At 36.2% G+C, this 109,939-nt stretch overlaps 1 protein-coding gene across 8 annotated transcripts; it reads right to left on the bottom strand.

The window, feature by feature from the left end:
- Nucleotides 1-12,766: 12,766 nt before the first annotated feature.
- On the bottom strand, nucleotides 12,767-94,374 carry LOC105484233 (CD163 molecule like 1). Of its 8 annotated transcripts, XR_011609417.1 has the most exons (21): nucleotides 94,236-94,374; nucleotides 91,278-91,370; nucleotides 86,178-86,498; nucleotides 85,215-85,535; nucleotides 65,878-66,198; nucleotides 62,959-63,279; nucleotides 57,325-57,645; nucleotides 55,113-55,433; nucleotides 37,207-37,527; nucleotides 33,931-34,245; nucleotides 33,513-33,827; nucleotides 33,062-33,154; nucleotides 32,673-32,987; nucleotides 31,561-31,881; nucleotides 27,557-27,865; nucleotides 27,133-27,165; nucleotides 26,288-26,398; nucleotides 25,434-25,529; nucleotides 15,520-15,626; nucleotides 13,840-13,911; nucleotides 12,767-13,222 (listed from the first exon to the last, which is right to left on the bottom strand). XR_011609417.1 is itself a non-coding variant. In XM_011745702.3 (20 exons), the coding sequence occupies exons 1-19, from the start codon at nucleotides 94,264-94,266 to the stop codon at nucleotides 15,544-15,546; spliced, it is 4,362 nt and encodes a 1,453-aa protein (XP_011744004.2). In that variant the 5' UTR covers nucleotides 94,267-94,374; the 3' UTR covers nucleotides 12,767-13,911; nucleotides 15,520-15,543. The 8 variants fall into 8 exon arrangements, 6 of the variants coding, with proteins under 6 accessions (XP_011744004.2, XP_011744003.2, XP_011744002.2 ...); XR_988823.3 differs by having other exon boundaries at nucleotides 13,840-15,626; nucleotides 94,236-94,373; XM_011745702.3 differs by having other exon boundaries at nucleotides 12,767-13,911.
- Nucleotides 94,375-109,939: the final 15,565 nt, after the last annotated feature.

Raw genomic sequence — 109,939 nt, 5'->3', positions numbered from 1 at the left:
CTCATGCTGTCTTCTGCTCCTAAAGCCACGTGTGGAGCTTTAGGGAAGAGAAGCTCATGGTTACTATATGACTCAGCAAACTCTGAATCCCAGGCCACAGCTGAGTCCTTCCTCTCTCCCCTCTCAAGATGGTCCACAGAAGTATCACCCGGACATTCTAAAATGTGTTGGGAACAGGCTCCCCAAAATCTGGCCATAAACTGGCCCCAAAACTGGCCATAAACAAAATCTCTGCAGCACTGTGACATGTTCATGATGGTGATGACGCACACTCTGGAAGGTTGTGGGTTTACCGGAATGAGGGCAAGGAACACCTGGCCCACCCAGGGTGGAAAACTGCTTAAAGGCATTCTTAAACCACAAACAATAGCGTGAGCGATCTGTGCCTTAAGGACGTGCGCTCCTGCTGCAGATAACTAGCCAGACTCATCCCTTTATTTTGGCCCATCCCTTCATTTCCCATAAAGCATACTTTTAGTTAATCTAATATCTACAGAAACAATGCTTATCACTAGCTTGCTGTTAATAAATATGTGGGTAAATCTCTGTTCGAGGCTCTCAGCTCTGAAGGCTGTGAGATCCCTGATTTCCCACTCCACACCTCTATATTTCTGTGTGTGTGTCTTTAATTCCTCTAGTGCCGCTGGTTTAAGGTCTCTCTGACTGAGCTGGTCTCGGCAAAAATGTTCTGTCCAGGTTGCATTTTCCTCCAACCTTGGAGAGGAGCACAACACTTACCCAAGGAAATGGTGGTGCAGTGGCATGATCATGGCTCTCTGCAGCCTGGACCTCCCCACCTCAAGAGATCCCCCTGCCTCTGCCTTTCAAGTAGCCAGGACTACAGGCAAGTGGAGAAAGATGCATAGGGAAGAAACTGCTACAGTTTTTATTTTCTACCCAAAGCTTCATGGACTCCAAAATATTATTTATTTAGTGTCAAATGAAAGCACTTTTTCTCTTTCCTCTCCCACATCAGATTTTCTTTTCACGTAAATCTCATCCCATAATCTCTGTTATCTTAACCAACTTATACCTGTTTACCTGCTCTTCCTCTTTGTTCACTCTCTCAACTACATGCAATATCTTTTGTCATGATGGGTCAATAAGACAGCAAAGTGGAAACCTCTAGTTAGATACATTAGAGGATATTAGGAATGGGGGAAGAGAGGGAGGGAGGAAGAGAGAGAGAGAGAAGGAGACAGAAGGAAAGAGGAGGGGAGAGAGATATGAACTGGAGACATGGAATAGGTTGTTTTGAGATGAAAGGAACTCTTGTCAGTAGAAATGTTAAAGTCTGGTGCTACCTGTCAGAACAGTTATGTGAGGAATTTCAGCATGGAATGGGAAGTTAAAATGGTTTGTGAAAGTCTCTTCACTGTCTCATAATTATAACAATTTGTGACAAAGAATGGTTGAAATCTCAATCTCAATGCCATTCTTACATTGCTACAAAGAAATATCTGAAGTTGGGTAATTTATAAAGAAAAGAGATTTAATTACCTCATGGTTCTGCAGGATGTACAGGAAGCATGGTGCCGGGCATCTTATTGGCTTCTGATGAGGCCTCAGGAAGCTTACAATCATGTTGGAAGGCAAAGGGAGAGCCAGCATATCACACAGAGAGAACAGAAGCAAAAGAGAGAGCAGGAAGGTGCCGCAAACTTTTAAACAACCAGGTCTTGTGAGAATTCACTATCCTGAGGATAGCACCAAGCCATGAGGGATATACCCCCGTGACACAAACACCTCCCACCAGGCCCCACCTTCAATATTGGAGATTGTATTCCAACATGATACTTGGGTGGGACAAATATCCAAACCATATCATTTCACCTCTTGCCCCCCAAATCTTATGTCCTCACATGGCCACATTTGCTCATGCCCTCCCAATAGCCCTCTAGAGTCTTAACTCATTCCAGTATTACCTCAAAAGTCCCAAGTCCAAGTTCAAAGTCTCATCTGGAGATGAGTTACTTCTACCTATGAACCTATGAAATCAAACCCACTTTATTTACTTCCAAGATGCAATGGAGTACACACTGGGTAAACATTCCCATTCCAAAAGGGAGAAATGGGCCAAAAGAAAGGAGCAACAGGCCCCTAGCAAGTCTGAAACCCCAGGAGGGCAATCATCAAAACTTTTTAAATTTAAATTTAAATTTTTTTTTTTTGAGACAGGGTCTTGTTCTGTCACTTAGGCTGTAGTGTAGTGGGTTATCATGGCTCACTGCAGACTTGACCTCCTGGAGTCAAGTGATCCTCTTACCTCAGCCTCCCTAGGAGCTGGGACAACAGACATGTGTCACCTCACCTGGTTAATTTTTGCATTTTTTTGTACAGATGGGGTTTCACTTTGTTGCCCAGGCTGGTCTCTAACTCCTCCTCTTTGTTCACCTCTCTCAACTACATGCAATCTGCCTGCTTCGGCCTCCCAAAGTGCTGGAATTACAGCCATGAGCCACCATACCTAGCTCAGTCATTAAACCTTAAATGTCCAAAATAAACTGCTTTAACTTCAAGTTCCACATCCTGGGCACACTGGTACAAGGGGTAGGCTTCCAAGGCCTTGGGCAGCTCTGCCCCTTTGGCTTTTTCAGGCTGATATTGAAAACTGCTGTTGGATCTACCATTCTTGGGTCTGGAAGGTGATAACCCCCTTCCCCCAGTTGCACTTGGCAGTGCCCCGATGGGGAGCCTGTGTGGGACCTCCAATCCCACATTTCCCTTTGGTATTGCCCTAGAGTTCTCTGTGAGGTTTCCACCCTTGCAGCAGGTTTCTGCCTGGGCACCCAGCCTTTCTCAGAAATACTCTAAAACTAGGCTGAGGTTGCCAATCCTTCTTCACTCTTGGATTCTGTGTACTCACATGCTTAAAACCACATGGAAGGCACGAAGACAAATGGCTTGTGCTCTCTGAAGCTGGTGCTACAACTGTACCTGGGTCCCTTTGAACTGAGGCTGCAGCTGGAGCACATGTGAGGAGCAGTGTCCCCAGGCTGCACAGGGCAGTAGGCCCTGGGCCTGGCCCCTGAAACCATTCTTTCCTCTTAGGCTTCTGGGCTTGTGATGGGAGGGGCTGGTTCTTAGATCTCTGAAATGCCTTCAGGCCCTCTTTTTCATTGTCTTGGCTATTAGCACTTGACTCCCTTCTTGTTATGCAAGTATCTCTAGAAAGTGGTTGCTCCACAGCCCGTTTGAATTTCTCTACTGATAATGCTTCTTCTTTTTTTTTTTTTTTTTTTTCCTCTACCACATGGCTAGGCTACGAATTATCTGAACTTTTATATTTTGCTTCTCTTTTAAATATAAATTACAACATTAAGTCATTTCTTTGCTCCTGTAGCTGAATATAGGCTAGTAGAAGCAGCCAGGCCACATCTCGAATGCTTCACTGCTTAGAAATTTCTTCCACTAGATGCCCCAAGTCGTCACTTAAGTTGAAACTTCCATAGATCCCTAGGGCATGAACAGAAAGCAGCCAAGCTCTTTGCTAAGGCATAATGTGAGTAACATTTACTCCAGTTTCCATTAAGTTCCTCAATTTCATTTGAGACTTCCCCAGCCTGGACTTCTCTGTTCATATCATTATCAGCATTTTGGTCACAACCATTTAACCAGTCTTTAAGAAGTTGCAAACTTTCCCACATCTTCCTGTCTTCTTCTGAGTCCTCCAAACTCGTCCCGTCTCTGCCTATTACCAAGTTCTAAAGTTGCTTCCATAATTTCAAGCACCTTTATAGCAACGCCCCACTCCACAGCACCAATTTTCTGCATTAGGCTGTCCTTGTGTTGCTACAACAAAATACGGAGTCTGGGTAATTTATAAAAAGAGGTTTAATTGACTCACAGTTCTGCAGACTGTACAGGCAGCATGGTGCTGGCATCTGTTTGGATGACTTCTGATGAGGCCTCAGGAAGCTTACAACCATGGTGGAAGGCAAAGGGGGTAGAGTGGCTTATCACATGGCAAGGGCAGGAGCAAAACTGAGAGCAGGGACATGCTACACTTTTAAAGAACCATATATTTGGGAGAACGCATTCACTATTACAAGGACAGCACCAAGACATGAAGGATCTGTGCCCATGACCCAAATACCTCCCACTAGGCCCAATCTCCAACTTTGGGGCCTACATTTTAACATAAGATTTCGGTGGAACAAATATCCAAACCACATGACCAATTTACTCTGATGTTTGTAAAACTGTATGTATATTAAGATGTTCTATATAGCCATGGATGTTAGTCTCTTGTGTCTGCATGGGTTTCCTTGGTGTGTGTATTACTTTGTGTGATTGTAGATATCTTGTTTATGTAGATGCCCCCAAAATTCCTGGGGGCTACATTTATTCTTTTTTATTCCATTTTATTTTTTATTTCTCCCCTTTTCTATGTTTTCTATTAATTTGCATTGATTCTTTTTATTACTCTGATTCTCTAAAAAATTTTAAAATCCTTTTTCCTGCTTTCTTAATCTTTTAGCTTGTGTGTGTCTTTCCTATTACTGTTTGTTTCTTAAGTCTTGGATTACTTCTTACTGAGTATAATTTCTTTCACTCTTTTTTTCTCTGTCTGCCCAATACATTTCTTGCCAACGTTGTTTCATTCTTCATGTTTCACTATTTGGAATTAGAGAATGCAACTCTTAAGGCTCTATTGTTCCATTCCCCAAAATGTAATTCTTTCCAGGGTTAAACAAATTCAAGGAGACCAAGAGCTCTAAAATCAGACAACAAACAAAAATCCACCTAGGTATTTTAAGCAGGAAGTGGTTTACTACAGGAAATAATTGTGCTTACAAAACCCTCATCAGGAAGTTTTAAAACACCCAGGAAACCACTGCTAAAGGTCACCGTGCTGTAATACCAAGGCTAGCAGTTTTCAGGACAAGTACAAAGACCCTTGGGAAACCATGTCTTCCATGAATAAGTCTCTCTGGTAGAAGTGGGCCCAGATTCTTCCTGCTAGGGATTGTGGGAAATAAAGTTCTTAGCCCTGCAAACCTAGTCATTCAGGGAGAACATAAAAGGAGGCAAGAATGATGAGGAATTAATAAGCAGTAATGCAGCTCAGTGGTCAACTCAGTGCAAAGGGATGCTCTTGGTTTACCTGCAGCAGAAAAACTGATCACACTGTAGGATTTCCCTAGTTCCTTTGACTGCTGCTCTTCATGGTGAGTTTTCAGTTTGCTGGGTTAGGAGAGCTTAACATTGGCCACATATCAAGATTCTATTTTTAAAGAAATTTTTTTAAAAATTTAAAAATTTAAAGAAATTTTTTCTCTCTGTGTCTTTCTAAAAGCACACTACAATTGCAATAGCTTTCAGTTCATTTCTCTAAAATTGTGTTTACCTAAGTTTACATATCTTTGTGTATGGGCACCAACATTTTAATTTCCTTACCAGGAAATCATTGCTCTTCAAAGATCCTCTTGGGCTAATGAATACCTGATGTATTTATTTAAAAATATTCTTTGTAACCCAATCTCTGGGATGTTAAAAGTTAGCCTAATAGTTTTCTTCATTGCAATGGGTGGTTACTTTCCTTATATCTGTATAACCAGTTTATCTTGGTTAATTTTGAAGGTAAAAAGGAATAGTCTCTTATGCTAAGGATGCCATGGGATAAAACAACCAGAAACTTCTCAATTGCCATTCTCTTGATAAAATAATAACAAATATAAAATTAAACACTGGTTGCATTGAACTATTATTGTGTTTCCACATAAGCTTCACATGTCATTCAAATGTCCACAAACCCACATTTTTCTTCTTTAATTATTTACTACTTTGCATCATTAAATTAACACATTTTCAAACATCATTGTTAAAGAAAAGGCAAATATTTGTAGTTTTTAAAGTATCCCCTTCAACTCATGACTATTAGAAATGTGTTTTTTCTTATATTTGTCTATAATACAAGGAGATGTAAATAGGCTATACTAAAATTAACAAAAATATTGAACAGAGTTCCACGTAAGGAGGCTCTGCCATTCATTAGGGAGCGTCAATCATCTGCCACCACTCTGTGCAAGGCAAAAGAGCATGGACTGTGCAGGGAAGTGGCCCACATCACAACTCTTCATTGGTGAGACCCAGTCACATGACCATAACGAGTTGTAATGAATGTTAAGAAACACAGCTAATGCACAGACCTAGCTGAAAATCTTATTGCTTGTAAGAAGAGAATGGCATATGGTTTACCACTTATGGCCCTATTAATAAGGAAGAAGAGAATGGGTGACAGTAGATTTCTTAGTCCACGCGTCTATTCCAGCCCATCCATTAATGGATAATCCTATGGTTAGAACATAGTATGCCATTTAGTATATTGCTATTGAGTCAAACTGCCTGGGTTTGAATCCAGGCTCTTCATTTATAAGCTTTGTTACCTTTAGCAAGTTACCTTTCTGAGCCTCAGTTTTTATTTTATTAACTGAAAAAAAAAAAGAGAATTTTAATAGTACTTACTTCACAGAGTTATTGGACTTTCATGTGAAGTAAAATACACCAAGCATTTAAAACAAGGCTTTACATATAGTACATAGTTAATACATATTCATTACTTAGGTTAGAGGAAAGCTGGAAGGCCCTCACAAAGCAATAATAAGTCCTTGTTACGTTTTTTTGTTTTCAAAATAAATGTTTTTTAAAAACTGAGTACTCTGGAATACTTTTAGATTTACAAAAGAGTTGAAAAATAGTATGGCCAGGTGTGATGGCTTACCCCTATAATCTCAACACTTTGGGAGGTCAGGGTCAAGGTTGTGAGCTCCCTCTTCTGAGACTTAAGGGGAAAAATTACAATGAGGTAGACGCTGAATCTGGATTTCTGTCCAAATCACACTGGTTAGCTAAACTGAGCTGGACTTGATCCTGAGTCGAGAAATTGTGGAGAATTCAAGTATGAATGTCTCCATGGAAGTATGTTTAGAGACTGATAAGCTTGTGGAAATCCAGAAATGATAGTTAGAGCACATGAGAAATTACTTTCTTATCTTTAATCAAATAACATTTACTAAACCCTTAATTATATATTGATTTTTAAATTATATCCTGGGTTCTGTGTTAAATATTGCAGAAGTAGTTCAGATGTGATTGACACTGACTATTTTGAAATTACTCATATTTCAAAGTCAAGTCTCAAATTGAGTTATACTTTCCTCAACTAGGAAGTATAAATAACTAATGGAAATCTTCTTGGATGCTTGCTGGGAGATTTGGATGACTTAATGCATAGTAATTAGTAATTTCTCAATACAAAGTAATTAGTAATTTCTCAATACAAAGATTGTTTTTGAAAGATGAAGTTAAATTATTCTAGTAAGGGTCTATGGTTAAGCAAAAAATTATTTCTTTCAGGAATTGCAAGTAATAAAAGTGACTGGAATAACAAACCACAGGGAAAGGTGGGAGAATGAAAAGATGTATAAGGGTCATACCCTACAGGTGTTGTGGCCACACCAAATGATCTGACTCATGTGGAGTGGGCAGATACGTTTATTTGTAAGTGTATCCTCAGCCACTTGTACTAAGCTTTGGGCATTTTGATTACTCTACAAATGTTGACTAAATTATTTTTCAGAAATGTTTTTCTGGAGTAATGGGAACAATACACTAAGCTGGGGGAAGACAGGATGTTTCCAAAGTAGTTAGGATGTCCTAGACTTTCTCATAGAAAGTATTTCATCGAGCTCATTGAGGAGTAATAGTATATTTATACTCTTCAAAATATCTTATTCATGAAACTGACATAGCTTGGGAACAATTGCCTCTCTTCCCTTTGTCTTTATTGCTAACATTCTCTCCTGATGTAAAAAATGCGGGACCTGGGAATAAACTAAATGTTTCCCTTCTCTTCTCTGAGCTCCCAGAAGCAGAGTTTATGCAGAAATATGAGGAGCTATGGAGAAAGTCACTAGAGAGGTGTGCAGACTCATTTCTTGAGCAAATAAATGTATAGTCCTAAATTTAGTTATCTTCATTTGCTAAAATATGCTCCTTTGTTGCAGAAGCAGTTCCAGAAGCTGGGTTGTAGTCAGAGAATATTAGCAGCTCCAGGTGCCAAGTTGGAGTCACAGAGAGTTCCTAGACCTAAGATGTGAATCTTAAATCACCCCTCATATCTAAAGCTACTTTTCATGAACTGGAGTTCTGTGAATCCCAGGAAACAATGTAACTTTAGAGAGCGTCTTTAGCGTGTGACTTTTCATTTCTAGTCCCAAATGCAATGTGCAAACAGCTAAGGAATTCTGGGTTGTCATTTCTTACAGTTATGTGGTTGGTTATTTCCTTTAATTTACTTGTGATATTTCATCCATCCATTTACCGCATCTTCGTGTCTCTGCTTTTCTGTTCCTGTCTCTTTCTGTCCTCTTTCCTCAACTTATAAATGTCAATTTAAATTTATATCATAGTACAGTTACTCTATTAGTAATACATACTTAGATGTGAAAACTGCTTCCTGGAAGATAACAATCAGATGTTGCGAAGTTACTATTATAAGCTTTTCAGCTCTTTTTATTTTAATCAACTCTAGATGTTTTGATAATTACACAAACAGATGTTAGAAATGATGTTTATTCATTTTAATTTTGATATAATTTTAAAGGTACCAAAAATTGCCAAAATATCAAAAGAACTACTCTTCTTTATCCATTTAGCATTTACTTCATTCCCTTTACCCCTTTCTCTTGAGCCGCAGATATCATACCCTTTACCTGAAATTCATCAATATGTATAAGAACAAAAAGATCATTTTATGTAACTGAGTACAATTATCAAACAAAAATATATTATTATATTATGCAAAGTTCATATTCGAATATTGCCAATTGTTTCAATAATATTATTTGTAATGACTTTTTCTTCTCATCCAGGATTCAGACAAGGATCATGAATTGAACTTAATTGTCATGTCTCTTTATAAAGTCTTCTTTGATCTAATGAATTCAGAATATTATAGATAAATGTATAGATATATGGATGGATAGATATACATCAATACATATAGATATATAGATAGATAATACATAGAAATATGTATATGTATGTAATATGTGTGTGCATACATGTGTATGTATATCTATTTTTCCATCTTTCTGCTGAGACGAGTATGCCTTAGCTTGAGCATCCATAACAAAATACCACAGACTGGTAGCTTAAACCACAGGAATTTATTTCTCACAGTTCTAGAGGTTGGAAAGTCCAAGATCAACATGCCAGCTGATTTGGTTTCTGGTAAGGGCTTTCTTTCTGGCTTGCAGACAGCCATCTTCTCACTGTGGTCTCACATGGTGAAGACAGAGTACTCTGAAGTCTCTTCCTCTTCTTATTAGGCAGCAGCCCTGTCAGATGGGACTCACACCCTATGATCCCATTTAACCTGCATTACCTGCTTAAGGCCCTGTCTCCAAATATAGTCACAGCAGAGATTAGGGATTCAACATATGAATTTTGGAGGGACCAACTGAATATATATCAGATTACAAATGACACTTCAGGAACAATTAGATCACTTAGAACTCAGACATGGCTTTCTAAATTTTATTTCTCTCTAAAATAAACCAGGGCTCCTTGGAAAGGTGCCTGATTCTAGGGTTGGGGAAGAGAAAGCACAAGATAAGCCTGAAAACTGTAATTGTCCCATAAGTTAAGGAAGTCAAAGAATGACGTAAATGGGTCTAAAGGACATAGGAACTAATATGAGGGGCTCCTGCTGGCCAAATGTGAGATGGCTTTGCATCAATATAAATTTATATTGAATAAATAAAGAAAATAAAGTAAATAGGGAAGAAGAAAAAGCTCTTACTGACAGTAGAATTTCAACAAATAAAGTAAAATCATGAATGGATTTAAAAATAACTTTTGGCAATCATCATATTAACAATTGATAGTATATGAATGTTAACTCTGGTAAGTGAGAGATGATAGAATGAACAGATTGACAAATCCTGTCTCCCAAAAGGAATTATAAAACTAAACAAAACAGTCAAAACTGACCATTTTAGAACTCTGGAAACTGACCAAAGGCAAAAAATAGTTTGAGAACTATTTATTCAAGAAAAATGACTAAACTTAGAGTAAGAACAGTGGAAATCTTTGGCTTTATTGCTGGGGTTGCTCTCTTCTCCCCACATCTCTAAAAATAGAAACAACCAGTGGACTAGGAGGGTATTTAACAGGGAGATCTGGTAAGCGAGATAGCAATAGATGAGCCATATAGGATTCCACACATTCCTGACTGACTGAAGACCACACACACATGCAGAAGAAGAGACAAAAGAGACTCTATAGAGAAATTTGAAACAAGGTCAGACTTTAAAAGTACCTGAACTTAGAATATGTTTCCTAACACACAGAGAGATCTATTGGCAGAGGATGAAGCTTTACAGGTTCAGTGTGTTCGGGTGCAATGTTTAACCAATTACTGGCTGAACGCTAAGCTAGACAGATAGAGGGATGACCTGTTTAAAATCCAGGTTTGAAAATAAAAACAAGAATAAAAAACTCGGCAGAGACATCAGAGGCTGCATAGTATGGAGGACTTAGAGTCCATAGATGTAGTCCAGGCAAGTTAGCAGACAAGTAGATCAAAAAACAAACAGCAACAACAACTGCCCTGGGGAAGACAGATTAGAAACCAGAATTACTGCAGTATATTATCTAAAATGTACAGATCTAAACAAACAAAAAAGAGATATGAAAGAAACAGGGAAGTGATCTATTCATACCAAGAAAAACAAAAGCAATCAATGAAAACTAGCTCTGAGGAGGCCCAGGTGCTGGACTAAATAGAGAAAGACTTCAAAGTAGTTATATAAATAAGTTTGAAAAACTAAAGAAAATCATATTTAAAGAATTAAAGAAAAATATAATGACAATGGCTCTACAAATAAGAAGAAATAAAATCTGTAAAACAAAAAACAATAGGAATTCTTGAGTTGGAACATGAAATAAATGAAATGATAAGTTTATAAAAAGGCTAAATAGTAAATTTAAAATTCCAGGAGAAAAAAAATGCAGCAAATTTGTAGTTTAATAGACATGATCAATCTTAAGAACATGGAAAAAAATACTGCAGGAAAATTAACAGAGCTTGTATATCAGCATACATGTAAAGGGAGGCATAGAAGAAGAGAGAGAGAAAGAGATAGAAAAATATTTGAAAAAATAACAGCTGAAAATGTCTCAGATTTGTATATTAATTTGAAAATCCAAATAATCCAGTGAAACTTAAGGAAGAAATACAAATAAATCCTTCTCTAGATACTATCAAGCTGTTGAAAGATAGGGACAAGGAGAAAATCTTGGAAACAGTAAGAGAAAAATGATTCATCATGTGCAAGAAAACAACAATACGATTAATGTTGCATTTAATGGAAGTTCAAAAAATAATATAATAAGAATTAATAATCTTTATTTTATGTAGGTGAATAATTTCATTCATTTATACATGAGAGAGGACAGACAAAAGAGTGACAGAAACATTCCAAAATGTTAACAGTGCTTATTTCAGAATGATAGACTTTTTCGTATTTATTATTGCTCTTTCAATATTTTTTAAACATGTATTGATGTTATAATAAAAACTTAAACTTTCCAGACATAGAAATAGGGACAGCTCTTTATTTTAGTGTATGAATCTATAATAATTTTAGTGCAGTACAACAATATTAATGAAATATATATTAATTGGCTAGGATTAAATTATAGTCTTTAAACTCTCTACTACATTTCCTCATAATATATACTGCAAACATATTGCACAGAGAGGCCCCAGTATTTGAAGTACAATCTAAAATCTTGCTATCTCTTGAGAAGAAGCCTTCAGACAAGCTTTTCTTGGCATTGGAATAATTATCCTTTTTTATCAGATTTGTGAACAAAAGTCTCCTGATTTTTAGGATTTCCAACTCTTTGAGGGTAGAGATCCTAAATGAATAAAGCTTATTTAGGGTCTTAAAGATTTTAAAATGTCTTTTCTAATAACCTAGGCTTCTTTTGTTTGTTTGCTTTACATCTCTTGTAACAGCTCCATGAAGCCTACTGATTTTTTAAAAATTATTTTTCTTTTATGATAGGTACTTGTTACTATAATATATATGTTATAATTCCTATAGGAACAACAATATGTTCAAAATCTGAGGAAGCCAAGTTAGAAGCAAGGGCAATTAAGCAAAGCTGTCATTAATCAATCTATCAGGGATAAAAATAAAGATGACTATTCTGACATTAAATTTTGAAAATGATTTCTATGTTCAAATATCTATGGAATTACACTAACTTGAACTACAAGAATAGCCACAAGTCAGCCTCAAATAATGTTTTTCATTGTTCAGCAGGAGTAGGACTAGGACATGGTATAGAGTGGTTTTTTAGTTAGTGATTGTCTCAGTTTGGGCTGCCATAAGAGAGTACTATAAACTGGTGGCATATAAACAACAGAATTTTTTTCCCTCACAGTTTGGGAAGTTATAAGCCTGAGATCAGGGTGCCAGCATGATTCAGATCTGATGAGGGCTCCCTACCAAGTTGTAGACTGCTGACTTCCTATTCTACATTCACATAAGGGAAGGACAGTGACAGAGCTTCTGAGGTTCCATTATTAAGGGCACTAAACCCATTTATGAGGGCTTCACCCTCACGACATGATTACCTCCCCAAAGCTCCACTTCCTAATACCATTACATTGGCCGTTAGGATTTCAACATATGGATTTTTTTGTGTGTGTGTGGGAGGGGAAAGGAAAACACAAACATTCAGGCCATTTAACAGTGATACACATAATTCAACTTTTATTATCACCAGTCTTTATCAATTTAGTTGCTCTCCTACTGTTCAAGAAATGTTATTTGCGCCTGTAATCCCAGCACTTTGGGAGGCCGAGGTGGGCGGATCACAAGGTCAGGAGATCGAGACCATGGTGAAACCCCGTCTCTACTAAAAATAGAAAAAATTAGCCGGGCGCAGGGGCGGGCGCCTGTAGTCCCAGCTACTCGGGAGGCTGAGGCAGGAGAATGGCGTGAACCCGGGAGGCGGAGCTTGCAGTGAGCCGAGATTGCGCCACTGCACTCCAGCCTGGGCGACAGAGCGAGACTCCCTCTCAAAAAAAAAAAAAAAAAAAAAAGAAATGTTATTTGGATCAGTTTTCCATAGGGCAACTTGACTTCATCTTTATTCATTTAAAAGTTGCTGTCTCCTTCAAAGACATTTAGAGGTTTATCTGAAATTATAAAACAAGAGGCAACAAGTTACTATTCTTCTAAATAAGAATGCTAGCCTACATGAGGTTAAAGTTAAGACACGTGTGTGCGTGCACACACACACACACACACACCTCACAAAGAATTGATCGATTAGGACAGATTTAGTAGATGCTATGTACTGATATTTCTTTTTTGTGCGTATGCAAATATGATGCAATTTTCTTTCTGTCCCATAGTCTAGAATTCTGAGTCTCAGAATGTAATAATTTACTTATCAAAGAAAAAGTGTTAAATAACACCAAAATTTAAAAGGAAGGTACAATTACATATGGTTTTGCTCTTTGGAATGGCTCTGGAAATTAATCTTTCAAAAGTTTTTAGGATGGATTCTAAGTCAGAACTGATGATTAATGAGGTTTAGACAGGGCAAAAGCAGGTTTTTTTGTATCATACAGTAACAGACTTGCTCAGTGTTATGAGCTGAATTGGATCCCCCCCAAATTCACATGTTCAAGTCTTAACCCCTAGTTCCTCAGGATGTGATTGTATTTGAAGACTGGACCTTCAAAGAGTTAATTACAGTAAAATGAGGTCACATGGGTGAGCCCTAATCCAGTATGACTGGTGTCCTTACAAGAAGAAATTAGATCACAGGCGACACAGACCAAAGGATGACCATCTGAGGGCGTAACAAGAAGATGTCCGTCTGCAAGGGAAGGAAAGAGGCCTCAGAAGAAACCAAACCTCCCACCATCTTGATCATGGACTTCTGGCATCCAGAATTGTGAGAAAACAAATTTCCGTTGTTTAAGCTGCCCAGTTTGTGGTATTTTCTTTTGGCGGCCCTAGAAAACTAATAGACTAAGCACAATAATAAACTAAGCAGAACTGCTGAGGGAAAATGTTTTCTAATATAGAACCCTAATACTTTAAAAACAACATATAGTATCAAGTACTTTAAAAACAACATATAGTATCAAGTACTTTAAAAACAACATATAGTATCCACTGGCAAAGAAAAATTGTGTTAATATAAATTAGTATTTATTAAAATTGGTTTAAAATAATATAAACTAAATCATTTGTTCCCTATATCATGCAGATGATAACACCATAAGATACACTTTAGGATATATTTTAAGTTTTTCAATGAACCTTTCCAAATAGAGAAATTATCAATAGCATATAAAGAGGAAAAAGGCTTCAATCATAAATATAAGTCTTGGTATTAGAAGAGTTACCATTAAATTATGTTGGAGCTAGTTATTATCTAAATGGTTTTTATGCATTTTGCCTCTGGTATTTCTTTTATTGTTATTATGGTAATAATATATTTTCGAGAAAAAAATGGAGAAACTCAAGCCCATTCACTTGGATCTTTGGGTCAAATTTGAAATAGTTTTGTGTTGGTGATGTCTAGTTATTCTGTAATAAAAATCAGGAGATATGACTTATCTTTGCTCCCTGGCATTTATTCCCATAAAAAATTTAGAATTATCTTTGGGCTACACAGAAATGCTCTTTTCAGAATTGCTAGCTCATTCATGCTAGGAATTAAAAGGTGTTCTCAACAGTATTTAGAAAGCACAGTGCTTTCTAGTCCTTTGACTTCACTGAGTTCAATTTTTCTCTCCATCATATTTGGACCATCCACTGTACTTGAGAGAAAGCACTGTTCTTTTTGTGCTGGATTTTCTAGTTGACTTTGATTTTAGTTATTTGTCCTGGCACCAGTGAGTGTTTTAGAATTGCCTCAATGCAACATTATTATATAATGAATGCTTGTTTTTCTAAACCTTTAGAGAATGATTTCATTACTATTATATTAATGTTTTCTCATCAGACAAAGCCACCTACATTGATTAAATATGAAGCATGTATCATCTGTCAGGCACTGGCGATTAAAGCAATAAGGAGTGATATTCATGCATGGAATCTAGGCTGTACTTAAGAGAATAAATGTGAACATCCTACTCTGTGTAACAAAAATGAACAGAAATCCTAGGAATTGAGGTTATCAATGAGCAGTATGTAAAGCTGAGATCTAATCAACCTCTTCCTTAGTGACAGACTATCTGCAGCCCCAGCCAATGCTCAAAACCAATTCTGATAAACTCTGCAAATTTTCTATAGGAACAACTTTCTTACCAACCTCTCTGCTTTCCAGAGGTTAACACAGAATATTTGATATACTGGGGATAAGAACCAGTGACATAATATATGGTAATATAAATACTGGAAAAAATGTGTTTAATTCTGCAACAGTGGGAGATTAAATTACTAGTTTTAGTAAGAATGATACTTCTCAACTTACCTGGTGAGCCCTGGAAGTCTAAAGTCATTTTGTGGCTTCAGAGGCAGGAAGAACCTCCAACAGTGATGTGTCTCTAGCATCTTCACAACCATGACTGGGGGTATCATCTAAAAGAGGCAAAATCTGTATTATTGAGTAGTAGAAAACCCTTCTGCAGAGGGAAGAGCTGTTAGGTGCAGTGTTTGATCAGCTGGGAAAGTATAATAGAGCAAGAAGTGACTATTACATAAACTAAGAGCATGCTTAGTTACTGTTTTGAAGTAAAACAATTACCATATTTAAAAGGATAAACCATTAAATGTTACCAAAACAAATAATACAGGTTTTTTATCAGATTATTAGATTTGCTCCCAATATCTTAAAAGCCTAGAATTGTGATATTTATATTTTGAGTTTTAAAATGGGACAAGTGAAACTCAATGGTAAGCATCATTGTCTAAAGATAGGAGGGTACTAAAAATTGTATTTAGGGAGTTGTTCCATTTTTGGCAGAATTGAGAGAAATAAAGAATTGTTGTCCGTGGATAAATTTAGATAACTAAATATCAAGAAGGTTGAATATGACTGCATCTTTTAAGAGTAATTATTTGAACTTCTAGTTGCCCATGCAGCCTATAAGAAGCTTGGGAGTCATTACTGCCAATCACATAACAAGAAAAAAGATGAATAAACTGAAAATCAACAACTCTTCTTAGGTCCATCAAAGAACTGAGGTCACAGGGCAAACCACGACCACCAAAATTGGGAGAGACAGACAGGCAGAGACAGAGATTTACAACTTATAGAGCAGGACCTCACAGGCAGAAATCCCTGTGGAAATCAGTAATGGGGTAGGGAAATCTAAACTGTAATTGACAAATTACTGTAGGCTCAGAGTGGAAAAGTTTCAGTGTTAAAAACTCCAGGGGACCTACATTTTTGTTTTACCTTTAGAAGCCCTACCAAGTTATCACAGTGAAGACTGGAGCAAAATCATCTTGTGCTTTCTATCAGGAGAGGGGAAAGTAGTCATTTTGAAGTACGTATAAAATATTGTGTTCTTCTTAACGAAGAACACTTCAATAGGGTTCCCATAAAATACCGGGGAATACAATGAATAAAATTGCACATCAGAGATCTTATTTAAGAACTCACTAGGGAGCCCCAAAGACAACAGGAGAGACATAAACAAGGGCACCAGAGGAAATATTAGCCTCTGACACCTACAGCTACAGCAAACAACAAATACAGCCTAATCCCTGGCCAGATAAATATAAAACCTTACACCGACACCCTCTTTACATCAATTCTTTGTGTCCACTATATGTCAGTCTGACTTTCTACAAAATAATTACAAGGCACACTGAAAGACAAAAAACAGAGTCTGAAGAGACAGCAAGCATCAGACCAGACTCAGATATGAGAGAGATGTTGAAATGATAACACCAGAACTTTAAAACAACTATGATTAATGTTATGGGATCGAAAAGAAAAAGAGGACAACCTGCAGGAACATATGAGCAATGTAGGCACAGAGTTGGAAATTCAAAGAAAGAATTAAAAATGCTAGACGTTAACAACACTGTAATAGAAATAAAGCATGTCTTTTAAGGGCCCGTCAATGGACTGGACACGGCTGAGGAAAAAAAATGAATGAGCTTGAAGAAACATTAATGGAAACTTCAAAAACTCAAATGCAAAGAGAAAAGAATAAAAAAGACAGAACAGAATATCCAAAAATTGTGAAAGAACTACAAAAGATGTAACATACATACAATAGGAATGCCAGAAGGAGAAAAAGGTGAGAAAGAAGCAGAAAAATATATGAAGCAAAATGACAGGATTTCTCACAACTAATGACAGAAACCAAAGCACTTATCCAGGCTGCACAAAGAACACCAAGCAGAATAAGTGCCAAAACAAAACAAAACAAAACAAACAAAAAACCCCGGAATTTAGGCATTCATATTCAAACTGCAAAAAATCAAAGACAAAGGAAAAATATTAAAAGAAACCAGAAAAAAAAATTGTCTATAGAGGAGCAAGGATAAGAATTAAATTGAACTTCTCTTCAAAAACTATACTAGCAAAAAGAGTGAGTATAATATTTAGGGTGAAAAAAAAGAACCATCAACTTAGAATTCTGTGTTCAGGGAAAGTATCCTTCAAAAGTGAATGAGAAATAAAAGGTTTTCTCAGACAAATAAAAATTGAGGTTATTTGTTGCCATTACAGTCACTTTGGAAAAAATTATAAAAGAAATTGTTCAGAAAGAAAGAAAAATGATACAGGTCAGAAGCTCTGATCTACAAAAAAAAAAAAAAAAAAGGAAGCATTAGAGAAGAAATAAATACAGGTAAAATAAAATAAAATCCTTAAAAATTTTTTACTCTTATTTGATCTAACAGATAAATTTGCTCATCTTCATTCCTGAAAGTTATTTTTTCTGGATATAGAATTCTGGACTGACAGTTCTTTTAATTTAGTACTTTAAAGATTTTGTTTGTTTCCTGACCCCTTTAGAAATCTGTATTCATTTTAATTGTTGTTCCTCTAAACATAATATGTCATTTTTGTCTTCTTGCTTTTGATATTTTTTCCTTTGTGTTTGATTTTCAGTAATTTGAGCATGATGTGTCTGGGAATGTATACATTTATTTTGGTGTTTGCTAAGCCTCTTAAATCTACGAATTCATGTCTTTCAAGAAATTTATGAAGTTTTCAGCCAATATTTCTTTAAAAACAAATCCTGCACCATGTCTAAGCTCTCTCTTTTTCTAATACTCCAATGATATGTATGCCTTTTTTTTTTTTTTTTTTCAGATGGAGTTTCGCTCTTGTCACCCAGGCTGGAGTGCAATGGTGCGATCTCCACTCACTGCAACCTCTGCCTTCCAGGTTCAAGCAATTCTGCTGCTTCGGCCTCTCAAGTAGCTGGGATTACAGGTCCCCCACTACCACACCCAGCTAATTTTTGTATTTTTAGTAGAGATGAGGTTTCACCATGTTAGCCAGGCTGGTCTCAAACACCTGACCTCAGGTGATCCACTCACCTCGGCTTCCCAAAGTGCTGGGATTACAGCCATGAGCCACCACACACCACCAGTATATATATCTTTTGATATATTCCCATAGGTTCCTCTCTCCCCATTTTTAAGGCACCTTTTTTCCTATTTTACTGAATAATTTCTATTGGTCTGTCTTGAAGTTCACTGATTTTTTTTCTGTTATCTTCATTCTGTTGTTGAGGCAATCCAGTGAGTTTTTGAAAAATTTTTACTGACATTTTTAATTTTTAAATTTCCATGGGATTCTGCTTCTCTCCTGAAAAAATTTCTCTATGCATTTCTAGAAAGCTTGCCATTGCCTCATAGAATATGTATGATAATTCCAACCTCTGTTTAATGTAGGTTGGCAGTTGCTGGTTGTCTGTTTCGTGAGAATTGATCAGATATTCCTGGTTGTATGTTGAATAATTTTGGTTTGTATGTTGGATATTTTGAATATTATGTTGTAAGACTTCTAAGTCTTATAAAAGTTTTGTTAAAACACTTTGGAGAAAGTGGATTTTTGTTTTGTTTTGTTTTAGCAAGCCATCAACCCAGCTAGGTTCAGATTGCAATCTGTGGTGGTTTATTTAGTGCCAATTCAGTTCTCAAAGACTTTGCTATTCTGTTTGGGTATGCTTTTTGTATGTACCAGTATGAGTTGCTCTGGGATTTGAGTAGTATACATATTTTTGTTCAGTTCTCAAATACTTTGCTATGCTTTACTGTGGATGTTCTGTATATTTGCAGCTAAAAGGTAAACCTGGTACTCGTATTGCTTCAAGACCTCTTCTCCTGATCTTCCCCTCTATGGAATTTCCTCTATTGTCTCTAGCTTCCAGTGGCTTCGTTTTCTATTTTCTCTGGCAAGAAAATAAATGGGTTATCTCACAGTTTTATTTTCTCATACTGCAGTAAAGTTTCACATGACTAGGAAGTAATAAGAGAAAAGAGAATAAGGATTTTCCACAAATGATTTGCATAACAGGGGTCATTCTTTCATGCTCTGCTATCCAGAGAAATAAATCTTCTCTCAAACTTGGGTGCCTGTGCCACATTGGCTGTAGCAGGGCAGATATGCCTTTCAAACTGCACTAGGGCTAGGGCCAAAAAAGCAAACTAAAAAATAGGAAGATTCCCCCGTATTCCCTGGATTTTCCTTCCCCTGTCCTTTGGCCAGAAAGATGGGCTTTTTTAGGAGTCCAGGAAGAAAAAAAAACAAACAGAAAATTTACCATCATGATCACAATAGTCTTTCCTCAGTCTGACGTCTCTTTTCAATGTGTTATTTACTTTTCAGAGTCCCAAGATTTTTTTTTAAGTGTATGATTTGATGAAATTAAGTACATTCAGTTGTTTGTGCAACCATTACCACCATCTATCTCCAGAATTCTTTTTATCTTGCAAAATGAAACTCTATACTAATTAAAGAATAACTCCCCATTTTCCCTCCTCCAGCCCCCGGAAACTACCATTCTACTTTCTGTTTTTATGAATTTGATTGCTCTATGAACCTCTTATAAAGGCAATCATGTAGTATTTGTCTTTTTCTGGCTGACTTATTTTACTTAGCATAATTATTTCACTTAGTATAATTTCCCTAAAGTTCACATACATTCCATTGTGTATATACACATACATGTAAAATGGAGTATTTATATATATAAGGTACATTTGTATATTATATATACTATATATTATTTTTATATATTATATATTACTTATATAAATTATATATAGTATATATTACTCATATATTATATAATATATAATATATCATATATTATTTTTATATTATATATTATAATATATAACTTACCTATTATAGATTATATATTATAATATATAACTTATATATTATAGACTATATAGTAATTATGCTATATAATTACATTAAATTATATAAAATAAAATATAATATAAAATATAATATAAATATATCAAATATTATATAATATATAATTATTATTATAGATAATTATATAGTATGTTATTTATAATATATAATATATAATTACATATCATTAAATTATTCTAATAATTTATTCTATAATATAGTATATATTAATTAATATATTAAATAATAATCATAACATAATTATATATTAATATATTGTATATTAATTTAATATAATATGATGTTGTATAATATAATATTATATTGTAATTTATATATTACATATAAATATAATAAATTACATATTATATTGTAATTTTTATATAATGTAATTTATATATTATATTAATATAATATAAATTTATATCATAATATAGTATAAATATAATATATAATATATAATATATGATTTATAATATATTATATTATTAACATAACATTAATATATAATAATATAATATAACATAATGGTAAAAGGAGATCTACCATTTGATCCAGCAATCCTACTACTGGGTGTCCACCCAGAGGAAAAGAAGTCATTTTATGAAAAAGACACTTGCACATGCATTTTTATAGCAACACAATTTGCAATTGCAAAAATATGGACCCAGCCCAATCAACAAGTGGATAAAGAAGATGTGGTATATATGTATAGATAGATAGATAGATAGATAGATAGATAGATAGATATGCACCATGGAATACTACTCAGCCATGAAAAGGAAAGAAATTAAGAAAATTAAGAGTTTTTTAAAAAATGGAAATGAAAACACAACATACTGAAATATATGGGATACAGCAAAAAAAAAAAAAAAATACACTAAATAACAGTACTAAGAGGGAAGTTTATAGCAGTAAACACCCATATCAAAAAAGTAGATCGAGACCAGTCTGGCCAACATGGTGAAGCCCCATGTCTACTAAAATACAAAAAAAAATTAGCCAGGCATGGTGTCATGTGCCTGTAATCCTAGCTGCTCCAGAGGCTGAGGCAGGAGAATTGCTTGAACCTGGGAGGTAGAGGTTACAGTTAGCTGAGATTGTACTCCTGCACTCCAGCTTGGGTGACAGAGTGAGACTCCATATTAAAAAGGGGAAAAAAAGGTAGAAAGACTGCAAATAAACAGGCTAATGGTGCACTTCAAGGAACAAAAAAGGAAAGAACAAACCAAACCCCAAATTAGCAGATAAAAAGAAATAATAATAAAAATCAGAGAAGAAATAAATTAAATTGAGACTTAAAATCTACAAAGGAGCAGCAAGATTAATAAGTTGATTTTTTGAAAAGATAAATTGATAAACCTTTAGCTGGACTAAGTAAGAAGAGAGAAAACTGAAATAAATAAAATCAGAAATGAAAAGAGAGACATAACAATTGAGACCACAGAAATACAAAGAATCATTTAAAAATATTATGAACTATAGACAATTTGGAAAACTTAGAAGAAATGGATATATCCCTAGTCATATACAAACTTACCAACACTGCACCATGGAAAAATAGAAAAGTTCAACAAATCAATAACAAGTCATGAGATCAAAGCCATAATAATAATAATTTTAAAACACCTGTCACTAAAGAAAACCCCAAGACCTGATGCTTCACTGCTGAATTCTACCAACCATTTAAAGAAGAACTAATGCTGATTCTATTCAAACTCTTAATGAAATTGAAGAGGAGAGAACACTTCTAAACTCATTTTATAGAGCCAGCATTACCCTGATACCAAAACCAGACAATGAAACAACCAAGAAAGAAGACTCCAGGCCAATGTCACTGATGAACAAAAATATAAAAATCCTCACCAAAATACTAGCAGACTAAATTCAACAACAGATTAAAAGATTTTTCACCAAAATCAAGTGAAATTCATTCCAGGGATGCAAAGATTGTTCAACATGAGCAAATCAATAAAAAAGTGTCAGAATCAAGAACAAAACCCATATGATCACATCAATAGATGCTAAAAAATCATTCATAAAATTCAACATCCTGTTATAATGAAAAGCCTCAACATACTGGGTATAGAAGGAACATATTTCAACATAATAAAGGCCATGTATGATAAATCCACAGCTAATATGATACTAAATGGGGAAAAATAGAAAACATTTCCTCTAAAATGTGGAACAAGGCAAAGATGTCCATTTTCACCACATTTATTCAGCGTAATACTGGAAGTCCCAGCCAGAGCAGTTAGGCAAGAGAAAGACATATGGGTCATCCTAGTTGGAAAGAAAGAAGTCAAATTAGCCTTCTTTGCAGACAATATGGTTTTATAGTTAGAAAAATCTAAAGACTCCACCAAAAAACTGTGAGAACTAATAAATACATTCAGTAAAGTTACAGAATACAAAATTAACATATAAAAATCGGTAGCATTTCTATATCCCAAAAGCAAATAACATGAAAAAGAAATCAAAAAGCAATCCAATCTGCAATAGCTATAAATAATATAAAATACTTAGGAATCAATTTAACCAAGAAGTGAAAGATGTATACAAACAAAACTATAAAACACTGATGAAAGAAATAGAAGAGGACAAAAAAATAAAACTATATTTCATGCTCATAGATTGAAAGAATTAATATTGTTAAATAACCAAAGCAATTACTCAAAGCAATTTACAGATTCAGTGCAATCCCTATGAAAACACTAATGACGTTTTTCACAGAAATAGAAATAACAATCATAAATTTTAGATGGAACAACAGAAGACCTCCAATAGCCAAAGCTATTCCAAGCAAAAGAACATAATTGGAGGTATCACATTACCTGACTTCAAAATATACTACAAAATTATAATAACCAAATCAGCATGGTACTAAAACAGACACATAAACCAGTGGAACAGAATAGACAACCCAGATATAAATCCATGCATTTATAGCCAAGCCACTCTTGACAAATACAGCAAGGACATACACTGGGAAAAGACAGTCTCTTCAATAAATAGCACTGGGAAAACTGGATAACCACACGCACAAGAATGAAACCAGATTCTATCTCACACCATATAAAACATCAAATAAAAACGATTGAATAACTAAATGTAAGACCTGAAACTGTGAAACTACTAGAAGAAAACATTGGGAAAGACTCCAGGATATTGGTCTGGGCAAAGATTCTTGGGTAAGACCTCAAAAGCACAGGCTGCCAAAGCAAAAATATAGACAAATGGGATTACATCAATCAAAAAAGCTTCTGCACAGCAAAGGAAACAATCAACAAAGTGAAGAGACAACCCACAGAGTGGGAGAAAATATTTTTAAACTATCCATCTAATAACGGGTTAATAATCTAAATATAGAGAGAGCTCAGACAACTCAATAGCAAAAAACCAACTAATCTGATTTTTAAAATGGGTGAAAGAACTGAATAGACATTTCTCAAAAGACATACAAATGGCCAATATGTAAATAAATGCTCAACAACACTAATAATCAGAGAAACGTAACTCAAAAAGACAATGAGATATCATACCTCAGGCAGAATGGCTTTTATCAAAAAGACAGGAAATAATGGATGCTGGCAAGGATATGAAGAAAGGAGAACCCTCATACACTATTGATGGGAATATAAATTAGTATAGTCATTTTGGAAAACTGTATGGATTTTCCTCAAAAAACTAAAGATAGTATTACTATATGATTCAGCAATTCCACTTCTGGGTATGTATCCAAAAGAATGAAAATTATATAACAAAGTGATAGCTGCACCATGTTTATTGCAGCACTATTTATTATAGCCAAAATATGGAATCAGCCTAAGTGTCCATCAATGAATGAATGGATAAAGAATACGTGGTATATATACACACACATTTTTAGCCATAAAAAATGAAATCATGTTATTTGTAGTAACATGATGGAACTAGAGGTCATTATGTTAAATGAAATAAGCCAAGCACAGAAAGACAAATATCCATGTTCTCATTAATATGTGGGAGCTAAAAATGTCCCATGAAGATAGAAAGTAGATTGGTGGTTATCAGAGGCTGGAAAGGGTAGGGGAAAAGGAGGATAAAGAGAGGTTGATTGAGTACAAATATACAATTATAAGAAATAAAATCTAGTGTTTGATAAATCAATAAGGTGACTATAATTTACAATAATCTATTGCTATTTCAAAATAGCTAGAAGATAATAATTCAGATGTTTCTGGTATAATAAAAAGACCAATATTTGAAGTGACAGATAATGCAATTATATTAATTTGATCTTTACAAATTATATGAATGTACTAAATTATCACATGTACCTAGAAACTAGGTACATCAATACAAAAATAAAATTTAAAAACAATGTTAATTAAAATAACAATGAGATGCCACTTATCAAATACTAAATTAGCAACATTATAAAAGATGAAACTATTTAGTGTCAGTGATTATTCAGTAAAATACATTCTCATTTATAACTCAGAGGAGTAAAATTTGTTATAGCTATTGGAAAGTCGCTTTGCCAGATGGTGTTCATTGTATTGTCACAGTAATTCCATTATAAGTTATTCCAAAAAAGATGTAGTTTTATGCACTGTTTTGTCCACACTGCATATCATAATAAAATTATTTTAAAAATAATTATAAATGTACAAATATAGATAAGATTCAAGGAACTTAGCCACCATATTAAAACAGAATGTAACGAAATTGGAAAACAATTATTGTTCATTGGGTTTGTAATGAAACTGTGGACAAGGTATTTGACTTATTATTAGAAGAAACAATACTTTTTATTTTAGTCTTCTCTGCTTGGTGCCTCTGCCATGAACTAAATATGACACTGAGGATGAAATAAGTGAGAATGTATATTCCAGTTTTCTTAATTTTGAGTCATATTTTATTTTATCTATTCCCCGTTTGTTTCCCTTTCGTGTATTTTGTATAAGAGGCTGAGACACATCTCCATCCGGTGGGAATTCCTAAATATCAGTGGTATTTATATTCCCACCCTCTCCATGGAATGAGGCCCCTGGAGTTGCACAGACCTGAGGTTCTTGTCCCATGTGGGTCCTCTCTCTTGAGACAGGTCTCCATCTCCTGGAATAAATTCTCCTCGAGAGAACCCCTCCTTCTGGTTGAAACTGAGAATGGATGCTTCATGGTTAGGATTCAAATTCAAATGGCCTATCCCTTATACTAGGACACTTAATGCTAAGGTTTGACACATATTAATCCCTCTGAGCTAAAATCCATTGGCCCTTTCAGCACCTACCCTGCTAGTGAATTTTTAACAATTTTAATATTTATCTTCCTTTTTCTTGAACCCTTGATATTCTTCTACTTTTATTACTAAGTTCTTTACATAGTACTTACTATGTGATGGCCATTTTTCATACAGATGATTAATTTATTTAACTATCTTAACCTAATGAGGTAGTACTATTATTATCTTTACAAATTAGGAAATTGGATTTTGGAAAGGTAGTTTCTAGCCAAAGGCCACACAGCTAGTAAATTATGTAAGTGGTGTTCAAACCCAGGACACTCTTGTTCTTAATCCTCCACCATGCTTCTACATTTTCTATTGGCTATTTCTGCAATCTAGATTCTGAACCCAAACATACAATTCCTTTCCTTCTATCAGCTAAGATATTTGCCTCTCTGACTCATCATCTGTATTGCAAGCTACAGCTTCTAAAAGATTACATTTGTGTAAATGGAAATTGTGGATGGGCTGATTCTTGATCCTTCCACATGCTTCTGCATTTGGCCTGGCACTTTCCAATCCATCTCACTCAAAGTTGCAAGTGTATTTCTTCCCCTCTGCAAGAATCCCCCATCCTGTGTGCCCTTGGTGGCAAGTAACTCACATTTTATACAATCCTAGTGGGGCTCTCACCTCTGAGGGACAGATGTTTTTGTTTCTGAACTTGGTACCACGTGAGAAATAGAATAAACAGAACCAGGAGAAGGAGACCAAAGATACTAGATAAAATAAGTGCAGAATGACCTGTATAGAAATTAAGCATTGATAAGTATTAAACTAGTAGATATCAGTTGTGGGTTTATACATTGTAAAAAAAACTGGTTCCCTGGTTGCTGAGAAGAATAATGGCTATACATTTCAGCATATTCATGAACAATACATAATTTTTGAGAGCTATTTTAGATGAAAACGATCTAGGAACAACTGAATCCAAATCTTTCCATAATTCTATTGCCCTAAATTACTTCCAATTTTATGCGAAAGATTTGATAATTAAACCTTTCCTCTTGCATTACATTCACTACTAAAACATCAGAAATCAGAAAATACTGAGCTGTGAGCTGTGTCTTTTTTCTTTTTTTTTTTGAGATGGAGTCTCACTCCGTCACCCAGGCTGAGTGCAGTGGCATGACCTCGGCTCACTGCAACCTCTGCCTCCTGGGTTTAAGTGATTCTCCTGAGGCTTGAGCTGTTTCTGCCAGTCTCATAAAGAATAGTTGAGAATCTAGAAAGATAATTCTATCTATGAGGGTACCATGAGAGTCTTATCCTTCTCTGCGTGTAAAAAGGATTTTTCTAGAGAGAAGGACTGCATAGCAAAGCAATCATAGAGCTATTGATACCACTGGCTGCGACCCAGAGACTCATCTTTCTGCAATCCAGAGTCTTCTTTGAGTATCATAGCAGTTTCTGCCCTCCCTTGATCTTCCTTATAGCCTTAGGTATTGATGTCAGCACTGATAGGCAGAAGACTATACCTGAGGAGGCATTCGGTGATTTCAGCGACTGTCCTGAGAGAGAGAGAGAAAGACATAAATGAATGAAAAGGAACTGGGTATTTCTTTTCACATCTCCTGTGAATATTGGATGCCATTTAAATATCCTTTTTACGTCTGTGAATATTGGCTGTCATTTAAAATATCACTCCTCAGAATCCTCTTGCTAAGAGGATTTAGTCTAAGGCTAAATCCAGCTTTCTTCCCTCAAAATTATGGGGGCTATTTTAGATAACTGTGGAACATTATCTTATTTAGTTGTGGAAAAACATTAGTTTAACATAGCCTTTCATTCTTCAGCAAGAAATCCTAGTATCTTCAGCTCAACTCTCTGAGTAAGGCTGTTTCCCAATGTTCTCTACCATTACTGGGAGGCTCAGTTTAAGCATGGCCTTTTCACACTTACCAGAGCACCTCACGCCAGCATCTTCCTTGTGTCCACAGTCACTTTGTCCCCAGGGTTTGGCATGACAGTCCCATAGAAATGACTCATTTCCTTTGCACTGCATCTCATCCAGCCAGATGGTTCCAGTTCCCTGGCCAAACGAAGCCTCCTTCAGGGCAGTCAGAGCAGAGCCACAGCCCAGCTGCTGACATACCACTTCCGCCTCGGCCAGGTCCCAGGAGTCATCACACACTGTGCCCCAGGAGCCTGCGTGCCAGATCTCCACTCTCCCAGAGCACTCGGTGTCTCCTCCACGCACTCTTATTCTATCTACAAAGGCACAAAACATGGCTGTCTTTACTCCTGAAGGAGATTGTGGGAGAATGCTGAGGTAGAAAAAAGTGAAGGTAATAAATGTGCTTGATGAATATGGGTGTGGTAAGGAAGGCAGAATTTCAATGTTACATAGATTAGACAAGAACCTGTAAAGTGAATAAGCCCCTACACATGACTGTGGTTTGTCCTAATCACAGTCAAGGGGTGAAGCATCTCCAGCGAGGCCAAACCAGATATTCATTTTCTACTCTAGGCGTTTGAAAACAAAACATATTGATTTCATTTTCCAAATTTCAATGTCCTATCTGACACAAACCTCCTGTCTTGTCCCTCTCATTTTCACGATTTCTCCAAATATAACTAATGTTCGTTTGGCTCAAGTCTGATCCATAGACCATTGCTTCTTCTATGTCTTCCAATTATCAGTCCTTTCTTGCCTTCACTTCGCTCCCTGTAAGTATGTATACTAAGATCATAACTACAAACACTCTCTTTCCCAAATGAACAATGCCTTGGCACTAGTGACCTCTCATTACATGGCTGTGTGCAAATGCAGGATAAGCCTAACTCTCCACCTCCTTTAAGCTGGTTCCTGAAATACTGAGTTTCACTGCAGATAATTATAACCGGGGTCATTTTAAACTTGCTGCCAAAAAAGTTGGCAGAATCCTCGATATTTTAGAATGATCTTATCATTTTTATTTCTCATTCTTTATTATTTTGTTACACTTTCTTTCATATTCTAAGCCTCAGCCTTACCTCTGCCCACTAACCACATGAAGACCAAAAGAGAATCTTGGGATTTCTCTATTGGATCTTAGTTCCCGTAATAATATAGGAAAAGTTACAGTTTCAGTAGTTAATTAACTTTTAGGTAATTTGACTTCTATTCAAAAGGTGTTTTTGATCTAAACATCTCATCCCCAGGTCTGATAAGTCATCCCCAAGTCCCCAAACCTGATAACTTTCACATGTACCCTTTAAAAATTTTCCTTTCTCATTGTCATAAGAGTCCCTCTCCAGTTACCAGGTTAACTCTTTTCTCTCTCGCATAGCCAAACATCTTGAAAGTGTTAATTTTTTCTCTTCATTTTTGTAAATCTCCTGCTCATTAATAAATACTTTTAGACTAGTTTCTACCTCCTACCATTGAATGGCCTATATAATAATAAATCATTGAATGGCCTATATAATAATAAATTCAGAGTATCGTTTTTAATCCTACTTCTTTGCTCTGGTTTGCCTGTATCCCCACCCAAATCTCGAACTGTAGCTCCCATAATTCCCACATGCTGTTGGGGGGACCTGGTAGGAGGTAATTGAATCATAGGGATGGGTCTTTCCTGTGCTGTTCTTGTGATAGTGAATAAGTCTCACAAGATCTGATGGTTTTATACAGGGGAGTTCCCCTGCACATGCTCTTTTGCCTGATACCATGTAAAACGTGACTTTGCTCCTCCTTTGCCTTCAGCCATGATTGTGAGGCCTCCCCAGCCATGTGGAACTGTGAGTCCATTAAGCCTCTTTCCTTTATAAATTACCTGGTTTCTGATGTTTCTTTATTAGCAGCATGAGAACTGACTAATGCATTCTTTCATCCTTTCACAAAATTGACTCAAGAAAATGAGAATAAGCCAATAGTCCGGGACATTCTTTTTAAGTATTAACAAATTACTATCCAAAATAGCTGTAGTTATTCTCTTTCAAATATTGAAACACAATGATTTTATTCCATATACTATTAAAGATCATAAAAGCTGGCAGAATTCATCCTAGTCAATTTTATATTTCAACAAATCTCCAATGCTAATATCAACAAATATAAAAAGAGCACTGAAGAAGATCTATTGCATAGTATCATTCATATACATATAGATGTAAAATTTTAACATACAATATTGATAAATTAAAACTTAAGATAGTTGAAATCCAAAATTTATTATTGGATTTAATTTAATTTATTATTGGTAATATAATTGATCAAATAGGAAAATAGATTTTGGGAAGAAAATATTGAGAAATATGCTTAAAATAATTTTCTCTATATTTAAAGATATTTAATGTGATGTTACTTAAAATGGAAAAATAACTTGAATTTTTTACATGTCCAATGACAGGGATTTGGTGTGTCAGATTACAGTGTATCATATGGTAAAAAAATATATACTTTAACTTGAGAAAATACTGCTATATCAAAAGAGCAGGCAGCACAAAAATGCATAGTATAACTTTTTTGCAATAAAATATACGAATATATATAAATATATACACATATATGATACTCAAGAGTGTAACATCAGCTACATATCGTCAACTGATCATGGTACTATAGGTGATATTTGTGTTTTTTTTCAAGATTTCTGGTTTTTTTTTCAATTTTTGGGGGAATGATATTTTGTGACAAAATTACAATAGTAAAAAGAAGCAAAATGCTTAAAAGTATGAACCACAAATGGACAATACTCATAAATAATGTCCATATCCACTACTAACCAAGCCCATGCAAATTATGTTGATTTAGGTGAAATTTTAATTTGGGAAGTTATGTGTATGTCTGTGTATATGTTTCTCTCTGTGTGTAACATTGATGGGAAGGGTGAAATAAAATCAATGCTCTCATATACTGGTGATAAGAATGAAAACTAATGCATAGGTTTTCTGCTGGAGTAATTAGCTAGTACATATAAAGAATCATAAAAATGTTCACTCATTTTACCCACTCATTATGGGACTAGAAATATAACCTTCAGATATAATCAGAGATTCACTGAAAATGAATAAAGATGCTTATAATGGCATTATTTATACTAGTTTGACACTGAGAAATAGCCTTAACACCAATAATCGCATGGTTATTTATGTTTACATGATAAAATATTACATGCCATTTGAAAGCTATTAATTGAAATTAGAATATATTTACAGTATACTTTTACATATAAAAGTAGGATACAGAAATCCTAAATATAGTGCAATGCTATATATTACACGCATATATATCATACTATATATACATATACACATATACAGTATCTATATTTCATATACATATATCTATATTTCATACACACAATCATAACTTCAAGTTTTTGTACAAAAGGAAGTCTAATAGTTAATGTTTCTGAATATTAGTAATGGTTATTTTTGATAATCAGATTAAACGTGGAATGCATTTTATTGTTTATAATTGTACAATTTCTAAAATCTCTACAATAAACATATTAAATTTTAATCAAATAAGACAATTTTCTTATAAATAATCAACTAACTTCCCATAGTAAAATGTTCTGCAGGAAAAAATAGAGCTGTTTAATCTCCCTAATTAATTCACGTTTCCTCAAAAGTTCTGGGCTTTCTAGAATTTCTAGGACAAAGTATATATATAATATTTTCATTTTTTAAAACACTATAATTTTTTATGAGTTGTTATCCCTTTATGTGCTTTCATCCAGCTTCTCACAAGGAGCTTAAAGGAATCAAAAGAGACAATATACATTTTTAAATACCCTGTAAAATACTAAACCAAAATAATAAAATTTCAATATAGAATAGATGTGATAAATCAGGATTTATTGTCATGCACTTTTCAGTGAGTCTGTCATGTGCTCCTGAATGGAAAGATTTGCTATTTGTGCTAAGTTATATTTCACAGGGCTTCAGTGACAGCCAATGTTTAGAAAGATACCCACCTTCACATGTGATCCAGGTCTCTTCTGCTGGGCTGGAGATTCTTCGCTCCCATGGGGCAGATAGGCACTGCCATATGGAGATATGCGTTTTAGAACACTGAATGTCATCCACCCACATGAAACCAGAGCCTATCTTAGACAAAGGGGCGAGGCTGACAACTCCATTCTCCCCACAGCCCAGCTGCTTGCACACAATCCCTGCTATGGCTGTGGTGATGTTCCTCCTGCCAACGCTGCCCCAGGTCCCATTATAGAAGACTTCCAATCTCCCAGCACAGCTCTCCACTTCAGTTTCACTGTAGAGCCTCAAGGCTGTGAATTCTACAGAGAAATACAAAACTTAGTGTTAAATATTTCCTTTGGAGTTGGAAAATTCCTCCCCAAGGAATCCATTTTTCCCTTGGAAATAATATATTAGGGCTCACGATACAATTTCATAAATCACTCTGACATATTAACAGCATAAATCTGATGGAAACTAAAGGTCTTGTGTGATTTCACGATTAGCGTGGGTTTCCCTAATATAGTATTTGAGCTTTAAATTTGTATCAACTTAAGTTAAAATGCAACCTTCTACATTCTACTCTCGAACATAAATTCAATTCAGGAAATAATCAGGAGGTTAATCCCATTTGCAGGGATGTCCAAGGGAGAGAATACAGTTATGGGTTCTTAGTTTCTGTTTCTGGTCAGGCTGGTAAAGCCCCTTCCTCATCCCTCTTTTCCGCTTACCACTAGAGACAGAAACTAATAACCATGGCTTCAGGCTACTAAAAGCCTAAAACAAAACAAAACAGAACAACAAAAAAAGGCAGATTGGACACGGTTGACAGTGTGTTCTCAAAGCCACGGTGGATGTAACGTAAGGTCCCTTTCTTGGGGTCTAACCTGCTCTGACAGTAAGACCAATCTTATTTTTCTCAGTTATGAATGATACCCAGACAAGTGTAATATGACAAGGGTATTAAGAAATCAGTATAAGACTAGGATTAAAATCAAGTGCCTTTTTTTTTTATTCCTAGGCCATACACTTTTCACTATACTTTACAATTGTGTGTGTGCAAGTGTGTGCACGTATGTGTAGAGGAGGGTGCAAAGGTAGTAACACAGACCTGAGCAGATGACCCCTGCGTCCTCCTTGTGCCTGCAGTCGTGCTGCCCCCAGCCCCGGGAAGGGCACTGCCACAAGTGGGACTCCGTTCCTATGCAGTTCAGGTCATCCAGCCAGATGGGCCCTGACCCAGCCCCAAAGTGAGCAGAGACCGTGGCATTGAGGGCCACTCCACAGCCCAGCTTTCGACACACCACGTGGGCATCGCTCAGGTCCCAGCCGTCATCACAGATGGTGCCCCACATGCCGTTGTGATAGATCTCTACTCTCCCGGCACAGCGGCCGTCCCCGTTCACCAGGCGGAGCCGTTTGTCCTCTTAGAGGAGAAAGTCCAGTTAATAGGTCACATTCTTTAGGGTCGCAGTGTTTCCTAAAACTGATTCTGCTTACCTAAGCAGATGAAAGCACGGCCCTCTGGAACTGCAGACAAATACGGGTCAGATAAATTTGCAACGCATGGCAACAGTGGCCCTGTCAGGCTTCCTGGTGGAGGGTGTAGGAAATGGGGCAAAAGTAAGACCAAAATACATGGAAAAGTTTGAAGAGTTCTGTGATAACATGGAATCAGCAATTGTGGTAAGGACTTCTCAAACCCTGTCGTCTATTGAAATCATTTGTATTAATGATGTCTACTTGTAAATCCCAAACACAGAGTTGTTAACTTCACCCTAGGAATGGCCCTAGTTATCATTATTTCTTACATGTTACTCTTTGACTGTCATGCCTATCCTCTCTCCACCTGTGCCCCCATTTTCTTACCCCTCTTTCCTTTAATCCCACACTCCCTCTACCATCTCTGGGTTATATTGACAGTAGTTAACCATAAGCATTGTTCTCTTACCTGTGCAGATCACAGAGACAGTATTTCCATGGATACAGGGAGGTGCTCCAAGAACTGTCATTTGACAGTTATCCAGAAGTGACTCATTCCCTAAGCAATGAAACCTGTGTCCCCACACACGACCAGTTCTTTCTCCAATATATTTTCCTCCTGTGGTTGAGACAGCAGCCCCACAGCTGAGCTGTCTACATAGAACATGGGCATCTTCTGGGTACCAGTGGGTGTCACACAGTAAGCCCCATTGTCCAAGCACCTTGATCTCCACTTGCCCGTCACACTGGGATTTGCCATTCACCAGTCGGACATCTGTATATCCTGGGAGGAGACAAGGCCATAGAAGAGACATCATGACTTATCCGCTCCAGCCTCATACTCCCCATCTCTAGCCCCACCAATTAAGATTATTTAAAAATCTCACGGGAACAGACAACTCCAACTTCTCTGCTGTGGATACAAGTGTCTTCCGGATGTTGAACCGTGGGGCATAATGCAAGGTGAGTTTCACTCCCTTCACACTGGATCTTTTCGGCCCAAGTTAGACCACTCCCTTTTCCAAAGTGATCTCCCACAGAAAGAGACACGGCATCTCCACAATTTAATTCTCTGCACAGCACATTGGCAGCATGAAGAGAGAAATCAGAATCACAGACAGAGCCCCATGTGTCTGCACGTTTCACTTCAACACGTCCAGAGCAGGGCATATCAGCTCCAACCAGCCTGGGCTGCCTGTGGGCTACAAAATAGTATTTCAAAAGTTAGTTTTTAGGGTTTTCCAATATCTATCCCTGTCTCCAATCTCCACCTCTAACCCCAGAGCAATTTTTTTCCATTCACCTTTAGAATATCCCATTTGTAGTGGCTCAGAGGATGAGATTAGCAGTACAGACTTAAATTCATAGATCTGGATTACATATCTATTTTCTATGTCTTGGTGACCCACCAATCCTAGATTTAGAGCTCCTCAGAAGGAAATGAATTGCACAATTTGTTTACATTAAAAACTACTAAGTAACCTCAGCATTAAACAACATATATGAAGATTTGTAGTCATCTTAAGAAGATGGTGTAATGTAAGAATAGAAAGACTTCCACCTACTGGTTAGATCCCAGTAATCCATCTAAATGAGTAATTTATAAACAACAAAAAAATACTGCCTATTATTCTGACTCTATTCTTTGCAGCAAAACTACTTATATTAGTAATGTAAATTATCTGTCTCCAACCCAGCCATTTTTCCAAACTCCTGACTCATTTATCCAATTTCTACTTAGCATTTCCACTTGGATTTCTTATAGACATCTCAATGTGAATTCTTTGGAGTCTTTTCAAACTTCTATCCAAGGCTGCAGACTTCCATATTCCTATTGATAGAACTCTACCATTCCAGACATTCAAATATTTTGAAATAATTCTTGACTTCTGTTGCATAATTTATCTCACCTTTCAGAAAGTTTTGTTTTCTGTATTTTCAAAGTATGTCCACAATCCCAAAACTTCTCACCCCTTCAATCCTAGTGCCTGGATTGAGCCACCATCATTACTTGCCTGAGTTACTGTATTAGATTCCTACAGATTCCCTGTTTCTGTAATTATTCCTCTATAGTTCATCTTTTAAAAAAAATAAAAACCCAGAGAGGTCATTTAAAATGATGTATCAGGTTAAATCAGTATTCTGCCCCAAATCCTCCCATGACTCCATATTTTACTCAGAGTAAAAACTTAAACTCCTACAAAGATCTACTTGTCCCTCAGTGACCTTCCCCTGCTCATTTACTTCTTTTGGTGCCATGTTCTGATGCTTTACTTACTGCTCTTCAGCTGCACTGGATTCCTTTCTCTTCTTCAAACATATCGGGCATAATCCTACCCCAAGGCTTTTCAACTGGCTGTATCTCTATTTGTATTTTCCTTCTGCATATATGCATATAACTGACTCTCTCATGACCTTCAAGTCTTTGTCTATGTTTCACCTTTTAAGTAAGGCCTACCCCAATCATTTTATTTGGAATTTCATTCTGTCCCATAAACACTCTGGATTCTATTTTCTAGTTCTATTTTTTTCCCATAGCTTCTAACATCAGCTAATAGCATATATTTTACTTCATCGCAGAAAGTGATGCTCTTTTGAACAGCACTACTCTAGAATCTCCTATCAATAAAAAAAATTGACTAACTCCCCTGGAGATTATATTCCTTTTTAGTCATCACCTTATCTATTTCTTCCCCTTAAAATTTCAACTTTTTGGAAATAATCTATGCCTATTATTCCAACATTTTTACCTCCCATTTCCTTCTCAACTTGAAATGATCTCCTTTTTCTAATGTGACAAAACTACTTTTATTAAATTTATTCATGACTTCTCTGTTGCTAAGTTTAGTGGAAATTGTTCAGTTTCATCTATATTGGCTTCTTAGGGTTTTTTTTTTTTTTTAATCCATGTCCCCATCTTTTTGAAACATCTTCTTCCCTTGGCTTTAGTGATGTGACATTCTGCAACCACTATTCCTCAGTATGCTTTTCCAACTTCTTTTATGTCAATAAACTATTAAATATTATTGTTCCTCAGACCTAAGAGCTCCTCTTTCTTTCATTTAGGCTTTAAACATTCTCAATTTACATTTTATTCCTAGATTTAGTTTCCATCCACATATCTAGGACTCTAATAGTTACATCTCCATTCAATAGAAGTCTTCTGATCACCTAAATTTTATATCATATTTCCTCCAACCCTCTTCATTTGATGACTGCTTTACTATTGCCTCATATTTCACACATACAAAATTGGACTCATCATCCCACTCTCTCTAACCTGCTCCTCTTCCAAGATTATCTTTCCAGACAATGAAACTGCAGTGTACCCATCTGCTTAGTCTAGAAACCTTTATCTTTATTCCCACATTCAGTGTATTAAGTTCTGCTGGTTTCAGCTACTAAATATTTCTGAAATTTGGAAGCTTTTCAGCAGCTCTACAGTGAGCATCCTAATCAGAATTCCACATCTTCCCTAGAATTAGTCAACGTGACTCCCAGCATCCAATAGCCTCCTCTCTCCAATACACACACAGACACACACACACACCACACTGCAGCCAGAGTGCTGTCTTTGAAATGCAAATTGTATCATGCTTACAACCTTCAATGGTTTATCATTCACTTTAGAATAAAGTCCAGAATTCCTATTCCATAAATAACCTTTCCCTTCCCTACATATCAAGACTTTATTATAACTTTTCACCCTTGTTCACTTGGATCTAATACCTCTTCTTTCAACCATCTTTTAGTTCCCAGAATAACACAAGCTTATTCCCAAGTGTGGTACTCGAATAAAATACTGCTGTTTAAATTAATTTTCCCAACACTTCTTCATATGATTAAATCATACCTGTCCTTCGCATCTTTCCTTAACTATCACTTCACAGAAGTATTCTCCAACTCTGCAAATAGGTAATATCTTCTAATTATGCCTTCTCATTTCATCTTGTGCTTCTACTTCACACAATTTTAAATAAACAATTATTTTATTATATATTTTTATTATATGCCTGTCTTCTAGATAAGAGGGTAGGATTACTTTTATCTAGTTCATTTACTTTTGACCTAATACTGTTAAGTAGCCACTTCATAAACATGTATTAAATAAGTGCAAAAAATAAATAATTGAATAAGTGTGTTTATCTTTGTCCAGAAATTACCTGAGCAGATCACACTTGCTTCCATATTTAAACGACATGCAGTCTGTTTCCACTCCCATCGTATACAATCCCAGAGAGACGCTTCCCTTCCAGTGCAGCCAGAATTAGATATAAAGATGTGTAATGTTCTTTCTGTGAAATGAGGCTCTCTGTAGACCAAGATTGGAGACCCACATTCAAGTTGCCTGCAAACAACTTCAGCAATGTTTATTCCCCAGCTGTTAGCACACAGAATTCCCGAGGCACCCTGGACTTTCACCTCAACTCTTCCAGCACATCTGCTGCTTCCACCCACAAGCCTCAGCTCCATATCTGATGCATCTGAAACCAAATACCACAATGATTTTAGAGAAGCACTCTGTGTGAGACATTAAAGATTCTTATCCATTCACATACACTAACATAGACCAGTGGCCAAAAGTTGAGAGATTGTTCAGGTCCTGGCTTCACCAGTGTTTAATTTTATTTTGTACTTTCCTTCAAACTTAATTTTCCTTTTTATTGGATAAAAAATAAAATAACAAAAGTACACCAAGGTATGTTTCAAATCCATGAACATTTCTGGCTTATAAAGCAAGGATATAATTTCGCTTACAACATCTTATCAGAGACAGGATAAAAAATAATGTTACTCAATGGCCCTAATTCTTGCCTGAGTATTTGAAGAATTACATATTACATGTTAGATACCGAAGAGAATGTTAGGAAGTGGTGAAATAATTTAATGAAAAGGCGATTCCTCAAGGATCTAGAACTAGAAATACCATTTTACCCAGCCATCCCATTACTGGGTATATACCTAAAGGATTATAAATCATGCTGCTATAAAGACACATGCACACGTATGTTTATCATGGCACTATTCACAATAGCAAAGACTTGGAACCAACCCAAATGTCCCTCAGTGATAGACTGGATAAAGAAAATGTGACACATATACACCATGGAATGCTATGCAGCCATAAAAAAGGATGAGTTCACGTCCTTTGCAGGGACATGGATGAAGCTGGAAACCATCATTCTGAGCAAACTATCACAAGGACAGAAAACCAAACACCGCATGTTCTCACTCATAGGTGGGAATTGAACAATGAGAACACTTGGGCACAGAGTGGGGAACATCACATACCAGGGCCTGTCGTGAGGTGGGGAACGGGGGAGGGATAGCATTAGGAGAAATATCTAATGTAAATGACAAGTTAATGGGTGCAGCACACCAACATGGCACATGTATACATATGTAACAAACCTGCATGTTGTGCACATATACGCTAGAACTTAAAGTATAATAATAAAAAAAAAAGTCAAGGAAAAACTACATAGGGTTGTGATATTACCAAATCCAGAAAAATGGAGAAACTTGCCTATTAGTAATGCCAAATGAAGTAATTCTAAAAAGAAATTGGAGCTCAGGAAAAGAAAACATGAAATTCACTGTATGTGAGAAGAGGAGTAGGTGAGTTTTGTTTTTTTTTTTTTAAATGAAAAATGCTCAGCATCACTAATGATCAGGAAAATGCAAATCAAAACTACAATGCAACACCACCTTACTCCTGTAAGAATGGCCATAATCAAAAAATCAAAAAATCATAGATGTTTGCATGGATGCAGTGGAAAGGGAACACTTCTGCACTGCTGGTGGGAATGTAAACTAGTACAACCACTATGAAAAACAGAGTGAAGATTCTTTAAAGAACTAAAAGCAGAGCTACCATTTGATCCAGCAATCCCACTACTAGGTATCTACCCAGAGGAAAATAAGTCATTATCTGAAAAAGATACTTGCAAACGCCTGTTTATAGCAGCACAAATCACAATTGCAAAAATAATGAACCAGCCCAAATGCCCATCAGTCAACAAGTGGATAAAGAAACTGGTGTGTGTGTGTGTGTGTGTGTGTGTGTGTGTGTGTGTGTGTTATATACACACATATATACACACATATATACACATATATATACACACACATATATATACACATATATATACACATATATATATGATGGAATACTACTTAGCCATAAAGAAGAATGAATTAATGGCATTCACAGCAACATGGATGGAATTGAAGACTATTATTCTAAGCGAAGTAACTCAGGAATGGAAAACCAAACATTGTATGTTCTCACTCATAAGTGGGGGCTAAGTTACGAGGATGCAAAGACATAATAATAATACAACGGACTTTGAGGACTCAGGGGAAAGGGTAGGAGGGGTTGAGGAATAAAAGACTACAAATTGGGTTCAGCGTATACTGCTTGGGTGATGGGTGCATCAAAATCTCACAAATCAAAACTGAAGAACTTACTCATGTAACCAATTACCACCTGTTTCTCCCAAAAACTTATGGATATAAAAAACTTTTTTAAAAGGAGGAAAAAAAAGAATTAAATCAGAAAGTAATTCTGAGCCAAATTGAAAGAGTCAGCTCTTGAAGGAAATTTTTAGCAGTATTGATGTAAAATGAAATGAATCTAATTCTAGAAAGGTTACTTTATCTTTTTAGGACAGTTTGGTAGCTTTGAGCATGCTGTGGCATAGTCTGTGAAACAAAAATAATATTGCCTGCTAATTTGAGAATATATCTAATTATACAAGAGTGTAATACTTCTTTATCTAATTAAAAACTATAAATGGTATCAGCTTGTTTTCTATTGTTTTAGTTAAAAATAAAAATTCATATTATTAAATGCCTATGTGATATCAAACTATTTTTCTACTTTATATACTACATTATCTTAATACATTTATTGACTTCCTAATGTTGACAGATCTGACATGTCAGAAAATCAACTCTGACTTTGTCTGACCAGCTCAAACCTGACCAAGTTACTTCCTATTGGCCTTGAGAAGAAGAAAAATATAATGAACATGGTCTAGAGGACCTGGAATGTCTGTCCTTTCCTGCCACTTCAGCCCCACTTCCTGCCTTATAAAACAGCTCAATGAAATTTTACTACATTGGTTCTTTTGATATAATCTTGTGTAGACATGAGATGATTCTCTAAATAAAACTCTCATTCAGCAGAAAAATAGAGTTGCAATGTATTTCCATTTTAAGCCTATTCGTTACTCTGTGTCTCTGGAGCTCAGTGACAGGGTTTGTGAAACATGAGTTTCTGTTTGTAATTGGCAGGAGTTTCAAAACAATAATCGTGTGAGGGTGGCAGATCAGTCTTAGCAACTTTACCATAAAAGTAAAAAGAAATTTTTTAAAATGGGACTTATTGTAGGTACTGATGTTTAGAGAGCTCTAATTTTGTGTGTGGTGGTGGGGAGGGTGGGAAGAATAAACATATATATCTTGTAGGAATCTCTATCGAAATTGAGATTCCATGAAAGGGTGTCTAGAAACAGATGAACTTTCTTCCCTAAATGAACTACACTAAATATAGGGAAAAACATATTTCACTGCTTTGTAGCAACATATGTCCACTCTGAGAGAGAGTCTTAGATGGAAAAACAGGTGTTGTAGGTGATTCATCATAAAAAGATGACATCACATTGACTTTTAGTTTTTTCTGAATTAAAAAAATATATTTATATATAATTGTTTTATATACATAATTATATATTTTATATACACAATTATATATTTTATATATAATGGTTTTATATAGAATTGTTTATATATAATTGTTATAGATAATTGTTTTAAATATATATATACACACAGAGATATATATAATTCTCAATATATAAAACAATTATTACCAATAAGAAAGTCTGTAGTTTACAGTAACAGATACAAGCACAGAGAAGAAAGGTGTGGGTAGTTTCTACGGACTGGAGTTGGGTCCTGTGTTCAGGAACCCTCAACTGTCTTATTGAAAGACACACTGATACTCATGACTATGGAGAGAAGAACTTTCCCTTAAAAGAGAATAGCTCAAGCGAGAGGCTTCAAGATGGTTGCTAGAGGCACCCAACACTCACCACCAAAAACGATCAAAACAGCAAGTAGATAATTTCACAACGAATAGTGTCTAAGATAGAACACTGGAATTCAGCAGGGAAGTGATAGGGAACAGATCCTTCTGAGGCACAGAGAGAGAAAGAAGTGAAGCAATTGTCTGGTTAGGATTGACTGGAAGCCTGGTAAGGATCCCCACTGTAGAAAAAGAATAAACAAGAGATTCCTAGCAGTCCACATTCCCACTGTGGGCCCTTGCAATCCTAGCCATGGGAGAGCCCCTCAGCTTCTGTGGGTTCTCAGACTAATATAGGGAGCTGCCTAGAGTTTGCACAATAGCATTGTTCCAGAGGGGAAGTTTATGCTGAGTCCTACATCCCAATCCCCAATCCCAAGAACCAAGTAACTGCAGCATGGCACCATTTTGAGAGTCCAGCTCCCACAAGATTGCATCCTGTCCTGGGCCTCAGTAAACCCTACATCTTTGCAAGTCTAGAACCCCACTGATATCCTCCTTCGTCCATCCGGAGGGCTGCAGTGGTGCCATGCTGGCTGGACTGGCAGTGTATCTAGGTCCCAGCCATCTATTCTGCACAGTGTCTCACACACTGGGAAATGGGTAGTTCACAGAGGAGTTCCCCCATGATGAAGAGAGCTGAAGCATGTCTCCCCAGAGCCTGAGAGCCACCTGCCTGGGGTCACTATCACTGATAGCAGCCTCACTTCCTCACAGCAGCAGGGACACTGTGCACTTGCATGAGCCTTCAGTGAGCCTGAAAATGGCTTGCCAGGATGCCATACAAGGACCTACATGGAGGCTTGCCCCACCTGCTACCACCGAAGCATGCCACTCAATGGCCTGTAAATTGCCCCATTCCACTCATCATATCCTGACCCTGTGTGCAACATCAGTAGCCTTGAGGACAGACCTGCACTGCTGGGTGCCACCACCGCCTCCAGCACCCACCTACATGTGCCACCTGGGGGCTTGGAGAATTGCCTGCCCAGCACTGCTAGCACCAGTGTATACCAGCTTGGAACCTGAGAGTTGGCCTGCCACCACTACTGCCGTTGGGGACACCGTGCATGTTATCTAGGGGCCTGAGAACTTTCCCACCTGCCTAACCCAATGCTGCCACTGCTGGTAGACAAGCAAGCCACCTGGAAGCCCAAGAATTGACCCACCTAGATCAGCTCACATTGGTGCTTGCATGTGCCACCTAGGGTCCCATGGACAGGCATGCTTAGCCTGCTACCACCACCACTGAGACCCAAGGACTGGCTTGTCTGATATCCTTATTCTTAGCAAAGCTTCACAACAGCCTTAACTAATAAATATAGTCTAAGCCAAAGAGGAAATCCCAGACACTCTTGACACTGATTACCACTGAAGAAATCATGGAGATTACACTAGAGCATGTACCCAGGATCAAAGATAAACTGTCCTACTCAACCAACACTATAGATATATCTATAACAAAAAGTTTTCCTCCATGAAAGCCAACCCCAAAATTCGAAAGCAATGATTGTTATACCAGATGCACAGATATCAATGATATCAACACAGTGAAACCCCATCTCTACAAAAAACTACAAAAATTGGCTGGGTATGATGGTGCATGCCTGTGGTCCCAGCTACTTGGGGGACTGAGGTGACAGGATTGCTTGAGCCCTGGAGGTCGAGGCTGCAGTGAGCTGAGATTGTGCCACTCCACCCTAGCCTAGATATCAATGTCAGGATATCAATGTCAGGACACAAGAAACATAAAAAGGCAAGGAAACATGACACCTTCAAAGGAACACAATAATTTCTCCAGCAACACATTTCAGCAAAAATAAAATTGATAAACTGCCTGAAAATAATTTTAACTAATGATATTAAAGAATTTCAGTGAAACACACACACACACAAACACAGATAAATAATACAAATAAATTAGAAAAACAATTTAAGATATTAATGAGAAATTCAACAAAGAGATAGAAATCATAAAAAAGAAACAGAAACCATGGAACTAAATAATTCAATGAAAAACATAAAAAATACAATCAAATAAAGCAGAAGAAAGAATTGCAGAACTTGAAGATAAGTCTTTGAAATAACCTAGTAAAAGAAAAAGAAAGAATTTTTTTTTTAATTAAAAAACCTTTGCAACACATGGGACTCCATAAGGTGACCAAATATTTGGATTTTGGGTATTCCCAAATACCCAAAAGAAGGAGAAGAGATGGATAATGGCATAGAAAACTTATTTAATAAAATAATAGCTGAAACTTTCAAAGTTTTAAAAGATACTTAGATATCCAGATATAAGAAGTTGAAAGATGTCCAAATAGCTACACCTCCTCCCACAAAATGTATTCTCCAAAGCACATTATAGTCAAACTGTGACAAGCCCAAGATAAAAAAGTGTTAAACACAACAGGAAAAAAACGGCCACTCATGTGCAAGGAAACCCAGATCAGATGAATAGGGGATTTCCCAGCAGAAATCTTACAGGCCAGGAAAGAAAGGTATTGTGTATTCAAAGTGCTAAAAGAAAAAAATGCCAGCCTAAAATACAATACCCAGCAAAGCTATCGTTCCAAAGTGAAGGAGATATAAGGTCTTTCCCAGATAAGCAAAACATGAGGAAATTCATCACCACTAGATTGGTCCTACAAGAAACACTTATGGAAATCTATATCTGGAAGTGTATATCATCATGAAACCATATGAGAGTATAAAACTCACTAAGCAGACAAATGAGAAAAAAAGGATCTAAGTGTTACCACCATAGAAAACCACAAAACAGCAATAATAAACAAGAGAGAAGAAAATAAAGGATATATAAAACAACAAAAAATAATGAATAAAATGACAGAAATAAGTCCTTATACCTATCAACAATAACCTTGAATGTAAATTAATTAAACTGTCCACTTAAAAGATATAGATTGGCTGAACGGATAAAAAAAAAAATGACCCAAATATATGTGGCCTAGAAGAAAATGACTTCAACTGTGAAAATAGACATAGACTGAAAGTGAAGAAATGGACAAAGATATTCCATGGAAATGAAAACCAAAAGCAAGTAGAAAAGTAGAAATAGCTATACTTACATCAGATAAAGTGAACTTTAAGTTAAAAACTGTAAAAAAAACCAACAAAGATAATCATCATATACAGATAAATTGATCAATTTATTAAGAGGCTATAACAATTCTAAATACATATACACCCAACAATGAAGCATTCAGACATATAAAGCAGATATTATTAGACCTGGAGGGAGAGAGTGACTCAAATACAATAATAATTGACACTTCAACTATTTATCTCAATATTGAAGATATTGTCTAGACAGAAAACCAGTAAAGAAACATCAGATGAAACTAGACTTTAGACCAAATGTACTTAATGGACATTTACGGACTATTTCATTCAACAGCTGTAGAATATACATTCTTTACATCAGCACATAAAACGTTTTCCAGAATAGACCATATTCAAGGCCACAAAACAAGTCTCAACAAATTTTTAAAAATCAAAATTATATAAAGTATCTTATCAGACCACAATGGAACAAAATTGGAAATCAATAACAAGGTAAATTTTGGAAACTAAAAATACATGGAAATTAAACAACATGCTCCTGAATGATCACTGAGTTAATTAAGAAATTAAGAAGGAAATGACAATATTTCTTGAAACAAATGAAAATAGAAACACAACATACCAAAGCCTATAGGATACACCAATAGCACAATTAAGAAGGAATTTATAGCAATAAACAAAGCAAAAAGGTAGGAAAATTTCAAATAAACAATCTAATGATGCATCATAACACGCTAGGAAAGCAAGACCAAACCAAACCCAAAATGTGTAGGAGGAAAGAAATAATACAGATCAGTGCAGAATTAAACAAAATAGAGCCTAAAAACCAATACAATCAATGAAACAAAAAGTTGACTTTTTGAAAAGATAAGATCAAACTTTTGCTTAAAGAAGAGCAAAGATTCAAATAAAAATCACAAACTAAAAGAGAAACATTACAACTGATACCACAGAAACACAAAAGATTATCAGAGACAAGTATGAGCAACAATATACTCACAAACTGGTAAATCTAGAAGAAAAGATAAATTCCTGAACACATACAATCTGCCCAAGATTAATCAAGGAAGAAATAGGAATCCTGAACAGATCAGTCATGACTAATGAGATTAAATCAGTAATAAAAAGTCTCCAGACAATGGAAACCCTAGGACTAGATGGCTTTACTGCAGACTTCTATCAAACTAATAAAGAAAATCTAACATCAATTCTTTTCAAACTATTCCAAAAAATCAAAGAGGAGGGCATTCTTCCAAACTCATCCTATGAGGCCAGTATTACCCTGATACCAAAACCAGAAAAGGAAGCAACAGAAAGAGAAACATACAGGCCAATATCCTTGATGAACATAGATATAAAAACCCTTAACAAAATACCAGCAAGCCAAATCTGCCAACACTTAAAAAAATATATATATATACTATGGTCAAGTGGGATTTAGTCCAGGCATGCAAGCATGATTGAACATATGCAAATCAATAAAAGTGATACGTTATATCAACAGAATGAATGACAAAAACCATATGATCATCTCAATAAATGTAGAAAAAGCATTTGAAAAAATTCAACATCCCTTCATAATAAAAACTCTCAATTAGGCATAGAAGGAACATACCTCAACATGAGAAAGGCCATATAGGACAAGCCCACAACTAACATTATAATGAATGGGGAAAAGCTGAAAGTCTTACCTATAAGAACTGGAAAAAGACAAGGATGCCCACTTTCACCACTGTTATTTAATATAGTACTAGAAGTCCTAGCCAGAGCAATCAGACAAGAGAAAGAAATAAAAGGCATCCAAATCAGAAAAGGGAAAATCAAATTGTCCATCTTTGCAGATGACATGATTGAATATTTAGAAAAACCTTAAGACTCCATCAAAAAATCTCTTAGAACTAATAAACAAATTCAGCAAAGTTACAGCATACAAAATCAACATACAAAAGTGAGCAACATTTCTATACACCAATAACAAACTACGGAGAAAGACACCAAGAAGGCAATCTTATTTGCAATAGCCACAAAAAAGAATAAAATAAAATATCTAGGAATACATTTAACCAAGGAGGTAAAAGACTTCTACGATGAAAACTATAAAACATTGATGAATGCAATTAAGGAAGACACAAACAAATGAAATGAAGAGACACCTCATGCTTTTTGATTGGAAGAATTAATATTATTAAAATGATCATACTACATGATATAGTTTGGATGTTTACCCCTCCAAATCTCATGTTGAAATTTGATTCTCAATGTCAGAGGTGAGGTCTAATGGGTGGTGTTTGCCTCCTGGTGGTGGATTGCTCATGGTTGCCTTGGGGCCATCCTTTTGGTAATGAGTGAGTTGTCACTCTATTAGTTCTCTTGATACCTGGCTGTTAAAAAGAGCCTGGTACCTTCTCTTCTTTCATCATGTGATGTTGGCTCCCCTTCCCCTTTTGCCATGCTACCTGAGGACCTCACCAGAGGCAGATGCTGATGCCATGCTTGTTCAGTAGTAAGACTGTGAGCCAAATAAATCTCTTTTCTTTATAAATTACCCAGCCTCAAGTATTCCTTTATAGCAATGCAAATGTACTAAGACACTACCCAGAACCTGAATAACCACAGCAACCCTGAGCAAGAAGAATAAAGTTTGAGGCACATCATACTATCTACCTTCAAAATACACTACAAAGCTACAGTAACCAAAACAGCCTGCTATTGGTATGAAACAGACACATGGACCAATTAAACAGAATAGAGAACCTAGAAATAAGTCCATGTATTTGTAGTTGACTGATTTTTGACAAAAGGCACCAAGAACATACACCGAGAGAAGGATCCCTCTTCAACAAATGATGCTGGGAAGACTGGATATCCACATGAAGAATGAAACCATACCCCTCTCTCACCATACATATAAATCAAAGGAAAATGGATTAAATACTTAAATATAACACCTCAACCTATAAAACTACTAGAAGAAAACATTGAGAAAATACTCCAAGACATTGATGGGCAAATATTTTATAGCTAAGATTTCAAAAACACAGGCATCAAAACCAAAAGGAGACAAACTTTTAGACAAACTAAAAAGCTTCTACACAGGAAAGGAAACAATTAACAGAGTGAAAAGACAACCTGATGAATAGGAGAAAATATTTGCAAACAAACTCTTCGTCTAACAGAGTGCTAATATCCAGAATATTTTAAAACTTGAATAACTTGACAGGAAAAAAAACAAACAACCCCATTACAAAGTGGGTAGGCTGGGCATGGTGGCTTATGCCTATAATTCCAGCATTTTGGGAGGCCAAGGAGGGCAGATTACTTGAGCCGGGGAGATTGAGACCAGCCTGGGCAACACAGTGAAACCCCATCTCTACAAAAAACTACAAAGATTGGCTGGGTATGATGGTGCATGCCTGTGGTCCCAGCTACTTGGGGGACTGAGGTGACAGGATTGCTTGAGCCCTGGAGGTCGAGGCTGCAGTGAGCTGAGATTGTGCCACTCCACCCTAGCCTAGACAACAGAGTGAGATCCAGTTTCAAAAAAAAAAAAAAAAAAAAAAGGCGGGGGTGGAAGCAAAGGTTATAAAGGTTACGAATAGACATTTCTTAAAATAAGATAACAATATGGAGATTTCTCAAAAACTAAAAATAGAACTTAATCATATGATCCAGAAATCCTATTTATCCAAAGGAAAGGAAATCAGTATACCAAAAGAATACCTCCATATTGTTGCAAATCATTGAATGTCATTCTTTTTTGTCTGAATAGTACTCCTTTGTGTATATGCACATTTTCCTTATCCATTCATCTGTTGATGGACGCTTAGATTGCTTCCAAATCTTAGCAATTGTAAACAGTGCTGCAACAGACATAGGAGTGCAGATATCTCTTTGATATATTGATTTCCTTTTGGGGGGTATATACCCAGCAATGGGATTGCTGAATCACATGGTAGCCCAATTTTTAGTTTTGCAGGGAACCTCCAAACTGTTCCCCATAGTGGTTGTACTAATTTACATTCTCATCAACAGTGTTCAAGTGTTCCCTTTTCTCCACATCCTCACCAGCATTTGCTATTGCCTGTCTTTTGGATATAAACCATTTAACTGGGGTAATATGATATCTCATTGTATTTTTGATTTGCACTTCTCTGATGATCAATGATGTTGAGCACCTTTTCCTATGCCTATTATGTTAAGTGAAACAAGCCAGGTACAAGAAGGCAAACATCGCATACTCTCACTTATTTCTGGGATCTAAAAATCAAAACAATTGAACTCATGAACATAGAGAGTAGAAGGATGTTTATCAGAGGCTGGGAAGGGTAATGGGTGGCTGGGGAGAAGGTGGGGATGGTGAATGGGTACAAAAAAAAAAACAGAAAAAATGAATAAGACCTCCTATTGATAGCACAATTGGGTGACTATAGTCAATAATAACTTAATTGAATATTTTTAAATAAGTTAAAAAATGTAACTGGATTGCTTTATGTAAAGAATGTAACACAAAGGATAAATGCTTGACGGAATGGAAACCCATTCTCCTCAGTGTGCTTATTTCTCATTGCACACCTGTATCAGAACATCTCATGTACTCCATAAATATATATACCTAGCATGTCCCCACAGACATTTAAAAAAATAATTTTAAAAATTAAAAAACAAAGGAATAACTGTACCCCCATGTTTCTTGCAGCACTATTCACAATAGCCAAGATATGAAATCAACCTAAGTGTCCATCAAAGGATGAATGAATAATTAAACATGGTGTGTATATACACACACACACACACACACACACACACACACACAATGGAATACTATTCAGTCCCCCTAAAAATGAAATGTTACTATTTGCAGCAACATGGATGGCCTGGATGACATTACGTTATGCAGAATAAGCCAGGCACAGAAAGACAAATATCACATGTTCTCACTCAGATATGCGAGCTAAAAAAGTCATCTAATGGAGACAGAGAGTAAATGATAGTTACCAGAGGCTGAGAAGGGTGTATGTATGGTGGGTGGGCAGGATGAGGAGAGGTTAATAGGTCCAAACATACAGTTAAACAGAAGGAATAAGTAAGTTCTCATGTTCAATAGCACAGTAGGGTGACTATAGTTAAAAATAATATATTGTATATTTTTAAATAGCTAGAAGAGAAGATGTGAAATGTTATCAATACAAAGAAATGATAAATATTTGAAGAGAAGGATATCCTAAGTACCCTGACTTGATCATTTACACTCATGCAGCATTCCATGCTTGAGTTAAAATGTCACATGTACTCCATAAATATGTACACACATTATAGATCAGTAAAAATAATAAAAAGAGAATAGTGCATTGGAAGAACAAGCTTCCAGAAAACAACAGGTAAAATTCAAATTGGAAGATCTCTGAAGAAAGATTGTGACTATTTGTAAATCGTAACTCTATGTCTACCTACATTAAAAGGGAGAATAGAATTATGAAAGTTTAAAAGGAAATTTTCAAATTTATATCAGAGCTTAATGATTCTTTAAAATTTAATTTAATATCTTATCAACTCATCTTAGAAATAATGTACAGACTAAGGAATAAATATGTTGAAAACAAGGAAGCCCAAAGACCAATGATGTATCTGAGTCAGGGAATCCAACTCTTTTAAAAATTTTACTACATGGGTAGTTGTATATCAAATTTTTCTTTGTACCATTTTACAGTTGTCTAATAAAAAGTTTCATCTTAGAGAAGGAATCTACAAGGCAATTCTTGACATCTTTAAAATTATGTAAAGGACGGCCAAATAGGAACAGCTCCAGTCTGCAGCTCCCAGTGTGATCAACGCAGAAGACAGGTGATTTCTGCATTTCCAACTGAGCCTCCGCTGTTGATACCCAGGCAAACAGGGTCTTCAGTGGACCTCCAGCAAACTCCAGCAGGCCTGCAGCTGAGGGACCTGACTGTTAGAAGGAAAACTAACAAACAGAAAGGAATACTATCAACAGCAACAAACAGGATAACCATACCAAAACCTCATCTGTAGGTCACCAACATCAAAGACCAAAGGTAGATAAAACTGCAAAGATGGGGAGGAACCAGAGCAGCAAAGTAGAGAATTCTAAAAACCAGAGTGCCTCTCCTCCAAAGGATCGCAGCTCTCCACCAGCAATGGAACAAAGCTGGACAGAGAATGGATTTGATGAGCTGACAGAAGTAGGCTTCAGAAGGTCTGTAATAACAAACTTCTCCGAGCTAAAGGGGCATGTTCTAACCCATGGCAAGGAAGCTTAAAAACCTTGAAAAAAGGTTAGACGAATGGCTAACTAGAATAAACAGTGTAGAGAAGACCTTAAATGACCTGATGGAGCTGAAAACCATGGCACGAGAACTTTGTGATGCATGCACAAGCTTCAATAGCCAATTCAATCAAGTGGAAGAAAGGATATCAGTGATTAAAGACTTGAACAAAGACTCAACAGCCATCAGTGTGCTGAATTAAGGAGACCCATCACCTTCAGAGACACACATAGGCTTAAAATAAAGGAGTGGAGGAAGATCTAACAAGCAAATGGAATGCAAAACAACAACAACAACAAAAAACCCAGGGTTGCAAACCTAGTCTCTGATAAAACAGACTTTACACCAACAAAGATCAAAAGAGACAAAGAAGGCCATTACATAATGGTAAAGGGATCAATTCAACAAGAAGAGCTAACTGTCCTAAATATATATGCACAAAATACAGGAGCACCCAGATTCATAAAACAAGTCCTTAGAGACCTACCAAGAGATTTAGACTCCCACACAATATTAATGGGAGACTTTAACACCCCACTGTCAATATTAGACAGATCAACGAGACAGAAAGTTAACAAGGATATCCAGGACTTGAACTCAGCTCTACACCAAGAAGACCTAATAGACATCTACAGAACTTTCCACAGCAAATCAACAGAGTATACATTCTTCTCAGCATCAGATCACACTTATTCTAAAATTGACCAAATAATTGGAAGTAAAGCACTCCTCAGCAAATGTAAAAGAACAGAAATCACAACCAACAGTCTCTCAGACCACAGCTCAATCAAATTAGAACTGAGGATTAAGAAACTCACACAAACCCACACAACTACATGGAAACTGAACAACATTCTCCCGAATGATTACTGGGTAAATAACAAAATGAAGGCAAAAATAAAGATGTTCTTTCAAACCAATGAGAAAAAAGACACAATATACCAGAATCTCTGGGACACATTTAAAGCAGTGTGCAGAGGGAAATTTATAGCACTAAATGCCCACAAGAGAAAGCAGGAAAGATCTAAAATCAACACCCTAATATCACGGTTAAAAGAACTAGAGAAGCAAGAGCAAACAAATTCAAAAGCTAGCAGAAGAAACAACCAAGATTAGAGCAGAACTGAAGGAGATAGAGACACAAAAAACCCTTAAAAAAATCAATGAATCCAGAAGTTGGTTTTTCAAAAAGATCAACAAAGTTGATAGACCGTTAGCAAAACTAATAAAGAAGAGAGAAGAATCAAATAGATGCGATAGAAAATGACAAAGGGAATATCACCACCAATCCCACAGAAATACAAACTACCATCAGAGAATACTATAAATACCTCTATGCAAATAAAATAGAAAATCCAGAAGAAATGGATAAATTCCTGGACACATACACCCTCCCAAGACTTAAACCAGGAAGAAGTTGAATCTCTGAATAAACCAATAACCGGCTCTGAAATTGAGGCAATAATTAATAGCCTACCAACCAAAAAAAAAAATCCAAGAGACAGATTCACAGCCGAATTCTACCAGAGGTAAAAAGAGGGGCTGGTACCATTCCTTCTGAAACTAATCTAATCAATAGAAAAAGAAGGAATCCTCCCTAACTCATTTTATGCAGCCAACATCATCCTGATACCAAAGCCTGGCAGAGACATAACAAAAAAAAGAGAATTTTAAACCAATATCCCTGATGAACATCGACGCGAAAACCTTCAATAAAATACCGGCAAACCGAATCCAGTAGCACAACAAAAAGTCTGTCCACCACGATCAAGTTGGCTTCATCCCTGGGTTGCAAGGCTGGTTCAACATACTCAATTCAATAAACGTAATCCACATAAACAGAACCAATGACAAAAACCACATGATTATCTCAATAGATGCAGAAAAGGCCTTTGGCAAAATTCAACACTGCTTCATGCTAAAAACTCTCAATAAACTAGGTAATGATGGAACACATCTCAAAATAATAAGAGCTATTTATGACAAACCCATAGCCAATATCATACTGAATGGGCAAAAGCTGGAAGCATCCCCTTTGAAAACCAGCACAAGACAAGGATGCTCTCTCTCACCACTCCTATTCAACATAGTATTGGAAGTTCTGGCCAGGGCAATCAGGCAAGAGAAAGAAATAAAGGGTATTCAATTAGGAAAAGAGGAAGTCAAATTGTCCCTGTTTGCAGATGACATGATTGTATATTTAGAAAACCCCATCATCTCAGCCCAAAATCTCCTTAAACTGATAAGCAACTTCAGCAAAGTCTCAGGATACAAAATCAATGTTCAAAAACCGCAAGCATTCCTATACACAAATAACAGAAAAACAGAGACCTAAATCATGAGGGAACTCCCATTGACAATTGCTACAAAGAGAATATAATACCTACGAATCCAACTTACAAGGGATGTGAAGGACTTCTTCAAGGAGAACGATAAACCACTGCTTAATGAAATAAAAGAGGACACAAACAAATGGAAGAACATTCCATGCTCATGGATTGGAAGAATCAATATCGTGAAAATGGCCATACTGCCCAAGGTAATTTATGGATTCAATGCCTTCCCCATTAAGCTACCAATGACTTTCTTCACAGAATTGGAAAAAACTACTTTAAAGTTCATATGGAACAACAACAACAACAACAACAAAAAACCCACATAGCCAAGACAATCCTAAGCAAAAAGAACAAAGCTGGAGGCATCATGCTACCTGACTTCAAACTATACTACAAGGCTACATTAACCAAAACAGCATGGCACTGGTGCCAAAGCAGATATATAGACCAATGGAACAGAACAGAGGCCTCAGAAATACCACCACACATCTACAACCATCTGATCTTTAACAAACCTGACAAAACCAAGAAATGGGGAAAGGATTCCCTATTTAATAAATGATGCTAGGAAAACTGGCTAGCCATATGTAGAAAGCTGAAACTGGATCCCTTCCTTACACCTCATACAAAAATTAATTGACTTAAAGACTTAAATGTTAGACATAAAACCATAAAAACCCTAGAAGAAAACCTAGGCAATACCATTCAGGACATAGGCATGGGCAAGGACTTCATGACTAAAACACCAAAAGCAATGGCAACAAAAGCCAAAATTGACAAATGGGATCTAATTAAACTAAATAGCTTCTGCACAGCAAAAGAAACTATCACCAGAGTGAACAGGCAACCTACACAATGGGAGAAAATTTTTGCAATCTAACCATCTGACAAAGGGCTAATATCCAGAATCTACAAAGAACTTAAAGAAATTTATAAGAAAAAAACAGCCCCATCAAAAAGTGGGCAAAGGATATGGACAGACACTTCTCAAAAGAAGACATCTGCAGCCAACAGACACATGAAAAAATGCTCATCATCACTGGTCGTCCAAGAAATGCAAATCAAAACCAGAATGAGATACCATCTCACGCCAGTTAGAACAGCAGTCATTAAAAAGTCAGGAAACAGATGCTGGAGAGGATGTGGAGAAATAGGAATGCTTTTACACTGTTGGTGGGAGTGTAAATTAGTTCAACTATTGTGGAAGACAGTGCGGCCTAAAACCAGAAATGCCATTTGACCCAGTAATCCCTTTACTGGGCATATACCCAAAGGATTATAAATCATTCTACTATAGACACATACACATGTAGGTTTATTGCAGCACTGTTCAGAATAGCAAAAGCTTGGAACCAACCCAAATGCCCATCAATGATAGACTGGATAAAGAAAATGTGGCACATATACACCATGGAATACTATGCACTCATAAAAAAGGATGAGTTCACATCCTTTGTAGGGACATGGATGCAGCTGGAAACCATCATTCTGAGCAAACTGTCACAAGGACAGAAAACAAAACACCGCATGTTCTCACTCATAGGTGGGAATTGAACAATAAGAACACTTGGACACAGGGTGGGGAACATCACCCACTGGGACCTGTTGGTCAGTTGGGGACTGGGGGAGGGATAGCATTAGGAGAAATACCTAATGTAAATGATGGGTTGATGGGTGCAGCAAACCAACAAGGCACACGTATACCTATGTAACAAACCTGCACGTTGTGCACGTGTACCCTAGAACTTAAAGTATAATAATAAAAAAATTATATAATCCATAAGACCAGACCTCTGGATGAAGTATTTTTGTTCTAATGCTGTTGGGATGGATTGACCTTACATAAATAAGCCTTTCAGGTAACAATGAGTATTTGAGTAATCTTGGGTACCAATTTTTGAGAAATTGGGTGATTCAACATAAGGGTTTATTTATTTAAATAAATAACTGAATTCTCATTATTTTTTCCTGAACTGATTTGACTATGGATAACATCTTTTTGTAGAATTGTATTGACTAGTGGTTTGATGAAACTAACTTTGGGAAAATTTGGATAGATATTAGAAAATTAGGTTTCATTTCTTGAGAAAACAGGTTTGATCCCATAGAAAGATATTAAAAATGAATGAGAATATGAGGTATGGTTAGCTCTAAAAAAAGTGAGAAATGAGTACTCAGTCATAAATGTACTGATTAAGAAAAAAGAAGGTATGTAGAAGGTATGTTAGAGAACCCAGGCAGTTTCTTTTAAGGAAGCCCTGGTTTGGGTATCTTACCAGAACAGATCACTCCAACATCTTCACCATGACTGCAGTCATTATTTCCCCACCCACTGTTCCTGCATGACCAGAGATCTGACTCATCTCCATCACAGGAAACGTCATCGAGCCAAATTTTTCCATATCCTGTAGAAGTGTTTCCCAGACCCATGCCAATGATAGAAGTTGGGCAGTCCAGCTGGCTACACACCACAGCCGCAGCAATACTGTTCCAGCCATCATCACACACTGTGCCCCACTGTTCTTGAAAGTACACCTCCAGTCTTCCCGAGCAGCGGTTGCTGCCACCCGCCAGCCTCAGGCCCCATGTTGCATTACCTGCACCAAGAACAATGAAGCAAGTAGTTAATGGGTGTGATGGTTTATTTTATATGTCAACTTGGCTGGGCTATGATACTCAGTTATTTGGTCAAACACCAGTCAAATAGACAGTGCTGTGAAGGTATTTTTTCAGATGTGATTAACCTTTAAATCAGCAGACTTTGAGTATAGCCAATTATCCTCCATAATGTGGGTGGGCCTCATCCAATCAGTTGAAGACCTTAAGAGAAAAGACTGAAGTCCCCCAAGAAAGAAGGAATTCTACTTCCACACTTTCTTGAGATTCAAGACTGCAACATCAGCTCTTCTCTGCAGTCTGCTGGCCTCCTCTTCAGATTTTGGACTTACAAGTCCCCACAATTGCTTATAAAATTGATGAACCAACTCCTTAAAATAAATCTCTGTCTTTCTCTCTCCTTCCCTCTCTCTACATACATACATATGCACGCGTGCGCACACACACACGCGCGCGTGCACACACACACACACACACGCACACACACACAGAGAAGAAAGGCTCACATTCCATTGGTTTTGTTTTCCTGGAGAACCCTTAATAATGCAGATTTTGGTACTAATAGTGGTTCTAGAGGAACAAAATCTTAAGGATGAGTTTTATGAATTGATGCTATAATTCATAAATTGATTCTGGAATTGGTTCTCTAACCTGACAAAAATTTAATGACATGAATGATTCTATATCCAGTAGTAAAGAGGGCACTGAAATCCATGGCATGATGTGGCAATAGATATATACAAAATCTCATCATTAGATATTCCTAATCAAATACTCATAGGAGGTAAAGTTCTGAATGAACATGTATTTGTTAACCTGGGACATTTCTGTCAAACTTACAAGTATAATGAGATTGGCTGGCTACTCCCCATTGCACTGGACAAAGTGGGGAAAGAAAAGAATGAACTTAGAGATTCAAATTCCCACCTGAACCTGCAAGTTTTTATGTCTTCCTGGAAAGAAACTCATGTCTCTTATAGCCACAGAACTGAGATTACTGAAAACCTTCACCTGGTAAGGTACTGAATTCTCAACCTCACAAGATGTCTACTGTCTAAGTGAGGGATTTAATTGGGATGGAACGGAATTCTGAACATTGGGATGGGGTAATATGGGGAGATCTGATAAGGTTGGGAACATTGAAACCCTAAATTCTACGGTTTCTCCTTTAACAGTAGAGACAACCATCCACCTCTGTATGAGAATATTAATTCTACTTTGCTTGAAGAAATTGAATCTCTCCTGAGATAACTGCCTTGAAAGGCACTCCTGATTCTCCTCAGCACCCATTCCATCAGCCCTCTTTACATCTAGACTCAAGTCCCAGCAAGCTCCAAAACATGAGGTACAAAGTGTCTAATGTGGAAGTGCACACAAACAACCATGATTTTTCCAATTTACACAGACAGGTATCAGAATATATGTGAGAATGAATATTAAGGATCTGAGATAATGCTGGAAGGAACATAAAGTTGGATCAGGGTGAATTTACTGATATGAGCCCTAAGCAGAGATTCTAGATTTAATGATGCAGCTAAGGGTTAGAAAGGCTCTAATAGTTTGTTGGACTGGTTGGGTGAAACATGTACCCAAAGGTGGCCTACGCTTAATGAAGTTGAAAGGCCAGACTGCTTCTGTATTTGGTAGGGGAAGGGATCAAAAGGGTCATGGTCAGGGTTGTCTACTAATTTCTTACTTTACCTGTATAAGCGGAAGAGTTCCAGGTAAAGTGAACTGAAGTCTAACTTAAAGACAAGAGTCATGACCCCTCAATCAATTCCCAGATGTGAGCCAGTTTATAGACCCAGAAGCCCCTCCTATGAGGAATACTATTTCTCTTGTCAGGAAATAATAAACAAGAACAAGTCTTACCTGAGCAGGTTACAATCACATCCTCTCTGTGTACACAATTATGCTTTCCCCATCCATTATGTTTACAGTCCCAGATATCTGACTCATTTCCAATGCAAGAAACATCATCCAGCCAAATAGGTCCTGATGCTTCTTTAAAATAGGTTATACCAAACATACGGATAGGCTTTCCACATCCCAGTCGTTTACACACAACAGCTGCATTCCTCGTACTCCATCTGTCATGACACACAGTCCCCCACTGTCCTTGGTATTTCACCTCCAATCTCCCATAACAGGGGCTATCAGCCCCGGCAAGTCTTAGGTCCAGATCTGCCTTATCTGCAAGCAAGACAAAACCACATATTTGAGATCAAATGAGAGGGTCTTTTCAGAAGACTGAAAAGACTCTCTAAATTCACCACTATAAGGCTTTGCCTAATAGGTGACATATTAGGCATACTTTTGGATGAAAAGTTTGGTTTTCTTTCTTTTGACAATTTTTTATTCAATTTTTGGAGAGAATGTGTCTCTAAAGCATGAAACAGCAAAAGCAAATTTACCGAAGTAAAGCCTGGGGAATGTTATAAAGCCTCCAAGAATGATGGGTTTGGATAAGATGAGCAACGTGGAAGCATGCAGAGAAGTTCTTTGAGGTATGGATACAATTCAGGAGATAACTCTGGCAGGTTTCTGCAGTGGAGTCCAGCATCAGCACCAAAGTTCATTCCCTCATAGTCTTCATTTTAGTTTGCCTGCCATGTTTTATAAGATAAAGGGAGGCATATGTACATGAAACTGCCCTTTCATAAAATAAATTCCTTTTTAATTCTTAATTTTTCCAGTGTTCAGAGCACTTGATAAATTTTGAGAAAATCCTTGCTTCCTTCCTTCCTCCCTCCCTCCTTTCTTTTCTTCTTTCTTTCTTTTCTTTCTTTCTTTCTTTCCTTTCTTTCTTTCTTTCCTTTCTTTCTTTCTCTTCCTTTCTTCCTCTTTCTTCTTTCTTCCTTTTTCTGTCTTTCATTCTTTCTCTCTCTTCAGTTCTTTCTTCTTTCTTCCTTTCTTCTTTCCTTCTTTCTTTTTCTTTCTTTCTCTCTCCTCTTTCTCCTCTCTTTCTCTCTCTCTTTTTCTTTCTTCTCTCTCTTCTTTCATTCTCTCTCCTTTCTCTCTCTTTCTCTTTCTTTCTTTCTGACTTCTTTGTTTCTCTTTTCTTTCCGTCCTTGCTCCCCTCCCCCTCCCTCCTCCTCCTCTTTTTCTCTCTCTTTCTTTCTTTCTCTTTCTTTCTTTCTTTCTTTCTCTTTCTTTCTTTCTTTCTTTCTTTTCTTTCTTCTTTCTTTCTTTCTTCTTTTTCTTCTTTCTTTCTTTTTCTTCTTTCTTTCTTCTTTCTTTTTTCTTCCTTTCTTCCTTCCTTTCTTCCTCTCTTTCTCTCTCTCTTTCTTTCCAGGGCCTCGCTCTGTCACCCAGGCTAGAGTGCTGTGGCACAATCTTGGTTCACTACAACCTCTGCCTTCAGGGTTTAATCCTCCCACCTCAGCCTCCCAAGAGGCTGGGATTACACGCGCACACCACCACAGCCAGCTATTTTTTGTGTTTTAGTAGAGACAGGGTTTCACCATATTGCCCAGGCTGGTCTAGAACTCCTGACCTCCTTTCGGCCTCCCAAAGTGCCAGGGTTACAGGCATGAGCCACCGTGCCCAGCCGAGAAATATTTTGCTATGCAGGTACTACTGTGATATAGGAAAGGTATAATGTTTTATAATGGGTCACTTTAAAAATTCTAAAAGCCTTCCAATTTCCTTACTTGCTATCCAGTACAACAACTCTTCCATGTGTCTATAATAATCTTACATTCTATTCAACCTAGTATGTGTGTGTGTGTATTTTAAAACATAATATTTAATAATTGCATAGGATACCATCATATGGAGATATAGAGATTCTGTAAGTTATTTAATCAAGACACAATTCTTGGTTACTTATGTTATGGTTAATTTTTCATTTTCACAAATTACACTGCCATGGACATCCTTACACACAAAGTTTTGAGTATGTCACCAAGTACTTCCATGATATAATGGAAACCAATGTATTCAGTGTAGGTTAAATGTATGGGTGTATGAACAGATATATGATGTATGTATATATAATATATATCATTTCCAGATATACTAAATAAAAATTCATAGAAACAAAGCAAAGAAAAAATTTAAATTCCTGATGCAAATAAATATACAAATGAAGTAGTGTATCCTATTCTAGTATAGGGTAACTGGATAGTATAATGATATAATTTCTGCACAAATCAAACCAATTTATATTTATATGGTATTTTAAGAGACTGGGCTTTTCTACATTGCCCAGGATGGAGTGGAGTGGCTATGTACAGGTGCAAGCATAGCACCTTACAGTCTCTATCTCCTGGGCTCAAGTGATATTCCTGCCTCAGCCTCCTGAGTTGCTGGGACAACAGGCATGTGCCACCATGCCCAACCAATTCATAGGTTTAATATTACCTTAAAAACAATTCTAATTTTAATCCATATTTAGAAGAATAAGAAGAAAAAAGTTGCAAGGAATTTTATGAAAAATAAGAATACTTAGGGAATATATATCTCAGTACATATTAGCCTATAGAAAGCTACGATAGTTAAATGTGTTAAAGTTAGTTAAAGTAGTTAAAGTAAAATGTGATGGTTCTAGAAATAGAAGAGGGGGACTATGTATTTTATAAAGGGACTCTGTAAAATACACAGAGTTCTTACACATTATGAAGACAAAGATCTCACACAACTGAAAAATGGCCAAAGAACCAGAAATGCTAACACATGAACAAATACAAATAAGTTGCTAATAAAGAATTGGGAAAAAGCTCTCATTTGTTATGAAGGAAGTAAGATTTTTGAGCATTGACTTTGGAACTAAAACAGTCCATATTTGAACTCCAGCTTCACTACTGCCCTGATAGCTGAGTGACCTGGGTGAGTTACTTTCTCTCAGTATCTCTATTTCCTCACTGTAAAATAGAAATTAGAATAGTAACCCCCTTCCTGGGATTCCATGAGGATTCCACGAACCCATATATGTAAACTAATAGAACACTGCCTGGAACACTATAAATATTCAATAACTGTTCATTAATATTATTATATTTTTAAAATCAGATTAACAGTTATTCTAAAATATGAAAACATTCAGTGTTAATATGATACAGTGGAATAATAGGGAACTGAAATCGAATAGAAGAAAAAAACACAATTTATAGACAATAATTTGTTAATATATATCCAAGACTTAAAAAAAAGATGCATATGGTTTTACATGACAATTTCATTTTTAAGTATTTGGCAAATTACATAATCAAGTGTGAAAAATTTATTTCTCAGTATATCAAATAAAATCGTATTTTTAACAATAAAAATTTGAAAACCTTTTAACTTAACATGATGAGATAGTTAAATAAATTATAGTAAATTTATGCAATATAGTAAGTAACCTTTAACATTAAGATAGATTAGTAATGGCCATGTGGAATATGTCTGTGGTATATTGTTCAGCACAAAGGGTACACACACACACACGATCCAGAAATATAAACAACAACAACAAAAAAACAAAAGAATGAATGGCAGTGTTGCATGTGGATTTAAAAAATTCTTTTAATATTTTTGTATTTTGACCTTTTCACTGGGTTTATAATTTGAAAAAGTAGTTTCCAAAAAGCAAAAGCAATTTTTATAATGTTTTATATCAATCTATGAGAAAGAGAAAACTAAAATAAAATTGATGTGTACAAAAGAATTGATAGTTAACTTTGCCTACCAAATTAATCACATTAAATGTGAACAGAATAGATAGATAAATAGATTCATAAACCAAACTCCACTCTGCAATTTCTGGATACCATTATATATTATACTAATCTGACATTCTTGAATATAAGGTGTATGTAAGTGTACATTCAAGAATGTCAGGTTAGTATAATATTAATAGTGAAAAATTATCAACAGCCTAAACACCAAGAAAAGAGCTCAGGTTAAATTTACTGTACTCATATGATAGAATAACATAAAGTTTTTTAATTTTAATTTTTAAGAAATTAGTTTTGGCCAGGCGTGGTGGTTCAAGCCTGTAATCCCAGCACTTTGGGAGGCCGAGACGGGTGGATCACGAGGTCAGGAGATCGAGACCATCCTGGCTAATACGGTGAAACCCCGTTTCTACTAAAAAATACAAAAAACTAGCTGGGCGAGGTGGCGGGCGCCTGTAGTCCCAGCTACTTGGGAGGCTGAGGCAGGAGTAATGGTGTGAACCCGGGAGGCGGAGCTTGCAGTGCGCTGAGATCCGTCCACTGCACTCCAGCCCGGGCACAGAGCAAGACTCAGTCTCAAAAAAAAAAAAAAAAAAGAAATTAGTTTAAGGGTGTGGGAAAATGCAAATGTTATAGCAAGTGAGAGACAAGATACAAAATAAGGAGTTGCATTATCTATATTTCTATCCTTCCATCCACATACAAGGTATGTGTGTGTGTTTCATTTACAAGAACATCATTCTTCATTTATCCTATATCTATCATCTATCAGGCTTTTAGGATATCAATAAATAACAGGACTATCTAGGTATACTCTCATGTAAATAGCATCATTGGAAATGGTTATGTAGGCTCACAATACTCCCCTGACACCTGTGCCCCCTCCCACTTAGGACTCTCTAGATATTCCTTTTTTTTCCCTTCATAAAGTGCCACAGAGAATAATGATGACTGGATTTTATTTATTTATTTCTTTTTTTTTTTTTACAAGATGAGATCTGACTCTGTTGCCCCAGCTGGAGTGCAGTGACCCAATCATGGCTCACTGCAGCCTTGAATTTCTGGGATCAAGCAATCCTCCTGCCTTAGCCCACTGAGTAGCTAGGACCACAGGCATGTGCCACCACACCCAGATAATTTTTAAATTTTTTGCAGAGGGAGTCTTGCTATATTACCCAAGTTGATTGTGAATCTTGGCCTCAAGTGATCTTCCTGTGTTACAGGTATGAGCCGCTGCACCTAGCTTTGTTTTTCAAATATCTAACCTGTTTTTTTCTGTTTAGAAGGTCTTGGAAATGTTTTATACTTAAAATAATTCATAAGTATTATACACACAGATTTTCTTTGTTTTCAATTCTACTAATGATATTCTAGATTCTTACAGAATTACACATCATATCAACATATGTATATAAATATATCTATATCAGCTATTTGGATTTGTATATATTCCTAATTCTCTATAATAAGCCTTAATTTATAATCAGAAATAAACAATGTATATTATTAAATAAAAAACTTAAAAAGCAGCAGAAAAACTGTTAAGAAAACTGTAAACTAGTACAACTCATTAGTTTAATATGAAGAGAGTTTTCCCAGTTATTTTAGAGATACAGATTATACTCACGCAGTGGTACCAGCTGTGTCTGATTTCAGGAGAGACTGCTAGTGAGGAGAAACTTTTTACAATGTGCATTTGAAAAGGTATTTGTGCTGCTTAAGAGTACTTTGCGGTTTTTTTAAGGACCAAAAAACCTTTTTATCAAGCTACTAAGTGCTTCTAACCTCCCAACAAATTATTTCTAAAAATTCAAATGTGCACTCTCTCATGATCTTTGAACCTTACCAGAACAAATTACTCCAGCATCTGATCTTCGGAAGCATGTTCGCTTTGCTTTTCCATCATATATGCAGTCCCAGAGAGATGACTCATTCCCAGTGCAAGATATGCTGTTTATCCAAATGTCTCTAGCTTCATTACTAGGTTTAGCACGACGACTGCCAAAGACACTAAACGGACATCCTAGCTGCTTACAAACCACAAGAGCTTGTTCATTCTTCCAGTTCTGGTCACATATTGTCCACCACTGTTCATGGATTCTCACCTCTACTCTCCCTGAACAATTGTCACTTCCATCTGCTAGTCGCAGTTCCAAATCTGCTCCATCTAGGATGAAGTCACAGAGAAACGTCTGAATTGGATTTGGGACAATATCATCAGCATCCCTCTCCTCCAACCTCCCCATGTGAAGATTAGATGTATCCTTCACATACTGAGAAAAGTAAAGACTGGAAATGCATTTTGTTTCAAAATGTCAACAAGAAGACTTCAATGCTAAAGTACTTGTCGGTCTTTATGACAACAATCTTCTTGTAAATATGAACATTGAAATTAGAATCCTAAGAACCTTGCTTTAGCCTTGCTAAAATTTAAGAAACTAAACATTACAATAAAAAGCCTTAGAATCCTATATGCCATTAATTACATTAATTTTCAAAATATTAGAGTGATTATTTTTAACACCATAAAATAAAATAAAGTGTTGGGAAATACTTGCCTTTCAGTAACTTCAGAAACAAAAGGGACAAAAAGAATGTGCAATTAGGAAAAAATCTCTCTTGGATTTAAATAGAAACATGTTCTTTCTCATACTGTTTTCTATGAAGAAGCAAGCCTTTGCTTATTAAACATATTTGCCGTAGGAAATGAAATTTGTTCAGTGGTAATTTTTGAAGGAACTGTGTGTTTTCGCTCTGTCAGCATGTACATCACGTGACTTCTTTGTGTCCCTGTGACTCTGCTTTTTCATGCATACAAATAAATATATTAAATAACCCCAAGAAAGTAAAAATGTGGAGAATTTTTCTTGAAATAATTGAGGAAAGAAGATATAATTTCTATGCCTCATCTCCTCCCATTATTCAAGCTTTTCATACATCATTACAAAGTGTAATTTGCTATCTAGTGAGAAATCTGGTTCACATTGAATAGGTTAGTCTCGGGAGATTTGGAGGTTTATTTTCCTATAAATAATGTGGGTCATAATGATGATAACAATTATGCCTAAACCTATGGAGAACTTCTTGGTTGCCTGGCACATTTTAGGTATTTTCCCTGCACTATTTTATTTAATGCTGTTATCCTAGTCATGATATAAGAAATCTGCAACTTGGAGATTGATTTATACAGGGTCACATAATTATCAAGTGACAGATTTTAAACTGTGAAACTGTGAACTGTTTTTGTTTGGTGAAAAAAAAAATCCTTTGACTACAGGGCTGCAGAGAAGGCCAATGTATCTAACTACCCATTTTCCTGTGGGTTGGCCACATACACATCTATTTTCAGTGTTGGGATTGTTTTCCCACCTTGTTTTCACATCTGCATCATTCTTCCTGGCCCTTCCTTACTCTTCCAGAGGCACATCGTTCCGGAAGTTCCAGAGTTTGAATAGCAACTGGTCTTACAGTTAGGGATGTTATATAAAGTCAGAAGCACACTGTTATGAATTCACTTCATTGTAAGAAAATGTATCAAAATGATTAAGATTCTCTCTCTCTTCCTGTTTCCTCCCCCTCTCCTCTCATCTCTCTCATCTTCTCATGTCTCCCTCTTTTCTCTATCTCCCTTTTATGTGGAGGAAAATTTTTCTTGTAAAATGATGGATTGATCACATATACTGTGGGAAACTCTTTTGAATGGTGAAAGTGGTCGTTCCCCAGATAAAACTTGCAAGCAAACTAGTATAAACAGAAAGAAAAGGATTAAAAGATGTTCTGAATATATTATCCTTCCCAAAAGTCCTATGAGGATGGCATAAATCCTGTGGCTAAGGTACAGCTAAACCCATAAACCTCTGTCTACATATGTTTTTCTATGTATATCGTTCCCTGCTGCATACTCTAGACTTAAGCAAAACTCTTCTTAAAAGAGGCGACCTGATCTCAAATTCTATAGGAAATAAGATTAAGGCATCCTGTGTAAGGCTGGTAGAATAAGGTCAGTAATAATTTACTGAAGAAGCCTCTTCCATCAAGACAAACTGACTCTCAGAGGAAAATACTTGGCTTTACATCTAGGGAGTCTCCTTTCATAAGAATATTAGAAGGTGTGGATTTAATCTCATTAAGACAGTGAACACGTTTAATTACATCTTTGAACATAAAATACTACTGTGAGAGAAATATGAGTGATATTTTAACCCCTGATATACAAAACTATAAATAAACAGGGAGGGGTAACTTGCTTGTAGTTGAGAGTTGCAAACTAGAAAACAAATGGCTGCAGACAAAAATTCTGCTAGTATAAGGTACAAAGTAATTAGCAAAGTCATAAAGTTTTAGATAGGTACTCTTTGGAAATAGTTTATTTTAATGAGAGGAAGTGCTAAAACAAACTCAATGATAACATAGAAAAATATAGTTGTATCTATGAATACGCAAAGTGATTACACATTTAAAAATTATACTGAATATTAATATAAGCCATACACTTGTATAGATTAATAGCAATTTTGACTAGATTGGATATTTCGTTGCACCAGTTAGAATTAAGTAAAACGGTGTGTTGGGGGTGGGTGAAAACCTTATTCCCAGGAGGCTTACAATGTACTGTGCTGCATAAGACGCAGGCAATGTTCCCTGAGGAAGAATTGAAAGCGTCAATTCTGACACATCACAATTGGTTGTCACTTCTTCAGGGTTTGGTCCTAGTTCTCCAAAAAAGGAATTTTATCTGATGTAATCATGTGGATGTAAGTCTTACCTGAGCAGATCACAGACACATCATTCTGATGAATACAGTCCATATTTACGGTTGCGGAATGTCTGCAGTCCCAAAGAAAAGACTCATTACCGGAGCAGGAGACACCATCAAGCCATACAACATCAGATCCTGACTGCAAATGAGGCAAACCAGCGAAGTGAAGTGCAGTTCCGCATCCCAACTGCTTGCATACGACATCGGCTGCAGCATTGTTCCACTTATGGTGGCATATGGTCCCCCACCTTCCTTGGATTTTCAGCTCTACTCTCCCCACACAGCGGTTAGTTCCACCTACAAGCCTTAGTTCAAGATCACTACTATCTGAAACAGAGATATAAACACAAAGCCCAGGTGAAGTTTTGATCAGAAACTTCAGATTCCAGATCCTGCTATCCAAATTGAGATTCAATGAATGCCTAACTCTTGCTTTTTAAAATTCTTGTACACGTACAAGATTAATATAATAGAATCTATCCCAGGAAAGGATCATGCTATGATGTTGACAATCCACCAGAATCTCTGGCATTTGGGGAATAAAGCACAACAGAGACTAGAAATGCCCTTTCTGATTGTGAGTTAAGAATAAATCTATCAAAGGTCAAGAATGCATGTAAATTTGTTGTCAAAACATGAGCCTTGCTGGCTCTGAGTCTAGCCAGCAACCATTTTAAAACTTATAACTGTGTATAAGCAGTGGCAATAAGATATCATTGTCATCACTGTCATCATTCTCTTATTCCTACTTCAAAAATTTTTCTTCCTTTAAGTGAACATTTAACTCCAACTTCTTGCAATATAACTTCCAATTATTCATCTTACTGGAATTTACTCTTGAATGAAATGGAACAAATGAAACAAATGAAAAATAAAACTTCCAAAGGTGAAAGCAAGTGTGGCCAGCCATAAATTATGGACTTGTCATATTATTAAAACACTCTGTTGATTTAATTCAAATTCTCAGCCTTTCCTTATTACCTTATTTCTTTATATCACTTAGCAAAATTGACCACTACATATATATATATATCATGCGTAGTGGTCAATTTTACTAAGTGATATAAAGAAAAAAGGAAATAAGGAAAGGCTGAGAATTTGGATATTTTATATATGTATGTATATATATAGTGATCAATTTTGCTAAGTGATATAAGGAAATAAGGAAAGATTGAGAATTTGGAGATATATATATATACACACACACACACACACACACACACAAAATCATCTCACCATATCCACAGGGGTGTGGTTCCAGGACTCCTATGGATACTAAAATCTGCAGATACTCAAGTTCCTTAGTTGGCCTTCTGTGTCTGCTGGTTTCACACCCACGGATTCAACTAAATGCAAAGTTTCCATCAGCGGTTGATTGACTCCATGGATATGAAACCCACAGATTCTAAAGGCCAACTGTGTGTGTACATACATATTTTTACACTTAGCAAAATTGACCACTATATATATATAATATATTATATAATATAAATATAATATATAATATAAAATATGTTTTATATTATATGTTATATTTGCCTAGGTCTTCCAAGAATCCAAGAATACATTGTCTGTCTGTCTGTCTCCCTCTCTCTCCAATTGCTTGTTTTGTCCCCATATCTGTCAGTTAAATGAATGAGTCTTTTTTACAGATTATTTACCTTTATTTAATAAATTAACATACAGTAAAATTGACTGGTTTTGTGTACATTTTTGTGTGTATAGTTCTCTAAGTTGTAATACAGGCATTAATTTGTGTAACTATTACCACAGTGAGAATATAGAACTTTGTTAACCCATTCATTCATTGAAAGACAGTTAGTTACAGTGTATTATTGTTTTAATATATTGCTAGGTTCAAGAAACAGAATGTTATACTAGCAATATTTTAAAACTATTTCTATTTTTTTATGTTTGTTGATATATATCAGTTGTATGTATTTTGGGGATACATGTGATATTCTGATACCTATATACAGCATGAAATATTCAAATTAGAGTAATTTGGATATCTGTCACCTCAAAATTTTGTCTTTTATTCGTGGCGAGAACATTCCAAATCTTCTCTTCTAACTATTTAGATGTTTTTTTCTTAATCTAATTATTGATTAAGGAAATAGATTCCCAGAAATAATGTGGAACCTTGGATCTAGGCATACTCAAAGTGATTCACAATTGGGCATGCCAGCTCTTTGAGTCAAAACAGTGCCTCTGCTTTTGTTATTTTGATGGGCTGGTTTGTTTTTTCCTGTAGATTTGCTTAAGTTCCTTGTAGATTCTGGATATTAGCCCTTTGTCAGATGGACAAATAGCAAAAATTTTCTCTCATTTTGTAGGTTGACTGTTCACTCTGACAATAGTTTCTTTTGCTGTGCAGAAGCTCCTTAGTTTAATTAGATCCCGTATGTCAATTTTGGCTTTTGTTGCCATTGCTTTTGGTGTTTTAGTTATGAAGTCTTTGCCTATGCCTTTGTCCTGAATGGTATTGCCTAGAAATACCTAGAAAACCTAGAATAGGTTTTCTTCTAGGGTTTTTATGGTTTTAGGTCTTACATTTAAGTCTTTAATCCATCTTGAGTTAATTTTTGTATAAGGCGTATGGAAGGGTTCCAGTTTCATTTTTCTGCATATGGCTATCCAGTTTCCTGATACCATTTATTAAATAAGGAATCCTTTCCCCATTGCTTGTTTTTGTCAGGTTTGTCAAGGATCAGATGGTTGTAGGTGTGTAGCATTATTTCTGAGGCCTCTGTTCTGTTCCATTGGTCTATATATCTGTTTTGGTATCAGTAACATGCTGTTTAGTTACTGTGGCCTTGAGGTACAGTTTGAAGTCAGATAGCATGATGCCTCCAGCTTTGTTCTTTTTGCTTAGGATTGTCTTGGCCAAACAGGCTCTTTTTTGGTTCCATATGCAATTTAACGTAGTTTTTTCTAGCACTGTGAAGAAAATCAATGGTAGCTTGACGGGGATAGCATTGAATCTATAAATTACTTTAGGCAGTATGGCCTAAAGTAATTTTCATGATATTTTCATGATATTGATCCTATTTATGAGCATGGAATGTTTTTCTATGTTTGTGTCCTCTCTTATTTCCTTGAGCAGTGGTTTGTAATTCTCCTTGAAGAGGTCCTTCACATCCCTTGTAAGTTGTATTCCTAGGTATTTTATTCTCTTAGTAGCAATTGTGAATGGGAGTTCACTCATGATTTGGCTCTCTGTTTGTCTATTATTGTGTATAGGAATGCTTGTGATTTTTGCACATTGATTTCATATCCTGAGACTTTGCCGAATTTGCTCATGAGCTTAAGGAGATTTTGAGCTGAGACGATGGGGTTTTCTAAATATACAATCATGTTATCTGTAAACAGAGACTATTTGACTTCCTCTCCTTCTATTTGAATACCCTTTATTTCTTTCTCTTGCCTGATTGCCCTGGCCAGAACTTCCAATACTATGTTGAATAGGAGTGGTGAGAGAGGGCATCTTTGTCTTGTGCTGGTTTTCAAAGGGGATGCTTCCAGCTTTTGCCCATTCAGTATGATATTGGCTATGGGTTTGTCATAAATAGCTCTTATTATTTTGAGATACATTCCATCAATACCTAGCTTATTGAGAGTTTTTAACATGATGGGGTGTTGAATTTTATCGAAGGCCTTTTCTGCATCTATTGAGATAATCATGTGGTTTTTGTCATTGGTTCTGTTTATGTGAAGGATTATATTTACTGATTTGCATGTATTGAATTAGCCTTGCATCCCAGAAATGAAGATGACTTGATCATGGTGTATAAGCTTTTTGATGTGCTGCTGGATTTGGTTTGCCAGTATTTTATTGAGGATTTTCACATCAATGTTCATCAGGGATATTGGCCTGCAGTTTTTTGTTGTTGTTATTGTGTCTCAAAACAGTGTAAAATAATTAACAAAATGGCATCAACAGGTTCTTACCTATCAATAATTGCTTTAAATGTAAATTGATTAAATTCTCTAATGAAAAAACAGAGTGGAGAGGTTAAAAAATGGCAAACAAGTGGCAGAACAAATGGACTTAACGCATTTTTACAGAAAATTTTACCCAACAGCTGCAGAATATGCATTCTATTCATCAGCACATGGAATATTCTCTAAAATAGACCATATGATAGGCCACAAAACAAGTCTCCACACATTTAAGAAAATCAAAATTATATCAAGTACACTCTCATACCACAGTGGAAGAAAATTGGAAATCAGCCCCAAAAGAAATCTTCAAAACAATGCAAATACATGGAAATTACATAATCTGCTCCTAAATGAGCACTGGGTCAACAATGAAATCAAGATGGAAATTTTAAAATTCTTTGAACTGAATGGTAATAGTCACACAACCTATCAAAACCTCTGGAATACAACAAAGGTGGTGCTAAGAGGAAAGTTCATAGCCTTAAATGCCTACATCAAAAAGTCTGAAATAGATATTTTTAAAATTATTATTATTATACTTTAAGTTCTAGGGTACATGTGCACAATGTGCAGGTTTGTTACATATGTATACATGTGCCATGTTGGTGTGCTGCACCCATTAACTCGTCATTTACATTAGGTATATCTCCTAATGCTATCCCTCCCCTCTCCGCCCTCCCCACAATAGGCCCCAGTGTGTGATGTTCCCCTTCCTGTGCCCAAGTGATCTCATTGTTCAATTCCCACCTATGAGTGAGAACATGTGGTGTTTGGTTTTCTGTTCTTGTGATAGTTTGCTGAGAATGATGGTTTCCAGTTGCATCCATGTCCCTATAAAGGACACGAACTCATCCTTTTTTATGGCTGCATAGTATTCCATGGTGTATATGTGCCACATTTTCTTAATCCAGTCTGTCACTGATGGGTTTCTACCCAGAGGAAAAGAAGTCATTATCTGAAAAAGGTATTTGCACATGCATGTTTATAGCAGCACAATCTGCAATTGTACAAACATGGCAACAACCCAAATGCCCATCAATCAATGAGTGGGTAAAGAAAATATATATCACAATTTATATCTATATCTATATCTATATCTATGTATACACCATGGAATACTACTCAGCCATAAAAATGGAATGAAATAATGGCATTCACAGCAACCTGGATGGAACTGCAGACCATTATTCTAAGTGAAGTAACTCAGGAATGGAAAACCAAACATGGTATGTTCTCACTCATAAGTGGGAACTAAGCTATGAAGATGCAAAGGTATAAGAATGATATAATGGAGAATAGAGCAGCAGATCCTGACAAGGAGGATTCAACCACTACAGCGCTTGAGCTATGTGCTAAGGAAAAAACTGCCTCCTCTAGGGGGTCCCTGAACTCCATGACTTCTGACTGGGAGAGAACTCCCAACAGGGGTTGACAGACCCCTCGTACAAGAGAGCTCTGGCTGGCATCAGGCCGGTGCCCTCTGGGACAAAGCTTCTAGAGGAAAGAGCAGGCAGCAATATTTGCTGTCCTGCACCCTCTGCTGGTGATAACCAGGCAAATAGGGTCTGGAGTAGAGCCCAAGCAAACTGCAGCAGACCTGGAGAAAAGGGGCATGACTGATAGAAGAAAAAACTAACAAACAAAAAGCAATAACATCAACATCAATGAAAGAACGTCCACACAGAAACCCCATCCAAAGGTTTTCAGTCACAAAGATCTAAGGTAGATTAACCCATGAAGATGAGGAAAAACCAGTGCATAAATCCTGAAAATTCCCAAAACCAGAATACTTCTTCTCCTCCAAATGATCGCAACTACTCTCCAGCAAGGGCACAAATGAGTTTGTATATATGTATTATACACACATGTATATAAACGTATATACATACATAGAATGAGTTTGATGAACTGACAGAAGGAGGCTTCAGAAGGTGGACAATAAACTCCTCTGAGCTAAAGGAGCGTGTGTTCTAACCTAATTCAAGGAAGCTAAGAACCTTGAAAAAAGGTTAAAGAACTACTAACTAGAATAATCAGTTTAGAGAAAAACATAAATGACCTGATGGAGCTGAAAAATACAGCACAAGAACTTCGTGAAGCAAACACAAGTATCAATAGTCAACTCGATCAAGCAGAAGAGAGGATATCAGAGATTGAAGATCAGCTTAATGAAATAAAGCGTGAAGACGAGATTAGAGAAAAAATATTGAAAAGGAACGAACAAAGCCTCAAAGAAATGTGGAACTATGTGAAAAGACCAAACCTATGATTGATTAGTGTACCTGAAAGTGATGAAGAGAAAGGAACCAAGTTGGAAAACACTTTTTGGGATATTATCCAGAAGAATGTCCCCAACCTAGCAAGAGAGGCTGAAATTCAAATTCGGAAAATACAGAGAACACCACAAAGATACACCTTAAGAAGAGCAACCCCAAGACACACAATCATCAGATTCCAAAGGTTGAAACTAATGAAAAACTGTTAAGGGCAGCCAGAGAGAAAGGTCGGGTTACCCAAAAAGGGAAGCCCATCAGACTAACAGCAGATCTCTCTGCAGAAACCCTACAAGCCCAAAGAGATTGGGGGCCAATATGCAACATTCTTAAAGAAAAGAATTTTCAATGCAGAATTTCATATTCAGCAAAACTAAGTTTCATAGATGAAAGAGAAACAAAATCCTTTACAGACAAGCACCAGACCTGCCTTACAAGAGCTCCTGAAGGAAGCACTAAATATGGAAAGGAAAACTCAGTACCAGCCACTGCAAAAACAGACAAAAATATAAAGACCAATGACACTATGAAGAAACTGCATCAACTAATGTGCAAAATAACCAGCTAGCATCATGATGACAGGATCAAATTCACACATAACAATATTAACCTTAAATGTAAATGGGCTAAATGCCCCAATTAACAGACACAGGCTGGCAAATTGGATAAAGAGTCAAGACCCATTGGTGTGCTATATTCAAGAGACAAATCTCATGTGCAAAGACATACATCAGCTCAAAATAAAGGGATGGAGAAATATTTACCAAGCAAATGGAAAGCAAAAAAAAAAAGCAGGGGTTGCAATGCTAGTCTCTGATAGGAAGACTTTAAACCAACAAAGATCAAAAAAGACAAAGAAAGGCATTACATAATGGTAAAGAGAATAATGCAACAAGCAGAACTATCATATATATATGAATATATATAAAAATATACACATATATACATATGTACATATACACATATACGTGTATATATAAGATCCAAATAAGCTGAATTAGAAACAAAATATGCTATATACATACATGTTTATGCATATATTCATATATATACACATACATATGTATATCCATATACATATGTATGTATATACATGTAGATATTTGTATATACATATGTGTATACATATATGTTATGGACATGCATATATGTGTATTATGCACATGTATAATACATGTGTACATGTATAATACATTCATACATATACATATACATGTATGTATATACTTGTGTGATACATATATGTAAACATATATACGTATATATGCATGTATGTATATATGTATATGTGTATATGTACATACATGTATGGATATATGTATATGTTATTCTATACATGCATGTATGTATATGTGTATGTATATATGTATACGTGTATACATATACATGTGTATAATACATATATGTATATATGCATATATGTATGTGCATGTATGTATATGTATATACATGTATATATGTATATGAATATATACATGTATATATTCATGTGTACATATATACATGTATATATATTTATATATACATATATGTGTGTGTGTGTATATATATACAGGTGCACCCAATACAGGAGCACCAAATTCATAAAACCAGTTCTTAGAGACCTACAAACAGACTTAGACATCAACACAATAATAGTGGGAGACTTTAACACCCCACTTTCAATATTAGAAAGATCAAGGAGACAGAAAATTAACAAGGACATTCAAGAGTTCAACTCAGCTCTGGGCCAAGGAAACCTAATAGATATCTACAAAACTCTCCACAGCAAATCAACAGAATATACATTTTTCTCAGCACCACATAGCACTTATTCTAAAATCAATCTCATAATTGGAAGTAAAACATTCCTCAGCAAATGCAAAAGAATGGAAATCATAACAAACAGTCTCTCAGGACACAGTGCAATCAAATTAGAACTCAGAATTAAGAAACACACTCAAAACCACACAACTACATGGAAGCTGAACAACCTGCTTCTGAATGACCACTAAGTAAATAACAAAATTAAGGCAGAAATAATGCAGTTCATTGAAACCAATGAGAACAAACAGACCATGTAGCAGAATCTCTGGGACACAGCTAACACAGTGTTAAGAGGGAACTTTATAGCATTAAACACCATCAGAAAGCAGGAATGATCTAAAATTGACACTCCAACATCACAATTAAAAGAACTAGAGAAGGAGAGCAAACAAATTTAGAAGCTAGCAAAAGAGAAGAAATAACTAAGATAAGAGCAAAACTGAAAGAGATAGAGACACAAAAAACCTTCAAAAAACAATCAACCCAGGAGCTGATTTTTTGAAAAGATTAACAAAATAGATAAACTGCTAGCCAGACTAATAAGAAAGAAAAGAGAGAAGAATCAAATAGACACAATAAAAATGATAAAGGGGATATCGCCACTGATCCCACAGAAATACAAACTACCATCAGAGAACACTATATCCACCTCTACACAAATAAGCTAGAAAATCTAGAAGAAATGGATAAATTCCTGGACACATACACCCTCCCAAGACTAAACCAGGAAGAAGTTAAATCCCTGAATAGATCGATAACAAATTCTGAAAAAGAGACCCTAATTAATAGCTTACCAACCCAAAAAAGCCCAGGACCAGAGGATTCACAGCGGAACTCTGCTAGAGGTACAAAGAGGATTTAGTACCATTCCTTCTGAAACGATTCCAAACAATAGAAAAAGAGACACTCCTCCCTAACTCAATTTTATGAAGCCAGCATTATCCTGATTCCAAAACCTGGGAGAAATACAACAACAAAAAAGTAAATTTCAGGTCAATATCCCTGATGAACATCAATGCAAAAATCCTCAATAAAATACTGGCAAACTGAATCCAGCAGCACACCAAAAAGTTTATTCACCACGATCAAATTGGCTTCATCCCTGGGATGCCAGGCTGGTACAACATACACAAATCAATAAATATAATCCATCACATAAACAGAACCAATGACAGAAACCACATGAGTACCTCAAAAGATGCAGAAAAGGTCTTCGATATAATTCAACACCCCTTCATGGTAAAAAAACCAAAAACCAAAAAACAAAAAAACTCTCAATAAACTAGGTATTGACGGAAGACAGCTCAAAATAATAAGAGCTATTTATGACAAACCCATAGCCAATATACTGAATGGGCAAAAGCTGAAAGCATCCCCTTTGGAAACCAGCACAAGACAAGGATGCTCTCTCTCACCACTCCTATTCAACATAGTACTGAAAGTTCTGGCCAGGGCAATCAGGCAAGAGAAAGAAATAAAGCATATTCAAATAGGAAGAGAGGAAGTCAAATGGTCTTTGTTTGCAGATGACATGATTGTATATTTAGAAAACCCCATGTCACAGCCCAAAATCTCCTTAAACTGATAAGCAACATCAGCAAAGTCTCAGGATACAAAATCGATGTGTAAAAATCACAAGCATACGTATACAACAATAATAGACAAGCAGAGAGCCAAATCATGAGTGAACTCCCATTCACAATTGCTACAAAAATAATAAAATACCTAGGAATACAACTTACAAGGGACATGAAGGACCTCTTCAAGGAGAACTACAAACTGCTGCTCAAAGAAAGCAGAGAGGATACAAACAAATGGAAAAACATTCAATGCTCATGGATAAAAAGATTCAATACTGTGAAAATGGCCATACTGCCCAAAATAATTTATAGATTCAATGCTATTCCCATCAAGCTACCATTGACTTTCTTTACAGAACTAGAAAAAACTACTTTAAATTGCATATGGAACCAAAAAAGAGCCTGTATAGCCAAGACAATTCTAAGGAAAAAGAACAAAGCTGAAGGCATCATGCTACCTAAGTTCAAAACTACACTACAAGGCAATAACCAAACCAGCATGGTACTGGTACCAAAACAGAAATATAGACCAATGGAACAGAACAGAGGCCTCGGAAATAACACCACACATTTACAACCATCTGATCCTTGATAAACATGACAAAACCAAGCAATGGGTAAAGGATTCCCTGTTTAATAAATGATGCTGGGAAAACTGGCTAGCCATATGCAGAAAACTGAAACTGGAACCCTTCCTTAAACTTTATACAAAAATTAACTCAAGATGGATTAAAGACTTAAATGTAAGACCTAAAATCATAAACAATCCTAGAAGAAAACCTAGGCAATACCATTCAGGATATAGGCATGTGCGAAGGCTTTATGACTCAAACACAAAAGCAATGGCAACAAAAGCCAAAATTTACAAATAGGATCTAATTAAACTACAGAGGTTCTGCTCTGCAAAAGAAACTATCATCAGAGTGAACAGGCAACCTTCAGAATAGGAGAAAATTTTTGCAATCTGTCCATCTGACAAAGGGTTAATATCCAGAATCTACAAGGAACTTAAACAAGTTTACAAGAAAAAACCAAACAACCCCATCAAAAAGTGGGCAAAGGATGCGAACAGACACTTCTCAAAAGAAGACATTTATGCAACCAACAAACATATGAAAAAAAGCTCATCATCACTGGTCATCAGAGAAATGCAAACCAAAACCACAGTGAGATACATCTCACACCAGTTAGAATGGCGATCATTAAAAACTCTGGAAACAACAGATGCTGGCGAGGATGTGGAGATGTAAATTAGTTCAACAATTGTGGAAGACTGTGGTGATTCCTCAACAGTCTAGAACTAGAAAAACCATTTGACCCAGCAACCCCATTACTGGGTAAATACTCAAAGATTATAAATCATTCTACTATAAAAACATATGCACACACATGTTTATTACAGTACTATTTACAAAAGCAAAGACTTGGAACCAACCCAAATGCCCATCAATAATAGACTGGATAAAGGAAATGTGGCACATATACACCATGGATTACTATGCAGCCATAAAAAAGAATGAGTTCATGTTCTTTGCAGGGACATGGATGAAGCTGGAAACCATCATTCTCACCAAATTAATACAAGAACAGAAAACCAAACACCACATGTTCTCACTCATAAGTGGGAGCTGAACAATGAGAACAGATGAACAAATGGAGGGGAACATCAGACACTTGGGCATGTCTGGGAATGGGGCGCAACGGGAGGGAGAGCATTAGGACAAATACCGACAGCATGTGGGGCTTAAAACCTAGATGACAGGTTGATAGGTCAGCCAACCACCATGGCACATGTATATCTATGTAACAAACCTGCATGTTCCCCACACATATCCCAGAACTTAAAGTAAAAATAAATAAATAAATAAATAAATAGGACTTTGGGGACTTAGGGGAAAGAGTGGGAGGTGGGTAAAGGATAAAAACTACACTGTGGATTCAGTGTATACTGCTTAGGTGATGGGTGCATCAAAATCTGAGAAATCACTACTAAAGAACTTATTCATGTAACCAAACACCACCTGTCACCCCCAAAATCGGGTTGATAGGTGCAGCAAACTGCCATGGCACATGTATACCCATGTAACAAACCTGCATGTTCTGTACATGTGTACCAGAACTTAAAGTAAACAATAAACAAATAAAAAGACAGAGTGGTTGAATGGATTAAGAAAAAACATGGTCCAAATATATGCTGCTTACAAGGGACTCACTTCTTTAGTTTTAGGACACACATAGGCTGAAAATAGAGATGCAAAAACATATTTCATGTAAATGGCAACCAAAGGTAAGCCAGAGGATCTATGTTTATATCTGACAAAATAGATTTAAGTCCAAAATTGTAAAAAGAGACAAAGAAGTCCATTATATAATGATAAAGGGGTTAATTCATCAAGAGGATATAATGAGAAAAAATATATATGAGCCCCTGTCAAAGCACCTAAACATATAAAGCAAATATTAGGAGACTGAAAGGGAGAAATAGACAGTAATACATAATAGTAGGGATTTTAATACTCCATTTTCAAAAATGGACAGATAATTCAAACAGAAAATCAATAAAGAAATAGTGGACTTGAACAACACTATAGACTAAAGGAACCTAACAGACACATATGTAATATTCCATCTAAAGTAGCAGAATATAGCTTCTTTTAAAGGGCGCACATATCATGCTCCAGGACAGATCATATTTTAGGCCACAAAACAAGTCTTAACAAATTTAACAAGATTAATATAATGTCAAGTATCACGTATGGCTACAATGGTTTGAAACTGGAAATCAGTAACAGAGGAGAGTTGAGAAATTCACAAATATGTGGAAATTAAATATCATACTCTTGTACAATCAATAGGTCAAAGAAGTAATTAAAAGAGAAATCAAAAAGCATCTTAAGACAAACAAAAATAGAAACAAAATATGCCAGAACTTATGAAATGAAGCAAAAGCAGTTCTAAGAGGGAAGTTCAGTGACAAACACCTATGTTAAGAAAAAAAGAAAGATCTTAAACAACCAAACTTTACAACTCAAGGAACAAGAAAAAGAGGAACAAGTTATGCTTGAAGTCAACAGAAGAAAAGAAATAATAAATGGTAGAGAATAAATCTATGAGACTATAAAAACAAAAATTTTAACAAAACTAAGAGCTTTAAAAAAAAACAAAATTGACAGACTTAGCTAGACTGTGAAAAAAGAGGAAAGTCAAATAAATGAAATAATAAATGAAAGAAAAAACATTACAACTGACACCACAGAAACACAATCATAAAATATTACTAAAACAATTATGAAAAATGAATTTTATAATCTAGAAGAAATAGTTACATTCCTAGAAACATACACTCTACAAAGACTGATTCAAAAATAAACAGAAAATCTGAGAAGACCAATAATAAATAAGGAGATTGAATCAGTAATCAACAGTCTCGACAAAAGAAAAAGCCCAGGACCTGATGTTACAAGTGAATTCGATTGAACGTTTAAAGAAGAATCAATGCCAATAGTTCTTAAAGTCTTGCAAAAAATCAAAGAGGAGGAAAGACTTACAAACTCATTTGAAGAGGCCAGCATTACCCTGAGACCAAAGTCAGACAAGGACACTATAAGAAAAGGAAATTACAAATATCTTTTATAAAAATGGCTGCAAAAATCTTCAAAAAATACTAGCAACTGGCAAACCAAATTCAACCACATATTAATAGGATCACTAGCCATAATTAAGTGGGATTTATCCCTGAGATGCAACAACAGTTCAACATATAGAAAATAATAAATAGAATACATCATATTAATAGAATGAAAGATAAAAATCATATTATCATCTCAATTGATGCAGAAAAAACATTTGAAAACATTTTCAAAGAAATTGAAAACATTTTCAAAGAATGTTGAAAACAAATTCAACACTCTTTCATGATAAAAATTCTCCCTGGGCAACAGAGCGAGACTCCGTCTCAAACAAGCAAACAAACAAAAAAAACTCTCTCAACAAATTAGGTACAAAAGAAATGTACTCAACATAATAGATACCAGATAGAGCAAGCCCACAGCTAACATTATATTCAGTGGTGAAAGCTAAAAAGTTTTTCTCTAAGATTAGTAACAAGACAAGGATACTCACTGTCACCACTTCCATTCAATATAGTACTGAAAGTCCTCACCAGAGCAATCAGGCAAGAGAAATAAATAAAAGGCATTCAAATTGCAAAAGAAGAAATAAGGTTGTCTATGTTTTCAGATGACTTGAGCTTATATACAGTAAACTGTAGAGACTTAAAAAAAATGCTTGAACTAATAAATAAATTCAGTAAATTTGCAGGATACAGAAAATATTTTTTAAAGCAGCTGCATTTCTTTTTCTTTTTTTCTTTCTTTCTTTTTTTTTTTTTTTTTTTGAGACAGAGTCTTGTTCTGTCGCCCAGGCTGGAGTGCAATGGCATGATCTTGGCTCACTGCCTCCCAGGTTCAAGCAATTCTCCTGCCTCAGCCTCCCAAGTAGCTGGAATTACAGGCATGTGCCACTAGGCCTGGCTAATTTTTGTATTTTTAGTAGAGATGGGGTTTCACCATGTTGCTCAGGCTGCTCTGGAACTCCTGACCTCAAGTGATCTGCCCGCTTCGGCCTCCCAAAGTATTGGGATTACACGCGTGAGCAACAGTGCCGGGCCTAAAAAGTTGCATTTCTATATACTGACAACAAACTGCCTGGAAAAAAATTGAGAAAACAATTCCATTTATAAGAGCATCACAAAGAATAAAATACCTGGGAGTAAATTTAACTAAGGAGGTGAAATATCTGTATTCTGAAAACCAGAAGTCATTGATAAAAATCATGGAACGATATCCCACGTTTATGGATTAAAAGAATTAATATTGTTAAAATGTTCATTCTACCTCAAAAGACCTACAGATACTGTACTGCATGCTTAAAAGCAGCTACGAAGGTAGCTATTATGTTAAATGTTCTTACCATCAAAAAATTAATAATAAAAGGGGTGGGAAGAAACTTTGGGAAGTGATGCATATTCTTATGGCCTTGATGGTGGTGATGGTTTCATGGGTTTACAGTTTTTCTTAAACTCATCAGGTTGTGTATATTAAATATGTACAGCTTTTTACATGTCAAACAAACTCATTTAAGGGCTTTAATAAAATGATAAAGGCAGGCCAGATAGCAAGAATTTGACAATGTCATACTTGCTAATGTGATTCTTGTTCAGTGAACATGACAATCCAGTCCCCTCATGCAGGCATCCTTCCAAGTTATAGAGGTTTCAGACTGTCTGTATTTAATGGTTTTGGTCAATGATTAATTACAACTTACTTCCCTTGCTTCTTTTGTTCTTAGTTAAGTCTCATCAAACTTATTATACAATTATATAATAAATTTCCTATGAAGAGTGTATATTCTGACCAATTTTCAAAAACATTCTGGCCTACTTGATAGTTACATTGCTAATTGCAAAACAATAATTTGAAGCTTTGTTTATACGTCATTCTGTTATAAATTTAGTACCAGATAAATTCTGCTGAATCAAATAATGTCTGGCTGCCCTTGGCAAAACTGGGTTTCTGTAACTGAAAAATCTGTAACTGAAGCCAAACACCTTTAAATAAAACTGTAAAATCCAAGACTATTTTGATTGCCAAGATACCCCCTTTATGGTTTTAACTATCATCCAGAAACTAAAATAAGGAGTAAAATTAGAGAATTGTATTTAGCTACATAACATAGACAATTGTACTGATAAAAAAAATTTTTTTAAGTCAATGGAATCTATTTAGTGTGAAATATACGTTCACTTTCAATGTTCTTTAGATGGCATGTATTCATACTGTTTGCCCAGTAGATTATTAGTTCCTTGAGGACAAAATATGTAACACATACCTTTTTCTTATTTTTCACAGAATCAGTCATTGTGTCTAGTACACAACAAGAAAAAGCCCTAGAAAAATCATCTCTTTGTCACTTATAACTTATCTCTGTAGTTCTTTCTTCACTCAGAGTAGTATTCTCGCACTGTAAGCCAGTATTTTCATATGATTTACCAGCTTCTGGACTAAAGCCCCCTTCCTCACTTCTTCATTCTCCCATTCAGTTGTATTGTATCAAACCTAGATTTGACTTCCCTTTGTTCTCTTTTGTTTCTATACCTATATACCACCCTCATCATTACTACTTGCTTTCAATAGCTGTAATTTTGGCGAGAATTTGATACTCTATTTTGCACTTTGGGGGACATTTGTGGTCACTTAAACGTAGTGAAAATATAAAACTAACTTTTGCTAATTCTGCTGCTGATGTTCCTTTCACATCCAGGTAGCTGGAAGAAGTAAATAAATTATGTTTGCAGACTCAAATAATCCAATCAAACTAGTCTATAGGTGTCAATACCAAAGTAAAAATATAAATAACAAATTATTTAATCCGAGTTTCTTCTACAAAAACTGACTTAAAAAATATAATTATATATACAATATTGTGTTATGTGCCAAAATTGTTAAACATAATCAGAAGATATGTGTAGCAAAGTTTAATAAACAAGAAAAAACTATGTAAAATAAAGGATATTATCTCAAATTTGAAATTGTAACTGGATACTTTTATCTTCCCCATTTTGTCATGAGGAGAAATGTTTTCAAACCATGTAACAATTAAAACACATTTTAGGTTAAATAATAGAATTCTTAGGGGCTATTATGACATTTATAAATCAAAATAAAATGTCCACTTCAGTAGGCATTACTGCAAATTATCAAAAATGTTTTAAGAATTTCCTTGGATTTGTCTTTATAGTAAATTTGTAAACCACAAAATCATATCTGTCTTAATTCCTCTAAAATCTCCCAAGATTTTATCAATTGCAAAGTCCTCAAGCACTGCGATATGCTGATACTAAATTTATATCTCTAATTCAGACATTTCTTCTGAGAATTTCCAGTGGGAATATCCACCTGCATATTTTCCAAGTACCTCAAAAATGTTCTAACACTCTTAGCATCTTGCTTTTAAATGGTACTACTGGCTACAAGGCTGTATACATAAGAAATTTGGGAAAAATTCTTACCCTTCTTTCTTTCTCACCTCTTTTTTCACTTCTCTTGGTACTATCAAAGCTGCTGTGTAATTATAACTCCAATCCATCCACTTATCTCTATCTTAACTATTTTAGCCCTAGTCAGACCACTATCATGTCTTACCTGACCTCCTTCAGGGTCTTCTTAACTCGTGTCTCTGCATCCAAGCTTGGCTCTCAAAAGCTGTTGTTCATTCAGTTAGTCCACGATATTATAATAATCAAATTTTATCATGGTAATTATCTGCATAAAACCCTTCAAAGAATACCCTTGGCTATTAAAATAAAGTCTAAAACTCTTGCCATAGCTCCCCAGTCTCTGAGTACAAGCCCTCAGCTTCATCAACTATCATGCAACCTTCCTCATTAAGTTACAGCTACTCCAGTGTTTTCTCTACCCTTGGAGGCCACCAAGTCCTTTCTTACTTCAGGAGAATTGGGTTTGTCCCTTTGAAATACTGTTTGTTGAAAAACTGCTTTTAACACCTCAGATTTCAGTAACCCAATTCTAAAGACCTACATTAAGTAAGTCATCCTATTAAATAATCTGATACTAATTTGTATCTTTATTTCAAAACATTTATTGGAGTTTACAAACCTGTAGATATTCGTAGAAGAAAAAACAGAAGAAATTAGAAGGCTTTACAGAAGGTTCTAAGTACTCTTCCTGACTTTGAACTACTCCAAGACTTTAAGTTCTTTCAGATTATTATTCACTTTTTGTAAGAACTCTGTCAGCCAGTAGGAGACAGATCACTTAGAAATCAAAGAATATTGTATCTTCCTGAAATTCCAAACATAAAAAAATGATCGAGAGGAACTGGATTTTAAGAATAGGAACAAAGACATCATATTTTCTATGCCTCTTCCACCTTCCCGAGTTTCTAATAAATTAACCAGTTAAAACATAAACATGTATAGGTCACCTAAAATTGCTGAAAACTATGCTAATTGTTAGGAATAAATAAGTCTAAAATAATTCCCATCCCTCTGGTATTAGCATATTTGAGAGAAGGCAAGAAATTAAATAACTAAAATGTTATTAACACATGAAGAATTAGGACAGAGTGCCATCACAGCATATGAATAGGATATGTTTATATTTGAGAAAGTCTTCCCTGAGGAAATGTTCTTTAAGATGACGTTAATGGATAACCAAATTTAGCTAAGAGAAATGAAGGAGGAAGAGTTTTTTTCTACGTAGAGGAAAAGAATGTCTCAATGTTCTGAGGTGGGACAGAAAATATCACGTACATGAAAGAACGCAGCAGAGATCAAGCAGAAAAGAGGAGAGAGTAGCAACATCTTGCAGATAATAAGAAATTTCCTATATTACTTTAAGGTCAACTAAATGTGCTTCAAAAAACATCACTTCCGCTGCAGTGTGGAGAATGGATGTGAAGGTGTTTGTAACGACTGCAGAGAGGCCACTGGGGAGAGGTCGTTGCTTTCCATAGTGACTTCTTAGAGGTGGTGAGTGATTGTTGCTTGGTTTATATTGATAGCAATGAAAATCGTGAAAAGAAGCCACATTCGTCAGCCGGGTGTGGTGGCTCTGCAGGGAGCAGAGATCGCGCCACTGCACTCTAGCCTGGGCAAGAGCCTGGGTGACAGAATGAGACTCTGTCCCCCCAAAAAAGAAGCCACATTTTAAAATATTTAAATAGTATAATCATTTCCATCTGGTCATGTAATGAATATAGTGTGCTAACAGAGAAATGAAGGACTTAAAAGTGATCCCCTAGTTGAACAACAAGAACACATAGACACAGAGCGGGGAGCATCACACACCGGGGCCCGTGCGGGGAGTGGGGGGCTGGGGGAAGGATAGCATTAGGAGAAATACCTAATGCAAATGACGAGTTGATGGGTGCAGCAAACCAATATGGCACATGTATACCTATGTAACAAACCTGCACGTTGTGCACATGTACCCTAGAACTTAAAGTATATTAAAAAAAAGTGATCCCTTAGATTTCTGACTTGAACAATGAAGTGGGAAGTAATGCTATTTACTGAGCTTAGGAAGATTTGATGATGAGTAAACAAGGATAATAAGCTTACTTTTGGAAACATTAAGGTTCAGGTACACGGATATATGTATCTAGAGCTCTTAGGAGGTGTCTGGTGTGGAATTTTTGTTAAGCTAAGAAAGTAAATTGCCAAGGGTCCAAAATGTACCTGAACCTTAACGTTTCCAAAAGTAACGTTAAGCTAAGAAAGTAAATTGCCAAGGGAAAGAATGTAGTGCGAGATTAGGGACTTAGTCCTGAGGAAATCTAAGTTTTGGTAGCTGGAAAGAATTAGTAAAGTGGGGAAACCAGACTAAGAATGAGTGACCTCAGAGAAAGAAGGGGAAAATATGATATTATGTCAGGAAGTTATTTGAAAAAGGTTTTTAGAAAAAAAGATTTGATCAGCCTATGGAATACTGCTGAGTAATCGGAAATATTAAAACTCAAAATGTGCTTTACATTTATTAGGAAGAGCAGTTTTAGGAAGAGTGTTTAGGAAAACTCCAGAATGGAGCAATTTCAGGGGTAACAAAAATTTGTTATAACCAGAGAAAACTCTTCTCCAGAGAATGATTGACCCTTTTCTTTCCATACATACTATTTCTAAACATATTGTTCCTTTCTTCTACATGTCTTGGGCTCTTACCATAACAAGTTAATGTGACATCCTCATAGTGACTGCAGTCATGATTTCCCCATCCACGATGTCTGCAATTCCAGATTGCCAACTCATTCCCCTGGCATATAATGTCATCCAGCCAAATGGGGCCCAATACAGCAGGGCTATCAACAACTCCAGAAGAAATAAAAGAAGATGGACATCCTAGTTGCCTGCACACCACGGCAGCAGTATTCAAGTTCCACCCATCATCACATATAGTCCCCCACCTTTCTTGGAATTTCACCTCCACTCTCCCTGAACAGGAGCTGTTTCCATCCACTAGCCTCAAACCCAGATTGGCTTCACCTATGAAAAAGACAAGCAGACATATGAAAAATTGATTCAACTTTGAACCTGAAATAAAATCAAAAGGATTCTTAGAAGATAGCCCTGTTATGAATGAAGTTACCAAAAAATAAAAAAAAAAACCTAACTGAAAATACTTATAGGAGGGGTAGGTGAGACTGTTTTCTAAACACAAATATACAAACAAACAAACAAACAAATCCTAGGTGAAAAAAGCAATCATTAGCATGATATTCTTTATCGTTTTGCTTTAATTTTATACTTCATTTTTCAGAAAATATTTGTTCTGTTAGTGTACCTGGTACATGAAAAAGGGCACTGAAATCAAAACTATCCCTGCTCCCAACCTTCTTAATTTCTTTCTAAACTCAATTACAGTTATGATAAAGATATTACATTGGTAACTGTAATATATTCTTTCTCTCTCTGTCTCTCTCCATTTCTTTCTAAACTCAGTTACAGTTATAAAAAGAAAAGCAATTAAACATTACTTTGGAAGTAAGGGAAGGGTAGAGTATATAAAATATTTTCTACACCTCCCAGAGGAATACCATTAAAGTCAAAATAGAAACCCCTACCTTCCAGCAGATGATTCCTGAGGGTAGGTCTTACCTTGCCTTCCTACTCTAGTTAGACTCTTACCATAACAGTTCACACCAACATCTTCTCCATGATTACAATCATGGCTTCCCCATTCCCGGTGTTGACATTCCCAGAGAGCTGACTCATTTCCATAACAGGAAACATCATCAAGCCAAATTTTTCCATATCTAGTCACGGCTTGTCCAAAATGAAACATGGTGAAAGAAAATGGACATCCAAGCTGTTTGCACACGACAATTGAGGCAGCAGGGTTCCACCCATCATCACACACAGTTCCCCACTGTCCCTGGAATTTCACCTCCACTCTGCCAGAGCAGGGACCATCTCCATCGACCAGCCTCAACTCCAAATCTGTTCCATCTACAAGAAAGACAGAAACATACATTAGAGATGGCAAAGATTAGAAGGCAGAAATAATATAAGTAGGTGAGATGGATGATGATCATTTAGCTTAAATGTTGTTATTAGAACTTATAGTAGAGAGAAAAGAAAAATGAGAAAATTTGATGTGAGAAGCTTTAATTTTTCATGAAAGGGAACTAGAGACCACATTGCAGCATAGTTTTGCTTTGCATTGTAATGTGAAAATAAAAAGAAGGGAAAGAAATTTTTCCTTTCTATGCAATTCCCACCAATATAAACCACAGAAAAGGTAAGGTTGGCTGTTTTGCAGGCAGAATGAAAGTCCCTTGGCTAGTCAGTTTCAAAATAATCTGTATCTGAGGATTCCACCTCACATTTTTGAAGGAGATGTTTTATATACTTAACAATTGAAAACATCCTGTAAGGTTGACATAATAATTTTCTACTCAATAAAATCTACAGCATTAAATACTTTTGAGTATTTATATCCTCAAATGTTTTAAATACATTCTGCAATAGGCTTTGCAGGAGGAGAAGACCTAGTCATCCATGATTGTAGCATGTTACTCCACCTTCCCTAATCAACAGCTATGTGGATCACAGGTAGACAACCACTTCAGAAAAGGTCAGTCCTTCAGATGACCACTGACTACTCATAATCCCGTCTTAAAAATTTGAAATAAGTAAAATGGATTTTAAAAAATCCTAAGTGAAAAAAATCCACTTAAAACAAGTGAAAATTAATATTAACCCAAATCTACTTGTAAGCCAAAATTTTGAGGAACAGACAATAAAAATTTAATTGGGAAGCCAATGTGAAGGGAGAAAACTTTAAAGCAACCATGACTTTTCAACGTGAAACTTTATGGTGAATTCTGTGCATATGATGACGATGAGAGGGTGTGTTAGTAAGAAGAGCAAGTGAGCCAAAGGGACAGAGAGAAGCAATAAGGAGGAAGAAAAAGAGGGAAAAAGAGAAAGAAAGAGAAGGAGAGAGGAAGAGACAGACAGAGAGAGAGAAACAGGGCGAGAGAATACAATAGAAAAGGCTTCCCATTTCTGAGTTTCAGTCCACAATGGCTCAGTGAGAACATATTTTTCACAAGAGATAACAATATTCTTTCTGAAAGTGGATTGTGAGTTAACCATAAGTCTTCATTCAGTGTGGTCTTGCCTATACTATACTCATGAGAGTAACCAGAAATTTTGGTTTCTTTATATTTCTCTGTCTGAGTTCCTAGTGCTGCTACTGTTTCCTATTTCTTTCTATATGTACATTTTTCTTTTTAGTTGAAATGTGTGTGAGGGGCATTCTAATGCCTGTGCCCATATCATATAACTCATAAGTCTAATGAAAGCTCTTAAAAATGTAGTTGGTACACACGCACACACACATACACAGAGATATATATTCTAATATGATTGATATTTGCCATTTCTATTTTTTCAATATATTGATTAAGGTATTTTTTCAATGTGTACATTAGGATTTCTACTAATTTTCAGACATACCAAATTTCTACCAAGGTGTGATAAAAATTATTGAAGAAAACTTGATAAATTAAGAACTTCTTCAAAATACACCATATAAAAAGTGAAAAGTCACAAATGTGAAGAATATATTAGCAACACATATTATGACTATGGAAAAGTCTCTAGATTATATTTTTTAAATGTATATATTTAGAAAAATAAGCAAAATGGGCAAATGACTTGAACAGATATTTCACAGAAGAAAACAAAAGGCATGACCATTAAATACATGGAGAAATGCCTAAACTTGTTAGTCTTAAGGAAATTGAAAGTTAAGATGAAAAGATATAGCTTTATACTCTCTTGATTGGCAAAACTTTAGAACTCTGAATATTTAAAATATTAGTGAGGATATGGGTCATTGAAACTACATATACATTGTTGGCAGAATTCATCCTATTTGGTAAAGTTGAAAACATGCACATCCGAGAACCTGGTAATTCTACTTCTACCTATAGAACCTAGTAAACTCCCACAAATCTGCACCAGAGGCATATTTATAGCAGTATATTTGACCATAGTAATGAAAAATCCACATAACTATTGACAGGATAATAGATGAATTCATTGGGAATATTTATTTATACAAGATAATATATTTTGCTTCATGAAAACTGAATTAATTATAGCCATTGTAACAACAGAGATGAAGCTTAGAAATATAATATTGAAAGATAAAAGCAAGTCCCAGAACACTAAATGCAGTTTGATATATTATAAAGCTTAAAATAAGCAAAACTAAACAATACATTATTTCTGCATCTACATCTATCATATTATTAGAAAGTATTTTATTATTAAAAAGTAAGGTAGTGAGAAATGCACAATTCAGGATAGACATTTTCTCTGGTGGGGTTGGAAGGTAGGTGGGAGAGAAGAAGAAAACATACTTAGAAAAAAGTGGTTGATAAAAATCCAGTTACCTGTTTGAGGAATGGATTTATGTGTGACATTACATTAGCTTAATGATTTGTATATATGTTGTAAAATGGCCATTTTTGCCTAATAAAATATAATATTAAACATCAGGAAATGTAAAGCATTTTAAAAGCAAATACATCGGCCAGGCACGGTGGCTCACACCTGTAATCCCAGCACTTTGGGAGGCCGAGGCAGGCAGATCACGAGGTCAGGAGATTGAGACCATCCTGGCTAACACGGTAAAACCCCGTCTCTACAAAAAATGCAAAAAATTAGCCGGGCGTGGTGGCAGGCGCCTGTAGTCCCAGCTACTCGGGAGGCTGAGGCAGGAGAATGGCCTGAACCCAGGAGGTGGAGCTTGCAGTGAGCCGAGATCGCGCCACTGCACTCCAGCCTGGGCGACTGAGCGAGACTCCATCTCAAAAAACAAAAACAAAAACAAATACATTAATCAAAAATATCTGTAACTGGGCAAGAACCAATACTATTTTGGAGTATACAAAGATATAGTAATATTATCTAAGATTAAACAGAAATAAGAAAATTGCATAAATAAAGTAAGCATTCAATTAAAATAAATAATCATTTGAATACCATGATTAAATCTCAACAGCATTTAAAATGTTAATTTAGCCCAGATGCCATGGCTCATGTCTGTAATTTCAGCACTCAGAAAGGCAGAGATGGGAGGATTGCTTGAGGCCAGGAGTTCCAGATCAGCCTGGACAACATAGTGAGACTCTATCTATACAAAAAAATTTTTTAATTAGCTGAGTATAGTGGCACACATCTGTAGCTGCACTCCAGCCTGGGTGACAGAGTGAAGCTCTGTCTCTTTAAAAAAAAGAATCTAACGACAATGAAATTTTATTTAAACTACAAATTTGGCACTAATGAAAAATATAGAAAATAATGAAAAACCTTTAAAATAATTTCTGTGTTAGATCTATGAAATGTAATATATTTGAAAAATTATTGAAATACCAAGCAATTAAATAACTTCAATAAATCACTCATAAGGTCTTATTAAAATCTATTTGGGTATATCCAAATGATGGAAAACTACACAGCCAATAAAACAAGGTATTATAAGTGATATGTGATAAAATAAAAATGTTAAAGAACTATACAGGTAATAACCAATAGATAAAATATAATGCAAAATTTTCTTAAAACATTATTATATAAAACTATAAAAAATGCCACAAATTGGTATTTTAAACAACCGTGCTTTTCTCTGGCTGTTAATATATTAATACATATATTTATTTATTTATTTTTTATTATACTTTAAGTTCTAGGGTACATGTGCACAATGTGCAGGTTTGTTACATATGTATACATGTGCTGTGTTGGTGTACTGCACCCATTAACTCGTCATTTACATTAGGTATTTCTCCTAATGCTATCCCTCCCCCATCCTCCCACCCTGTGACAAGCCCCAGTGTGTGATGTTCTCCACCCTGTGTGCAAGTGTTCTCACTGTTTAGTTCCCACCTTATGAGTGAGAACATGCAGTGCTTGGTTTTCTGTCCTTGAGATAGTTTGCTCAGAATGATGGTTTCCAGCTTCATCCATGTCCCTACAAAGGACATGAATTCATCCTTTTTTATGGCTGCATAGTATTCCATGGTGTATAACCCATATATGTTTTTAATTTTGTTTAATTCTTTGATTTCTGTATCTTGTAAGTTTTTATTAACCTATTTTTCTATTTGCAAAAATACAATATCCATATTTTTTCAATGAGACATTTTACACTTGGAAACTATCTTTATCTTTTTTCTTTTCTTTTTTTTTTTTTTTTTTTTTTTGAGATGGAGTCTTGCTCTGTCGCCCAGGCTAGAGTGTAGTGGCATGATCTAGGCTCACTGTAACCTCCGCCTCCTGGGTTCAAGCAATTCTCCCACCTCAGCCCCCCAGGTAGCTGGGGTTATAGGCGCAACCACCACACCCACCTAATTTTTGTATTTTTAATAGAGACGTGGTTTCACTATGTTGGCCAGGCTGGTCTCAAACTCCTGACCTCAGGTGATCTCCCCGCCTTGGCCTCCCAAAGTGCTGAGATTACAGGCCTGAGCCACTGTGCCCGGCTGAACTTGGAAATTATCTTTATCTGAAGGAGAAAAATGTCAACAAAAAATTTAATATGAAATGAGTAAAAATAATTTAGACACCTTTATTTACAGGATATAGTTATTGAAGGTCCAACATTATTTTTACATGTTCTATTTTCCTCAAAATATGCATTTAGAGTAGTGAGTAGGGGAAAGGTAGGATAGAGGATTGTAAGCCCAAAAGTCATCATCCATCAGAACTCACTAAAACTGCTGATGAGAAAGCAGTAATTCAGGAGCAGGATGCAAGTTACCATAGCAGAGAAAAGGTTCTGATGACAGCAGCATCTTCCAAAATCTGGAGAAACAAAATATAGCAGGGTAGAATTTCATGTATTTCTAAGAAGTGTCAGATGACCTCAATGACTTAAATCCAAAATAATATAGAAGGAGTAAGATGAATTATTCTTCCACCTGTCAAGGATACCACAAAAGAAAGTCCTTTTCCCAGGAAAAGCCACAGGATTAGCTCCTGTTTGTGATGGAAAGGCACCAAATGGTTTGTAACAGGGCAGATATTTTAGCACATGATTCACTGAAAAATTGCATTCTATGTCCAAATATATTTTGTGGCTGTTTGGGGTAATTGATTAGCATTTTGGGTTATTGAGTTATTTTTACTTCTCAACGCTTTGACCCTCTCCTCAGTTTTACTAATGTGTTTTTCCTCCTAACGTTATCACCCTACTTTTTTCATTCATTTGCTCCTTTTTGGAGTATGACATATGTACCAGATCTTGTGCTTCATTATGGGAACAGAGGAATGAATAAGAGTTCTTGCCTGCATTCCACTCAGTGGCTTGTGACTGGAATGTACAAGCAAATCAACATTTGGAGGTCACTATAATAACTGCTGATTGAGCTCATGATTATTTACCAAAGCTATCCACTTTTCTTCAGGGTCACTATGTTATTATTCCTACAGAATCTTGCCACTTCCTCACTACTCCCTGTCTTTTCAGTCATGCTCAGTTCTGCATCTAATAAAGTTTATGCTACACATGTGCAGAAAGAATGAATTGAGATAGGCAGGAGCAATACACAAGCGAAGGAGTTGAGAATTTATTCTGAGAGTTATTTGGAGACTTTAAAGAATTTAATCAGGTTGTAATAAATAAAATTTACATTATAGAAAGATTATTTTAAAGGAAGATGGGATGATTAATTCATAGAGATAAATAAATATATAAGAAATACTTAAAAATAATATTTATCATCCTGTTTACTTGAGGGGTATGTAACAGCTGTAACTGCTACAGAACTATCTTAAATAGTATTTTCATTAGTATCTTATGGAAAAGATGAAGTCAGAGTTAAACTGAGCATGTGTAATCCCAGACAACAAAAAACAACAACCCTAAGAGGACAGAAGGAACAGTACCCAACGTGGAAAGGCCCATGCTGCTTGGGCCATGCAAAAGCAGAGACAGAAGGCGCGAACTGCTTTGGTGGACATCTTTAGTTTTTCAAGTGATGCTTTGAAACTAACATGGATCCTGGGCACTTCTCTAAGAAGAAGCAATCCCAAGTGAGTTTAGCAACAGTCAGCAATAACCATAGAGGAGACATTATTATTACAACTATCATCAGTCACATCCATCATTCTTGGAAAATGTACCCAAATCAAGAGAAAATCCTCCCTATAGAACCAAACAGGGAGAATAAGTGTGGAATGGGCAATTAGTGTCCCAATTTCCTTCTTTTCCATCTTGTCCAAAACACTTACTGAGTTGGTCTTCTTTTTTCTCTTATTTCTTTTGTTCCTAATGATAATATTTAGTTCCATCAAACCTCATGTGTACGATTATCCTAGGAGGTCATTTCATCTGCCTAAATCCTTCCAGAAAACTCTGAGTGCCCATTTGTAAGAATGGTTAGAGCTAAAGATGAACTATAAAGAAGAAAAGGATAGTAAGCTCTGACACCAACACAATCAAGATCTGATGAATGTGAACAAACAGTGCAGTAGGAAAGTCTTGAGAAGGGGAACTATTAAAGTATAATTGCCAGAACTTGTGACCCTCTATATATCTAATACCATCTCACCAATTCAAGACCTTCATCTTTCCCATTCCTTTTCTAATTAGATACATGGCAGACAGCATGTTGAAAGTTAAATAATGTTACCTTTTAAGTAACACACATGAATTATGAAAAACTGTAATTCATTAAGATGAGTCTTGCCAGATAGAAGGCAGCCAAGCTTCTCAAACTGTAGAAAGCCTTTTTCAAAAAGGAGGCTTTGAAAAATATCAGAATTTCTGCTGGTTTTCTAGAAATATGCTGGTCTTTAGTCATAAGCAAAATAGTTACAAAATATTAAGTTGACTTGTAGTAATTGCACTGAGGAATGGCACAGAGACACAGTGCCAACAGAAGGAGCACTGCATTTTCAAAAGCCTCAATCCTATTTAGGAGTTATAAGTCCCGAATACAGCAAAAACCTCCCTTCGTGATTCTTTATTTCCACTAAATGTCTACGAAGTGCAAGTTGAAAGGATACTACTAATTTCAGACGTGCTCTGAAATACTTCTTAGCCATATATTCCTTTCTTAGTCCTTACTCTTTAGGGTCCATCAAAGACCTATTCTTTGTTTTTTATCATAATGTCTTTTTATTTATTTGCTTTATTAAAATTTATAGCAGAAAGATCAAGGGCTCAGACTTAGCTGGTCCTGAATTTAAATCATACTTTAGATTCTACTATATGACCTTACATAAATCAGTTAGTCCTTATAAGTCTTCATGTTCCATCTACCAAGGGAGACAATAATATCTGTAAAATAGGTTACATGCGTGAATTAAATTGAAATGACCTAAGGCATTTACTGTAGTACCTGGCACTTGAGAACAATAAGTTTCTAATTTATCCCTTCTTTCCATTTCCACAACTTTATATCCTTGTGTGACTTCTAATCTCCAGTCTTTAGAATACATTTTCTGTTTACTTTATTAATGATTTCCTCCTTTCTTGAATTTCAATTTTGCCTCCAATATTGCTGCTACTCTAAGTTCCACAAAACTTCCAATTTTTTTACATTTCTCATGTCCTGTTTTCTTTTTACCTTACTATATAATATTTATATCTGTCTGTTGTTACACATATTCTTACTATACCCACCATCTCCCAAATGGCAGAGCAAAATAAAAGTAAACCCTTACCAATATGCCAAGAGTTTTGAGGCAGCATCATTATGGGACTATCTCTTCCTGAGTCCTGATTTAACTCCTGGGTCCTCTTATATGTAATCTCAGAAGTGTACTTATGAGGTGAAAACAGATCTGCTATTTGGAAATGACAATAATGTAAAATTGAGTTCATAGTTCTCCAAAGGGGAAGTCATTATAAAAGCTGAGGTTGTTTTTTCTTTGCCACTTCCTTAGCACGTTAGGATATGGAAAACAAAGGAAGTTAAATAATATGCCTGGAAAGTCTCACAGAATAAAGAGAACTGTAAATTTCCACTCTAAATTTTAAAAAAGACTCATGTTTCACATTAAAAAATTTTTGCTCTATAAATGTGATCTTGTAAGCATAGTTTTATAGATATTTAAAAGATAAAATATATCATCAAATTTGTTTGCTTTAGCATACATATTTCAATCAGTTATGCTGAAAGGATCACAAGAGGTTACATTGCTGAAAACTGGCTAGTCTATGAAAGCTTTGCTGATGAAACATGAGCACAGATAAACATATTTGAAAAAGTTCATGTCTATAAAAATGTTTAACAAAAATGGAGTCTTTTAAAAGTGGTTTTTTTATTGTTAATGATTATGTAAAAGAAAATAAAGCTAGGTCATCAAATGAATTTAGAAAATATTCGTTTAAATGATACCAACCATTAGGCAGAAAACCATGAGTGGCTTCTGAACTCATAGTGATTGCTCTGTGTTTGGATCGGCCTGTATGTCCTGCCCTGCTTCTTTGGGAAGATTGCTTTTTCCATTCCTTGATATGTTAAGAATGGTAGATTATATCTAAGAGTGGTAGATTACATCTTTTCACAGGCCCATGTCTCCCCGATTACAGTGACAAGTTCAAGGAAAAGTCAATGACCCAAGTGAGCCCATCAGAGGGTTTGCCAGGATTTTTTGTACCATACTTCGATATCGAGTAGGCCTATTAGTGAAAAAGAAGCTAATATATACAGAAATTAAAATGAGATATACAATATCTAAATACTTTAGATAAATAAGTCCTTATAAATCTCCATCGATGAATTCAAGAACTTTGTTTATTCTTGTCCCTTTTCGACTTAGATACATGACAAACCTTTTTTTTTTTTTTTTTATACTTTAAGTTCTAGGGTACATGTGCACAACGTGCAGGTTTGTTACATATGTATGCATGTGCCATGTTGGTGTGCTGCACCCATTAACTCGTCATTTACATTAGGTATATCTCCTAATGCTATCCCTCACCTTTACCCCCTCCCCACAATAGGACCCGGTGTGTGATGTTCCCCTTCCTGTGTCCAAGTGATCTCATTGCTCAATTCCCACCTATGAGTAAGAACATGCGGTATTTGGTTTTCTGCAAGGGATGTAAAGGACCTCTTCAAGGAGAACTGCAAACCACTGCTCAGTGAAATAAAAGAGGACACAAACAAAAGGAAGAACATACCATGCTCATGGATTGGAAGAATCAATATTGTGAAAATGGCCATACTGCCCAAGGTAATTTATAGATTCAATGCCATCCCCATTAAGCTACCAATGGCTTTCTTCACAGAATTGGAAAAAACTGCTTTAAAGTTCATATGGAACCAAAAAAGACCCCGCATTGCCAAGACAATCCTAAGCCAAAAGAACAAAGCTGGAGGCATCACACTACCTGACTTCAAACTATACTACAAGGCTACAGTAACCAAAACAGCATGGTACTGGTACCAAAACAGAGATATAGACCAATGGAACAGAACAGAACCCTCAGAAATAATACCACACATCTACAAAAATCTGATATTTGACAAACCTGACAAAAACAAGAAATGGGGAAAGGATTCCCTACTTAATAAATGGTGCTGGGAAAATTGGCTAGCCACAAGTAGAAAGCTGAAACTGGATCCTTTCCTTACTCCTTATACGAAAATTAATTCAAGATGGATTAGAGGCTTAAATGTTAGACCTAAAACCATAAAAACCCTAGAAGAAAACTTAGGTAATACCATTCAGGACATAGGCATTGCCAAGGACTTCATGTCTAAAACACCAAAAGCAATGGCAACAAAAGCCAAAATTGACTAATGGGATCTAATTAAACTAAAGAACTTCTGCACAGCAAAAGAAACCACCTCCAGAGTGAACAGGCAACCTACAGAATGGGAGAAAATTTTTGCAATCTACTTATCTGACAAAGGGCTAATATCCAGAACCTACAAATAACTCAATCAAATTTACAAGAAAAAAAACAAACAACCCCATCAAAAAGTGGGCAAAGGATATGGACAAACCTTTATATAACAGAGGCTAAATAAAATTTTGCTGCAATTAATGCCGTGTATTTTGAATTCAATTAAACATCGGAGCTTGCTAGATATTAGCGAGATGTGCCTCTGAAATGATAAAGTGCCTTTCTCAAAATGTAGTTACTTTCTTACTTCTCAGAACTGAGGTAGATGCCCAAAGTCAGAAGAAATCAGAAAGAAAACAGGGAGAATATTTTCTGAGAAAGCTTGCGATGAAATGTCTTTGGGAAAATGTAATTTACTAACTAGAATAGGTCATATGATGGAAGAATGGAAGACACAAAAAGAGGATGCTGAAACTTGTTCTACTATATTATTTCTCAACCATGCTGAGAAAAATTGCCTGAAATTTTTAAAATACAGTATGACCGGAAACTCTTTCATGCTAACAGAATCCACAGCAAACTAACGGCTGGTAAAGTGATCTCACAGAAGTGGGAACTGAAAACAGAAAACAATAAAAACCTGATTATTGCTATTCTTTGATAGAACATATGCCTCCACAATATCTTTGCTACTGTTTTGAGCTTCTCCCATTTCTAGACTCCCAAGTCCTCTCACTCCAAATATTTGGTAGCAGATTCTAATCTAAATGAGTCCCTTTCTTGCCTTTATGATACAAAGGCATAAGGGATGTGATAACTATCTCTTTGGGGAAATAGCTGAATATTCTGCTTCAAGATCTCACGCAAGGCTATAATCACATTGTAAACTGGGGCTGTGGTCTCACCTGGAAGCTTGACTGAGGAAGGATCTGCTCCCATGGCCACTGTTATTCCATGTATTGAATTGTGTCACCCCAAAATTTATAGATTAAAGCCCTAACCCCTAGTGTGACTATCTTTCAAGATAGGGCCTTTAATGAGGTAATTAAGGTTACATGAGATTACAAGGGTGAGGCCCTAATCCAATAGGATTGATGTCCTTGTAAGAAGGGACACCAGAGCTTGTTCTCTTTCTTTCCACATATGTGCAGAAGAAAGGCCATATGAGGGCATAGACAAAAAGTGGATGTCTAAAAGCCAGTAAGAGAGCCCTCACTAGAAACAAAATTTCCCATTACCTTGATAATAAACTTCTAGCCTCCAGAACTGTGAAAAAATAAATTTCTGTCATTTTTAAGTGACTCAGTCTACAGTACTCTGTTATGTTGATCCAAGCAGACAAATGCAGATTTTGGTATTGAGAAGTGGGATGCTTCTGTAACAGATAACCTAAAAATGTGGAAGTGCCTTTGGAACTGGGCAGTGAATAGAGGCCAGAAAAGTTTTCAGGTGCATGCCTGAAAAAGCCTAAATTGCCTTGAAGGGGCTGTCAATAAAAATATGAATGCTAAAAGCAATTCTGATGAAGTCTTCCATGGAAGTGAGGAACATGCTATCGGAAACTGCAGAAAAGATGATTTTTGTTTTAAAGTGGCAAATAACTTGTCTGAATTGTGGCTTAGTGTTTCGTAAAGTGTAGAACTTGTGAATTACAACTTTGGATTTTTAAAAGGGAAGATTTGTGAGCAAAGTGTTGAAAGCACAGCCTCGGTTTTCCTAATTGCTCATGGTAAAAGGCTAGAGGGGAAAGATAAATTGACAGCATCGTTAGGCGAAAAAACAAAAACAAAAGCAACCCAGAAATTGAAGATTTGGAAAATTCTCGGCCTATTTATATAGTAAAAAAATGATAACATGTGTTCTGGAGAGAACATCAATGGTGTGGCTCCTCAATCACTCCATAGAGAAATTAACCATGACTTTTTTCATCACCTTAGCAGGAGCCATGAATAGAGATGGGATTATATCAGCAGAGACCCTGCCAGTTTGGACCAAAGAGAATAGAGATGGGTTGAAATAAATCACGGAAGGCTTTCTGACTTCTGAGATTCTGTAGGATGAAATAACAGAGCTATTCAGCTGTGAATATGCTTTATCCTTCAAGGAAAGGGATAAATGACCTTGAAGGTGATTCAGAGGTCATCAGTGCTATCACTCCCACTGTAGGCCCAGGGAAAATGCTGTTTTGTCTTCAGTTTCAGAGGATGAGACCATCTCCTCAGTTTCAATAGACCAGCTGCCTCCATCCAGTACCTGAAGAGTGGAGCGTCCACAAAAAGTTTTAACAGGCTGCTACTTACAGCTGTAGTGGTGACAATGCCACCCCCGTGGGCCTGAAGGGCAGAGGATTCAGCCAAAGATAATAATTGTTGAACCTTAAGATCTAATGGAATTTGCCACTTCTCCTTTTTTGGAATGAGAATGTCTGTCTTATGCCTGTCCCACTACTGTTTTTTGGATGCACATAACTTGTCTGGCTTCACAGGTTCATAACTGGAAAGGAATTTTGTCTCAGGATGAATCATAACTTGAGTCTCACCCATACCTGATTTAAATGAGACTTTGCACTTTAGACTTTAGAACTGATGCTGGAAAGGGTTAAGACTTTATGTGTTGTTGGAATGGGATGAATATATTTATCATGTGAGAATAACATGAATTTGGGAGTGGAGGGTGGAATGTTATGGAATGAATTTTGTCCCCCGCAAAATCCACAGGTTGAAGCCCTAATGTGACTATATTTGAAGATAGGGCCTTTAGGGAAGTAATTAATGTTACATAAAGTTGTAAGAGTAAAGTCGTAATCCAGGATTACTATCCTTATAAGAACAAAACAAGACACACCAGAGAGCTCTCTTCACACATGCAAAGAGGAAAGGCCATGTGAAGACACAGAGAGAAGGTGGCTGTCTGCAAGCCAGGAAGACAGCCCTCACCAGAAACCAAATTTGCTGGCACCTTGAACATGGACTTCTAGCCTCCAGAACTGTGAGAGAATAAATTTCTGTAGCTTAAGTCGCCCAGTCTGTAGTATTTTGTTATGACAGCCAGAGGAGACTAACACAGTCCCTAATATGGTTGCTGGCAGAATGTGGTACTGAGGGGCTCAGTTTCTTGCCAAATTGGACGGAGGCTGCCCTGAGTTTCTTACCAGGAGGACATCCCCATAGAACAGAAAGAGTGTAAAATCTTGCACAGAGAGAGAGAGAGAGAGAGAGAGAGAGAGAGAGAGAGAGAGACATATGGAGTCACAGTCCTTTCTAACCTAATCTTGAAATTGATATCTCAGCACTTTTGCCATATTCTATTCATTAGAAGCAAGTTACTAGATCCGGCCCACACACAAGGGGAGCAGATTACACTGAACACGAATATGTGAAGGCAGCCATAATTTGGAACAATTTTGGAAGAAATCTACAACAAAAAGTGAACAAAAAGTAGACCAGAGAAACTAAAAACTATAGGACAATATGCAGCACACTTATAATTGGAATGCCAGGAGAAAAATGATGACAGAATGGGGCAGAAGAAAGACTCAAAGAAATAATGGTTAAGAGTAATGACAGACAGCAAACCACAGTACAATGTACTGAAAGGACACCAAGTAAAAAAAGAATAACACACACACTCACACACACTCTACCTAGGTATGACATATTTAAATCTGCACAGGCATGAGAGAGAGACAGAAAGAGAGAGAGAGATGCAGCCAGAGGAAAAAAAGCACATTGTGTATATAGAGAGAGAAAAAAAATTACAGATGACCTCTTGTCAAAATTGTGCATGCATGAGGACAATGAAGATGATATCTACTAAGTGCTAAAAGAAAGAAAAGAACCTGTTGATTAAGAATACTCTGCATAGTGAATGTATATTTAAAAACCGAAGGAGAAATTTAAAAAACCTTAAACAAAGCTTGAGAGACGTCATTACCAGTAGATCTATATTAGGCTTAGTGATTTACTTCCAAAGCATGGAGTATAGGAGATGGTAAATAAATTTACAGTGGAGAAATCTAGCAAATACCACTTCAAACAAATGATCAGTGATCACATCCCCAGTGATAACATGTATATATCATGTATGCCCTGATATTTTGTGATGAGTAGGGCACTTTACCTCTGTGGTGTTCTTTCCCAAACCCCATTACTCCAATCTATTCACAAGTAAAACATGAGACAAACCCCAAATGAGGGACATGCTAAAAAACACCTGACCAGTACTCTTCAAAACTGTCAAGGTCATAAGAAATAAGAAGAGACTGAGAACATGGCATAGACCAGAGGACACTACAAAGACAGGACAGCTAAATGCAATGTAATATCCTAAATTGGATCCTGAAACAGAAAAGAGGCATTAATTTTTAAAAACCTGCTGACATTTTAAAAAATCTGGAGTTTATTTAATAGTAATTGGATTTGTTTTCCGGGGCTACCATAGCACAGTACCACTAACTGGGTGGCTTAAAACAATAGTAATATATATTTTTTACAGTTCTGGAAATGACAAGAATGAAATCAGGGTGTCAGCAGGCCATGTCCCTACAAAAGCTCTAAGGAAGGAGCCTTCCTTGCCTCTTCCTGGCTTTTGCTTGTTGCTGGCAATCATAAGCATTCCTTGGTTTGAAGATTCATCACTCCAGCCTCTGCCTCCACCACCACACAGCATCCTTCCCGTGGGTTTCTAAGTCCACATTTTCCTCCTCTTTTAAGGACACATCATCGGATTTGGGCTTACTCTAATCCAGTATAGCCTCATTTTAACTGATTACATTTGCAAAGACCCTATTTCCAATTGAGGCCACATTCATAGATACAAGGGATTAGGACCTGAACATATCTCCTGTGGGGACACAATTCAGTCCACGACAATAATGTACCAATGCTGGTTTCAAAGTTTTGACAAATGTTCCATGATGATATTAAATGATAATTATTAGATTAGGGGAAACTGAAAATGGATGAGCAGTAAATGGAAACTCTCTTTATTATCTTTGCAAATTTTCTGTAAATCTAAATTATTCTAATATAAAAAGTTTATTTAAAAGAGAAGTGAGAAGTGTATCTTTTAAAAGTATGTTTATAAAACATTTGAGGAAATATGCCGAAAGAAGGAAAATGAGCAAGCTACCCTACATTTTCAAATGCAAACATAACCTATTTGTATAATTTATGATGTTATTATAAATCACAGCTACAGATTTATACATATATGTATATAATATAAGTTTCTTAAATTATAACATACTCTTTCTTTAGATATATTTATTAGGAGTTTTTATAGTCCACTGTGATTCCAAAAATAATAAATTGCAGTGGTGAGGGACAAATTCCTTTTTCCTTCCCTATAGATTATGTGGTCTTCTTATAGATACTATAGCAGAAATTCGGGGTAAGCAACAATATGGTAAGGAAAAAGTGAGGAATTCTAGGGCCAGAAATATTTTTTTTAATTTTGGCTTTAAAATTTTCTTTCTAACTAGAAAACCTTTAGGGAAAACTAGAACACATATACAAACAAGATTTTAGATGACAAAAAAAATATTTACAACCACTCTAGGGCTACCTATTTGTCAGATAACCATGAGATCATGCTAGGCAGGAACGGCAAGACATTGGAGGATATGACTAGGTAGGAGGACAAAGCACTTGTTTTTGGTCTGAAAGGACAGTGGCAGGTTACGGAAAATAGACAGAGCTATAAGAACCCAGAAATCCCCACAGGCCAAGAAGGAGGGCTTATATTTACAGATTGAGCTGGTGAGATCACAGAGTCAACAGCAGCACCAAGCAGAAGACATGATACTGTTTCATCAAAGTAATGCCAACATCTGTATCTATGACTCACCCAATCCTAAATAAATGCATTTGCCCATAGTGACGAGGCAACTAATGTAAATGCATGAAGTGAGTTGAGATCAGAATGTGGTACAACGGCAGGTGCATGTCCTGTTGGAAGGAAGAAGAGGGTAGTCACCTCCAAGTCACCGTTGTCATGTTGAAATGATGGCCCAATGTTTTCAGACCTCCTGATTTTCAAGAGAAACAGAAATCTGTATTATATTAGCAATAATCCAGTCAAAAATTGGAAGAAAAAAGATACATTTATAATGACAACAAATGCACAAACTTACTTAGGAGCCAATTAAACAAGAAGTGTTAGGACTGTTATATTACAACATACACTAGAGAGAGAGAGATTATTAATAATGAATGAATTGTATTGGGTGGACAACAGAAGGAGATAATTCTGTAAAGGAGTCATTAAAAAAAGTAATCTAATAATTATTAAGGTGGCAAAGATAAACATTTTTATTTCTAAAGTACATATTTTCCAAAGAACATGATTTGTTTAACTAGGTGATTGAAGTGGCCAAGTGATATAGACATTAAAGATAAGAAAAAATTGAGACTAGACGGAGTCAAAAGCAAACCTTGAGAGGACAATTTTGCTAATATAAATTTGTTTCTTATCTGTATGGAGGTGGCCCTTATTCTAGACTTGCCTTTGTTTCATCAAAGTAAACAGGTTACCTACAAAGAGTAACAGTTTCACAAATTTACACTTAAGTGGGTATAAGACAATGAAAATTGGAAATGTTTTGACTCCATATAAACTGTATTTTGTTTTGAAAAGCAATATAACATGATGGTGAGGAATGTGGCCACTTGATCCAGAGCACCTGGGTTCAAATTTCAGCTCTGTCATTACTAGCTGCATGCTTTTAAGCAAGTCATTTAACCTCTCTGTATTTTAGCTTTCCCAAATCTAAAATGGGTATTAAAAAGTATGTACCTCATAAAGTTATTGCGAGTATTAAGTTTTTAATTCACATAAAGCATTGAGACAATCCCTAGCACATAGTGAGCACTATGTAAATGTTAGCTCTTATTATATGGAGTGGAGATTTCACCATGAAGAGGAAATATTGAGCAATAAAAGAAGGAGAGAGAACATTACTACTAATATTCTGTCAAACAATGATGGAAAATCTGAAAGCACCACAACAATATTTTTTAACCATCCAGGAATGTATTAACAGGAAATATTTTAACAATTAATGTCTGAAACATAATTTTGATAAAAATAAATCTAAAATATAAGTAAAGACTCTATTTTATATTAAATATTACTTTGAAACATGTACATAAAGATTTACGTTAATTAGCATATAGGCAGAGTTCCTCAGTATATATACTCTAAAAAGATATATACATGTGTTCATATTTACACACACACACACATATATATAGTACCTGGCATATGATTGGATGCATAGTATATGGAATATAATTGGGTATTTAATACATAATACCTGACACATAGTAGGTGCTCAAAAAGTTTTGTTGAATAAATGACTAAATAATTTAGTTAATTTATGTCAAATATATATTTGAAATTGACAAGAAGTACAAAAATACAGAAAGTGTGCCAAATGGCATGTTTCCACAAGAGGGTTGTTTTGGAGACTTAAATGTCGGGGTGTTTGTAATACCTGGATACTAAGAAAGGATTAAAAATCAATTTTCATCTTTCACCTGGATCTCGGCAAGATGGCACAATAGAGTTTTCCAACACTCGCTCCCTACAGAAACATTTGAACACTATTCATGCACAAAAATACCCTCACAAAAGCTAAGAAAACCGGGTGACAGACTATAGAACATATGTGTAGCACAGTAATAAGAAAAGATGCATTGGAGAGGAAGGACAGTTTTACATGATCAACATCACCTCTGCCCCAAACCCAGAAAGCATGATGTGGAGACAGATACCCTCCCTGGAAAGGGAAGTAAGCATCAGACTTTGCCTAGAACTTCAACACTGAGCCTGCCCTAGCAAAACCCAACACTGGGCAGGCCCAAGGCCCCAGACTCCAGGGTCGCAGTCATAGACTGGGTTCCAGGCCCACACTGGTGTCAGGCCAGATCCTACAGCCCTAGGCTCCAACCATGCTTGCTGGACTCAGTCTTGGGTCCTGCCATACCACCAGACCTACTCCAATGGCCTCAGACTGCAGACTGCCTTAGTACCAGGCTGGCCCCAGCAGTCCTGGGCTTCAGATACATCCCAGGGCCAGGCCATTCCCCAAAGACTCAGACTCCCAGCCTTTTCCTGCAGCCCTAGACATCAAGCTAGCATCCATGAACCAAGTCTCCAGACTGACACCTGCAGTTATAGGATTGAGGCCCATCTAGCATCAAGCCAATGCCTGTGGCTCCAGGATCTATGCTTACTCCCACGGACCCAATCAGAAGGTAAACTCAAGTAGATCCAGGCTCCAGGCCCAACCCCATGGATCATGACACCAGGCTCACCCTCCTTCTGGCCAAGGCCCCAGGCTTACCTGCAAGAGGACTTCAGTAGCATGCTTTTCTGCGAACCATGCCAAATGACCTGTCCATAACTTCTGGATGGGCTGAGTGATAGAGGGCTTTCCCATACAACGCAAGTCTCCAAAGACTGCAATAAGTCCCTACCTCTTTAAATGCACAGACACCAGCATAGCCACAAGGATCAAGAACACAGCCACGAGGATCAGGCAAACATGGCATCGCCAAGAAACAACATAAAGCACCAGTAAAAAATTGATACGGTTTGGATAAGGTTGTTTGTCTCCACCAAGTCTCATGTTGGCATTTGATCCCCAGTGCTAGGGGTGCAACCTAATAGGAAGTGTTTGGGTCACGGCAGCAGATCCCTCTTGAATAGATGAATGCGCTACCTGGGGTAAAGGTTAAGTAAGTTCTTACTCTGTAAGTTCCTGTGAGAGCTGGTTGTTAAAAAGAAACTGACGCCTCGACCCTATCTCTTGCTTTCCCTCTTGCTAAGTTTTCTTGGCACACATTGGCACCCCTTCTCTTTCTGCCATGAGTAAAAGCAATCTGAGGCTCTTATAAGATGCTCACTCTTGGATTCTCCAGACATGAGAATTGTGAGCCAAACAAATGTTTTTCTTTATAAGTTACTCAGTCTCAGGTATGTCTTTATAGCAACACAAAACAGACTAAGACACTAACTCTAAAGAAATGAATATATGAACTGTCTAACAATGAATTCTAAATAATTGTTTTAAAGAAGCTTGGTGAACAAGATAATACAGAGAAGCAATTCAATATAATTCAGAAAACAATTACCAAAATAAATTTAAAAATTAACAGAAAGGTTAAAATTCTAAAAAAGAAAAAAATGTAATAAAAATTCTGGAGCTAATAAATACAATGAAGAAATAAAAATGCAACAGAGAGCCTCTACCACAGAACTGATCAAGCAGAAGAAAGTATAATATATGTGAACTCAAAACCAGTCAGAGGAGAAAAAGAAATAAAAAGAAATGACAAAAATTTATGAAACAGCATCAAATGAGTAAATATCCAAATTATATGACTTAAAAAAGGAGAAGAAAGAGACAAAAGGCCAGAAAACATATTTTAGAAAATAAATATCGAGGTATAGGGAAGACAAAGGTCTCCAATGAGATTTAATGCAAACAAGACTCCAAGACATATAATTATAATCACACTGTCAAAGACAAAGAGAGAATCCTAAAGGCAGCAAGAGAAAAGACACATATCAAATGCAAGGGAGATCCAAAAAGAAGAGCAGTGGACTTCTCAGAAGAAAATGTACAAGCCAGAACTGTGTGAGATGATATATTCGAAGTGCCAAAGGAAAAAAACAAACAAGAATATTTTACCCAGAAAATCTGTCTTTTAAAAATGAAAAAGAGGTAGACTTTTCCAGAAAATGAAAAGCTAAGGGAGTTCATCAACACTATGCTTGTCTTAGAAAAAATACTAATGGAAGTTCCTCAAGCTGAAAAAAAAGGTAGCTGATTAGCAACATCAAGACATGAAAGTGTAAGACTTACTAATAAAAGTACGTAGGTAGTCAAATTCAGAATACTCTAATACTATAACAATGATGAAATTTTTATATCTTTTATATCTTTAGTATGTAAATTTTTTATATCTTTAGTATGATAGTTGAAAGACAAAATGAATAAAGTAATAATAGCTCCAATAATTTGTTAAGAGGTACACAATGTAAAAAGATGTAAACTATGACATCAAAAACATAAAATGTATTGAGCAGCAGAGTGAAAGTCTTATTTTTTATGCAACCAAAGTTACATTGTTGTCAGCTTAAAAATAGCCTATTATAACTATTAGGTATTTTATATAAGCCTCATGGTAATTACAAAGCAAAAACCCATAGTAGATACCCCCAAAATAAAAAGTAACAAATCAGAACCAATGCAGTGGTATATGACTGTAGTTCCAGTTACTTGGGAGGCCAAGGCAGGAGGGTCACTTGAGCCTAGGAGCTTGAGGCTATAGTGTACTATAATCACACTTGTGAATGCTACTGCACTCCAGCCTGGGCAACAGAGACCCCCATCTCTATTTTTAAAAAGAGTAAGAAATCAAAGCATACCGCTAGAGACAACCATCTAATGACAAATGAAGACAGCAAGCAAGAAAGTAACAAAACATCTACAAAACAACCAGCAAATCATTAACAAAATGGCAGTAGTAAGACCTTACTTATAAATAATTACTTTGAATGTAAATGGATTAAATTCTTTAATCAAAAGACAGACAGGCTGAATAGATTAAAAAAACAGGACTCAGCAATACACTGACCACAAGTGACTCACTTTAACATTAAGGACACACACAGAATGAGAATGAAATGCTGGGAAAAGTTAATCCATGCAAATGGAAACTAACACAGAGCAAACGTAGCTATACTTATATCAGACAAAATAAACTTTAAATTAAAAACTGTAAAAGCTCCAGGCACGGTGGCTTACGCCCGTAATCCTAGCACTTTGGGAGGCCGAGGCAGGTGGATCACCTGAGGTCAGGAGTTTGAGACCAGCCTGGCCAACATGGCGAAAGTCCATCTCTACTAAAAATACAAAAATTAGCTGGGTACAGTGGTGGGCATTTGTAATCCCAGCTACTCGGGAGGCTGAGGCAGGAGAATCGCTTGAACCCAGCAGGCGGAAGTTGCAGTGAGTGGAGATCCTGCCACTGCACTCCAGCCTGGGCGACAGAGCCAGACTCTGTCTCAAAAAAAAAAAAAAAAGAAAAAAGAAAAGAAAAAGAAAAAAGAAACTTTAAAAGGAAAAAAAAAAGAGAAGGTCATTATATAATGCTAAAGGGGTCAATTAATCAAGAGGACATAACAATTGTAAATCTACACACATTCGACATAGGAGAACCTAAACATATAAAGTAAATATTAATAGATCCAAAGGGAGAGATAGAATTTAATGCAGTAAACAGTAGGGGGCTTACATACTCAACTTTCAGCAATTGTCAAATTATTCAAACAGAAAATCAATAAGGGAACATCAGATTAAACTACACTTAATAGACATAAACAAAGCATTCTATCAGCAGCAGAATAAATATTTTTATCAAGCACACATGGAACATTCTCCAGTATTGATCATATGTTAGGTCACAAAACAAGTCTAAACAAATTTAGGAAGACTAGAATTACATCAAGTCTCTTTTCCAAACTTAATACTATTAAATAGAAATCAGTAACAAAAACATTGAAAAAATTCACAAATATATGGAAATTAATCGAATGCTTCTGAACAACAAATGGGTCGAAGAAGAAATTAAAAGGTAAATCAAAAAGTATTTAGTGACAAATGAAAATGGAAATAACATATCAAAGCTTATAGGATGCAACAAATGTAGTTCTACGAGGGAAGTTTACAGCATTAAACATCTACATTAAAAAAATCTCCAATAAGCAACCTAATGCTATAACTCAAGGAACTAGAAAAAGAAAAAAAAACTAACCCTAAAGCTAAGTACAAAAAGGAAAGAATAAATGACAGAGCAGAAGTAAACCAAACAGACTAGAAAAGCAAACAAAAGATTGAAAAAATTAAGAGTTGATTTTTAAAAAGATAACAAATTTGACAAACATTGACCTAGACTAAGAAGAAAAGAGAGAGCACTCAAATAAATAAAATCAGGTATGAAAAAGGAGACATTACAACTGATGTCCCATAAATACTAAGGACCACAAGAGACTAACACTAAATTGAACAAATATCCAAGCAAGAAAGCACAACCATAAGAACAAACAAAACAGAACAAACAGGTGAGAGATCATGGTACCTGGTTTTAACACAATAACAAGGAAAGAGACACTGAAGAAGGTAGGAAGGACAGTCTTGCATTCTCTACACTACCCACCCCCAGCCACAGGCAACACAGCATGGAGAGAGGATCTGTGTGCTTAGGGGAAGAAGAGTGAAGTGAGTGTGAGACTTTGCATTGGAGCTCAGTGCCACCCTCTCACAGTGGAACTCAATACCAGGCAGCATTCTACCAGTGCCCACTTAGACCAGCACTGGGCCAGAGGGGAATCCTCAATCCCAATGGAAGAAAACTTGAGTCCCAGCCAGCTTCACCACTGGCTGACTACAATGGCCTGGGAACCCTAATAAATTCAAGTGGCAGTCAGGCCGCAGTGACTGCAGTCTTTGGGCAAACCTTGGTGCTGTACTGGTCTTGGAGACAGTGGGCTTGGAATATGACCCAGTGTGACACCAGCTGTGGTGGCCATGGGAGTGCCTGCATCACCTCTCCCTCAACTCCTGCAGTATGTGGAGAGACTCCTTCCACTTCGGGGAAGAAGATGGAGGAATATGGAGGACTTTGGCAACTCAGGTACCTGTTGAGCCACAGTAAAATAAAGCACCAGATTCCTGAAGACCTCAGTTCCAAGCCTTTCCTCCTGAATAGCATTTCTAGGCCCACCCCAGGACAAAAGAGAATCCACTGTTCTGATGGGACAGACCCAACCGTAGCAGAATTCCCCACCTGCTGACTACAGGTAGCGGTGGATCTTAAATAAACATCAGTGGTAGCCAGGTAGTAGTGTCCTCAGACTTTGGGTGAGCCCAAGTACTGTGTTGGTCTGGGAGGCCATTGGCCTCAGGTGTGACTCAGTGTGGTGCCAGCTGTGGTGGTCATGAGAGTGCCTCAATCATACCTTTCACAACTCCAGGCAGCCCAGAATCCATCTGGGAACCCAGGGAATTCTCTTTTATCTTTCCCAAGTCCACCAAGGCTGTGTATCTTAGTCTGCAAAAATTGTAGCATTCTGAGGCTTAGGGTGCCCTCTAGTGCTCAGAGGCTGCCATGACCACAGGCTTAGGTAACACCACTCAATCCCATTTGAATTCTCTCTCTCTTTTTTTGTTTAACTTTTATTTTAAGTTCAGGGGTTCATGTGCAGGTTTGTTACGTAGATAAACCTGTGTCATGGGGGCTTGTTGTACAGATTATTTCATCACCCAGGTATTAAGCCTAGTACCTGTTAGTTATTTTTCCTTATCCTCTCCCTCCTCCCACCTTCCACCTTCCAAAAAACCCAGTGTGTGTTGTTCCCCTGTAAGTGTTCATGTGTTCTCATCATTTAGCTCCTACTTATAAGTGAGAACACGTGTCATTTGGTTTTCTCTTCTTGACTTAGTTTGCTAAGGATAATGTCCCTGCAAAGGACAGTCTCACTGCATAGAATTCCTTGGTGT

This window comes from Macaca nemestrina, chromosome 10, assembly GCF_043159975.1.
Source record: "Macaca nemestrina isolate mMacNem1 chromosome 10, mMacNem.hap1, whole genome shotgun sequence".
Lineage (NCBI taxonomy): Eukaryota > Metazoa > Chordata > Mammalia > Primates > Cercopithecidae > Macaca > Macaca nemestrina.
This window is presented reverse-complemented; position numbering and strand designations above follow the sequence as displayed.

Coding starts and splice junctions, on each gene's coding strand:
- LOC105484233 (XM_011745702.3), bottom strand. CDS start 94,266: ATGATGCTGCCTCAAAACTCTTGGCATATTG. Junction 37,528..55,112: donor TGTTGGAGTGATCTGTTCTG/GTAAGATACCCA, acceptor ATTTGGTTTCAG/ATGCATCAGATATGGAGCTG. Junction 33,828..33,930: donor AGTTGGAGTTGTCTGTTCCC/GTGAGATTTTTA, acceptor GTCTCCTCCCAG/GATATACAGATGTCCGACTG.